Source organism: Moschus berezovskii, chromosome 22, assembly GCF_049115385.1.
Source record: "Moschus berezovskii isolate FMDL1 chromosome 22, NW_MosBer_1.0, whole genome shotgun sequence".
Classification (NCBI taxonomy): domain Eukaryota; kingdom Metazoa; phylum Chordata; class Mammalia; order Artiodactyla; family Moschidae; genus Moschus; species Moschus berezovskii.
Window position 1 is genome coordinate 17,880,461 of NC_142481.1, and position 115,724 is coordinate 17,996,184.

General features: G+C 43.4%; 2 protein-coding genes and 1 pseudogene across 2 annotated transcripts; 2 read left to right on the top strand and 1 right to left on the bottom strand.

Annotated features, from left to right (window-relative positions):
* Nucleotides 1-3,550: 3,550 nt before the first annotated feature.
* Nucleotides 3,551-4,585, bottom strand: LOC129547329 (histo-blood group ABO system transferase-like). Its single transcript, XM_055413214.2, is given in 3 exon segments — nt 3,551-4,188; nt 4,191-4,374; nt 4,376-4,585. Coding segments are annotated over 3 exon segments (1,032 nt in total).
* A 19,068-nt stretch (nt 4,586-23,653) lies between these two features.
* On the top strand, nt 23,654-42,375 carry LOC129547330 (histo-blood group ABO system transferase 2 pseudogene; annotated as a pseudogene).
* Nucleotides 42,376-65,418: 23,043 nt separating this feature from the next.
* Nucleotides 65,419-94,529, top strand: LOC148774368 (zinc finger protein 211-like). Its single transcript, XM_088829906.1, has 6 exons — nt 65,419-65,512; nt 70,659-70,696; nt 73,254-73,380; nt 74,675-74,745; nt 92,083-92,209; nt 94,447-94,529. Exons 1-6 carry the CDS (start codon nt 65,419-65,421, stop codon nt 94,527-94,529), a joined length of 540 nt encoding a protein of 179 aa, XP_088686032.1.
* Nucleotides 94,530-115,724: the final 21,195 nt, after the last annotated feature.

Here is a 115,724-nt window from a genome sequence, read left to right on the forward strand (position 1 = left end):
CTTAACTAACTTTTCTCATCCATGAGAGTATGGTATAACTTTCCCTATACTTCAGTTCAGTTCAGTCACTCAGTCGTGTTCAACACGCCAGGCCTCCCTGTCCATCACCAACTCCCGTTGCTGCACAGGTCTTAGTTGCGGCATGTGGGACCTTAATTCCCCAACCAGGGATCGAAACCAGGCCCCCTGCATTGGGAGCATGGAATCTTAGCCACTGGACCGCCAGGGAAGTCCCTCCCTATATATAGGTCTTTTGAAAAAATTTTCTCTCAGATAATATTTTGTAGCAGGGTTCCATAAATTACAGCTTGTGGGTCAGATTTGATCCACAGCATGTTTTGTTGTCCCCAATGAGCTTAAAATGGTATTAACATTTTAAAATCATTGTGAAAACAAAGTAAAACAGAGGAATATGCAACGGAGACCATACGTAAACCATAAAGCCTACAAGAATTCCTATTTGGTCCTTTAGAGCAAAAGATTGCCAACCCATGTTTTGTATTAATAGTTTTGGGTGCATAGGTCTTGTACAGTGTCTGCTAATTTGTACTTTAGTACTTCATGAGGTCTTAAAAATGCTGTTGTAAATGGTATCTTTAAAAATTTTAGTTTTCAATTGTTTACTGGTAGCATAGAGAATATAGAATTGGTTTATATATTGATTTTTGTATGCTGGAAACTTGTTAAAATCACTCTGTACTTCTGGTAGTATCTTTGTAGATTTCTCATGATTTTCTGCATACACATTCATGACTTCTGTGAATAAAGAGTTTTAAAAAATCTTTTTAATCTGTATTTTATTACCTTTATGTTTTTTTCTGACATCTAGTAAAATATCAAATACTGATGGAGAACAATGGACATGCTTTCCAGGTCCCAAATCTTAAGGGAAAAGTGTTCAATATGCTGTTAGCTGGGTTCTTTGTATATTTGCTTCATCACATAAAGGAAATTCCTTCAATGTCTGTCTGTCTCTCTGAGAGATTTTTTGGATAGGGGTTGGTATTACTCTGCACACATATTTGAAATAATCATATGGCTTTTTCCCCTTTATTCTCCTAATATGGTGAATTACATTGGCTGGTTTTTGAATGTTAAACCAACCTTAATTCCTGAGACAAACCCCATCCAAAGTGCTGGTCATGCTAGATCACCCTCTGTATTTGGTTGGATTTTATTTCCTAAAATTTCATTGAAGATTTTATGCCTGTGTTCCTGAGAAATACTAATTTTTACATTTCTGTATTGTTTTTGTTTTAGGGTAACACTGTCTTCATTGAATAAGTTAGGAAAAATCTCTTCCATTTTCAGAGTTTGTGTAACATTGGGAAAATATCTTAATTTTGTAATAGAACTTATGGGAAAACCCTACAGAAGTGACATTTTCTTCATGGAAAAGTGCTCATAGTCCCTTATTATCCCTACAGTGACTGTCCAATCCATAGTGATGCCTCCACTTATACCTGATAGTGATAATTTCAGTTTTCTCCTTTTATTTCCTGGTCAGTCTTTCTAGAAGTTGGTCAATTTTGTTAATCTTTTAAAAGTCCATTTTTTGGTGTTAATTTTTCCCTACTGTATATTTTCTGTTATCATTTCTTTAGCTCTGTCTACTTCGGATTTATTTTTCTATTGCTATACTCTTAACATGGAAAATTAATTCACTACTTTATAATATTTTAAAAAATTTTGTAGCCCTATTTAGTGTGAAAAAAGCCCAACACTTCCTGACAGACAAAACTGGGCCTATTCTACTTAGCTATTGATGAGGCACATTCTCTGCATCTGTTATTTGAGATTTATAATTGTAAGCAAAGAAACATACTCCTGACAATTTAAGTAGAAAGATAAGTTATTGAAAACCTATCAGAATCCCTGGAAAGCTATAGAACTGAATTCAGCAAATAGGAATGAGGGAGGCCAGGCAGCCAAAGCATGCTAAAAAGCTACTTGTTGTGTCTCTACTGTCCTTGCTTCTCTGGGGCAAGGTCTGTGGCACAGTCTGGGGCAGAGGTATCCGGTCGTCAAATATAGGTCAAGTGCCTACATCCACAACAAAGCAGAGCTTGGACATGATGAATGACTAACACTTTCATGTTTTTAAAGAAAAGGATAGTTCAGTTCAGTTCAGTTCAGTCGCTCAGTCGTGTCCGACTCTCTGCGACCCCATGAATCACAGCACGCCAGGACTCCCTGTCCATCACCAACTCCCGGACTTCACTCAAACTCATGTCCACAGAATTGGTGATGCCATCCAGCCATCTCATTCTCGGTTGTCCCCTTCTCCTCCCACCCCCAACCTTTCCCAGCATCAGAGTCTTTTCCAGTGAGTCAACTCGTCACATGAGGTGGCCAAAGTATTGCAGTCTCAGCTTTAGCATCAGTCCTTCCAATGAACACCCAGGATCGATCTCCCTTAGAATGGACTGGTTGGATCTCCTTGCGGTACAAGGGACTCTCAAGAGTCTTCTCCAACACCACAGTTCAAAAGCATCAATTCTTCGGCGATCAGCTTTCTTTATAGTCCAACTCTCACATCCATACATGACCACGGGAAAAACCATAGCCTTGACTAGACGGACCTTGGTTGGCAAAGTAATGTCTCTGCTTTTTAATATATTATCAAGGTTGGTCATAACTTTCCTTCCAAGGAGTAAGCATCTTTTAATTTCATGGCTGCTGTGATGGTATTTTATTATTTGGACTAAACTGTGAAATCACTGATTGTTGGAATTAAAGTTTTCTGGTGGTAAAATACATAGGTTGCCAAGTGCCAGGAAAGAGGACCTTGATTTTGGCATTGTGTTCTCCTCCTACCTCACACTACAACTTATTTTCAACTTCTGAGACATGTTAGTCGCTCAGTTGTATCCGACTCTGTGACTCCATGGACTGTAGCCTGCCAGGATTCTCTGTCCATGGGATTCTCCAGGCAAAAATACTGGAGTGGGTTGCCATTCCCTTCTCCAGGGGATCTTCCCAACCTAGGGGTCAAACCCAGGTCTCCCGCAATGCAGGTAGATTCTTTACCGTCTGAGCCACAGGGAAGCCCAGAAGAAGAAGGAATTTGGCTTAAAGCTGAAGACTTTGTTGTATGTGCTTGACTGAGCCTGAGGCAAGTCCTGTGAGCCTCTTTGTCACAGCAAACAGGAGACTGTGTGCCTGGGGCCACCTTCCTTGCTCTGGAGAAGATGTCATCTCTGATCCCTTGTTTGGCAGGATAGACTGAGATTGCCTGCCTCCTCCTTCTTGAAGGGTGTTAGGAGTACACTGTGAGAAGCTAAAGGTGGGGGCAGCTCTGGGAACTTACCTTAATCCAGGAACCAGGCCAGCCTAAATGGTTGTTGGTGGTGGGAGGAAAGGGGAGGGGACAGCGCTGGGCCTGAATACACTTAGGGAGGTGGTGCTAGGCTTCAACCAGACAGGAAAAGGAAGCAGAGTTATACCTTTCCTGCTAAAACAGGTTTTAATGAAGGATGGCATGTCAAGAGGAAGACTCAGGCTAGCTGAGCATGGGCCCTCTCTGAGACATTCCTGGAAGCTTTGCTCATCAGTTTTTCTTCTTCATGACCCTAAAGCTATACCGATGTACAGCATGGACCAAATTCCGCACCTGATTTGGCTCCAAATAATTGAGTATTTGACTATCCCACATGTACTCAGGGGAAAGGATCTTGGTAGGTTTGTGGTAAAGCAGGTATTTGTTCAGGTGGCTCTCGTCATTTTGCACGGCCTTGATGTGATTGGCCTGGTCAACCATCATTGCCTCATGGCAGGCCTTGGCAAGTCTGTAAACCTCTGGCATGGACCCCCCAAATAAGGCCCCTATGTAATAAAAGTCCCCCTTATCTTCAGGAATATGGGCCTGTGACTGAGGCCGGTGTTCATATTCAAAGTATTTCTGAGTCAATCCATAGAAGCCAGGATGGAGGGTGCTGAACAAGGAGGAGAGGATCTCCACCCCCACATCATCACTAAACTTCATGTCCACATTTGCACACACAAGGTAATCCACCTCCTGGTGGAAGCGCTGCTCAATAAAATTGCTGATCACCTCCATGAGGTGCATGGAAATCTTCTGCCAGAGGGCATACCTCTGGACCTTGAAGATGACCATCTGCCATCCTTTCTGAAGGGGAATGCGAGGAAAGTAGTCTGGCCAATCAGTGAAGATATAGTAGTTCACCTGTGGCCCACCATAAAGTACATCTCTGCCATCTCCAGGAACAGCTTCAGGTGGAAAATGTATTTTTTTACAGCAAACACAGTTAATCCAATGGTGATGTTCTGAAGCTGGAACTGCTCATTCAGGATGTCAATGTTGAAAGTCCCATTCCAGATGATGGGAGCCAGCCAGGGGGTCACAAGAAGGACCATCTTTCCTTGGTGGTACAAGCACATCTGGTGTGGGATACACCATCCTTGATAATTTTACACTTTGTGGGGTGTGATGCTCTTTAACAGTTATGCTTGCCTCAGTTGGGATGTTTTCCAGTTTCTGGTTTCTGGGGTTCAAGTAACAATAACCAAGAAAGGCTGTGATGAAAACTGTTAGAAGAAGTTCACTTGATGAAGCAAGCAGCATTTTCGTGTCCCAGCCAGTATTTGTAGTGCCTGAGCCATGCCTGCACGACAGAAGAATGTTACCTCTTATCTTCTCCACAATATGGGGGCACTCATCTCTCCTGACCTTCCACCCTCAGTGTTCTCCCCAGGGCAGGGTGAGGCTGAACGGCCCCCACTCCCTCCTCACTACTCCAGCAGCGCAGTCTCCCCTGAGGCCTGACACCAGTGCAAGGGGACACCTTGACCCAAGGGCATTTTTGGGGGTGCCCTGTGGAGAAAGATAGGATCCTGGCAGGACCTCTATAGACTCAGTTTCTGTCTGAGGTGCTGTCAGAGTAACCAGGTGGCAGGGATTAGTCTACAGACTGCTGGAACTCAGACTAACGACCTGTGTGTAGGAAAGAAGTCTGGGCATGTGAAGCAGATTCAGGGCACTGGATCAAGGCAGTTCACTGAGTAGGTCAAGGACAGAGATTGTGATGAAAGCGGGGCAGAACAGTAGCCACCAGAGTGCCTGGCCAGGGGGTCAGAGCTTGTGCACTGGCTTACCATTGACACTTACTGTCAGTGAGCTAAGCACCGGGTTTCCTAAAGTCTGTTAAATCAAGATCAGACTGTCTTCACGATCACATCCACATAGGCTAACATGGGCCAGCCTTCGGGAGGCTTGGCTTGGGACCCATGATTCAGGTGGAGAGGAAAGAAGACCTATAGATCAAGGATTGTTTTCCTTTATCCCCTTTATAATGACTTAAAATCCATTGAGTATTTACTTCTTTTTTGACACCTACTTTCCACTCGTATTAGGATTAGACTACTAAGTTTGATGCACATTATCTTGTTCAATCCTTTCAAGTCTAGGGGATAGATGCTATGTTATCCTCATTGTACCGATGGAGAAATAGGCTCTGGGAGGTGGGTCTTGGTCCATGAATACAAAGCAGCTGTACTCCAAAATATCCTGCATTTTTACTCTCTGACTCATTTGTGCCTTCTCTGAGGTTTCCTTTATTGAGGTGGTTTTTGTTTGTTTTGTTTTGTTTTTGTTGGGTTCTTTTGGTTTTCTTCCTTAGGGTTTACATGCAGCTGTCCCTCAGACTAAGGCCTGAAGACAGTGAAGAGAGGCTGAGACAGTGCTCCATGCTAACTCAGGGCTCTACACATTGCCATTTCACACACTTCCTCCCTCTGATATCCTGCTACTGCTACTGCTAAATCACTTCAGTCGTGTCTGACTCTGTGTGACCCCATAGACAGAAGCCCACCAGGCTCCCTGGTCCCTGGGATTCTCCAGGCAAGAACACTGGAGTGGGTTGCCATTTCCTTCTCCAATGTGTGAAAGTGAAAAGTGAAAGTGAAGTCGCTGTCATGTCTGACCCTTAGCGACCCCATGGACTGCAGCCTACCAGGCTCCTCCATCCATGGGATTTTCCAGGCAAGAGTACTGGAGTGGCTTGCCATTGCCGGCAGCTCCAAATATATACCTCCCAGAAAATGAAGCTTCAGACACAGACCCCTCTTACCGCACTGTGGAACCAACCACAGGTTAAAAAAAAAAAAAAAATGGTCTCATGGCCAATGAGGAGTACCTGCCACCAGATCATAGAATGGGCTGGTGCTCCTGTATTGTTCTGTGATACCTTGCTCCCACCTTCCTTCAGAAGTGGGTGACTTGGACTTCCCTGGTTGTCCGGTGGTTAATAATCCACCTTTCAGTGCAGAGGATATTGGTTTAGTCCCTGGTCCAGGAAGACTCCTCATGCCATGTGGCAACTGAGACCGAGCTCTTCAACAAAGCCCACATGCCTAGGGCCTGTCCTCCACAACAAGAGATGCCACCACAATGAGAAGCCTGTGTGTCCCAACTAAAGAGCAGCCCCTACTCGATGCAACTAGAGAAAGCCCAGACTCAGCAAATGAAGACTCAGTGCAGCCAAAAAAAAATAATTAAATAAAATTTAAAAAGAGAAGTAGCTGGTTAGACAGTTGTCCAGGGGTTATGAAGTCTTCTCAGTAGAGTTCCGAGCATATTGGGAGGAAGAGTGTTCTGATTAGTGTCTTTTAATGGAGTCATCTCCTTATGATATAGATTGTGACTTTTGTTTTGCTGTGTACAAATATGTAGCAGATTTCTGATGATCACTCCTGACTGGAGGGCCCTCCCTAGGAAGTTTCAAAAAGGGTGCAGTGTGGCTTGTTTCTTTTATCCCTTGAGGCTTTGAAAGGTTGTTGTTGAACCACGAAAAGACGCTGGGATTCCTGGCCTCCAGAGGAGAAGAATTCAATCTGGGGCCAGAGACGAGGCTTGATCACTCAGAGCTTTTGTGTAAAAAAGTTTTATTAAAGTACAAACGAGACAGAGAAAGCTTCTGACATAGACATCAGAAGGGGGCAGAAAGAATACCCTCCCTGCTAGTCTGGATGTTATATAGCTACTAGCAGTCTGCTAATTAAAGGAAGGAAATGTCTCAAAACTCAGAGGATGGCACCAGGCCCCTCACCCACAAGATGCATTTTGAGATAATCTTGGCACCAGGTGAGTCATCCAGGGCCATAAAACGATTGACATGTATCTTGACGAAAGGCAGATTCCCATACAAATATATAGCTTCATTAACATAGGTTAAGAGAACAATGTATGAGTATAACATACTGGTTTGTCAAGTCAGTTCTGAGCCTTTAGGCAAATCGACTTGAAGACAGAGTCTGGGGTAAATGCACAGTACATTAACATAGCTTAAGACAAACATTTCCATAAGAAAAATTCATTGCTTAGCTCAAGGTTTGAGAATAGTTAAGTTCAGGTGCAACCAGGTGTCATTATGGCAACACAAAATTTTAACAGAAACCTCTTTTTAAATTTGTATAGAAAAGGGGGGGAAAATATATATATATATATATATCCCACTAGTTTGTTTCCTCCTGCCGCTTAAGAGAGAGATAAAAAATGTCTGACACTTGCAGCCTATTTCCTTTGTTTGGAGACCCCTGGTCTTCCTACCTGTTACCCTCTCAGCTTCACCAGGTTACTAACCTCCTTTCTGAAGAATAAAAGGTACTCAAGTGCTTTTGTGTTAATGGAGCCATCCTTGCAGGCATCCCAAGGAAACCAGTTGACTGAAAAGAAGTAGTCTTGGCCATGTCCACATATCTGACTGGAGGAGTCCAGTAATAAAGACTTGCAGTTCATTAGGAGAGAGTTTATTCCTTGAACTGGAAATCCAGCATTCTGGAGGGGTATGAGGTAGAGTGGGGTACAGTCTCCACCTGTGATTTTTGACAGGGACTGGGTTTGAATGCCCTCAGGATGCTATTTCACCTCTGAACTAGGTGGTGGTCTTATGGCATTGGGCAGAAGACAACACAGCAGCTTGAGTGTCTGCACATTTACAAGTTACAAGTTACACGATCTACAGTTACAAGCATTATCTACTATATTTCAGCCTCCTAGCAACCTTGAGAGATGAGAGTAAACCCTAGCATTATAGATAAGAAAACTGAGGTTCAGTGTGTTAAAGTGTATGCTAAAGTTCCACAGATGCTGGTCAGTGTTAGGAGCCCTAACATCTGAGTAGCTGTGATAGGCCTGAGATCTTGCTTAGGCCTAAGTTTCAATTTCCTGGAGATAGGGTGGAGGCTACGTTCATAGAAACTCCTCCCTAAGAAGATCCCGCCGGCGCCAAGAATTAAGAAACTCCTCCCTAGAAAAATCCCGCCGGTGCCAAAATCGGGCCAATCAGAAGAAAAAGGGAAATCCCCCAGAGAAAACCCCGCACGGGTATAAACTGGCCAATGAGCTTCCGCGTGCGCATGAATTGGCCAATGAGCTTCTGCCAGCTTGATCTTTTGAACAGAAATAGGTGCTTATGTAACCTGAGACTATAAAAACCGCTGTAAGCTGGGCTCCGGGCTCTTGTCCGCATTCCACTGTGCTGGGAGGGGCAGGAGCCCTAGCTCGAGCTAGACATAAACCCCATTCTTGCTTTTGCATTGCTGCGAGTGTCTTATTCTACCAGTTAAGGGGGACCGGACTCAGGGCATAACAGTCAGCAGAATCTGCTCCCACTGCACATTGCTGGGGAGACAGGCTTGGCTAACTCACCGTGTGCCTGTGTACTTGTTACAGTCACTTTCCTCTGAATTCCTCTGAATCCTATCTAAGGAATGGGAACAATGCCCCACCCCTTTACACATTAAATATAAAATATAATTATTTTAAATGAAAATACCAATATCTGAAATATTTAGGGACCTGATTTTTTCCCTTTTCTTCTGCTGATTCTTGTTTGTGGTGCCTTATTTCATTTTGTGTTTTCTGTTTTAAGTTTCCCTGAGCTCCTGTCTTTGGAGAATTTCTTGGTATTTCTTGGAGATTTCTCTTGAGGCTGGATTGAGATAGATTTCTTCCAGATTTTATACATATGCTTCTGTCAGGTGCTTCCAAAACCAGCATCATCTTAAACTGAATTCTTAGCTTGAGGTTTTATTTTGTTTTGTTTTTTGGGGGGGTGTTCCTCTCAGTTAATTTATATTCAAATTCCAAATTCATCTGAAGTCCTACTGATTGAATTTCAAGGGAAATGTTTTCCACTACACTTAATATTACTTATGAAACAGCAAAGATCGGGGAGTTTTTTGTCTCTTATTTTCTTCATTTTATTCTTAGATTAAGGGTATTGCATGCTGGGATTAGAATTTTATTAGATTTTTATGTTGTTGGATTCTCTACCTTGATGAGGCCCTAGGATATCTGGAGCTGCCCATACCCCATTAGTTAATGCAAACTAAAGGTCAGTTAAATAAGCAGGGTGACAATATACAACCTTGACGTACTCCTTTTCCTATTTGGAACCAGTCTGTTGTTCCATGACCAGTTCTTACTGTTGCTTCCTGACCTGCATACAGGTTTCTCGAGAGGCAGGTCAGGTGGTCTGGGATTCCCATCTCTTTCAGAATGTTCCACAGTTTATTGTGATCCATACAGTCAAAGGCTTTGACATAGTCAATGAAGCAGAAATAGATGTTTTTCTGGAACTCTCTTGCTTTCTCCATGATCCAGAGGATGTTGGCTATTTACATCATGAGGAACACTGGGCTGGAAGAAGCACAAGCTGGAATCAAGATTGCTGCGAGAAATATCAATAACCTCAGATATGCAGATGACACCACCCTTATGGCAGAAAGTGAAGAGGAACTAAAAAGCCTCTTGATGAAAGTGAAAGAGGAGAGTGAAAAGTTTGGCTTGAAGCTCAACATTCAGAAAACGAAGATCATGTCATCTGGTCCCATCACTTCATGGGAAATAGATGGGGAAACAGTGGAAACAGTGTCAGACTTTATTTTTTTGGGCTCCAAAATCACTGCAGATGCTGATTGCAGCCAGGAAATTAAAAGACGCTTACTCCTTGGAAGGAAAGTTATGACCAACCTAGATAGCATATTAAAAAGCAGAGACATTACTTTGTCAACAAAGGTCCGTCTAGTCAAGGCTATGGTTTTTCCCGTGGTCATGTATGGATGTGAGAGTTGGACTGTGAAGAAAGCTGATCGCCGAAGAATTGATGCTTTTGAACTGTGGTGCTGGAGAAGGCTCTTGAGAGTCCCTTGGACTGCAAAGAGATCCAACCAGTCCATTCTGGAGGAGCTCAGTCCTGGGTGTTCATTGGAAGGACTGATGCTAAAGCTGAAACTCCAATACTTTGGCCACCTCATGCAAAGAGTTGACTCACTGGAAAAGACTCTGATGCTAGGAGGGATTGGGGGTGGGAGGAGACGGGGACAACAGAGAATGAGATGGCTGGATGGCATCACCGACTCGATGAGTTTGAGTGAACTCCGGGAGTTGGTGATGGACAGGGAGGCCTGGCGTGCTGTGATTCATGGGGTCACAAAGAGTCGGACACGACTGAGCGACTGAACCGACTGACTGAAAGGTCAGTTTCCCTGAAGCTTGACAAATTCCTCCTTGGAAGAAGTCATCCTACCTCTGTGCGTTCCTGCTTTCTTTAGATTTTGGCTTCCTTCCTGTATGTCTTATCTTTATGCAAACTCAGTGATGTACTCAAAACATGGAGAATCTAAATTATTAGCTAAACTAATAGTTAAATTAATAATTTTCAACGGGAATGATATTCAAGGTAACCAGATAATCATAGTGCTGAAATCCAAATTCAGTATTCAATACTCTTATGTTTTCACTGTAGATAAGCATAACTTTGTGACTAACACTAGTTTTCTTCCCAGAGTAATTTTATTTTTTATCTCACTGAGCTATTATAATATTGACTATAAACAGTGATGCCAACAACTTATTTTGTTTCTGATTTCAAAAGGACTGCTAACATTTTACCATCAAGTATGTCTGATATAGCTTTTTAATTAATTTATTTTTTGTGGTAAAAAACATGTAATGTAAAATTTCCCATATTAACTACTTGTAAGTGTACTGTTTGGTAATGCTAAGTCTATTCAAACTATTGTGAAACAGATCTCTATAGCTTTTTCATCATACAAAACCAAAATTCTATCCATTGAACAATTCCTGATTTCTCCCTCCTCTGGTCCCTGGATAGCACTGTTCTATATTCTGTTTCTATTAGTTTGACTATCGGGTTCATAAACACTGGGAGAGATGACTGTTTTTTCATTGCTCAAATTTCAACAGAAGGTCACAAAGCATACAAAGAAAATACAGATCCTTGAATTACCTACAAAGAATTTAAAATAACCACCTTAAAGGTGCTCAATGAATAAAAAGAAAACACAGAAAATTAAATGACATCAGAAAAATCATGCATGAAAAAACAAGAATATCAACAAACTCTAAAAAAGAACTATCAGTAATTTTGGAGCTGAAACCAGAATTGAAAGAGACACTTGTACCCCAGTGTTCATTGCAGCACTGTTTACAATAGCTAGAACATGGAAGCAACCAAGATGTCCATCAGCAGACAAATGGATGAAGAAGTTGTGGTACATATACACAATGGACTATTACTCAGCTATAAAAAAGAACACATTTAAGTCAGTTCTAATGAGGTGAATGAAACTGGAATCTATTATACAGAGTGAAGTAAGTCAGAAAGAGAAACACCAATACAGTATATTAACGCATATACATGGAATTTAGAAAGATGGTAACGATGACCCTATATGCAAGACAGCAATAGAGACACAGATGTAAAGAACAAACTTTTGGACTCTGGGAGAAGGTGAGGGTGGGATGATTTGAGAGAATAGCTTTGAAATATGTGTATTATCATATGTGAAACAGATCGCCAGTGCAGGTTTGATGCATGAAGCAGGGCACTCAAAGCCAGTGCAGTGGGACAACCCAGAGGGATGGAATGGGAAGGGTGGGGGGTAGGAGTTCAGGATGGGGGGACACATGTACACCTGTGGATAATTCATGTTGAAGTAGGGCAAAACCCACAACAATATTTTAAAGAAATTGGCCTCCAATTAAAATAAATCAATTAAAAAAAAGATTATCAGTGAAATTCTCAGCAAAATTCTTTCAGATGAGAAGGAAGTGGGATGATATATTCAAAGTGCTGAATGAGAAAAAAAAACTGCCAAACACAAAAGTTATATCCAGAAAAACTGTCCTTCAAAACTGAAGGAGAAACTTAGGTGTCATTGATAAACAAAAGCTGAGGGAGTTAATCACACTGGACCTGAACTAAAGAAAAGTAAAGGGGATGTCTTTACATTGAAAAGAAAGGTGATGACACAGCAATAGAAAACCATATGAAAACATCAAGCTTTCTGATAAAGAAAAAATCAGACAAATATAGTCTTTTAGTATTATAATGTGTTCAGTTCAGTTCAGTTCAGTCGCTCAGTCGTGTCCGACTCTCCGCGACCCCATGAATCACAGCACGCCAGGCCTCCCTGTCCATCACCAACTCCCGGAGTTCACTCAAACTCATGTCCACAGAGTCGGTGATGCCATCCAGCCATCTCATTCTCTGTCGTCCCCTTCTCCTCCCGCCCCCAACCTTTCCCAGCATCAGTGTCTTTTCCAGTGAGTCAACTCGTCGCATGAGGTGTCCAAAGTATTGCAGTTTCAGCTTCAGCATCAGTCCTTCCAATGAACACCCAGGACTGATCTCCTTTAGAATGGACTGGTTGGATCTCCTTGCAGTCCAAGGGACTCTCAAGAGTCTTCTCCAACACCACAGTTCAAAAGCATCGATTCTTCGGCGATCAGCTTTCTTCACAGTCCAACTCTCACATCCATACATGACCACGGGAAAAACCATTTTCGGTACAGAATTTAAGGGACAAAAGCATAAAAAAACTATAAACTTAATAAATATACACTATAAAAATATATAATTGTGACAGCAATAACATAAAATGGGGGTGGAGAAGCAAAGGAGTGAAGTTTTTGTGTTCAACTGAGATTGTTATCAGTTCAAAATAGATTGTTATAACTTTAAAATGCTTCTTCTTATTATCCCTATGGTAGTGAAAAAGAGAGTATCTACAAAAGATACTTGAAAGGAATCAAGAAAGGAATGAAAGCACGTCGCTACAAAAAAAAATCAATGAAATACAAAAGAAGACAGTAAGAGAAGAACACGGGAAAAATGGATGGAGATGAACAAAATGGTAATATTAAATTCTCTATGATAACTAAGAGTAAATGGACCTAACTCTCCAATCAGAAGACATAGATTGGCTGAATGAGTTTAAAAATAAAACAAACAATCCAACTATATGCTGCCTACAAGACTCTCTTTAGATCTAAGGAAACATATAAACTGAAAGTGAAATAATGGAAAAATATATTCCATGTAACCAATAGAGAGCAGGGTGGCCACACTATACAACACAAAATAGGTTTTAAGTAATAACAACATAGAGGCCAGTGGAGAAATAACTCCAGAAAGAATGAAGAGACAGAGCCAAAGCAAAAATAACACCCAGTTGTGGATGTGATTGGTGATGGAAGTCAAGTCCGAAGCTGTAAAGAACAATATTGCATAGGAACCTGGAATGTTAGGTCCATGAATTAAGGTAAATTGAAAGTGATCAAGCAGGAGATGGCAAGAGTGAACATCAAATCCCTGAAATAAATGGACTGGAATGGATGAATTTAACTCAGATGACCATTCTATCTACTACTGTGAGCCAAATCCCTTAGAAGAAATGGAGTAGCCCTCATAGCCAACAAAAGAGTCCAAAATGCAGTACTTGGGTGCAATCTCAAAAACGACAGAATGATCTCTGTTTGTTTCCAAGGCAAACCATTCAATATCACATTAATCCATGTCTGTGATACTGTGTATCACAGTATACTGTATATTATATCATAGTATATACTGTATATATACTGTGATACTGCCCTGATCAGTAATGCTTTAGAAGCTGAAGTTGAATGGTTCTATGAAGACCTATAAGACCTTCTAGAACTAACAGCCAAAAAGATGTCCTTTTCATTATAGGGGACTGGAATGCAAAGCAGGAAGTCAAGAGATACTTGGAGTAACAGGCAAATTTTGCCTTGGAGTACAGAATGAAGCAGGGCAAAGTCTAATAGAGTTTTGCCAAGAGAACGCTCTGGTCATTGCAAACACCCTTTTCCAACAACACAGGAGAAGACTCTACACATGGATATCACCAGATAGTCAATACTGAAATCAGATTGATTATATTCTTCATAGCCAAAGGTAGAGAAGCTCTATACAGTCAGCAAAAGCAAGACTGGGAGCTGATTGTGGCACAGATCATGAACTCCTTATTGCCAAATTCAGACTTAAATTGAAGAAAGTAGGGAAAACCACTAGACCATTCAGGTATGACCTAAATCAAATCCCTTATGATTATACAGTGGAAGTGACAAATAGATTCAAGGGATTAGATATGATAGACAGAGAGTCTGAAGAACTATGGATGGAGGTTCCTGACATTGTATAGGAGGCAGTGATCAAGACCATTCCGAAGAAAAATGCAAAAAGGTTGTCTGAAGAGGCCTTACAAATAGCTGAGAAAAGAAGAGAAGTTAAAGGCAAAGGAGAAAAGGAAAGATATACCCATTTGAATGCAGAATTCCAAAGAAAAGCAAGGAGAGATAAGAAAGCATTCCTCAGCAATCAATGCAAATAAATAGAGGAAAACAACAGAATGGGAAAGACTGGAGATATCTTCAAGAAAATTAGAGATACCAAGGGAACATTTCATGCAAAGATGGACTCGATAAAGGACAGAAATGGTATGGACCTAACAGAAGCAGAAGATATTAAGAAGAGGTGGCAAGAATACACAGAACTCTACCAAAAAGATCTTCATGACCCAGAAAACCACGATGGTGTGATCACTCACCTAGAGCCAGACATCCTGGAATGTGAAGTCAAGTGGGCTTTAGGAAGCATTCCTATGAACAAAGCTAGTGGAGGTGACGGAATTCCAGCTGAGCTATTTCAAATCCTAAAAGATGATGCTGTGAAAGTGCTTCACTCAATATGCCAGCAAATTTGGAAAACTCGGCAGTGGCCACAGGACTGGAAAAGGTCAGTTTTCATTCCAATCCCAAAGAAAGGCAATGCCAGAGAATGTTGAAACTACACCATTGCGCTCATCTCACATGCTAGCAAATTAATGCTCAAAATTCTCCAAGCCAGGTTTCAACTGTATGAGAACCATGAACTTCCAGATATTCAAGCTGGATTTAGAAAAGGCAGAGGAATCAGAGATCAAATTGCCAACATCCTCTGAATCATAGAAAAAGCAAGAGTTGCAGAAAAACATCTACTTCTGCTTTATTGACTATGCCAAAGCCTTTAACTGTGTGGATCACAACAAACTGGAACATTCTTAAAAAGATGGGAATACCAGACCACTTTACCTGTCTCCTGAGAAATCTGTATGCATGTCAGGAAGCAACAGCTAGAACTGGACGTGGAACAACAGAGTGATTCCAAATTGGGAAAGGAGTACATCAAGGCTGTATATTGTCACCCTGCTTATTTAACTTATATGCAGAGTACATCATGTGAAATGCTGGACTGGATGAAGCTTACCAGGAGAAATATCAATAACCTCAGATATGCAGATGACAGCACCCTTATGGCAGAAAGTGAAGAAGAAACAAAGAGCCTCTTGATGAAGTTGAAAGAGGACAATGAAAAAGTTGGCTTAAAAGAGGACAATGAAAAAGTTGGCTTAAAACTCAACATTCAGAAAACTAAGATCATGGCATCCAATCCCATCGCTTCATGGCAAATAGATGGGGAAACAACTGAAACAGTAACAGACAGTAGAGACAAAAAATAGCATAATGATTAGAAAGTCAACTTACTAGGAAGATATAGCAAATATCAATATGAATGTATCTAATATAAGAGGTCTCCAACATGAGACAACAGACAGAACTGAAGAAATAGATAGTAATGCAGTCATAAGTCATAAGTGAAACTGTAAGTTGCTCAGTTGTGTCCGACTCTTTGCAATCCCAAGGGTTGTAGCCCACCAGGCTCCTCTATCCATGGAATTCTCCAGGCAAGAATACTGGAGTGGGTTGCCATTTCCTCCTCCGGGACATCTTCCTTACCCAGGGATTGAACCTGCATCTCCTGAGTCTCCTGCATTGGCAGGAGGATTCTTTACCACTTAGGTAAACAGGAAGCCCAAATCAACAGCTAGGGATTGGGTAAAATAACTTGCTTGGACCTCTGGATATTAGTCAAAGATCTATAGCAACAAAGTGAATGCCTTATCAAGAAAAAGTCACTCTCTGGGAATTCCCTGGTGGTCCAATGGTTAGAACTCTGTGCTCCCATTGCAGGGGGCACAGAGTTTGATTTCTGGTTGGGGTAGGAAGTTTTGTGCCATCTGCTTCTAAGTCTTACACCATCTCCTCCCCAGCACATCATGATGCACTTTGAAGAAGTGATGGTCAGTTCCCAGTTCCCTTCTGTGATGCACAGAGAGTAGAGTGGATCAAATAAGCAACATTCGAACCTATCTGGGAATCGCCTGACAGACTATTCTCTGGGTCACCTAACTCAGACCTCTTACAGTCAAAAATGGCATAGCTAATACCTAAGGCTAGAAGGCGATGGCACCCCACTCCGGTACTCTTGCCTGGAAAATCCCATGGACGGAGGAGCCTGGTAGGCTGCAGTCCATGGGGTGGCTGAGAGTCGGACACGACTGAACGACTTCACTTTCACTTTTCACTTTCATGCACTGGAGAAGGAAATGGCAACCCACCCCTGTGTTCTTGCCTGGAAAATCCCAGGGACGGGGGAGCCTTTTGGGCTAACATCTATGGGGTTGCACAGAGTCAGAACACGACTGAAGCGACTTAGCAGCAGCAGCAGCAAGGCTAGAAGAAGCATAGGGAATCAGTGGGCATGGCTTGTGAAAACCACAGGAACTACTGCAAACACTTAGGGCAAGAGATTATTAATTGATGGATACAGTAGAATAGATAAGAACCCAAGAAGAAGCAGGAGTGAGAATCTCAGGGAAATTAAGACATTGAGATGCAGCTATGTATATGGAGCAATCAGACAAAAAGCATACAGCCAGGCCCAGAGAGGGTACAGGCTTTGAAAAGGTCTGATAAAACCTTATATTTTTATATCAGGCTGATTGGAGGTCTTACCCAGTGCCTGACAAACTGCCAACACAAAGAGAGGTGACTATTTTTACAAATTAACATTTTTCAACAAAAGATCACAAGGCATATATAAAAAATGAGGAAACACAGGTCATTCAAAGGAACAGTTTAAATCTCCAGAAACAGTCCCTAAAGAAACACAGGCACCAGACTAACTATAAAAAAGACTTTATAATAACCATTTAAAAAAATAATAAAAGAGGTAAAGAAAGACACAAAAAACTAAAGTATATTTTAAAAATGATATATACACACAACTAGAATACCAAGAAAGCATAAAAAAAGACCCAAACAAATTCTTTTTTTTTTTTTCAAACAAATTCTTGAGTTAAAAAATAAAGGCATTGAAAAAACTGACAAATGGTTTAATAGTAGACTCCTTTCTAAGGAAATAAAGAATCAGCAAACTTGAAGGTAGATAATTTGGAATGAATAAATCTGAGTTATAAAAAGTAATTTAAAAAAATTTTTAATAAGAAATTAAAAAAGAAAAATTTAAGTGAACAGAGCCTAAAGGACTTATGGGACTCTGTCAGGTGGAATCATGTACACATTATGGAAGTCCTAGAAGGAAACGAGAAAAGGGCAGAGGACTTGTGTGAAGAAATAATGGCTAAAAACTTACCAAACGTGATGGAAGTCCTAATCTACAAATTCAAAAAGCTCAACATATTTTAAGTAAGATAAATCCAAAGAGAATCACAGTCATTATAATCAATTGTCGCATATTATAATCAATCACACATTATAATTAAGTTAGTAAAAGACAGAATTTTGAAAGCAGCAAGACAAAAGAAATTTTTCTTGTACAAGGGATCATTAATAAAATTATAATTTCTCAGGAGAAACCTATCCAGCAAGACTGTCCTTCGAAAATGAGAAATAAACACATTCCAAAATAAAGAGAAACTGAGAAAGTTTATTACCACTAGATCTCTGTATGAGATCTAATATCTAATGCTAAAGGGGGTCCTTAAAGTTGAAATATAAGAATGTAAGACTACCTAGGAGCCATAAAAAATATAAAGTTCTTCTATAATGATGAATAGACAAATATAAAAGCCAGTATTTTTAAAATATTAGATTATAATGCCAGCTTTATTTATTTATTGAAGTATAATTCATTTACAAAGCTATATTAATTTCGGGGATACAAAAGAGTGATTCAATATTTTTATAGATCACGCTTCATTTAAAGTTATGAAATATTAGTTATATTTCTTGTGCTTAACATAACTTCATTTTATCCTATGTATTTTATACCTAGTAGTGTGTACCTCTTAATTCCCCTTCCCCTATCTTGCCCCTCCCCACTAACCTCTCCAGACCAGTAACCATTATTTTGTTCTTTGTATCTATAAAGTCTCTTCTGTTTTGTTACATTCATTTTATTTTTTACATTCCACATATTAGCAAAACAGTGTTTGGTTTTCTCTAACTTGTGTCACCAAGTACAATACTCTTCAGGTACATCCATGATGTTCCCAAAGACAAAATTTCATTCTTCCTTATAGCTGAGTAATATTCAATCATGTGTGATTGTTATATCTTTCTTATCTATTCCTCTGCTGATGGGCCTGGTTGTCCATATCTTGGCTATTGTAAACAATGTTATGAATGTTGGGGTGCATATATCTTTTTGAATAACTGTTTTTATTTTCTTAGAATGTACTCAGGAGTGGAAGTGCTGTATCATATGATAGTTCTGTTTTTATTTTTTAAGGAACATCCATACTGTTTTCCATAGTGACTGTACCAATTTATGTTCTCACCAATTTTGTTTCCTTTACTGTACAAAAGCTTTTAAGTTTAATTAGGTCCCCTTTGTTTATTTTTGCTTTTGTTTCCCTTGCCTGAGGAAACAGACCTGAAAAAAAAAATGTTTCTAAGACTTATGTCAAAGAGTATACTGCCTATGTTGGCAGGTAAGTATTGGAGTCACATTCATTAAAACAGCTCCAAATAGTAGCAGATGCTTCTTGTATGTACCAGATCATACCTCTTTAGTCTATCAATTCAAGGAAAACATCCCCGTTAACCCTGGGTGATGGGATGGTTGTAGGAAGGTTAGATGCCCAGTATCCCTAAAAGATGATGCTGTTATTGTGCTGCACTCAATATGGCAGCAAATTTGGAAAACCTAGCAGTGGCCACAGGACGGGAATAGGTCAGTTTTCATTCCAATCCCAAGGAAAGGAAATACCAAAGAATGTACGAACTAACAAACAATTGCACTCATTTTACATGCTAGCAATATTATGCTCAAAATCCTTCAGGCTAGGCTTCAGCAGTATGTGAACCAAGAACTTCCAGATGTACAAACTGGGTTTAGAAAAGGCAGAGGAACCAGAGATCAAATTGCTAATGTCTGCTGGATCACAAAAAAAGCAAGAGAGTTCCAGAAAAACATCTACTTCTGTATTACCGAGTAGGCTAAAGGCTTTGTGTGGATCACTACGAACTCTGGAAAGTTTTTAGAGATGGGAATACATACCACCTGACCTGCCTCCTGAGAAACCTGTATGCAGGTTAAGAAGCAAGTTAGAACCAGACCTAAGACAACAGACTGGTTCAAAATTGGGAAAGGACTACGACAAGGCTGTTTATTGTCATCAGACTTAGCAGCTGAACAACAAACAACAAAAGTCTCCCTCATGGCAGACGTTGCAACCAACCGCTAAGTGGTAGTACAGCCACACCTCTTCTCATTTCTCTTGACTAAGACAGAAGCTCAGTAAAGTGTTTCCATCAATGTGTTCACTGCTTGTTTAACACAGTGGTTTGACCAAGCTCTTCCTTTCAAACTCCACCCTTACTGAATGCCCCGGTCACATGAACCAAACTCTCAGTGACAAATTAACATAGCACACATCTCTTTTAATAGATCCCATTCTTGATGTGTCATCCTCTGTGCATTTCTCTTACTTTAGGACCCTTCCTTGGTATACAGAGATAATATAACTCCTGCTCTTTTGCAAGATTCAAGCCCCGACCCATCAACCTACTCCCATGTGCCATTACCAACTAGGCTACCAAGGAAAAAAGCATTATGGTTGACAATGCAGCCACAACACAATTATTGGACTAATAACACATGATAGAACTTTTAATGTATTAATCCTGTAAACCAAAAGTATGAATAAATATTATGGGTTATTTGAACCCGGGAACGTTTTTTAAGCATGGTTATTTTTGACCAAGGACCATTTGGTATACAAGAGAGATGCTCATGGACATTTTCAACAGGCCCCACTCTGGGTATATATCCAAAGGAAATAAAAATAGGATCTCAAAGAGCAACCTTTACTCATGTTGCAGCATTATTCACAGTAGCCACAAATGAAAACAGCCTAAACTGCTCATTACAGTATGAATGGATAAAGAAGGTGTGATACACAGACACACACAAACACACGCATACATAATAGGATGTCATTCAGCTATGAAAAAGGGTAGTAGGGTAAAGAAACAGGTGTTTGAACAATGACAGTGGCCAGTGGTAATGGCTTGAACAAGATCCAGGTACTTATGTTGAACAGGCTGGAGTCAGGGAGGCTAAAGCCCAGGGCCTGACACGTTGGCCGGTGGTGCCATGGAGACAGGAAAACCTGGAGGTTCTCAGGCTAGTGCCCTGGCAGATATGCTAACAGTCAGGACCTACTCAAGTGGTCAAAAGCTACACTGAGTCTCTCTCCCTGGTTCTGTACCATTGGTGACTGCCCCATCCTCTGTACCTCTGTATTCTGTAATGTTCTTTAACTTCCAGGATACCCAGGGAAGTGCTATGATGGACAAACTCATGGATTCCCTCTTCTACTGCCCTGGGATAAGCCTATTTCCCAGACAGTCACCAAAGCCACAGGGCTAGACCCACAAGCACGTGAAGCCCATGCTCCTTATGACTAGAAAGCATCATAACTAGACAGACACAGAGACACTAGAGAGTGTCGTTTCCTCATCAAAGCAGTTGTTCAGTTTTCTGGCATTCACAACATCACAGTGTTGTCTACAGGTCTGCCACTACATCAGCATTATGACTAGGCATGACAGTCAAGATTATGCTAACATTCTGATGCACAGGTGGGTAAATGTCACAATCTGGACCACAAAGGCAACGTGTCAGTCCCTTAAAAGACACTTATTAAAATTCCCTCATCTTCTCCTCCTAAAATGCTAAGAACAACCCTGAGAAGGTTTCAGAAACCATGGCTCCAGCCACCTACTTCTATGGGAAGGCAGAAACAAGGTATCATAGAGCAGCACAAGAGCAGCAGGCAGCTTCAGGGTGCAGACGGCAGATGATCCCTACCCACCATGGGACTTTTATACCCACTGTTAGTCTCATAGCAGGCCGGTAGGAGTGTGTTTTAGAGGAGACATGTGCTTGGAACAGCCTAGGACCTCAGAGCGAAGTACATGTGTTGGCAGCATGATAAGCCTAGAGTCAAAAATGGCACTGGATCAGGTTCCCATGCCCATCTTAAGGACTCTGCCTCAACTGCTATTGGAAGCATATGGGAGAGACCCAAAGGCACTTGACTGAGAAAAGAGCCCAGAAAAAGAAAACTTCAAAGAATACACAAATGAAGCCAAGGATCAGAACACAGAGAAGCCAAAATCCCAATCCTGGAGTCTGGCTACTTAGCTGGCTTCAGCACTTAGCAGCTGGTCATGTGGTCATGGGCTAGTCACGCACCTCTCTGAGCTTGTCTTCCCATTTGGACCACGAGGATAATGTAGCATCCACCTTCCAGGATCACTGTAAGGAGTCAGCAATATAATGTACACAAACTTCAGCAGCATAATCCTAACTGTAACACAAGACCTAGGATCTCCATAGGAAATGTTCAGTGTAATTTTAAATGATTATTAAAGTGATTATTAGAGTAAATCAAGGCTATATATTGTCATCCTGCTTATTTAACTTATATGCAGAGTACATCATGCAAAAGGCAAGCCTGGATGAATCACAATTTGGAATCAAGATTGCTAGGAGAAGTATCAACAACCTCAGATATGTAGATGATACAACTCTAATGGCAGAAAGCGAAGAGGAACTTAAAAAGCCTCTAGATGAGGGTGAAAAGTGCAGAGTTAAAAAGCTAGCTTATGACTCAACATTCAAAAAACTAAGATCACGGCATCTGTTCCCATCATTTCATGGCAAATAGAAGGGGAAAAAAGTGGAAATGGTGACAGATTTTATTTTCGTAGGCTCCAAAATCACTGTGGACAGTGACTATAGCCATTAAATTAAAAGACACTTGCTCCTTGGAAGAAAAGCCATGACAAACCTAGACAGCATATTAAAAAGCAAAGACATCACTTTGCTGACAAAGGTCTATATAGTCAAAGCTCTGGTTTTTCCAGTAGTCATGTATGGATATGAAAATTGGACTATAAAGAAGGCTGAGTGCCAAAGAATTGATGCTTTCTAACTGTGGTGCTGAAGAAGACTCTTGAGAGTCCCTTGAACTGCAAGGAGATTAGATCATTCAAACCTAAAGGAAATCAACTCTGAATATTCATTGGAAGGACTGATGCTGAAGCTGAAGCTCCAATACTTTGGCCACCTGATGCGAAGAACTGACTCATTGGAAAAGACTCTGATGCTGGGAAAGATTGAGGGCAGGAGGAGAAGTGGGTGACAGAGGATGAGATGGTTGGATGGCATCACCACCTCAGTGGACATTAGTTTGGACAAACTCCGAGAGATAGTGAAGGGCAGAGAAGCCTGGTGTGCTGCAGTCCATGGGGTTGCAAAGAGTCAGACACGACTTACCAATGGAACAAAGAGTAATACAGGAAAACAATCCTTGACCTAAAGATCTTTTATCCGTTCCACTACAATTACCAAATGAAGCCTCCTGAATGATCGCCCACAACAGCCTTCATGCACGTGAACTTGAAGACAGTCTGTTCTCAACTTTATTGACTTTTCAGGAAATTAGTGCTTATGTAAATTTCTCACAGTCAGTAAGTATAAAGAGAAGGCCGGAGCACAAGCCCTCTGAGGTCCTGGTCAGGTCCTCTGGTGGCTCCTGCCCTGCCCTGCTTTCATCACAGTCTCTGTCCTTAACCTGCTCAGTGGCTGCCCTTTGGCTAGCCTCCTGAGCCTGTTTCAGGAGCCCTGCCTTCTCTCCTACAAGCTGGTCTGGAAGTTCTAGTAGACAGTCGATCGAATCCTACCACCTGGTTACTTTGACATGATCTTATATCAAACTTGAATTTATCAAGATTCTGCCAGTAGAGAAGTCTCACTCAGCTTGGTGGTCCTAAACACCAGGAGCCCCTGGCAGGTAGAATCTCAAGAGGACCAGGTAACATAAGCACCTTGTTGTCCATGCATTCTGCCTTCCTGTGCCCAGGAGAGACTGCTGTGAGTGGAAGAGTGAGAAAGGGCAGCTTCTTAGCAGCATCTAGGTGATTCTGGCTTTAATAGTCTGAAGTGGAGGCATGGCCCGGATGGTCAAGACATTGTCAAAGAACCCAATATGTTACTTACTTCATCGTGTGAACTTTCTTCTTTTAATAGCTCTTGCCTTGGCCTTCTTTGGCTATCGTTGCCTGAATCTAAGAAGCCAGAAGTTGGAAAGCATCCTAACCTGGGCAAGCAAGGTTCTTAGAAAAACCCATGGTGAACAATGTGTAAGATTATCAAGCATGCTGAATCTCCAGCCGGATGTACTAACACCCCCTAGGAAAGATGTCCTTCCTGTGACCCCCTGGCTGGCTCCCATCATCTGGGACAGGACTTTCGACACTGACATCCTGAATGAACAGTTCCGGCTTCGGAATATCACCATTGGATTAACTGTTTGTTGTAAAAAAAAATACATTTCCCACCTGAAGCTGTTCCTGAAGACAGCAGAGATGTACTTCATGGTGGGACAGAGGGTGAACTACTATATCTTCACTGATTGGCCAGACTACTTTCCTCGCATTCTCCTTCAGAAAGGACTGCAGACTGTCATCCTCAAGGTTCAAAGCTGTGCCAACTGGCAGGAGATCTCCATGCACGCATGGAGGTGATCAGAAATTTTACTGAGCAGCACTTCTACCAGGAGGTGAATTACCTTGTATGTGCAAATGTGGACATGAAATTTAGTGATCACGTGGGTGTGGAGATCCTCTCCTCCTTGTTTGGCACCCTCCATTCTGAATTCCATGAGCTTAGTCGAGAAAACTTCCCCTATGAACGGCAACCTCAGTCACAGGCCCATATTCCTGAAGATGAGGGGGACTTTTATTACACAGGGGCCTTATCTCGGGGGGTCTGTGCCAGAGGTTTACAAACTCACCAAAGCCTGCCACGAGATGATGGTGGTCGACCAGGCCAATCACATCGAGGCCACGCGAAATGATGAGAGCCACCTGAACAAATACTTGCTTTACCACAAACCTACCAAGATCCTCTCCCCTGAGTACACGTGGGCTGAACAGAGATCAAAGGGTGTCTGGTATGAGCAAAAGCCAGGCTTGCCTTACAACACAAAGAGGATTAGATTTAAAACTGTCAACTAATGGCCATGAAATCAGGACTTACTAAAGGAAGCTTCCAGAAAGGACTCAGAAAGAGGTGATGGCCAGGCAGTCGTCTTCCTCTGGACATTAAATTGAAACCAGTTTTATGAGAAAGGGTGTAACTCTACTTCCTTCCTCCCCCCTGCCCCCCACTTTTTGAGAGAAACTGCTAATGCCTCTCACTGTCCCCTGCAAATTCAGACAGGCCTGTCCTCTCTCCCCAACTCTTCATACACCAAAAATACACCTTTAGGTTGGCCTGATTCCAGAACTCAAGCACAGTTCCTGAGTTGGCACCACCTTTAGCTTCTGTGTGCTCCTGGCACCCTTCAGGATGGAGGAGGCTGAGGTCAGAGGCTGGGGCAAGGGGAGCGGGGAGTCTTAGCCTGCCCTAGTGTTTCAGGGATCAGAGATGAGATTTTTTTCCAGGACAAGTAAAAATGCTCCTAGACACAAAGGCTCTTGTTTGTGTCTAGACAGGAGTCTGTTGTGGTGTGTGTGTGAGTTGGAAAAGAATTTCCAGACATGAGGCAGAATGAGAGGAGAATAAAGTTTATTAGAGTGGGCCAGAAGAGTGGGCCAGCTCAAGGGAGAGCCGAACCCTTTTGCAGGCTAGCAGTCAATTTTTATAGCCTCAAGACAGAGAAAATTCCTATTGGAATGGTGGCATTAGGTGATTGATTAGGACGCTATAAGGTGGGTAATATGATAGGCATTTTACCTAGTATGGGGTCAGGGAACTGGCTGGTTTAGATCCAGAGGCTCATGGCAATGGTTGCTATGGGGCTTGGTCAGTTCCAGAGATTTTTATCCTGTGACCTTTGTATAGGGCTCAGACACCCTTCTCTGGCTACTGCTCTGGTCCAGACCTCATGGTTACTTTTGGATACAAGCCAGCAATTTTTTCTCAAGATCTCCCACTTTCACTCTCATTACCACCCCCACGTCCACTCTACCCTAAGCTGCCTTTGGGAACCTTTTATTTTTTTTAATGGGGTTGCCCCCAAATGTTTTAATTTCTTTTATAATGAGAGCTGATTTTTGCTGTATACTTTGTTGCATTTTCTTTTCTTTTTTAAAGAAAAAGAAGAAAGTGAAGTCATTCAATGGTGCTCAACTCTTTGCAACCCCATGGACTGTAGCCTGCCAGGCTCCTCTGTTCGTGGGCTTCTCCAGGAAAGAATACTGGAGAGGGCTGCCATTTCCTTCTCCATGGGATCTTGACCCAGGGATCAAACCAGGCCTCCTGCATTGCAGGCAGACACTTTACCGACTGAGCCACCAGGGAAGCCTTTTTTTTTAAAAAAAATAAAGTGTATAACTGCATTACAATGTTGTGTTAGTTTCTGCTGCACAACGGGATGAATCAGCTGCATGTATACACATATCCCTTTGCTCTTGGACCTCCCTCCCACCTCTGGGAAACTTAAAGCCCTAGCTCTAGGTTCAAAAGCCTCCATGTCTACCATCACATTCAGATAAAGCCCTAACTGCTCAACCAGCCAAGCCACTCCAAATCTGTTTCCTGTAGACAGGAGACTAGATAGGAGGCTGGCCCCAGGTTTCCCAAACACTCCACTCAAAATCCAAGCCTTTGCACACCGTGGTCCCTCTGCCTGTAACATTGCTTCACTTCAATCACATCCAAGTATCTGAAACGGGGGATACCCCCTGCCCCCAGGACCCCGCCACCCCCCACCACCATGTGTCAAGTCTTGCAGAAATGGCCTGACTTGAAATTGAAGGGGCAGGCACCACCCATTTGGGTCTTTAGGATTCAGAGGTGGCAGTTCCCATTGGCAAAGATTTGGAGAATGCAATTTATGCGATTTCCATCAGGGAAAACACCACCAGCCAAGCCCATTGGCAGAGCTGAGTGGGGCGGGGCGGGTCTCCAGGCCTGGATGCTCAGCCAGACTCTCATCCCCCCTGCCTCAGCCAAGCAGCCACCACTAGCAGCAATCTCACCAAGCCTCAGAACTACCTCCGTCAGTGGGGACACATTCACCTTCATGCTTCCAGTTCACTTTATCTTGGGCCTCACAAAGAATGCTCAAACTACTGCACAATTGCACTCATCTCACACTCTAGTGAAGTAATGCTCAAAATTGTCCAAACCAGGCTTCAGCAATACGTGAACTAGGAACTTCCAGATGTTCAAGCAGGTTTTAGAAAAGGCAGAGGCACCAGAGATCAAATTGCCAACATTCGCTGGATCATCAAAAAAGCAAGAGAGTTCCAGAAAAAAAAAAACATTTATTTCTGCTTTACTGACTATGCCAAAGCCTTTGACTGTGTGGATCACGATAAACTGTGGAAAATTTTGAAAGAGATGGGAATACCAGACCACCTGACCAGCCTCTTGAGAAACCTGTATGCAGATCAGGAAGCAACAGTTAGAACTGGACATAGAACAACAGACTGGTTCCAAATAGGAAAAGGAGTCCGTCAAGGCTGTATATTGTCACCCTGCTTATTTAACTTATATGGAGAGTACATCATGAGAAACGCTGGGCTGAAGGAAGCACAAGTTGGAATCAAGATTGCTGGGAGAAATATCAATAACCTCAGATATGCAGAGGACATCACCCTTATGCAGAAACTGAACAACTACTAAAGAGCCTCTTGATGAAAGTGAAAGAGGAGAGGGGAAAAGTGGGCTTAAAGCTCAACATTCAGAAAACTAAGATCATGGCATCCGGTCCCATCACTTCATGGCAATTAGATGGGGAAGCAGTGGAAACAGTGGTTGGACTCTTTGCGACCCCATGAACCACAGCACGCCAGGCCTCCCTGTCCATCACCAACTCCTGGAGTTTACTCAAATTCATGTCCATTGGGTCGGTGATGCCATCCAACCATCTCATCCTCTGTTGTCCCCTTCTTCTCCTGCCCTCAATTTTTCCCAGCATCAGGGTCTTTTCAAATGAGTCAGTTCTTCACATCAGGTGGCCAAAGTATTGGAGTTTCAACGTCAGCATCAGTCCTTCCAGTGAACACCCAGGACTGATCTCCCTTATGATGGGCTGGTTGGATCTCCTTGCAGTCCAAGGGACTCTCAAGAGTCTTCTCCAACACCACAGTTCAAAAGCATCAATTCTTCTGTGCTCAGCTTTCTTTATAGTCCAACTCTCACATCCATACATGACCACGGGAAAAACCATAGCCTTGACTAGACAGACCTTTGTTAACAAAGTAATGTCTCTGCTTTTTAATATACTGTCTAGGTTGGTCATAACTTTCCTTCCAAGGAGTAAGCATCTTTTAATTTCATGGCTGCAATCACCATCTGCAGTGATTTTGGAGCCCCCCAAAAGAAAGTTTGACACTGTTTCCTCATCTATTTGCCATGAAATGGTGGGACTGGATGCCATGATCTTAGTTTTCTGCATGTTGAGCTTTAGTACATCATGAGATCTTAGTTTTCTGAATGTTGAGCTTTAGTACATCATGAGAAATGCTGAACTGGATGAAGCACAAGCTGAAATCAAGATTGCTGGGAAAAATATCAATCACCTCAGATATGCAGATGACACCACCTTTATGCAGGAACTGAAGAAGAACTAAATAGCCTTTTGACAAAGGTGAAAGAGGAAAGTAAAAAAACTGGCTTAAAACTCAACAGTCAAAAAACTAAGATCATGGCATCCAGTCCCATCACTTCATGGCAAGTAGATGGGGAAACAATGGAAGCAGTGACAGACTTCATATTTTGGGACTCCAAAATCACTGGAGATGGTGACTGCAGCCATGAAATTAAAAGATGCTTGCTCCTTGGAAGAAAAGCTATGACCAACCTAGACAGCATATTAAAAAACAGAGACATTACTTGCTGACAAAGGTCCACCTAGTCAAAGTTATGGTTTTTCCAGTAGTCATGTATGGATGTGAGAGTTGGACTATAAAGAAAGTTGAGCACAGAAGAATTGATGCTTTTGAACTGTGGTGTTGGAGAAGACTCTTTAGAGTCTCTTGGACTGAAAGGAGATCCAACCAGTCCATCCTAATGGAAATCAGTCCTGAATGTTCATTGGAAGGACTGATGCTGAAGCTGAAACTCCAATACTTTGCCCACCTTATGCAAAGAACTGACTCATTTGAAAAGACCCTGATGCTGGGAAAGATTGAAGGCAGGAGAGGAAGAGGATGACAGAGGATGAGATGCTTGGATGGTATCACCGACTTGATCGACAAGAGTTTGAGCAAGCTCTGGGAGTTGGTAATGGACAGGGAAGCCTGGTGTGCTGCAGTCCATGGGGTTGCAAAGAATCGGACACGACTGAGCAACTGAACTGAACTGAGACTAAAGCTTAGAGTTCAATTTTGTGAGCCTCAATTTATTTGAACAAGAGAGAAAGAGCTCCAGACAATGTCAGGAAAACATTTTAAATTTAAGCACACCAAATTAAAACTTGTGGGATGCACTCCAAGCAGTACTTAAGGGAATGTTGCTGATTTAACGGCTCATATGAAAAAGGAAGTGAGCTTGAAAAACAAGGATTTAATTTTCAATTCTAAGATTAGAGAAAAGGAGAAAAAATTAAATACAAAGTGGAAATAAATAATAAAGGAGTAGAAATAGAAAGCATACCTTAGAGAAAATTAACAAAGTGGATTTTTTAAATATTAATAAAATTGATAAAACTCCAGCAAGTTGGATCAAGAAATAAAAAGGGAAAAAATCAAATGGCCAGTATGAGGAATAAAGAAGGGAGCTTCACTACAGTTTTGACAGATAATTTAAAGGATAACAAGTGACCTTAACTCCTTTTGTTGATGAAAATTGCAGATCCAGATGAATTTTATCAAACATGTAAGGATGATAACTGTACCAGTGTTATATAAGCTCTTTCAGAGAGTATCTGCTGCTGCTGCTGCTAAGTCACTTCAGTTGTGTCCGACTCTGTGTGACCCCACAGACAGAAGCCCACCAGGCTCCCCCGTCCCTGGGATTCTCTAGGCAAGAACACTGGAGTGGGTTGCCATTTCCTTCTCCAATGCATGAAAATGAAAATTGAAAGTGAAGTCGCTCAGTCGTGTCCGACCCTTAGCGACCCCACGGACTGCAGCCTACCAGGCTCCTCCATCCATGGGATTTTCTAGGCAATAGTACTGGAGTGGCTTGCCATTGCCTTCTCCGTCAGAGAGTATAGGAGTAAACATTTTCTGACTGATTCTACAAGGCAAACATGACACGAATACCAAAGTCCAACAGTAAAGAAATTTGCAGTTTAATATCCCTCATGAACATAGACATTAAAAATCTTTAACAAAATTTTAGGAAATAAAATCCAACCAGAAAGCAAAGGTTGATCTAGGGGTATCAGTGGGATTTGTCCCAGGTGTGCAAGGTTGGTTTAACACTCAAAAGCAATCAAAGCAATTCATCATATTAAGAAAATAAAGAAGGAAAGTCATGAGATTATCTTTAAACTGTGGGCAAGGTAATTGACAAAATGTAAGGGCCTCTTCCATCTAGACAAGGCTATGGTTTTTCCAGTGGTCATGTATGGATGTGAGAGTTGGACTGTGAAGAAAGCCGATCGCTGAAGAATTGATGCTTTTGAACCGTGGTGTTGGAGAAGACTCTTGAGAGTCCCTTGGACTGCAAGGAGATCCAACCAGTCCATTCTAAAGGAGATCAGTCCTGGGTGTTCATTGGAAGGACTGATGCTAAAGCTGAAACTCCAATACTTTGGCCACCTCATGAGAAGAGTTGACGTATTGGAAAAGACTCTGATGCTGGGAGGGATTGGGGGCAGGAGGAGAAGGGGATGACAGAGGATGAGATGGCTGGATGGCATCACCGACTCGATGGACATGAGTTTGAGTGAATTCCGGGAGTTGGTGATAGACAGGGAGGCCTGGCATGCTGTGATTCATGGGGTCACAAAGAGTTGGACACGACAGAGCGACTGAACTGAACTGAAGGGCCTCTTCAGAAAAATCTTTTGACAAAATAGAATTGGAGGAAACTTCAAGTGATAAAATGCCTCTTAATATAAAAAATTTCATTTAATAGCATACTGAACACTTTCTCTAAGACCAAGAAAATGATGTCTCTTTTTAAAATATTTTAGGTTGTAGCAAATAAAGACGGTAAGAAAAAATAAAGGCATACAAAGTAAAGAGGAGGAAATAGAACTATCTTTATTCATTGACAACATGATTGTGTAAATACAAAATCCTAAGGACTCTGCAAAGACTCTACTAGAAGTAAAGAATAAATTTAGTAAGGTTCCCACATACAAGGTAAATACACAAAAGTCAATTGTATTTTCCGCCAATGAATGACTGAAAATTAAAATTTAAAAGATAAAATTTATGATACCTTATAAAATATTTAGGAATAAATTAGCCAATGTTATATAGTACCTATACACTGAAACTGCAAAAGAGTTGTTGGCAAATTTTTCTGTAAAGGACCAGATAGTAAATATTACAGGCTTTACAGGTTACATCTTGTTGTACCTTCTTCTGTTTTTCTTTTTTTTTTAAAAAATTAATAGCTGTTAATACTATTCTCAGCTCACTGGCATTACCCATCCACATCCACATTTTACATCCACAAAAACACGCTGTGGACAGAACATGGCTCATGGGCTATCATTTGTCAATCTCTTCTACAAAACATTCTGAAAGAAAATTTAAAAGTCCTAAATATAAAGAAAATATGTACCAATCTGGTAGAGTGGAAAAATTAATATTGGTAAGTTATCAATTCTGATCATGATCCTTAAAGTGAACCTATAGAATTATTACAAAAGATACTGTGTCCTTGAGTTATAAGACTTTTCACCCAAGGTGAATCCTGCAAGAAATCTGTCCTGCACCCTGGAGAAGACACCTCACAGCTGCTTAGTTTGCTGCATGGCTCACTTAGAGAGATGCCTCAGGGGTAATTCTGACAATTTCTGTGCTCTGTCCTTCTCTCTGGTGTCCCCAGAAGATTCTGATACCAGAGCCCACTGTGGCCTGTGGGTACCTTGAGTTGAACCTATTCGGACCTTCTACTATGCACTGCATGTGCTCATCAGAGGTGTGCCATGGTGCTGAGTCCCCTAAGGACTATAAAAATGGTCACCCACAATGCCTATATGAAGAGGAGGCGCCACAGTCAGGCCAATAACGCATGAGCTCTGGAATCAGACTGAGTTCAAATCCTGGCTTCTCCACTAACATACATGTGAGCTGAGGAAGGTTCTAAGGGTTAAATGCTATTTGCAATTTGTAAAGTATACAAAAAGAATTGAAGAGAATCTGCCTGCCTGGAAAGTTACGTTGCAGGGTGCAGCATGTATCTGGTCAGGTCAGGCCTGGGTGCCCCATCTCAGAAAACTCCCCAGCTCGGGATGCTGGGGCCTTGCTCTTTTCCAAGGTGGCCACAGAGAAGGCATGCCTGCTCCTGGACTTGGAACAGTGATAGAGAGATCCCCCAAGGATGCACGTCTGGTAGCCCTGAGCTACTAGCATGAAAAGTGGAGCGTGTGGAGTAAACTGTGGTGGGTGGTGGCCACGTGAAAGGAAGAGGCTGGGGACAGAAGCTGCTCATCCATTCCTCCGCACCTTAGCACCCATTCTCCTGCAGCTATCCCAGGCCTCCTGGGCAATGACTGGGACAAAGCTGAACCATGGATCTCCAACTCCCATTTCTTTTACCCTGACTCCTTCTGGCAAGCCAGCCCTGACCCTGGCAGTATCCAGGTTGCTCTGGCACTTTGGCCTCTGGCTTTGGCAGGCTCTGCTCAGCAGTGACCGTGGGGAAAGGGCTGGAGGACTCACAGGGACTGGTTGCTGAGCCTCGGTGCGGAAGAACCTGCACACCTGCGGGTGACAGCTGTGCAGGCCCCGAGAGTTCACAGTCCTGAATAGTCCTCCAGTCCACAGGGGACACGTGGTGCCAAACACTTGCAAAGGGCTGCCTTGAAGAGCCAAAACACTCCGCTGGGACTCGGGAAGCTGGGCTTCGCTCTTTGCCCTCTTATCTTTTTCCATCACTCCCCTTTGCTGGAGGGCCCTTTCTCTGTCAATCCTTTCCAGCACTGTGTCATGAGAGTCAGGCTGATCTGTACACACCATACATTGGAGGAGCTGGTAGTGAGGAGAGCTCAAGTTGCGTACTACACTCTCAGGTTCAACTGCCCTCCATGGGCAATTTCCTCAGCAAGTTTCACACTTTCCTGTGCCAGTCCAGCTCGCCTTCCCCGTTCCCCGTTCTGGCAGGGATCTCTCTGGAGCACCTGTGTGCTTCCTCCACCCTGTTCCCAGTAGGTTCTACCCAGATCTAGGGCTGTTACCTCAAGTTTTCTATCACCCTGAAGAGGCCTCATCCAGTACAGCAGGCTAGGGGCTCCTCTCCAAGATCTTTCCCTTGGGATCCTGGTGGCAGTGGTCTGTGGTGGTTTCGTTGCCAAGTCACGTCCAACTCTTGTGACCCCATGGACTGGAGCCTGCCAAACTACTCTGTCCATGGGATTCTCCAGGCAGGACTACAGGAGTGGGTTGCCATTTCCTTCTCCAGGGGATCTTCCTGATCCAGGAATTGAACCTGGGTCTCCTGCTTTTCAGATTCTTTTTTTTTTTAAACTTTTATTTATTGGGCTGCATGGGGAGTCTTCTGTCTTCCCTGTGGCATGCAGGATCTTCAGTTGCAGCATGTGGGATCTAGTGGGATTGAACCCAGTCCCCCTGCATTGGGACTCAGAGTCTTAGCCTCTGGACCACCAGGGAAGTCTCTGCAGACAGATTCTTTACCGACTGAGCTGTGTCCTGGTAAGACTCTCCAAGTGACAGTGCTGTGTGCTTACACCTCAAAGATGTGTGGCCACTCAAGAATAGTAAAAAGCCCTCCTCCAGGGCCGGAGGGACTCCCCTTGCTTTGGTCCCTGAGCAGGCCTGCCTATATGAGGCCTGGGCCATCCAATCCGTCCCTAGATCCTTGCCCAAAGGAGATCAGGTTGATGGCACTAGGAGCTCAGAGAAAAGGGACAGCATAGGAGGATGATCAAACAGTGATAAAAAGGCAGACTGTCTGGGAGGAGCCACCACAACAGGGGGAATATCCTATCAGCATCTAGACCCCTTTGGGTGGTGGCAGCTTTGGGGTCACTGTGCTCATCCCAAATGCCAGTACCATGTCTGGGGCAGGCACCCAGCTTCGGAACTAGGCTTGGGAGAACATCCAGCACTACAGCTCACATTGTATAGGCTTAGACCTGGTACCTGTCAGCTTACAGCACCCGCCACTGCGTTTAGAGTGACCAGGTTGTATGTCCTGGGAGACCTTTCCTTCCTGCCTACAGTCAGAGCACCTGAGTCCCACTCTGCCCAGTGCACCTGTTCCTACTGAAGGAGACAGCAGCCCTGAGAACAAACTCACTCCTGAGGCATGGCTGCTCCTGCTGAAGTCTGGGTCACCTGGGTGCTGGGCTGCTGGAACACATGCAGTAGGAGGGGCCGGCATCGTAACAGTGCTTGGAGATGCCTCTGTTCCCACCCACAGTCAGACCACCTGGGACACACCTGACCAGAGGACATCCATGTGCTGAAAGGTCCAAAACCACACCTGTGTTGGAGGCCCTTTTGTTCCCACCTACAGTCAGAGCACCTGGCCACTACCTGTTCGGAACACATGTGTCCCAACAGGCAGGGACAGCACAATACCCATGATGGAGGATGATCAAATAAATGACCGAAAAGCAGGATTATCAGAGGGTGGGGCACCCCATCAGCATCTAAGCCCCTTTAGGTAGTGGTAGCTTTGGGGTCATTGTACCTGTCCCCAGACCCACTTCCATCTTTGGGGCACCTGGTTCTCTTCCTACAAATGGACAGAGCACTTGGGGCCCATTGAGCCAAAAAACACTTCCAGCCTTCCAGATACTGCTATTCATGAATCCAGTCAGAGCACAAGGGGCTTTCCAGTCGAGTATAGGTGCTGCAGTGGGAGGAGACAGAATCATACCCATGTTTAGAAACACTTCTGGTTCCACCAAAGTTCAGAGCACCTAAGGTACGATGGCCAGAGCATGTCTATCACAGTCAGAAGGGACAATGCCGTACATTTTTAGGAAGATTCTTCTATTCTTGCCTTCAGTCAGAACACCTGGGGCCTAGCCAACCAGGGTACCCACTTTTGACTTTGTAGGAGCTGACACCACTGAGAAAATACCCATAATTCAGGCATGCTTGTTCCTACCTAATGTGTCTCTGAGGTGGGCAGAGTCAACAGCAGCCTGCCTTTGAGGCGTCCTTGTCACCTGCCCAGTCTTCACTGGAGATGCAAAGTGTTGAATCACCAACCGAGTCATTTTCTTCTAGTGAAAGAGCCAGGAACTTAACAACCAAAACTTCCTCTGGAACAGGCAGCAGACGACCACAGTCCACCATGAGCAAACCTCCCTCTGTTGGGAAGAGGCTCAGCACAGACCATGCCAGTGATGATGGCAAACACATGGAACTGGTTCTTTTTCCTCCTACAGAAAGCTGGAGCCTCATTGCCTCCAGGTGCTTTTGTACAAGCCATAAGGTATGGATTCAGATGAGCCAGGTCAGAGGTCAATTCTGGCTTGAGAAGTTCACTGGGGAGAGGAGAGAGAGATTTGTAAGATTCAACTATGCTGCATTCCACTGTTAGCCTGGAAGACCCAAGCTCTGGGCCAGTTTTCCTCCAGTCTTGATACTGGTGAAGACAACCCATCCCCTGCTGCCTACAGCTGTCCCCTTTCCCTCTACCCATTTTGCTTCATGGTTCTTCCACTTTTCTTTCCAGATTAAATATATAAAGCCTTCTTTGAAAACTTATGTTTTTAATAGGAGTATAATTGCTTTACAATGTTGTGTTAGTTTCCGTTGTGCAACTACGTGAATCAATTACAAGTGTATACTTATCCTCTCCCTCTTGTGCCTCCCTCCCACCCACCATCCCATCACAGAGCACCGAGCTGAGTAAAGTCTTCTTCATATTAATTTATCCCATGTCTACGAGTCTTCGTTCTTTGACAAGTCTGTGGAAGAACTGACTTGTATGAGTGGCAACAGGTGGCACCTGACTTAACTTTTTCAAGTTTTCTGGGACTCAGCAAATATAGCTACATTTATGACTTAAAGTGCTGACTTCTGAAGTCCCAAGGGGAAGACAGGGTGACTCACCCTTGCTTCTTTCCTCTGTGCTTTTCCTTAACACCTGGCCCGTTTGCCAGATCATCCCCACTGTGCAAAGCACATTTTACAATTCTAGTCCTTTTAAAATGTTTGAATATCTCTTTTGTATCTTTTTCTTTAAATTAGACTTAGGCCAGGCATTCTACCACATTCACACTTTGATCAGAGAGGATGGGCTTGGCATCTACCTTCTTGGGCCTGGAAGAACAATGGAAGAAGGAATTCATGCCACGCTGTAATTACTGAAAATGTTAAGTCTAGGATAAAATATGTGACTCATCAATGATTTTTGGTCACTGGAACTATGGAAACAAATTAGGGAGGAATTCATAGAAGGGGAAGGTAAGAATGGAGAATATAGAGGGATGATGGAATCCTCAGTGCATATGGTTGAGATCATTGGCTCTGTGGTTGGGAGTAAATGCTGACATCCTCACCTCAGATCATCACAAAAAACAGATTCTAGAAGGATCCAAGATACCACATATTAAAAGTGAAGTTATGAATGTTTTAGGACAAAATGTAAGAGACTCTGATTATAGCCTTGGGATATGAAGGAGTTCCTTTTTAAAATAGTTCTTCAATTTTTAATTGAAGGATAATTGTTTTACAATATTGTGTTGGTTTCTGCCATACAACAGCAAGAATCAGCCACGGGTTATGTGGCTTGAACCTCCCGCCCTCCTCCCACCCAACCCTCTAGTTTGTCACAGAGCACTAACTTGAGATCCCTGTCTTATACACAAATTCCCACCGGTGATCTATTTCACATATGCTAGTGTATATGTTTCCATGTTACTCTGTCCAGGAGTTCTTTTGAAAATTTTTTTAAAATGTATTTACTTTTTTTCTGGCGACATGAGCAGCATATGGGATCTTAGTTCCCTGACCAGGGATCAAACCTGAGCCCTTTGCACTGTAACTGCAGAGCCTTAACCACTGGACCACTTCAGGGAAGTCCTGAAGGAGTTCTTAAGAATAAAAAGATCATAAAATAAATCAAGAAATAAAATTTAACAAAAACAAAAACCTTTTATTTAAAAACCATGTGTTGTTGTTGTTTAGTGGCTAAGTTGTATCTAACTCTTTTATGATCCCCTGGACTATAATCCTCTGTCCATGGGATTTCCCAGGCAAGTATACTGGAGTGGGTTGCTATTTCCTTCTCCAGGGGATCTTCTCAACCCAGGGATCCAACCTGTGTCTCCTGCATTGGCAGGTGGATTCTTTACCACTGAGCCACTGTTGCTGCTGCTGCTGCTGCTAAGTCGCTTCAGTCGTGTCCGACTCTGTGCGACCCCATAGATGGCAGCCCACCAGGTTCCCCCCTCCCTGGGATTCTCCAGGCAAGAACCCTGGAGTGGGTTGCCATTTCCTTCTCCAATGCAGGAAAGTGAAAAGTGAAAGTGAAGTCGCTCAGTCGTGTCCGACTCTTTGCAACCCTATGGACTGCAGCCTACCAGGTTCCTCTGTCCATGGGATTGTCCAGGCAAGAGTACTTGAGTGGGTTGCCATTGCCTTCTCCGACTGAGCCACTAGGGAAGTCCTTTAAAAACCATACGCAAAACTAAAAGACAAAATTTAGACTTAAAACTACTTCTCCAAAAAGATATAATTCAAAAAATGAAAAAGCAGGGCACAGATCAGGGGAAATATTTGTAAAATATATATTTAACAAAGGACTGGTATGAATGGTATGAAAAGATGTTCAGCATCACTTATCATTCAGTTCAGTTCAGTTCAGTCGCTCAGTCGTGTCCGACTCTCCGCGACCCCATGAATCACAGCACGCCAGGCCTCCCTGTCCATCACCAACTCCCGGAGTTCACTCAAACTCATGTCCACAGAGTCAGTGATGCCATCCAGCCATCTCATTCTCTGTCGTCCCCTTCTCCTCCCGCCCCCAACCTTTCCCAGCATCAGTGTCTTTTCCAGTGAGTCAACTCGTCGCATGAGGTGGCCAAAGTATTGCAGTTTCAGCTTCAGCATCAGTTCTTCCAATGAACACCCAGGATTGATCTCCTTTAGAATGGACTGGTTGGATCTCCTTGCAGTACAAGGGACTCTCTAGAGTCTTCTCCAACACCACAGTTATCATTAGGGAAATTCAAACCAAAACCAGAATTAGATATTTCACACCTACTAGGATGGCTATCGGAGAAGGCAATGGCACCCCACTCCAGTACTCTTGCCTGGAAAATCCCATGGATGGAGAAGCCTGGTAGGCTGCAAATCCATGGGGTCACTAAGAGTCAGACATGGCTGAGCGACTTCACTTTCACTTTTCACTTTCCTGCATTGGAGAAGGAAATGGCAACCCACTCCAGTGTTCTTGCTTGGAGAATCCCAGGGAGGGGGGAGCCTGGTGGGCGGCTGTCTACGGGGTCGCACAGAGTTGGACATGACTGAAGCAACTTAGCAGTAGCAGCAGCAGCAGAATGGCTATAACCAATGAAGCAGAAAATAACAAATGGTGGCAAAAATGTGGAGAAATTGGAATGTTGGTACATTGCTTGTGGAAGTGTAAAATGGTGCAGCTGCTAGGAAAACATTATGGAAGTTCCTCAAAAATTTAAACATATAGTTACCTATGATTTGATAGCTCAGTTGGTAAAGAATCTGCCTGCAATGCAGGAGACCTTGGTTCGATTCCTGGGTCGGAAAGATCCCCTGGAGAAGGGAAAGGCTACCCACTCCAGTATTCTGGCCTGGAGAATTCCATGGACTGCATGGGGTCACAAAGAGTTGGACACGACTGAGTGACTTTCACTTTCACTTTCTTTCAGCAGTTTCATTCCTAGATATATACTCAAAACAATTGAAAGCCAGGACTTAAACAGGTATTTGCACACCCATGTTCATGTGGCAGTAGTCACAATAACCAAAAGGTGGAAGGAACCCATGTCCATCAACTGATGAATGAATAAAAAAAATGTGGCATATACATCCAGTGGGATATTATTCAGTCTCAAAAAGAAATTGATACATGCTACAACATAGATAAACCTTGAACACCTCATGCTAAGTGAAATAAGCCAGACAGGACAAATATTGTACAATTCTACTTATATCAGGTAGCGAGAATAGGCAAATTCATTGACAAAATACAAAGTGGTAGCCATGGGTTTGAGGGAGAAATGAGGAACTATTGTTTAGCAGGGACACAGTTTCTGTTTGGGATGATGAAAAAATTCTAAAGATGGATAGTGGTAATGGTTGTACAATAATGGGAATGCACTGTGTTATGATTTGTTAAAATGATAAATTTTGTTATTAACATATATATATGTTAGTACCATTTTTAAAAAGCTTTATGGTAAATGAGGGAATCCAAATACAAAGAACCATATATTCTATGATTTCATTTACATGAAATGTCCAGAATTGGTAAACCCATAGAGGTTTTCATCCAGAAAGTGTGTTAGTGTTTTTTTGGGTCAGGGTCATTGGGAGGTAATAGGGGTACAAGGTTTCTTGGGGTGATGAAAATGTTCTAAAACTGATTCTGTTGATATTTACACACCTGTGGATACCCTTATAGTCCTTGAATGGGTGAATTTTTTGGTACATGAGTTATATCTTTAAAAAGCTATGACAAAAATCAGTGTAATTCATCATGCTCAGAAATTAAAGGAGGAAAGCCAAACAATCATCTCAATAGCTGTGGACAAATTAAGTTTAACATTCCTTTCAAAATATTTTCTAACAAAGTTGGAATTTGGAGTGAATTTCCTTCCTATGGTAATGTGTACATCAAAACAAAACTTAACAACCTCAAGTAACAGCATACTGCTCACATTTTCCAGAGACCAGAACTGGAAAATGGTGTTCATTGTCTACTACATTTTACTGGAAGTTGTGGCAAATGTAGCATGTAAGAAAAGTAAATAAAATCATACAGATTAAAAAATAAGAAGTAAAATTTCCTTAGATTCAGAGAAGTCATGATTGTGTACATAGACAATCTTATGCAATCTAAAAAGAAACCAGAGGAAGAAAGGTTTGAATTTAGCAAAGCTCTGGTATAGAAGATATATACATATATAAAACATTTTTGTCTGCCTATTATCATATGCCAGTACATGTATGTGTTTGTGTTATCTGTGTGTACATGAGTGTTTGTGGGTTAGTGGAGTGGAAAACTAATATTGGTAAACTGTCAATTCTGATCATGACTCTGAAAGCTGGTTTATTATATTATTCAAAGAGATATTGGTACCCTTTGGGCATAAGACTCTGCAGCCAGGGTGAACCTTGCATCCACCTGATATGCATCTCCTGTTCTTGCATCTGGGAGAAAAATCACTCACAGACAGCTGTGTGGTCTGTAGCAAGATGGCAAGACTCAGTCACCTGATGGTGCTATACTGACAATTGGTGCCTGCAAATGTAAAGGTAAGGAAGAGAAATTCAAAGACATGCAGATTAAAACAGAAGAAATTAAAATGACTTTAATTCTATGAATGTAATTCATAGAAAACCTTCTTGTGGGTGGAGAAAATCCTAAAGAATCAAAGAAGAAGCTATCAGAAGTCAAAAGAGAATTTACCAAGGCCTCAGCATGCAAATTAATATATTTTTAAATGTATTTTATATATACCATCAAACAACTACTGAAAGCTAAAATTGAAAATATATAGTATTTGCAAATCTCATAAATTTCTTGAAGATAAATTAACAAAATCTCTGCAAGATCTAGTTACAGAAAACTACAAAACAGCGGTTGCAAATTTTCTCTTCAAGGGCCAGATAGTGAATATTATAGGTTTTGTGGAACTGATGGTCTCTTTCAAATATTCTTTCATTTTTTAAAACGTCTTTTAAAATGTTAGCACTATACTTAGTCATTGGCCTTATTAAAACAAATGGGGGCCTAATTGAGCCTATAGGTCATAGCTTGTGGACACTGCTTCAAAACATTGCTGAGAGAAATACATGTGTATACACACACACACACACACACACACACATATATATATCATGGTGCTATGCTGTGCTTAGTCATTCAGTCATGTCTGACTCTTTGCAGCCCCATGGACTGCAGCATGCCAGGCTCCTCTGTCCATGGGGATTGTCCAGGAGAGAATACTGGAGTGAACTGCCATGCCCTCCTCCAGGGAAGCTGCCTAACCCAGGCCCCCACACTTCAGGTGGGTTCTGCACTGACTGAGTCACCAGGGAAGCCCCCATCTATCATGGTACTCTACTGGAAAAGTTAATATTGCTAAATTATAAATTTTGGCCAGAACCCTGAACAACAAGCGATACTGGTGCCTTTAGGGCACTAGGCTTTTAGGGCAAGACCCACCTCATGTACCATCTCCCGTCCTTGGCCTTAGAAAAAGACAGGTCACAGAGATTTTCACTGTTTGCAAACACTTAGAAATATCCTAAGGAAAGGTGCCAACAACAATGATGCCAACTCTACATCTTCTGGGGAGACCTTATAGCCAATGGTGACATCTAAGTTGAACTAAAAGAAAGACTTCCTAGTAGACTGTGTGTGTGTATTCAGTCATGTCTGACTCCTTGATACCCCATGGACTATTGCCCGCCAGGCTCCTCTGTCCATGGGATTTTCCAGGCAAGAGTACTGGGACAGATTGCCATTTCCTGCTCCAGGGAATCTTTCTGGCCCAGGGATTGAAACCATGTCTCTTGGGTCTCCTGCATTGGCAGGTGGATTATTTACAACTGAAGCACCTGGGAAGTCCAATAGACAGTGTGTATGCTCATTACATTAATAAGTGTGCCATGGGGCTAACATACCTATTGGTTATGAAAAAATGGTTACGCAGGAGGCCTCCATGATGAGAGGGCACCACAGTCTGGCCACTCCACCTGTGTGAGTGAAGAAAGTTATAGAACTAAATGCTGTTTTACTAAATTTGTAAAAGCAAGCAAAGAAACCCTGCTTCCCAGAAAGGAATGATGTGTCATACAGGCAGGTCAGAACTCAGTTCCTCACCTCAGACACCCAGAAAGCCTAGCTGGTGAGGCTCCAGGCTCAAGTCTCTCCAGGGCAGCCTCAGAGAAGTTGCCTGACTCCAGGATTTTGGGAGTCGACTTCAGAGGAGGGAAGAGAACAGGGTGCAGGACAAGGAGAGCCAAATGATGACATCAGTGGCAACTGCCAAAAAGAAAAAGGCTCCAGCTTCTTGTGCCCCATGGCACTCTGGTGTCTCCTTCCTCAGCACCTGTCCTGCAGAAGCCTCCCTGGCCCTCTGGGTGGGTAGTCACCCTAGGGGACAGTCCAGCCCTCCGACCCTCCATCATCGGGCTTCTCATACTCACCTATCCCAGTGAGCTGGGTCACCATCTGGATTTGGGCTGCTCCTCAGACTCGGGGGCAGCTTCTGCTTTCCCCGATGACCCCGGAGAAAGAGCTGCAGGAGGCTCCGCCACTGACTACAGAAGCCACTGTCCCCAGACCAGGAGCTCCGGGCCTGCAGACCTGTGCACTGACGCAGGATGAACGGACGCTGGCCTGAACGGTTCCTACGGTTCCTCCCGGCGCGCGGGCACGTCTGAGTCTGCACACCCACAACACTTCGTACCTGCGCGGAGTTCCAGAGGGGCAGAGGCCCGTTGGGGTTGGGCCGTTGGACCTCGCCCTTTGCCCTTTGTCGCTATTTCACGCCCTTCCTTCGCCACCTTCCTCTGTCACGTGTCCCAGGGGTGTTACCCTCGTTGTCTAGTAATCGGAAGCCAGGAGACCTCTCTGAGCTTCCCAGCCCTCTCGGAGGATCCCTCAGCGCGCAAACTTCTCTTCACCAGCAACTTCCTCAGCTAGCTCCACACCCCGCTCCCCACTCCGACGCCCCGCCCCCGCGTCCCCCTGTCTGGTCTGAATAAATTTCCTCCACCTGGGCTGTTGACTGAGATTACCACCCCAGTTTGACATCACAGCTAAGAGGCTAAGCTAAGACCTGATCTGGCAGGCTTAGTGCTCCTCTCTGTGAATCCGTACCTCGGTGTGGTGTGTGTGTCTGTTCTTCTGGTCTCAGAAGCCATCACTGTCTGCTTGCTCTTCCAAGATGTTCCTCCACTCAGGAACGTTGAAGACTCCTCCTGCAGGGTGCAAAATAGCTCTTGAGAAGGTCTCTGTGAAGCCTGGGGCATCCAGTCAGCCCTAGATCTCTGCCTGAAGGAAACTGAACTGAACGCCCTAGAAAAGGAGGGGCCGAGGAGGGCACAAAATAGCATAGAACAGATGATCAGAGAAGGGCTCCTGCCCTGGCCCAAAGCAGTGGGAGTGTACCAGCACCATGCAGGGCCCTGGAGACCAAGAGGGTCCTCACCCGCTTCTGGTAGAGTCCTGGGCTTCCTAAGGGAAACCTACATTCCCAGAGCCCAGAAGACAAGCTGAGAAAGAAAGTGAAGACAGGGACCTCCCTGCTCATCTAGTGGTTAAGAATCCACCTTGCAATGCAGGGGCTGCGAGTTTGATCCCTGGTCAGAGAACTGAGAGCCAACATGTCATGAGGCAGACTCAGCTGTGTGCTGCAACTGCTGAGCCCAGGCTCCAAAATGAAAGATGCTTCATGGTGCAAGGAGGATCCTGTGTGCCTCAACTAAGACTGGTGCAGCCATATAAATAAAAAGAAAATGAAAACACCTTCTATGAGCCCATCACCAGAGGCCATCAGAGCTCTTACAGCCCTGCTTGAGACTTTCTCTGTCTTTGGAGGACTGATCTGGGTGCAGCAGGGCTGTCTGGCCCACACTCATCCTGCCCCTGCTGCCAAAGAGGTCAGCAAAGAAAGAGCTTGATGAAGGCCGTACGCCCAGATGTCCAGCCTCTCTGAAGTCAGAGAAGACACAGGAAAGGTTCCAGATGCTCCATCCAAAAAAAACCCTCTCTACCCACATCTGTCAGTTTTAGGCTCTGTACACAAAAATTCCCACACCCCTGCTGCTGCCACTGCCACTGTTTTTAGAAGAAGGAGCCCTGCCTCTCCCTCCCAAGTTCCCTGCATACTTATTGGTGAGGCCCTAGGCTTTTAGGAGAAAGCTGAACTCCAATAGAACCACATGGAGATAAATCTGAGGCCACTGCAGATTGCAGTGCCACCCAGGCTGCCTCTTCTCTCTTCCTTTCAGTGGCAACTGCAGACACTCCTGCCACTGGTCACTTTCACCTTGCAGATTCTAGCTACTGCCTTATTGTGAGACACTGACCTACTGTCCCAACTGCCAAGCTCCCACCTGTCTGCCCCTGTACCTGTCCTCACACAAAATACTGATCATGAAATGAGATGCCTAAATCCTAACTCTCATTTTACTTTTCCTGCTGAATCTCTTTTCCCTTTAAGGATAATAATTTAAAATAATAATAATAAGACAAACCACTCAATATAAAATGGACAAAACATTTGAACAATCTCTTTCCAAATGGTGATTCACAAATGTTCAATAAATCCTTTAAAAAATTGCTCAACTCCATTAGTCATCAGGAAAATTAAAATTAAACCACAGAGATACCATTACACAACCATCAGAAAAGATAAAGGTTACAAATTGAACAGCTCCAAACGTGCTCAGGGGTGTGGAGCAGCTAAAACCCTTCTCACTTCTAATAAGAACATAAAATGGTACAACCACTTTGAAAAACAAGTCATGCAGTTTCCCATAAAACTAAACATACACCTTATTCTGACACCACAATTTCACATCTAATAATTTAACCAAAAGAAATGAAAACATGTGTACACAAAAATGCTTGCACTTTTTCAAAGAGCTTTATTTTTAATAAAATCTGGAAATACCTCTGGTGCCAACCCACAAGAGGATAGAAAAGCAAATCACAAAGAATTCATAATGCTCAACTATCAAGGAAAGAACTCCTGATAACAGGCAACAGCAGGGATGAATCAAAATAACAGTTTACTAAATGGAAGAAGCCTTACATAAGAGCCCATACTGCAGTCCCCATTCGTGTGGAAATCCAGGGCAGCTAAAACTAACTTATATTGGAGCAACTTCTGAAGGACTAGTGGGGAGGGGTTGACTGAATCCAGAGACACAGCAGTGAGCAGATCAGGGAACTGCCAGCCATGGGGACCCAGGACAGCCCACATGAGTGATCCTCCCCAAGGTCTGAACTGCTCTTTCTCTGTGCTGACCTGCCTGCTGGTAGGGGAGCGGTGTGTGTGTGTGTGTGTGTGTGTGTGTGTGTGTGTGTATGTGTGTGTCTGACTGACCTGGCTGAGATCAGATTCCCCAAGTCCAGACATGGGTCCTAGGAGTTGCGGGTCTCATGGCCCATGAAGTTTTTATTAGATGATGTTGGTATTGCTCTAAAAAGAGACTGTGGCTCTTGCCTGTCTAGTCATTTACCAAGTCTCATCCACTCAAGATTGCCTGCTGATTTGCTTCTTTCCTGCCTTGTTTTTACCTGCTTTCCATCTTCCTATTCTCTGCTACACCTCTACATTAACATTATTAACTTCATTGTCTCAATAATTTTTTAATGTCTGAAAACTTTTCTAACAGTCATGAAGAAAATTTAGCCTTCTCTGCCACGACAATGGTCAATTTCATCTGTGTATTAAAAATCTACTCATAAAACAATGACTTTAGGATGATACTCCTTAGTCTTGCTCCAATTTTTTCCAGTTAAGTCTTTGAGGTAAAATGTATATAAAATAAAATATAGTTATTTTAAATATAGAGTATGGTAAGTTTTGACAAATATATTCACTGGGGTAAATAACAGAGTATTTAAGATACAGATCTAGTAATGTTTCATCTTCTTAAAAATTCTCTTTTGCTCTTTTGCTGTCAGTCCCTCCACATATCTAGCTCCCCAGATGGATTGATTTGATTTCTGACATTACAGTTTTTCCATTTCCATTTCATACAAATGGAAGCATATGTTAGGTAGCCTCCTGTGTGCCTCTTTTTTGGGTCAGTATGATTTTTAGATCAGTCTAAGTTGTTACCTAAGTCCATCATTCATTCCATTTTATTTTGTACTGGTGACTCATTATATGGATATACCAGAGTTTGTTTATCCATTTTCTTTGGAGGAGGGACCAACTGCCACAGGAGTTTGTGAGGAGTCCAAGACCTGGCATCACAAAGCAGATTATAGAAAGGAAAGTTGGGAGGCCCACAATAATAACTAAATAATTAACATGACAACTTTAGAGGTTTCTTGTAATCTCATTTTTGTAAGGTGTTTTCCTTTGCATTATTTTGTGTTTGGTTTGCACAAAAAATTCAATTTAGGAGTTTCCCCTTTGATCTGGAGGTTGTTCATAAGTGTTTAAAAATTTCCAACTGTGTGGATCACAACAAACTGGAAAATTCTTAAAGTGCTGGGAATACTGGACCACCTTATCTGCCTCCTGAGAAACCTGTATGCAGGTCAAGAAGCAACAGTTAGAACCGGACATGGAACAACAGACTAGCTCAAAATTGGGAAGGGAGTATGTCAAGGCTGTATACTGTCACCCTGCCTATTTAACTTACATACACAGTACATCATGCCAAATACCAGGCTCGATGAATCACAAGTTGGAATCAAAACGGTTGGGAGAACTATCAACAACCTCAGATATTCAGATGACACCACTCTAAAGGCAGAAAGTAAAAAGCTTCTTAATGAAGCATCTGGAAGCTTTACTCCCTGTGTCTTCTTCTGACTTCAGGGAGGTGGGAGAGCTGGATGGCCTTCACTAAAACTTTTTAAAATACCTGTTTAGCAGTATGGGCAGGATGCATGTGTGCTCAGTTGTGTCTGGCTCTTTACGACCCCATGAGCCCACCAGGCTCCTCTTTCCATGGGATTATTCCAGCAAAAATACTGGAGTGGGTTGCCATTCCCTTCTCCAGGGGATCTTCGGGACCCAGGAATTGAAAAAGCATCTCCTGAGCATCCTGGTTTGCAGGCAAATTCTTTACCACTGAGCCACCTGGGAAGCTGAGAGCAGGCCAAACAACTCTGCCACATTCAGATTGTTACTGACTAGGGTTCTTGGCCTTCTTCAACTGATAGAAATTGACTAGAGGCCAGACAAGTAATTGAGGCAAGGCTTTACTGGGGCTACTGCTATAGCAGAGGGGAGTGATAACAAACAGCAGGTCCCCTTGCTTGCTTGCTCCCTGAATTTGTTTCTTATATGGGGTGCAGGGGACCTGGGTTCAATCCTTGGGTGGGGAAGATTCCCTGGAGAAGGGAATGGCTACCCACTCCAGTATTCTTGCCTAGAGAATTCCACAGACAGAGGAGTGTGGCAGGCTGCAGTCCTTGGGTTTGAAAAGGACACGACTGAGCAACTAACACTTTCAGTTTCACTGAAAGTACCCTGCTTTTGCTACTGACTCCTTGTTTTTGTTCCAGGCTCTTCAAAAGTGGCGAATTTTTTTGGCTCTCTTTTTATCTTTTGCCGCGAATTTGTCCCAAAGGTGCATGCATGAAGTTGTTTTTAGTCCCATACCGTTTCTTTGCATTTTGTTGCTTGAAGAGAACTGTGTCTAAGTTCAAGCATTTCAGCAGAGTCCCAGGTCCTAGCCTGTCTCACGATCAGTCCTCTAAAGGAGAGGGGAAGCCTCCAGCAGGGCTATAAGAGCTGGGGATGGCATGACCTTTGGTGATGGGCTCAGAGAAGATATTTTCACTCTCTTAGTGTCTTCTGGGCACTGGGAATGGAGGTTTCTCTTAGGAGGTGCAGGACTCTACCAGAGAGAAGTGGTCTCCAGTCTCCAAGGACTTAGATGCTGATGGTACTCCTCCTGCTTTGGGGAGGGGACGCTTCTCTCACCAAGCTTCTCTGTCATTTTTCATTCTCCTTATCAACCCCTTTCCTCCCCTATCCCAGTGTTCCTGGGTCAGTCTCATTTGGACAAGGTCTGGAAGGGTAACTGGATTGCAAAGACTTCACCTGCTCAGGTGGCAAACAGGAGAGGATTTGCGCCTTTCTGGAAGGATCTTTATCCCTCCCGTGTAACTAAACATGTGAGTGGTGCAAGTAGACAGCGGCTGCTTCTTCTGAGAGTCCGGACCCGGAGGAAAGGGCCCCAGGGAGGAGCACTGAGGCTGTGGAATCGGACACGGCCTCCTAGGGGCGATGAAACACCAAAAGGTGAAGACCTGAAATTGCCATAGAGGAGTCTGCAAGCAGAGCCGAGGTGAGAGACAAGGACGCGGTGGGGGTCGGTGGGTTGATCCAGGCCAGATGCGGAAACACCGGTGAGCAGCGAGGGGAGGCGGGGAGCGAGGCTGGCTGAAGAAGTTGCCCTGAAGAGCACTGTGGCTGCCGGCAAATCCCTGGAGTGGAATAAAGACTTGCGAGAGGTTTCCTCGCTTCAGACTCCTCCGCGGCGAAGCACGCGCCCAAAGCTTATGAGACCCCACTGGAGAGCGTGACAGCGGCGCGCGAGTCGAGCGCACACGAGCCGTGGGCTCGCAGAAAAGATGACAGACGGCAAACGGCGAGGCCCAACGGCCCCAGCGGGACTCTCCGTCGCGTCAGAGTTCCAGTACGTGCTTGCAGGTCTCTGGCACTAGATGTACCCCGGCTCTATATGGGGACTGTTCAGGACTGTGGATGCTCCGACGGCAGCAGAACTGGGGCTGCCCACCTACCGGGGCGCGGAGTTCTCAGCCTCAGAGACTGGCCAGGCGCATCACTGCCTCTGGATCTTCCAGCTCTTTCCCTCCGGGTAGCTGGAGGGCAATGTCAGCTCCGAGAGAGAGTCCTGGAGCCGCCCAGACCCTCCTGGAGTCGGGGACCAGGCTCACGGGGAGGGCTAGGTATGGGAGCCCGGATGGGGAAGGCGAAAGGGCCGCGTGGTCTCCCGGGTAACTGATGAAAGCAGGGGGCAGGGGAGGCTGCCGCAGAGCAAGTGCTGAGGCATTGAGAGACACTGGACAGAGCAGCACTGGGCGAGAGCCCCCCAGCCTCCTCATTGCAGTCAACCGCCACAGAAAACCCCAGTTTATGTCAACATCCCACACACCGCCCCAAAGCTTGCCCCCCACCCACATGAGTAGCTTGGGGCTCAGGACACCAACCTCTAGGAACCTCTGTATGTATATGTACGTTAGTCACTCAGTCATGTCTGACTCTTTGCCACCCTATGGACCAGTAGCCGGCCAGGCTCCTCTCTGTCCATGGAATTCTCCAGGCAAGAATACTGGAGTGGGTAGCCATTTCCTTCTCCAGGGATCTTCCCCATCCAGGAATTGAACCTGAGTCTCCTGCATTGCAGGCAGATTCTCTACAGTCTTTCCCCTCCAGGGAAGCCCTGGGAACCTCTGTAGTGCCCCTCCAAACCCTGAAGGTGAGCGCCTATGTGGCCACCCTGGAAAGGCGCCAGCCTAGAGTAGCAACAACTGGGCTGGGATGGTTTCTGAGGTAGGAACCAGGTACTCTGACTTGCCAGGATGACGCACTCCACATCAGCCCTTCCTGGAGGGCAGAGTCTCTTTATTTTTACAAATTGGATAAAACTATTTAAATCCTAGAACTTTCTTCAGCTCACAAAGATGGCAGTAACCCTGGTAGGACTTCACACAGGCTGACTAATTCTATAGATCATAATATCAACCATCAGACTAGGGTGCCTCCTTGTCATGTACATGTCATGTATTACTTTTCACTTTTAAAAATACTTTTCTGAGACTTATTTATTTTTGGTTGGACTGTGAGGCATGTGGGATCTTAATTCGCTGACCAGGGATTGAACCCGTACACCCTACATTGGAAGGCAGAGTCGTAACCACTGGACTGCTGGGGATATCCCATATATTAAGTGGTCCTTTGGAAACTTAGCACTATGATTCACCTGTAACAAACACATGCAATACCCACTAGGAGGTCAAATTTGGTTCAACTTGTGAGTGAATCATTGGCTACACTGGGCCTCAGTCTCCTCAGATGATGTAGTGAGGGACCACCAATTGTCAGCATGTCTCCATGGCAAATTATTTCTTCTAATTGACTCTTGCAGGAAATCACACAGCTGTCTGGGAGTTATTATTTCTTCTACTTGACTCTTGCAGGAAATCACACAGCTGTCTGGGAGTTATCTTCTTCCAGGAGATGCACATTAGGTAGGTACAGGAACTACTTGTCTTAAAAATCCTTATGTCCCAAGGGTACCAATATTTCTTACAATAATTCCATAGACTAGGTTTCAGAGTCTTTGTCAAAATTGGTAACTTACCAATATTAACTTTTCCAGGGCACAAGGATGGTATATGTCTCCATATATTTAGGTCTTTTTTCTTTCCTCTCAGTAACATTTTGTACTAGGGGCTCACACCAAGGCCATTGGGCCAATTCAACACATAGCCTGTTTTGATAAGACCAGTGAGCTAAGGGTCGTGTCAAAATTTTAAAGAGTTTTAATACACACAGAGGAGATTTTATGACAGAGAACATGTGTCCCATGAAGCCTATAATATTTACTATCTGGCCTTTTAAGAAAAAGTTTGCAACCATTGTTTCATAGTTTTCTGTCTATAGGTCTTCCATTGTTGTTGTTTAGCCATTCAGCCGTATCCAACTCTTTGTGACCCCATGGACTGTAGCCCACCAGGCACCTCTGTCCATGGGGATTCTCCAGGCCAGAATACTAGAGTGGGTTGCCATGCCCTTCTCCAGGGGATCTTCCCAACCCAGGGATGGAACCCCAGTCTCCTGCATTGCAGGTGGATTCTTTATTGTCTGAGCCACACATGTATATGATCTTGTATACTGAGACCTTCCTAAAATCACCTCACTTCTGTAGTTTCCTTGTGGATTTCTTAGGATTTTCTACATATCCAACAATGTTTTCTATGAATGAAGCTAGTTTCACTCTTGCTTTAATCTCCATGCCTTTTATTTCCCTTTCTTACCTTCACATTTGCAGAGGCCAACAGCTGTCAGCATAGTACCATCAGGCATTTCTTTTCTAATTAAGACATGCAGCTGACTCTGTGAGTGATCTTCTCCCAGGTACTTGGACAGGAGACACACATCAGGTAGGTACAGGATCTAGCGCAGAATCATTGCAGGCAGATTCTTTACCATCTGAGCCACCAGGGAAGCCCTGATATATACGAATACATATAACTGATTCACATTGTTGTACAGCAGAAATCAACACAACATTGTAAAGCAATTATACTCCAATTTTTTAAAAAAAGAGCAAAAACACCTGAGCTGGGAACCATTAACAAGAACAATTTACGTATAACATTTTATCTGGGAAGGAAAGATAACAACCATTGAAGCCAACGGGTAAGAGGAAAGGGGACACTTGTAAGTAGCAATGGCTGTCCTGTCAGTTCCAAGACTAGAGGAAAACTGAGCTATAGCTGAAGTCTTCCAGGCTAACAGTTGAAACCAGTGTTGCATAGTTGATACAAACAGGTCTGTCTCTTCTCTCTAGAGTGGAACTTCTCAAGTTGCTGACTTGTAACCAGTACACCTGGATCCACAAACCTTTGATACAGACACAGACATCACCCTGAGATGTCTGGCCTCTAGCTGGTTCTTGGAGAAAACAGAACAGGTTAAGTTTGTTTGATGTAACTAGAAGGACTGAGACTATTCCCGGCAAAGCAAGATCCATTTCTGGGGGACAGAGTTCACCTACCATTCTAGAGGAAACTTTCACTTCCTAGTGGCTGAGATCCTAGTTCTTGCACGAGAAGAAATGACTTTGTCCACCACACTTCTGTTTCCAGAGAACCCCTGGGTAGGTGATTAAGATGCCCCATAGGCAAGGCGACTGCTTGCTGGATCCACCAAAGAGGCACATTTGATCTGGTCAAAGGTAGGTGAAAAAAATGCCTGAAACTGGTATCTTCTCAGTGGTTTCAGCTCCTACAAAGTCAAAGGGGGTACCCTGGCTGGATAGGCCCCTGGTGTTCTGACTGAGGGCAAGACTAGAGGTGTCTTTCTGAAGGTGTATGATGTTGTCCCATCTGATTGCAACAGATACGCTCTAGTCAGGAGTATACCACCCTCTCCCCCCACCCCCCGCCACAGCTCTGAATGATGGTGGAACTAGAAGTGTGTCCAAATGCAGGTATGGTGCCGTCTCCTCCCATTGCACCACCTATACCCTGGACTCATGCACCCCAGATGCTCTGACTGTATTCATGGACAATGGTTTCTTCGCTATAGATGTGGCGCAAGCCCCTCACACTGCAATGGATATTCTGTGGCCACTGGCCCTGAGGTATCTGACAGAAGGCATGAAGAGAAGTACCTCTGGGTATGTGTTTCTTCTCAGTGGTGCAGGCTTCTCCAGGAGTAACAGGTTTGCTCTGGCCCTATGGGTCCCAAGCACTCTGACCAGACACAGCAAGAGAAGGCTGACTGCATCACAATTACTGTCCTGGCCTCTTCCATTGCATCTCTTGTGTTCTGGACAGGTGGAACCCAGGTGTTCTCATTGTAGGGAAATGTAGGGCCTCCAAATACAGGCAAGGTGCTGACCCCACCCACTGCAACTGATGTGCTTTGGCTGCATGGTTTCTGGGTGATGTGAACACAGGAAGGAGGCTGATACATGCTCCTTCTCAGTGATGCTATCTCCTCTAACAAGAACAGGTGTGTTTTGGCTGGGTGAGTCCCAGGTGGTCTGACTTTAGGCAAAAAGAAAAGTGTCTCCCAGGAAAGTTTTGCTTTCAGTAGTGCTGGCCTCTCTAATTGTAACAGAAGCACTATAGACTGGCAGAACCCTGGTGTTCAGGTCGTAAGCCTCCCCCAACAAGAGTGGTGGTGCTCAGCTCTGTCCTAAAGCTGAGTGCTTCAGACATGGAGCTGGGGCCTGGGGCAAACACACTGACCCCTGAGCTGTCATTATCTGAAGGAGTTGTATGTGCCATGAATAGATTTGGGTCTGGAGTGGTGTTAACTAAAGGTGAGCTGTGCCTGGTGCTGGGCATCCTGATGATGGCTTGGGGTGAGAAGTAGCAGGTGGGAAAATGGGGAAAAACACAAGATGTACCAGCAAAGGCTGGCTGGGTGTTGACAGTGATGCCAAAGGTGGAACATAGGGATGTCATATATGCAAAAACTGAGTTAAGTCCCCAGTGGGTACCTCGGCTGCAGTAGAGGTTAAGTTTTGAACTTGTACTGGGATTTCCATGTTTCCTAAAGGAGAAGTGATATCAAAACTGTTCGGGGGAGTCTGTCAGGAGGAGCCTGGGAAGGGGGCATTGTAGCTATACCAATTTCATCAAAGGTGGGCTTGGATGCCCAGTTGGCTGACTCCTTGTCTGCTGGAAGAGCAACTGCAAAAGCAGTGATGGATAGGCTAGTAAAGTCAGAGGCAATGGGGAGAGGGACTCCCTGCTGTAGGCTGTCAGGGACTTCAGATGTGATCGAGGTGACTTCTGAGCTAAAGGAAAGGTTCAAATTTGGGGGCAGGGGTCCTGGCGGAAATGCAGTCCACGTGGACTGGTAGAGGCTAGAACCTGTTCCACACTGGGTTGGGCCTGCTCAAATGGGAGAGAGCTGGCACTGGATCCTGGGGACAACCAGGAGATAAAAGCCTGGAAGAAGAGAGTGGTGCCCTGGTTGGTTACACCCAATCCCAGAGCAGGCTGGGAGGTAGGCCAAGTCTGCAGACTGGCTGACTCCAGCAGAGGAAGTGATGAGGAAGCTGGAGTCTCAATGAGTGGCTGGCCAGTGGAAGTGAGGGAGAAACATGGTTAGCTGGGTTACAGCTAGTCTGGAACAGGAGCTGGCAAGGGGGAGGGCAGAACCATGCTAAGAATGTTACCCTTGGAAAGCACTGTGTCTGCTGTCTGATCCTGGGAGTGCAGGACTCAATTTGGAGCTGCGTGCTAGATACTTGCCCTACCAAAGCAAACCATGCATTGTTTGCCCTGATACTGTGACACAGCATTGGAACAGGTAACTGAGTGGGGTCATGCTAGCAGAGGATGGGGAAAAGGTGCCAGAGGGCGAAGGGCAGGATCCAATGGCCCTTTCCTTGTCCCTTTGAGATTCCCACGCCTGTTTGCAGTTGTTTGGCACCAGATGCCCGCTGTGCTAAGTGGGAACTGCTCAGGACTGCTGATGCTTGATGCCAGTGGAATGGAGACCACCAGGGCATGGGGTTTTCAGCCTCCTCAGCACTTGACCTGGGACAGTAGTAGCTGCACTAGTCACTGCCTCTGGGTCTGCTGGCCTTTTCTCTGTGAGTCACAGGCAGAGCCTGTGTAGAGTGCTGGAGCAACCTGGATCTTGCCAAAGTGGGGCCTGGCTTACTCGAGGTCAGGGTAAGAGATGCAGTGATGGACAAGACCGGAGTGGGCTCTGTTTCCTGTGGATACTGCTATACCCAGGTGGCCCAGGATGGCTGCAGCAGGGCACATGCTGAGATGGGAAGGAGTGACCCAGCAGCATGGGGTGCAATTAGCCCCAGTCTCTTCCTTTCAGGTGGCCACCACTGACCACACAGTTTACCTCCACATCCTCCCATTCTCATGCTAGTAGCTAAGGGCTACCAGATACCACCCCTTCCTGGGACCTCTCTAGGTATGCCACCTCCATGGTCATCCTGGAAAGCCACAAGTCCCTAGCATCCTCAGCTGGGGAGTTTTCTGAGCTGGGGCGTTTTCTGAGCTGGGGCTATTGCGTCCAGACCTGACCTGACCAGATGCTACACCCCACAACATCCTTTCCAGGTACGCAGGTTCTCTTAAATTCTTTTTGTAAAGTTTACAAATTAAAACAGCATTTAACCCTTAGAACCTTCCTCAGGTCACACGCATGGTAGCGAAGAAGCCGGGTTTGAACTCTGTCTGTCTGATTCCAGAGAGATGGTGGTGCCTCATCATCATGTAGGCATCATGGGTGACCATTTTTATATGGGGACTCAGCACCATGGCACACCTCTGATGATCACATGCAATGCACAGTAGGAGGTCTGAATTGGTTCAACTCATAAGACACTCACTGGCCACCTCTTCTCTGCTCTTCTCAGATGTAGGACAGAGATCAATAATTGTCAGCATAACCCCATCAGGCCTTGTCTTCTGTTTGAGTCCTTTGGCCAACCACACAGCTATCTGTGAGTGATCATCTCTCGTGTGCAAGGACAAGATGCACAGCAGTTTAAAAGTTTTATGTTTCAAGGCATAATCTCTTGGAATTTGTGATAACTCCACAGCCCTGCTTTGCTCTGGGACAAAGGAAATCCTTCCAATTGCTACCTTCCTGAGAGATTTTTTTTTTGCAAGGGATGTTAAACTTTGTCAGTCACTTTACACATATTTGAGATATTCGCATGGCTTTTCTCTTTTATTCTCTTAACATGGTAAATTACACTGATTTAAAATATTAAACTAACCTTGCATTCCTGCTACAAATTTCGTTTGGCCATGGTAGATCATCTTTTCATTTTTGGTTACATTTGATTTCCAAAAATGTTAAAAATTTTTTTATATCTATGTTCATAATGTACATTAATCTGTATGTTTTGTTGTTATGTTGTAGTATTAATCTAATGCTAACCTCATAGATTGAGTTAGGAAAAGCTGCCCCTTTACCTATTTTCTGAAAGTGTATGTAACACTGGTAAAATATCTTCCTTATATATTTGATGAAATTCACCAGGAAAATTATTTGGACCTGTAAGTTTCTTCTTGGAAGAGTAATCACTTGTTATCCTTTTAATCCTCTATATCAGTAGCTATGCCGCCCCCCTTTCTTCCTTGATGTTGGTAATTTGAATTTTCTTTTTATTTCTTGATCAATTTTAGTAAATATTTATCAACTTTATTAATCTTCAAAAAATTCAGCTTTTGCTTGTTAATTTTCTCTACTGTAGATTTTCTTCTACTTTTATATTTGTTATTTCTTTATTTCTACTTTGGATTTAACTTGATTTTCTGTTTTTAAAATGGAAAACTAAATAATTGTTTTTAGATCTTATTTTTAATATAAACACTTAAAGCTTCAACATTCCCAGGACTTCCCTGGTGGTCCAATGGTTAAGACTCTGCATTTCCAATGCAGGGGGTGCAGGTTCCCTGTTTTGGGGAACTGAGATCCCACAGGATCTGGCTGTGTGGGTGGCCAAAAAAAAAAGTTGCAACATTCCCTTAAGCACTGCTTTAGCCACACTTCACAAATTTTGATATGCTGTTTTAAATTATCATTCATTTCGAATTTCCTAATTTTTCATGTTATATCTCTGATCCATTGGTTATGTAAAAGCATGTTTTGCTTGATTTATAAAGGGCTTTCTAGATATGTTAGCTTTTGGCTTCTACTTTCATTTCATTGTATGTATTCTGTCTTTTGAAATTTTCTGACTTATTTTTTCACCTCATATGTGCTATCTTTGTGAACATTCTATCTTTACTTGAAAAAGAATGTATGTTCAGGTAATGTTGATGAATTGTTTATATAAGCCATTAAGTCAAGATAAAATATTTGTACTTTTTTTTTGTCCACTTGTCATAACTGTTCATGAGAAAGAAATGTTAGCATCTCCAATTATGGTTGTAATTTGTATATCATCCTTTGGTTTGGTCAGTTTTTGCCTTATTATATTTTGAAGTTCTGCTATTAAGTCCATAAATATTTAAGATATTTATATCTCCCTTATGAAGATATAAACTGCTATAAAAATACATTTTGTAAATTGGAGAGTTTGTAAACTGTTGTAAAAATATGTTTTATATGAATCAGCATTCATGGACAGAAACTTTAGCAGCAGCATCATTATGATTACTGATAACTAAAAGCAATACAAAGGTGCATCAGCAGTAGAATGGATAGATAAATTGCTTGCTCAACAGCAGTGAAAATGGATGGTACACAGATACATGGAATAACATGGACAAAGCTTACAAGCGCTTTTTTTGAAGAAGATAGAGGACCAAACTGAGCACATAATAGGTGATTCCAGTCATACAGTGATCAATAACAGCTGCAACTAAATTCTGTTTTGGGGACTCATAAATCGTAGGAAAAACTATTCAAAAGTCAAATAGTACTGACTTTTAAGATTAGGATATTGGATTTCTCTTGGTGTTGGGGGAGGATCCCATGGTGACTTGGATGGACCACTCAGGGACAATGTGCATGCTCCGTTGCTTCAGTTGTGTCCAACTCTTTGGGACCCTGTGGACTGCAGCCCACCAGGCTCCTTTGTCCATGGGATTCTCCAGGCAAGAATATTGGAGTGGGTTGCCATGCCCTCCTCCAGGGGATCTTCCCGACCTGGGGATCGAACCCACGACTCCTGCTTCTCCTGCATTGTAGGCACATTCTTTACCCACTGAATTACCTGGGAAGCCCACTCAGGACAGTGGGTACTGCTGATATTCTTTTGTATTGCCTTTAATGCTAGTTAGTTACATAGGTATCAACTTCAGAAAGATTCATTAAAATCCAAATATTTTAAAATTTCCTACATGCATGTCACATTTCCCTAGGTTATGGGTGAAACTGTGTTTCCCCAAATTTCATATGTTGAAGCTCTAACCCCTAGTGTCTCAGAATGTGGCTGTGTTTGGAGACAGGGCTTTTAAAGAGATAATTAAGGTAAAATGAGGTCATATCAGTCAGTCAGTCAGTTCAGTCACTCAGTCGTGTCTGACTCTTTGTGACCCCATGAATCACAGCACGCCAGGCCTCCCTGTCCATTACCAACTCCCGGAGTTCACTCAAACTCACGTCCACAGAGTCGGTGATGCCATCCAGCCATCTCATTCTCTGTCGTCCCCTTCTCCTCCCGCCCCCAACCTTTCCCAACATCAGAGTCTTTTCCAGTGAGTCAACTCGTTGCATGAGGTGGCCAAAGTACTGCAGTTTCAGCTTTAGCATGAGTCCTTCCAATGAACACCCAGGATTGATCTCCTTTAGAATGGACTGGTTGGATCTCCTTGCAGTCCAAGGGACTCTCAAGAGTCTTCTCCAGCACTACAGTTCAAAAGCATCAATTCTTCGGCGATCAGCTTTCTTCACAGTCCAACTCTCACATCCATACATGACCACGGGAAAAACCATAGCCTTGACTAGATGGACCTTTGTTGGCAAAGTAATGTCTATGCTTTTTAATATACTATCAAGGTTGGTCATAACTTTCCTTCCAAGGAGTAAGCGTCTTTTAATTTCATGGCTGCAATCACCATCTGCAGTGATTTTGGAGCCCCCAAAAATAAAGTCTGACACTGTTTCCACTGTTTTTCCGTCTATTTCCCATGAAGTGATGGGACCAGATGCCATGATCTTTGTTTTCTGAATGTTGAGCTTCAAGCCAACCTTTTCACTCTCCTCTTTCACTTTCATCGAGAGGCTCCTTAGTTCCTCTTCACTTTCTGCCATAAGGGTAGTGTCATCTGCATATCTAAGGTTATTGATATTTCTCCCAGCAATCTTGATTCCAGCTTGTGCTTCTTCCAGCCCAGCGTTCCTCATGATGTACTCTGTATGTAAGTTAAATAAGCAAGGTGACAATATACAGCCTTGACGTACTCCTTTTCCTATTTGGAACCAGTCTGTTGTTCCATGTACAGGAGGGGGCATCAGAGGGCAGACACACTGAAATCATAATCACAGGAAACTAGTCGATCTGATCACATGGACCACAGCCGAATGTGGTCCACTGGAAAAGGGAATGGCAAACCACTTCAGTATACTTGCCTTGAGAACCCCATGAACAGTATCAAAGGGCAAAATGATAGGATACTGAATGAGGAATTCCCCAGGTCAGTAGGTGCCCAGTATGCTACTGGAGATCAGGGGAGAAATAACTCTAGAAGGAATAAAGGGATGGAGCAAAAGCAAAACCAATACCCAGTTGTGGATGTGACCGGTGATAGAAGCAAGGTCCGGTGCTGTAAAGAGCAATATTGCATAGGAACCTGGAATGTTAGGTCCATGAATCAAGGCAAATTGGAAGCGGTCAAACAGGAGATGGCAAGAGTGAACATAGACATTCTAGGAATCAGTGAACTAAAATGGACTGGAATGGGTGAATTTAACTCAGATGACCATTATATCTACTACTGTGGGCAGGAATCCCTTAGAAGAAATGGAGTAGCCATCATGGTCAACAAAAGAGTCCGAAATGCAGTACTTGGATGCAATCTTAAAAACGACAGATTGATTTCTGTTCGTTTCTAAGGCAAACCATTCAATATTATAGTAATCCAGGCCTATGCCCCAACCAGTAATGCTAAAGAAGCTGAAGTTGAACGGTTCTATGAAGACCTACAAGACCTTTTAGAACTAACACCCATAAAAGATGTCCTTTTCATTATAGGGGACTGGAATGCAAAAGTAGGAAGTCAAGAAACACCTGGAGTAACAGGCAAATTTGGCCGTGGAGCACGGAATGAAGCAGGGCAAAGGCTAATAGAGTTTCTTCAAGAGAACACACTGGTCATAGCAAACACCCTCTTCCAACAACACAAGAGAAGACTCTACACATGGACATCACCAGATGGTCAACACCGAAAATGAGGTCATATGGGTGGGCCCTAATCCAATATGACTGCTGTCCTTATAAGAAGAGGAGATTGGGACACAGACAATGTAGACTGAAGGACAACCATGTGAGGACACAGCAAGCCAAGGAGAGAGGCCAATCTGCCAATAACTTAATATTGGACTTCCCAGGCTCTAGAACTGTGAGAAAATGAATTTGTGTTAGTTAAACCACCCAATCTATGGTACTTTATCATAGCAGCTCTAGCAAACTAATGCACAGACAGTAAGTCCCCTACATATTGAGAGGGTAACAGGCCGGAAGGCCAGGGTCTCCCAATGGAGGAAATAGCCTGTAAGTGTCAGACATTTTTATCTCTCTTAAGCAGCAGGAGGAAACAAACTAGCGATATTTTTTTCTTCTCTATACAAGTTTAAAAGGAGCTTTCTCTTAAAATACTGTGTTGCCATAATGACACCTGGTTTCACCTGAAGTTAAGTATTCTCAAACCTTGAGTTAATCAATGCATTTTTCTTATGGAAATATTTGTCTTAAGCTATGTTAATGTACTATGCATTTACCCCAGACTCTGTCTTCAAGTCAGAACCTACTTGACAAACCAATATGTTATACTCAGACATTGTTCCCCTAGTCTATGTAAAGGAAACTATTTGTATGGTAATCTGCCCTTCTACAAGATTCAAGTTAATCAGTTTATGGCCCGGGATGTCATGATTATCCCAAAATGCATCTTATGGGTGAGGGGCCTGGTGCCATTCTGGGTTTTAAGACATTCTTTTCTTTCATTAACAGACTGCTAGTGACTATATAACATCCAGCTGAAGACTAGAAGTGGGGCACTCTTTCTGCCCCCTTCTGCTGCCTATGTCAGAAGCTTTATCTCCTTTATACTTTAATAAAACTTTATTATACAAAAGCTCTGAGTGATCAAGCCTTGTCTCTGGCCCTGAATTGAATTCTTCTCCTCTGGAGGCCAAGAATCTCAGCGTCTTTTCGTTTAGCAACAACCTTTCAATATTTAAGAAGGAATTCATAGGGCTTGGACTCCATCTTAGGCCTGTTCATGCTCAGCCACATTTCCAATGGACTCTGAACTCTGTGTTTCGTGCCTATGAAAATGACAACAGAAGGGTAAGACCCCCTCCAGACGGGGGAACCTTGAAGACCATATCTAGGTTACTCATTGCCTAAGAGAAAACACACTAATCGCCCCTTCCTCCAGACAGGCTGTAAATTTTTCTGTATCTATCGGAGTGTAACCTCGGGCTTATTGATTATTGGCTAACTTGACTGATTGAGCACATTGAGCACATAGCACGTGAATGATGGGGTTACTGGGGTTGTATCTTCCTTGGTTTATGTAAGTCTCAAGAAATTTGGAGTGGTGGGTTCAGACATGTACACATGGGGTATAAAAGATTTTCACAAATGTTGGTCGGGCTCCTTGGCTAAGAGGAGACTCTGCCTTGGGCCCGCCGGTGTAATAAACTGCACTTCACTATCTGCTTTGTCCTTCTGAGCGAGTTTGTTTCCCGGAACGCATGGCTACAACAATATGAACCTTCAAGTAGCAAACTTTCAAAGATGCGAATGTGCATGCCGGCCCCTTATGCCAACTGTTGTACTGAACCTACTGTACTTCTCAAGGTACTGTAAGATTTAAAATTTTTCCTTTATTTTTTGTGCTTGTTTATTTTTTATGTACATATTTGTGTGAAAAGTATTATAAACCTATTACAGTATAGTACTATCTAGCCGATTGTGTTAGGTACGTAGGCTAACTTTTTGGATTTATGAACAAATTGGAATTATGAATGAGCTCTTGGAACAGAACTCATTCCTATGTAGGAGACTTTCTTTAAGGGAAAAATTGGTATGAATATAAATGTGGTTCTTACCTTAAGTGCAACCACTCTATGAAAACAAAAGATGTAAATTTTAATGCAGCTTAAAAAACACCTGACTTAATGCAATGAAAACAGGAAGAAAAAGAATTGTGTAAATGAAACATTGATTAAAAAACAAAAGTTTGTATAAGGCCTGGTGAGAACAGTTGCTGGTGGATAAGTGTTGAATGGAGGTTGCAGAGGCCTACCGTGTGCAATTCATTTGAATCCTGACCAGCCAGAGGGGAGAGACGTCCTCTCTGAAAACCGTGAGCATTCTGCAGAGACCCCAGAGAGACCACCCCTTAGAAGTAACACTGTGCCTTAACATGCATGCCCTTTCTCCAGAGGGCCAGCAGCTGACAGTTGCTGGTAGAAGGGTTCTGAGTTACTGGCCACAGGGACATCGGACCCACAGAAGACTTTAAGGTTCTTTTCAACTTTCCCTATCAGTTCTTGTGGATAACCTGCTAGTAGGGTACCAACAGGCCCCTGAGAGGGTGTTGCGCCTCAAGCCGCCTCAAGCCCTACCCTCCCTGAATAGGGTGCCATCCTAAGTTTCTGGCTCGTCTCGGCACCGGGCCTAACTCGCCCAGTGCTGGTCTCACCAGCTGAGCTCCCAGCACTCCCTCAGGAGCTGCGTCCTGAGACTAAATCTTGACCTTTGGCTCTAGAGGTTGAGTCTCCACATCTCCCTTCACAGGCCAAATGCTCCAGGCTGGCTCCTAGACAGAATCCCGACCTTGACCAGCGGCCCCCAGGAGGCCACCAAGGAGCGGCCAGCCAGCCGGCGACAGCCATCCCACCTTGTGACTTTTCCAACAGGTTCTAGCAGTGAATTTCGCTCTAAGACTCCAGAGAAAAGCAGAAAAGTATTAGGAAGGGACTTCCGGCACCCAGGCCCCAGCAGGGTCAGGTCAGCACGGCGGCGGAAGGCCTTCCCTGGGGACCCGTGACAGCCTGGCCACTCCCTGCCAGTAGAGGGCGCCCCCGAGCGCATATCGAGCGGCCCCTTAGCCCTCACACCTGACCATACAACCTCGGGAAACCTGGCCAGGACCGCAGGGCGCAGCCGCAGTGAGGTGATCAGACGTCACTGCCAGGCGCCTGGACGTGGAGATGGGGACCACAACGGAACACGAAACCAGTAGGCTAGGCCGGGGTGCATCTGAGCGCTGAGACATGAAAGGCGTCCCAACCGGCCTCTCCCACTCTCTCAAACCGCGTCCTTCACCTCTTGAAGGTTGGAGAGCAGCCGCCATTAACAGGATCTCCTGTTTCATGGCTTTGGCAGAGCGGTCCAGCGGATTTAAGCCACCGTCGCAAAGCCCCAACCGGGGCTGACCCCACCGCTTCTGGGCAGCCATGGTGCATACTGACAGTGACACGAGGCAGTTTTTAAAACGAGGAGGCGGCTTGTGGCGCACAAGGTGTCCGTCCATAAAGGAGATTTTGGGAGTTAAAGAGGTAGCTTTAGGTTGACCAAGATAAATGGAGAAACGCGAACTGCAAATCAGCATTCAAAGTATAACTTTATTTTTACTAAGAAAAACAATGTGTATAGGAATATATCTGAACATAAATACACACGCATAAAGCAAGATTTACATGTGAAGACTCAATTCTAAAAGGATAATAGAAGCTTGTAAACATTGCTCCAGAAGCTAAAATTATCAGACTTTTTACTTTGTATTTTAGAAATGTGTATAGGGTTGACATTTTATATGTTAAAGTATTAGGAAAAATAACCTTCTCAAATGCATTTTGCAACAAGCCACTCCAGTACTATTGCCTAGAGAATCCCATGGATGGAGGAGCCTGGTAGGCTGTAGTCCTTGGGGTCGCTAAGGGTCGGACACGACTGAGCGACTTTCACTTTTTACTTTCACACATTGGAGAAGGAAATGGCAACCCACTCCAGTGTTCTTGCCTGGAGAATCCCAGGGACGGAGGAGCCTGGTGGGCTTCCGTCTGTGGGGTCACACAGAGTCGGACACGACTGAAGTGACTTGGCAGCAGCAGCAGCAACCTCAGTTCAAAACTCCTGTGCCTTTAAAAGTGATTCCTGTTAGTAGCAAAAAACAAACAAAACCAGCGTGATTCCTATTCCTAGGAATCACAGCAGGAGGATACAATGTTCTTAAATTTGCATGAAATCACCTAAAGCCCCTTTAAGGCAGATTTTTGGACTTTAACCCTAGAATGTCTGATTCAGTAGGTCTAGGTTCAAACAACTGAGAGTTTGCACTTCCTAAGTATGCTCATGTGGGACTTGCCTGGTGGCTCAGTGGTAAAGAATCCGTCTGCCAGTGCAGAGGACACAGGTTTGATCCCTGGTCTAGGAAGATCCAACAAGCCTCAGAGCAAGTAAGCTCCTCCATCACAACTATTGAGCTTGTGCTCTAGAGCCCACGGAACCACAACTACTGAAGCCCGAGTGTCGTAGTGCCTGTTTGAAGCAACAAAAGAAGCCACCTCAATGAGAAGCCTGTGCACTCCAATAAGGAGTAGCCCCCGCTCTCCACAACTAGAAGAAAAAACTCTAGAGGCAGTAAAGATCCAGCACAGCCAAAAATTATTAAATAAATAAAATAATAATTTTTTAAAATCCTTAAAAAAAAGTGTTCTCATGTGATGAGAACCATCTCTGCTGGTTCACAGATCAAACTCAGAGAAGTGGTGTTCTAGGAAAGGCAATGCTATCTCATGCCCCAGACAACAGGGCTGGAGGTTTTGCTGACTCCACAGGGCAGATCCCAGAGTTCTCACTGACATCCCTGGAGGACTCGGGAGTGAGCAAAACAGAGAAATGTCCCTCTGGAGGTCCTAGTCCCTCCACTGCTAAGGAATCCAGTGAGGAAGCCCCAGGATGCAGGTGACCACAAACCCCCACCAGGCTCCACCCACTGAAGCCCCCAAATCACTTGTTTCTTTTGCCTTGAACTGCCTGAAACAATAAACCCAACAGACTCATTCCTCATCTCCTTCAAGTGTTTACTCAGTTATCTTCTTACTAAGGAGATCTCCCTTACTGCACAAATCTGCATGAAAACAAAATCCTGAGTTGTTAAAAACCAAATAAAAAAATCCCTGTTGGTGTCAAAAGGTCCTATTCCTAAAAACCAGCAGGTGGAGCAGGTGGGAGAGGGGTGCAGCCAGGCTGGTGGCTTCAGTCCTGCTCCTCCTCGTGGTAATGTTACAAACTACCTCCCTACTTCTCAGCACATAAACACTCCTCTCCATTCTGCCTACTACATTCTACTTATATGATTTAGTATTTCTTCTCTGTCTTTTAAAAAAATTATGTATTTGTTTAGCTGTGTCTGGTCTTAGTTGCAGCAGGTGCAATCTTCTTAGCAGAGCTCAGGTTTCTCTAGTTGTGGCACGTGGGTTGCAGAGTGTGTGGGCCTGAGGCATGTGGGATCTTAGTTCCCCAACCAGGAATCAAACCCATGTCCACCGCATTGAAAAGTGGATTCTTAACCACTGGATCCCCAGGGAAGTCCTCAAGTACTTCTTTCCTGTTGTCTGTCTGTCTTCCTTGAATATAATATAAGCTCCGTTGAATTGTTTCATGATGTCTCCCATGTACCTACAATACATCTTCAGTGAACATTTGTTAGATCAGTGCATAAACATAACACTATAGATCCCTGTTCACTTTCACTATTCTGGTAACTCTACATGTTCTCTTTACAAGATTTTCAAGAATGAAAAAGAATCACTTTTGGAAATACCATCCTCAGTGGGGTTACTTCTTTGAAGAGCCTCCAAACATCCTTCTTGCATCTTACTTGATCTGGCTTTTTTTCTTTTAGTTCCTGACAGAACATACTGAAATGCACAAAACTGATTAACACTTTAGGCTACATGCATTTGAAGAACAATAAGTTATGTTTATTAGCTCCCAGCTACGTATGGAAGCACTCTGAGTCTCAGTGACACCATGGAATTATCATTTGGATTTGCAGTCTTTGGAGCACCGGAAAAACCGTTTAGCCTCTAAGAGCATGCTAACCTTGATGAACTGTGAAATAATCTTTATCAACACTTTGGTGATCGACTGCAGACAACACTGCTCACAAATCCATGTGCCTTTCCTGTCAGAGAAACCAAAGCGCCTTTTCCGCAGCTTGGAATGGATGGCACATAAGCTCGTCGCCGCGTGCGGAGAGGTGACTGTATTACCCAGTGTGCTCTGCGCCGAACAGCGGCAGTGCTGAACCAATGAAGGCGCGGGAGAGGGGCGAGCCATGTTTGGCAACAGATAGGGGCGGGACTTCCGGTCTCCCTTTGTGGCCGTCGTTTTGGCTGGCTTGGGGCAGGTTCACCAGCTCCATAGCTCCTGATCGCTGAGTCGGGTCTGAGGCAACCAGAGACTGAAAGGTCGAGAGAAACTGTTGTCCTCACTGCACAGCGGTGAATCTGAGGCTTGGAGTGGGGGCTCCCTGGCAGGACCTCACGTTAGGGCTGGGCTGGAAGGGGTGATGTTGGAGTTCCCACACTGGTCACCTGTCATTCCCGTCCCTGTTCACCCACAGACTCAGATCACAGAGGCCTCACTGATGGATGGACCTGGCATGAGTTGGTGCTGAGATCTTCAGGCCCTCACTTGAACCACTCCCACTTTTGAATCCTAAAGTCCCACATATGGGGAGTATGGTCGAATTACCACAGCCTAGGTCAGAGGGTCCAGTACCTGCAGGGGTGTGAGAAGGGAGGGCCCATTTCCGAAAGTCAGTGTGATGAGATGTGGGAGTGTTACAAGCAGAGAGATCGCTTGTGCAAACACCTCGAGGAGCTTCTGGTCCAGGACTGTTGGGGAAACCTGGGTTTCATGTCCTGTCTGTACAGAACAGAGTGTGACTGGGGAGTGGAGCTTGGAATGGCAGGTGGAGAAGGTGTACCTAGGTTCTCATGGTGCTTGGAACCATGGAGGGTTGTGAACAGAGAAGGAACACAGTCTGAGTTAGAGTTTTTAAAATTTTCCCCCAACTGGAAAAGGGGTGATGAGGACAGTGAGTCACCTGAAGGTTGAGCCCTTCTCCAAAGTCATGCAGCTGGTAAGAGGTATTACTGAAGACTAGGATACAGAAGTTAACAATAAGGCTTCCCTGGTGGCTCAGTGGTAAAGAATCCACCTGCCAATGCCGGAGACCACAGGTTCAATCCTTGATCCAGGAAGTTACCATGTGCCTCAGAGCAACTAAGCCCATTTGCTGCAACTTAAATAGGAAAAGGAGTACGTCAAGGCTGTATATTGTCACCTTGCTTATTTAACTTTCATTCAATATTACAGTAATCCAAGTCTATGCCCCAACCAGTAATGCTGAAGAAGCCGAAGTTGAACAGTTCTATGAAGACCTACAAGACCTTTTAGAACTAACACCCAAAAAAGATGTCCTTTTCATTATAGGGGACTGGAATGCAAAAGTAGGAAGTCAAGAAACACCTGGAGTAACAGGCAAATTTGGCCTTGGAGCACGAAATGAAGCAGGGCAAAGGCTAATAGAGCTTTGCCAAGAGAACGCACTGGTCATAGCAAACACCCTCTTCCAACAACACAAGAGAAGACTCTACACATGGACATCACCAGATGGTCAATACCGAAATCAGATTGATTATATTCTTTGCAGCCAAAGATGGAGAAGCTCTATACAGTCAGCAAAACCAAGACCAGGGGCTGACTGTGGCTCAGATCATGAACTCCTTATTGCCAAATTCAGACTGAAATTGAAGAAAGTAGGGAAAACCACTAGACCATTCAGATATGACCTAAATCAAATCCCTTATGATTATACAGTGGAAGTGAGAAATAGATTTAAGGGTCTAGATCTGATAGATAGAGTGCCTGATGAACTCTGGACGGAGGTTTGTGACATTGTACAGGAGACAGGGACCAAGACCATCCCCATGGAAAAGAAATGCAAAAAAGCAAAATGGCTGTCTGAGGAGGCCTTACAAATAGCTGTGAAAAGAAGAGAAGCGAAAAGTAAAGGAGGAAAGTAAAGATATAAGCATCTGAATGCAGAGTTCCAAAGAATAGCAAGGAGAGATAAGAAAGCCTTCCTCAGTGATCAATGCAAAGAAATAGAGGAAAACAACAGAATAGGAAAAACAAGAGATCTTTTCAAGAAAATTAGAGATATCAAGGGAACATTTCATGCAAAGATGGGCTTGATAAAGGACAGAAATGGTATGGACCTAACAGAAGCAGAAGATATTAAGAAGAGGTGTCAAGAATACACAGAAGAACTGTACAAAAAAGATCTTCACGATGAAGGTAATCACAATGGCATGATCACTCACCTGGAACAAGACATCTTGGAATGTGAAGTCAAGTGGGCCTTAGAGAGCATCACTACAAACAAAGCTAGTGGAGGTGATGGAATTCCAGTTGAGCTATTTCAAATCCTGAAAGATGATGCTGTGAAAGTGCTGCACTCAGTATGCCAGCAAATTTGGAAAACTCAGCAGTGGCCACAGGACTGGAAAAGGCCAGTCTTCATTCCAATCTCAAAGAAAGGCAATGCCAACGAATGCTCAAACTACCACACAATTGCACTCATCTCACACGCTAGTAAAGTCATGCTCAAAATTCTCCAAGCTAGGCTTCAGCAATATGTGAATCGTGAACTTCCAGATGTTCAAGCAGGTTTTAGAAAAGGCAGAGGCACCAGAGATCAAATTGCCAACATCTGCTGGATTATGGAGAAAGCAAGAGAGTTTCAGAAAAACATCTATTTCTGTTTCATTGACTATGCCAAGGCCTTTGACTGTGTGGATCACAATAAACTGTGGAAAATTCTGAAAGAGATGGGAATCCCAGACCACCTGACCTGCCTCTTGAGAAAGCTGTATGCAGGTCAGGAAGCAACAGTTAGAACTGGCCATGGAACAACAGACTGGTTCCAAATAGGAAAAGGAGTACGTCAAGGTTGTATATTGTCACCCTGCTTATTTAACTTATATGCAGAGTACATCATGAGGAACGCTGGGCTGGAAGAACCACAAGCTGGAATCAAGATTGCTGGGAGAACAGAGGGAGGATAAAGGGAGGAGGGAGGTGGGAGGGGGGTTCAGGAGGGGGAACTTAGGTAAACCCGGGGCGAATTCATGTCAATATATGGCAAAACCAACCAATATAATATTGTAAAATAATTTGCCTCCAATAAAAAATAAATTAATTACAAAAAAAAGATTGTTTGGAGAAATATCAATAATCTCAGATATGCAGATGACACCACCCTTATGGCAGAAAGTGAAGAGGAACTCAAAGGCCTATTGATGAAAGTGAAAGAGGAGAGTGAAAAGGTTGGCTTGAAGCTTAACATTCAGAAAACGAAGATCATGGCATCTGGTCCCATCACTTCTTGGGAAATAGATGGGGAAACAGTCGAAACAGTGTCAGACTTTATTTTTTGGGGCTCCAAAATCACTGCAGATGCTGATTGCAGCCAGGAAATTAAAAGATGCTTACTCCTTGGAAGGAAAGTTATGACCAACCTAGATAGCATATTAAAAAGCAGAGACATTACTTTGCCAACCAAGGTCCGTCTAGTCAAGGCAATGGTTTTTCCCGTGGTCATGTATGGATGTGAGAGTTGGACTGTGAAGAGAGCTGATTGCCGAAGAATTGATGCTTTTGAACTGTGGTGCTGGAGAAGACTCTTGAGAGTCCCTTGCACTGCAAGGAGATCTAACCAGTCCATTCTAGAGGAAATCAATCCTGGGTGTTCATTGGAAGGACTTATGCTAAAGCTGAAACTCCAATACTTTGGCCACCTCATGTGACTAGTTGACTCACTGGAAAAGATTCTGATGCTGGGAGCTATTGAGGGTAGGAGGAGACGGGGACGACAGAGAATGAGGTGGCTGGATGGCATCACCAACTCAATGGACATGAGTTTGAGTGAACTCCGGGAGTTGGTGATGGACAGGGAGGCCTGGCGTGCTGTGGTTCATGGGGTCGCTAAGAGTTGGACTGGAGAAGGCAATGGCAAGCCACTCCAGTACTATTGCCTAGAAAATCCCATGGATGGAGGAGCCTGGTAGGCTGCAGTCCGTGGGGTCGCTAAGGGTCAGACACGACTGAGCGACTTCACTTTCACTTTTCACTTTCCACTTTCACACATTGGAGAAGGAAATGGCAACCCACTCCAGTGTTCTTGCCTGGAGAATCCCAGGGACGGGGGAGCCTGGTGGGCTTCCATCTATGGGGTCACACAGAGTCGGACACGACTGAAGTGACTTAGCAGCAGCAAGAATTGGACAGGACTGAGCGACTGAACTGAATTGAACTGAGAGTACATCATGAGGAACGCTGGGCTGGAAGAAGCACTGGCTGGAATCAAGATTGCTGGGAGAAATATCAATAACCTTAGATATGCAGATGACACTACCCTTATGGCAGAAAGTAAAGAGGAACTAAAAAGCCTCTTGATGAAAGTGAAAGAGGACAGTGAAAAGATTGGCTTGAAGCTCAACATTCAGAAAACAAAGATCACACCATCTGGTCCCATCACTTCATGGGAAATAGATGGAAAAACAGTGGAAACAGTGTCAGACTTTATTTTTTGGGGCTCCAAAATCACTGCAGATGCTGATTGCAGCCATGAAATTAAAAGACTTAGCAAGGAAAGACTTGGAAGGAAAGTTATGACCAACCTTGATAGTATATTAAAACGCAGAGACATTACTTTTCCAACAAAGGTCCGTCTAGTCAAGGCTATGGTTTTTCCCATGGTCATGTATGGATGTGAGAGTTGGACTGTGAAGAAAGTTGAGCGCCGAAGAATTGATGCCTTTGAACTGTGGTGTTGGAGAAGACTCTTGAGAGTCTCTTGGACTGCAAGGAGATCCAACCAGTCCATTCTAAAAGAGATTAATCCTGGGTGTTCATTGGAAGGACTCATGCTAAAGCTGAAACTGCAATACTTTGGCCACCTCATGCGACGAATTGACTCACTGGAAAAGACTCTGATGCTGGGAAAGGTTGGGGGCGGGAGGAGAAGGGGACGACAGAGAATGAGATGGCTGGATGGCATCACCGACTCTGGACATGAGTTTGAGTGAACTCCGGGAGTTGGTGATGGACAGGGAGGCCTGGCGTGCTGTGATTCATGGGGTCATGGAGAGTCGGACATGACTGAGCGACTGAACTGAACTGAACTGAACTGAACTTTGAGCCTGTGCTTTGGAGCCCCTGTTCTGCAACAAGAGAAGCCAACATAATGAGAAGCCCTTGCTCTGCAATGAAGAGTAGCCCCTGCTCTCTGCAACCAGTGGAAAGTCCACACAGCAGGAAGACCCAGCACAGACAAAAATAAATAAAATTTAAAAAAAGAGAAGTTAACAGTAAGCCCAAGGTCACTTGGCCCCAGCACTAGGCAAGGGTACAGTGGAGGTTTGAGCCCATGGAGCCCTTCCATGGTGACTTGTTTCTCACAGCCTCCCTCTTCCCACAGGTTCCATGGCCACAGAAGTGCTTAAGGACCCTAGCGAGGTGAGTGGGATCTCACCAGTCCCAACTTTCACACAGAACACACAGGTTCTCTGAGATTGTGATGCTCTAGGATGCAGACTGTAACTCTCCTAGTCCTTTGGCCTGGGGACTCTTGAGAAACCCCAAGCCCTAGGTCAGTGTTTGTGTGAAATAGTTCTTATGTCTGGCAACCAAGGGAATGAGGTGGGGTAGATTATTCCAGGCACACGTAGCAGTATTCCAAATGCTTGAAGGTAAGGTTGAGCTGGGAGTGTTCAAAGAACCACATTTCTCTTTCCTCTGGTGATCAGGAAAGAAACAGTCAGACCTGAAATGGCAGCCTGAGAAGTTGAATGTTTTCCTGGAGAGGATAGGAGCAATAGTACAGGAACAAGGAGGTTATGTGACTCAGGTCTTAGAAGGCTCTGTCAGACTTCAGAGTGAAGAACAGATTTAGGGGAGTGAGGGATGAGGCAGGAAGACCAGGGATGACGTTACTACAGTAATCCAGATGAGTTTTGGTGGTAACTGGAAGGAGAAGTGGTTGGATTCTGGATCTGTTTTTTCATATATGAGTGAGTGGGTGAGAGGGATGTGTTTATAGTCACTCATTTGTGTTCGACTCTTCGACCCCATGGACCATATCCCCACCCCACCCCACCCCCCAGACTCCTCTGTCCATAGAATTCTTCAGGCAAGAATACTTAAGTGAGTAGCCATTCCCTTCTCCAGGGCATCTTCCTGACCCAGAGATTGAAGCCAGGTCTTCTGCATTGCAGGCAGATTCTTTACTCTCTGAGCCACCACAGAAGCCCCTTTAATGTATGACTGACTGGATGTTCTAATGTTGAGGATGAGCGAGAAAATGGTAGGAGTTGGGGATTACTCTGAGGTTTTGGAGGGAAGAAAAGAAAGCTGGCAGTAATTTTTAATAGGAATATCAGGAGTTTTTTGTTTTATTTTTTGGGGGGAGGCAAGCCATGTTAAGAATCTGAGATGTTTCAGAAAATACTGCTTGAAGGCATTAAATTGGCTGCTGCTGCTGCTAAGTCACTTCAGTCATGTCCGACTCTGTGTGACCCCATAGACGGAAGCCCACCAGGCTCCCCCGTCCCTGGGATTCTCCAGGCAAGAACACTGGAGTGGGTTGCCATTTCCTTCTCCAATGTGTGAAAGTGAAATGTGGAAGTGAACTTGCTCAGTCGTGTCTGATCCTTAGCGACCCCACGGACTGCAGCCTACCAGGCTCCTCCATCCATGGGATTTTCTAGGCAAGAGTACTGGAGTGGCTTGCCAGTGCCTTCTCTGATTAAATTGGCAGTTAGACATAAATATCTGCAACTCTGTGGAATGATTCAAGGTGGAGACATCAAAATGGTGGTGGTTACTCTGTGTATCCAAGATGAGGTGGAGTTGTGGGTCACATTTGGGAGGAGGTTATGGTGGTAATGCTATTAGCAGGCCAGGATAGGGAAGATGGTGCCCCAGAACAGGGTCTCTTGTTTGAGTACCTGGTTAGGGGTAATGTGCAATCACAAGCACTGTTGAGGGAGACAACTGGCCATGAAAGAGGGCTTGGGAAGAGGATGGTCTGGCAGGTGGTCAAGGCTTCCAAGGGAAGAGTAGACATTGAAACAATGCAGAAGCCTAGATATAACTGAGGAAACACGACGCTAAGGCTGAGGCTGATTCCTATGCTCAGGTCTATGGACTTACTAGGATTCTGGGTGACCCTGGAGTGTTTCAGTCAGGCTGGTGGATTCAGTCTGGGAAAAATGTGGTTGTTTCATCGAGTCACTAAGCTGTAGGAGGAGAGCCATGAGGTTGGCCTTTGAATGAGTGCTAGGTTGAAAGAGGAGTGTTGTGACTAACAAGGGGACAGTAAGTGCCACACGGAAGTGGAAGAGGACCAGTGGGATCTGAATGCATGTGGTTCTGAATGACTGAGGGTGACACAAGCAATAAGCCAGGAAGTGAGGATGGGATAGCAGGATTCAAGGCTGCCCCTGGCAGTGGGAGCCAATGAGTGTCTGGAGTAGTGCTGAATCCTGTTTGCATTTGCATAATCTTGACACCATGAGGTAAGTAGCACATGGGGAAGCCAGGGAGAGGCTTACAGCATGGGACAGGGAGGTGGTGGTGGTGGCAGGAGGGACTGGAGATAGAAGAGAGGTACAGTCTAAAGTATGATATGCACATGAAGAAGAAGTATGAAGTGATGTCACCAGTGTCCTGGTATTAGGGACTGAAGGATGAAGGGCAGGCCCAAATTTGGTTGTGCTTGGGAGGCACCATCTGGGGGACTTCCCGGGAATTGCCTGGCAGGACAGGTAGAGCCTTGCATGGCAGGCCTGGATCTTAATGGCATCCTTGTGCCCACCTGCCTAATGTTGCTGAGAGCTAGACACAGTAACTAATGGGACCACTAGGAGGGAACAGACACAAACAGCACCAGGGTCCGATGCCTCATCTGAGTTGTGGAGCTGGGGAGAAGTACGAGTGTGGAATACATATGTGGGGATATGGATTGGGGATCCTTGACCCCTGTTCATGATTTCCTCTCTCCTCATCATGGCAGGGCAGCATAACCTTTGAGGATGTGGCAGTGTACTTTTCCCGGGAGGAATGGGCTCTCCTTGATGAGGCCCAGAAAGTCCTATACTGCAATGTGATGCTGGAAAACTTTGCACTTATGACCTCTCTAGGTAAGACCCTCATACCTGCCCCAGTATATTTTCCTTTTCCCCATGGACAGATCAAATCTTTCTCACATCAGGGCCACAGGCACTGCTTCCTTCCCCAGTACCCTGAGTAGGTGCTCTGGTTGCTAGGACTGAGCTGTCTGCAGTGTCCTGTCTTTCTCACTCAATCCCAGTACCTGCTTCCCCAAAGCCTTTCAGGGAAGGAGTCAGAAGTCTTGCAGTTAGCCTTTAGATCCCACCTTGGTTTCCCTTTCTTTGGCCAGGTGTCACCTCTGCCCTAGGTTCTACTCCCTTCCTCTAGCTTCTGTATCCTCGTTTCTGCCTATGCTAGTAATTGTAGTCACTGATATGGTCACTACTTGCGTGGCCTATAGGCTATTCTTGCAAGATCCTCTGCCGAGGTTAATTTTGGTAATATTGAATTTTCTTTCCTATGTCTGTTGCTCTGAGTTGCTCTAGGCCAGTGCTGGCCACTCACCTGTCCAGTCTTTTCCTTAGAGCTTGTATCATCCAGGCACTATCTTTACATGGGGGGTCAGGGGAGACCTATGGATGCTTCTCAGGGTGGACATGACTCCAGCTCCACAAAATCGGCTCAGAGGGTCCCTGGCACTATTGAGTGGCAAGTGAGGGGGAGTGATCTCAGGACTGTGTGTTCAGTTCATACCATGATTCTGTTCTGTTTCCTCTACATTTTGGTGCCAGTACCAGCGGCCACACTTTATTTCTACCTTTCCTCCTCCATTCTTGACACGTTACTAACTTGTCATTTCTACACTGACTCTCTGTCACGGTGAATCCTAACTCTCACAATGGATTCCCCCCATTCTTCTCCACTGCTTTTTCTCACAGTGTTCTCCATCACTGCCCCCCGCATATTGTGTTGTGAGATGTGCACATATCTCTAAGTAGTGTTTGAACAAGAGCTACTCTGATGCTGTTGGATTTTCTTGGGCCCAGACACACCCCTCTGCATAGCTCTCTGTGTCATCAGCAGAGATGTGCTAGAAACCATTCAGAGTAAGTTGTAGACCTGCATCTCTTTGTGCTGTACCCCACCCTTTCTCCTGAACTTGGTTCTTCACTGTGTCCTTTATGTCCCCCATGCTGTGACCTTTAGAGGACCATTGCTGCACAGCAGCTGCTTCCTCAACCTGACTCCAACTCCCTCCTCCTGACAACAATCCTGTGGACTCACATGCACTCATTCATTAGTGTATCAGATGCACTTTTGTGATGGAGGTTGCTCCTTCCCACCAGAGTCAGCTGTCCTTCAGCTGTGTTTCTTTGTTTCCAGGTTATTGGCATGGAGGGGAAGACAAGGAGGAACCTTCTGGGCAGAGTGTTTCTGTAGAAGGAATGTCACAGGTCAGGACTCCCAAAGCAGGTCCCTTTCCCTACAAAGCCCACTCCTGTGAGATATGTGTCTCTGTCTTAAAAGACATTTTGCACTTGGCTGAGGAAAGGGGCACACATCCCAAGTCAAAACCGTTTACTTATGGGGCATGTGGGAAACCATTCTTTTAGTATAAACCTTCACCAGAAGCAGCACAGTAGAGAAAATTTTTCAGAAGGGATGTGGCAGGGCCTTGTTTGTGAAGAGCTACAAACTCCATATACCAAAGAATTCCTTTACCTGAAACAAAGTTGGGAAGTGCTTCCTGGTCAGTTCAAGCTTCCTGTAGCACCAGTCCACTTACAACAGAAGAAGCCATGCAGCAGCACTGAGTGTGGGTGACCATTCATAGTAGAAAAATTCATTAGAAGTGTGATGGATGCAGGAAAGCCTTCAACCACAAATACCAGAGACTCCACAAAAAGGAAAAAGTACTTAAACTTTCCACAAATGTGGTAAAATCTTCATCTGCAAATACAGACCTGTTCTCTCCCATGAATTTACACTGAAGAAAGACCTTATTAATGCAGTGAATATGGGAAATTCTTTATCTAGCTTTCTTGAACACCAGAGATTTCATCTTGGAGAAAGACTTTCTGAATGCAGTGGGTATGGGAGAGCCTCTAGGAAAGCTTCAACCTCATTAAATATTGGATAGTTCACATTAGAGGAAGGTTTTATGAGTGTAAAGAATGTGGGGAATTCTTTAGCTGAAGCACTCACCTTATTTAGCACTGGAGACTGCACACTAGAAAAAAGCCTCATGAAGTAGAGAAGCTTTCAGTTCAAAGTCTGCTCTGATTTATCACTGAAAGCTTGTCTGAAGAGAAAACTTTAGGCCAAAGGCCTATCCTTATTTAGCAAGAGAAAAATCCACAGTGGAGAAAGGTGTCACAAGTGCCATGAATGTGGGAAAGTCTTCAGTCAAAGGTCTTCTCTGATTCAGCACCAAATATTCAATCTTATAGGTCTTATGAGTACAGTGAATTAAGAAAGTCTTCATCCAAAGATCTAACCTCATTTAACACCAGGGAAGTCCACACTACAGAGAGACCTTACGAGTGTAGTGAACATAGGAAAGCCTTCAGGTGATAGTTTAACCTCATTGAACAGCAGGAATTTCACACAGTCACCATAGACATACAGGGACGGTGCAGTCTACTTGCTCAACATAACAACACTAGAGGAGAGCCTTTGTGATGAAGACATCTGCCTAATGTTGAATCTTTTATATATGAACGTCCACAGTGAGATTCTCCATAAGTTACAAATTTGTGGCAAGCTTTCTTGTACTGTCTCGCCTATCCAAGGCTCTTGCCCGATATGTCACTACATGTTTCTGTTGTAGAAGCCGTCTTACCTTTACACCGGGCAGGTCCCCACAGTGGCCAATTTCAAGACGCCAAAATGATGCCACTGAATATGGAATAAGAAGAGATGCACAGTAGCTCATCATTTTATTTTTTTTCCACCATACTGATAGAGTTTTCGTAAGTAAACCCAAGAACATACATAGTAGTAACATGACTAGGAAAGACAAGTTTTGAGTATTTAGTACCTTTGGTTTTTTAACAGCTTTATTGAGGTATGATTCACTTAAACTGCACAAAGAGTGTGCAATTTGATGTTTTTGATATATGCTTATACTCCTGAAACCAAAATATTTCCTCCTACTCTTTTTAATCCATCTTATTAACATAAAATTATTATTGCAAGGACATAATCTTCTTTTTGTAATAGATATTTTTCATATATATATATACCCACACATACAGACATGTACATATAACTGGAGGGAACTGTTATAAAGCTCCATGAACTATTCCTCAATCTTCCATTATTTATCATTTCATGGCCATCCTTTTTTTAAAATTAATTTAATTGGAAGCTAATTACTTTACAATGTTGTGGTGGTTTTTGCCATATCTTGACATGAACCAGCCACAGGTGTACCTGTGTCCCCCTCCCCATCCCAAACCCCCTTCCCACCTCCCTCCCCATCCCATCCCTCTGGGTTGTCCCCTGTTTCATGCATCAAACTTGGACTGGTTATCTATTTTGCATGTGGTAATATACATGTTTCAATGCTGTTCTCCCAAATCATCCCACCCTCACCATCTCCCGCAGTGTCCAAAAGTCTGTTCTTGACATCTGTGTCTCTTTTGCTGTCTTGCATATAGGGTTGTTGTTACCATCTTTCTAAATTACATATATATGCATTAATATACTGTATTGGAGTTTCTCTTTCTGGCTTACTTCACTCTGTATAATAGGCTCTAGTTTAATCCACCTCATTAGAACTGACTCAAATGTGTTCTTTTTTATAGCTGAGTAATATTCCATTGTATATTTGTACCACAACTTTATTTTCCATTCATCTGCCAATGGATATCTAGGCTGCTTCCATGTCCTAGCTATTGTAAACAGTGCTGCAACGAACATTGGGGTACATGGGTCTCTTTCAATTCTAGTTTCCTTAGTGTGTATGCCCAGCAGTGGGATTGCTGGGTCATATGGCAATTCTATTTTCAGTTTTTAAAGGAATCTCCACACTGTTCTCCATAGTGGCTGTACTAGTTTGCATTCCTACCAACAGAGTAAGAGGGTTCCCTTTTCTCCACACCCTCTCCAGCATTTATTGTTTGTAGACATTTTGATGGCAGTCATTCTGACCAGCGTGAGATGGTACCTCACAGTGGTTTTGAATTGCATTTCTCTGATAATGAGTGATGTTGAGCATCTTTTCATGTATTTGCTGCTGCTGCTGCTGCTGCTCAGTCACTTCAGTCATGTCTGACTCTGTGTGACCCTATAGACGGCAGCTCACCAGGCTTCCCCGTCCCTGGGATTCTCCAGGCAAGAACACTGGAGTGGGTTGCCATTTCCTTCTCCAATTTGCTAGTTCATGGCCATTCTTGATTCATCTATACCCATGCTTATTACTGAGTTATTTATAAGCATACACATCGTGTCATTTAATTGTAATCTCTTCAAGATGCATTTCTAGGGACTTCTCTGGTGGTCCAGTGGTTAAGAATCCACATTCCAGTACAGGGGATGCAGGTTTGATCCCTGGCTGGGGAGCTAATATTCCACGTGCTGCAGGGAAACTAAGCCAGCACACCACAACTAGAGAGTTCGTGTACCACAGCTAGAGAAGCTAGCGTGCTGCAACTACTGAGCCCTTGCACTCTAGACCTGTGCTCCACAATAAAAGAAGCCATGTACCACAACAGGAGAAAGCCCATGCACCACAACAAAGCCTATGCGCCACAACAAAAACCTAACATAGCCAAAAACAAAGATGCATTTCTAAAATGTAAGGGCTATATCACCCAAAATTAAAATACTTTAAAATCTTATATGTTATCAGTACTCAGTTTTCTCAGTTGTTTCCAAAATATGTTTGTTTTTAAGTTGATGAAGTGTAATCAATATCTAACACATACCCATATTACTTTTAATAGGTATGTTTCATAAGTCTCTTAACAAATAGGTGCCACTTACTTCCTTTTATTCTGATTTATTTGTTGAATTTGCTGGGTCACTAGTCTATTAGAATTGATCTCATTCTAGATTTGGTTTTTTGCACCTTTTTGATTTAACATACTTAACCTTCTCCCATCTTTCCTATAAACTAAATATTGAAGAGATGGATAATTGGGCTCTACTCCTGGCTGACAGATGTGTAATGGTAACAGTTGGAGATACAACCTAGATAGCATATTAAAAAGTAGAGACATTACTTTGCCAACAAAGGTCCATCTAGTCAAGGCTATATCCAGTAGTCATGTATGGATGTGAATGTTGGACTATAAAGAAAGCTGAGTGCCGAAGAATTGATGCTTTTGAACTGTGCTGTTGGAGAAGACTCTTGAGAGACCCTTGGACTGCAAAGAGAGCCAACCAGTCCATCCTAAAAGAAATCAGTCCTGAATATTCATTGAAAGGATTGATGTTGAAGCTGAAACTCCAGTCAACTTTGGCTACCTGATGTGAAGAGCTGACTCATTTGAAAAGACCCTGATGCTGGGAAATATTGAAGGCAGGAGGAGAAAGGGACGACAGAATATGAGATGGTTGGGTGGCATCACCGACACGATAGACATGAGTTTGTGTAAACTCTGGGAGTTGGTGATGGACAGGGAAGGCTGGCATGCTGCAGTCCATGGGGTCTCAAAGAGTCAGACATGACTGAGCAACTGAACTGACCTGGAGATAAAAAGAATAGGACAGGTGTGATGGTCACACACCTGGAAATGTGGTATGACACTGTGTTTTGCTAGCACACTGAAGCACAGTCTAGAAACACAAATATTTCAGGTACTAAATGTGCCAGATGCGTGGTGAGACTGCAGCAGAGCCAAGAGTCATACACATATATTTGGGGGTCATGCGTGATGGGTTTGTGATATACCTGAGTACAACCTTGGAATCCTTGGGACACTGTATGACAGGTGTTGGATGTTTACACTCTTCAAAACAGACAGGACCCAGACACAATTACCATACTGGTGGAGGAAAGATGTGTGACAGACATCAGACACATTCAACTGACATATAAAATGTACCAGTGATCTATGAGACAGGATGGAAGTACTGACTCATGACAGCAAGTATGATGACACAGATACTCTATGGAGACTCTAGAGACAGGCATATGATAGGAATGCCACATGCTGTGATCACACAGTTCCCATAGATTGATGAGACAGGAACCCTCTAGCTTGGAGAGGACAAAACTTCCTCCATCCCTGAAGATTTGATGATGCACTGATGGGGGTTATAATAGGGAACCAGGGCTTCCCTGGTGGTACAGTGGATAAGAATCCAGCTGCCAATGCAGGGACATGGGTTTGATCCCTGGTCCAGGAAAATTCCACATGCTTTGGGGAAACTAAGCCCATGCACCACAACTATTGAGCTCAGGTGCTGCAACTACTGAAGCCCTTACACCTAGAGGCTGTGCTCCACAACAAGAGAAGTCACTGCAATGAGGAGCCTGTGCACCAAAGAGTAGCCCCTACGCACTGCAACTCGAGAAAGCTTGCAAGCAGCAACAAAGACCCAGTCCAGCAAAACATTTTTAAAAAGAAAGAAGGAACCACGATATACATCATGGCACAACCCAGAGACTCACCCATAGTTGTTGACTGAATGTGAGCACAGTAGGACACATGGTGGGAAGAGAATAGCTTGAACCAGTCAGCAGAAGCCTTTACTTTGAAATGCCAGCTGAGAAGGCCTGGAAGTAGCAATCTGATCAGGACAATAGTGCAGGGACGTCATGGCTTTCCTGGAGAGGTCAGTCTACATTCAGCCAGTTTGGGAATCATTGGTCAAAGGTGGTTCTAGGATAGAGGCAAGGAATGTTTTTACAGATTAAAAGTCATTTTTGGCCTTTTTGCATCCTACCCAGAAGGATAGGTATGAGCACGAAGGGGTAAAGTCACATATAATGGGTACATGAAGGAACCAACACATGTCAGGGCCACATCAAAAATTCTTGGTCCTTCAGACTCTCTCCCAACATCCACAGTGTTAACAGTGATAATGAGTGACTGCTGGGTATTGACACCTGTAGGGTAAGGTTCCCTGAACTAGCATTTGGGGGATGACCAATAGGACTTTAGAAATGAATCATTACATGTGACAGTGAGAGCAAAGGATGCACTTGGGTGACATCAGTGGCCCTGTTAGGAATGTCCTGGAGGTGGTGACACCATTCATGGAAATAGTTTTCAAGTGAGGGTAGAAAGTTTTCAGAAAGACTCATAGAAGAGGGGCTAGAGAGCCCAAGCTGGAGATGTTGCAGTATGACTAGTTAGTGGTCTGAGACTCAGCAGATAATCTGAATAGGAGAGGAATCTGGGAGTCCCAGGAAGCAAACAGGTCCTGGGGAAGAGAAGGAAATGTGTTTATAGCTCAAGGGCCCTCCTGGGGCTGTGGGTTTCCCACTGCCTCTCCATGCTCTTCCCTCCATTCTAACCCAGTTGGACCCAAGCCTGGTGGACAGTGGACATGCAATTGGCTTCATGGCCAGCTGACACCTGAGTAAGGGGCAGCCTCATCTAATCCCTGAGATTAGGTCCATTTCTGCACCATAGCTGCAACCACATTCTCTGTCCTCCATGCCCCTGGCCCCTTGTGTTCCCCATATTTCTCCCAGTCCCCTGTTCTCTGTGCTGCCTCAGCCCCCTCACTTTGCTGGACCCCTCATCCCCAGGATACCAGAGAGAGAGATGGGCATCCTCAGAATCCTCTGACTACACAGTCTGCTGGGGATGAGCTGCAGAGAAGAGCACAAGCAGTAGTCTGGAAAATGCAGGGTAGATTTTGGCTATGCACCTTTCCTGGCCTGTGATCTTGAAAAGTTCCCCTCTTTGTATTTGGCCTCCATTTCCTCAGGTCTAAATGGGGATATTAACTCTTCCTCTGGGGTGAGGAGACCAGAGAGGTCATGAGTGTGATGTGTGTTGTGTTGTGCTCCCCCATGGCAGGTGTCAGCCCACCTCAGGTGCCTTTTCTGTGAGGGGTGTGAAGACAGATCTACTCCTTTGCTCATGTCCATAGAAATATGCTTAAGGGTGGCTGAAATAAATATGAGAACAACAGATAATTGAAATGCTTCACATGCTTATTCTGAGGAGTCATGGAATTTACACACACAGACTATGGACCAGAGAGACCTGGCTTCAAGTATTCCCTCTGCTAATCAGACTAAGGACACGGACAACTTACTAAGGTCATTGGTTGTGATGTGGAAAAGATGCTGGGTGTTTATCCCAGAACTGTGGAGGATTGATAAAAGTAGCACAGACAACATATAAAAACAGATGGGTAATATAATCAGAGAGATGGAAATGCTGAAAACCAAAAGGAAATGCCCCAAATAAAAAACATTGTGACAGTTGAAGAATGCCTTTGATGGGCTCATCAGTAGGCTGGGCATGGCTGAAGAAAGAATCGATGGGCTTGAAGATATGTCAATAGAAATTTCCCAAATGGAACTGCTAAAAGAGTAAAGAATGAAAATGCAGAATGAAACATCCAAGAGCTATGAAACAATTATCAAAGATATAAATGACACATAGTGGAAATACCAAGAGGAGAAGAGAGAGGAGCAGAAGAAATACTTTAAGTAAAGGGCTGAGAATTTTCCAAAATTAATGATGTACACTAAACCACAGATCCAGGAAGCTCAGAAAACCTGTAGCAAGATAAATACTAAACAGTTTACACTTAGGCATGTCACATTCAAACTGTAGAAAATCCATTTTAAAAAGAATAGGATAAGAATTACACTGGAAATTGTGCGTATAAGAAAAGACTTGAGTGAAATGTCTAAGAGAGAAAAAACACATTAAAACTGTTCCCAATAATTTTTTAAATGTATTGGGTATTTATAACACATGGGTAAGTGGGAAAATGTTAGCAGTGTCATAAGGGATTAGATAGAGGATTTGAGAATACTCTGTTACAAGGTACCTGCACTACCCATGAACTAATATAGTGTAATTTAAGAATGGATTTAGATTAGAAGGAAATATATATTGTAAACTCTGAGGTAATCACTAAAAATTTTTTAAAGAAGTATCATCAACATGTTAAGAGAGGAGAGAAAATAGAATGATATAAAATGCTCAGTTAAAATCAGAGAAGAAAGAGGAAATAAAAAAGAAAGTACAACAAACAAAACAGTTATAAACATGTTTTTAATCCAACTATATCAATAATTAATTTAAATGTGAATGTCCTAAATACACCAAATATAGACTCAGAAACTGAAGAATGGATAAAAAAACAAGATCCAGTTAAAACACACTTTAAATATAAAGACCCTGATAGATAAAAAGTTAAGGGATAAAGATATACCATGCTATCACTAATCAAAAGAAAGCAGGAATTGCTATATTAAATCAGACTTCAGAGCAAGGGAATTTTCTTTAGAGGGGTATTACATAATGACAATTGAGTCAAATCCCTAAGAAGATATAAATAATCCTTATTCTGGATTTTGCTAGCAATGGAGGTTCAAACTATGTGAGGTAAGGAACATTTAAACTCAACTATAAGAAAACAACACAGCTGAAAAATGGGTCAAAGATCTGAACAAAGAAGGTATAGATAGAGCAAACAAGCATATAAAAAGATGCATATCATACGCCATTAGGGAATTGCAAACTAAAATATTAATAAGGTACCCACACACATCTTTTAGACCGAATACATGGTTTAAACCTGATAATACCAAAGTTTGGCAAGTACATAGAGCAACAGGGACACTCATTCATTGCTACTAGGAATGCAAAATGGTATAGCCAATTTTATGGGTTCCCCAACTCATATGTTGAAGCCCCAACTCACAATGTGACTGTATTTGGAGATAGGGCCTTTAAGGAGCTAAATAATTAGAGTTAAGTGAGGACAGAAGAGTAGAGTACTATTCCCATAGGACTGGTGTCTACATTAGAAGAGGAAGAGACAGCACATGTATCTCTCTCTCCCTCCTTCTGCGCTCACACAGAGGAAGGCCATGGGAGCACAGAGTAAGAAGGTGGCCATCTGAAGCCGGAAGAGAGTGCTTACAGAAACTGAATTTTCTGACATCTTGATCTTGAATTTCTAGCCCCCAGGGCTGTGAGAAAATAAAGTTTTGTTCTTTAAGCCACTCAGTCTGTGGTATTTTGATATGGTAGCCCAAGCAGACTAATGCAGCCACTTTGCAAGACAGTTTGGCAATTTCTTAAAAAGTTGAAATAGTCTTACCATACAATCCAGCAGTCATGCTGCTATGTATTTACTGTATCGAGTTGAAAACTTATGTCCACACAAAAACTTGCACATGAATGTTTATTGTAGCTTTAGTCATAATTTCCCCAAGCCAAAAGCAAATAAGATGTCATTCTGTATGTGACTGAACTAAAATAACAACAATAATGCTTTTGAACTGTGGTGTTGGAGAAGACTCTTGAGAGTCCCTTATACTGCAAGGAGATCCAACCAGTCCATTCTAAAGGAGATCAATCCTGGATGTTCATTGGAGGGACTGATGCTAAAGCTGAAACTGCAATACTTTGGCCACCTCATGTGACGAGTTGACTCACTGGAAAAGACTCTGATGCTGGGAAAGGTTGGGGGTGGGAGGAGAAGGGGACGATGGAGAACGAGATGGCTGGATGGCATCACCGACTCTGTGGACATGAGTTTGAGTGAACTCCGGGAGTTGGTGATGGACAGGGAGGCCTGGTGTGCTGTGATTCATGGGGTCGCGGAGAGTCGGACACGACTGAGCGACTGAACTGAACTGAACTGAATGCACACATGCAAAATGAACAAACAAAACTGTGGTACATACATACAATGGAATTTGGTGTTCTTTTTTATTAAATGAGTTATCAAGGCACAGCAGACATGGAGGCATTTGTCTGGTTTTTTCACTTAGCATAATAATACCATTCATGTTGCAAATGACAGAATTAGATTCTTTTTATGGCTAAGTGGTATTCCATTATATTCTTTATCCATTCATCCATTGATGAATATTTAGGTTGTTTTCATGTCTTGGCTATTGTCCATAATGTTTCCATGAACATATAGGTGCATTTATCTTTTCAAATTAGTATTTTTGTTTTTTTCAGATAAATACCCAAAAGTGGAACAGCTGGGTTATATGGTACCTTTGTTTTTAAGGGGAGAGGATTAACAGTCAGGTAGGAAGGCCAGAGGTCCCTAAGTGGCATGAGGAAATAAACTGCAAATGGCTGATTTTTTTTCTTCCCTCTACAAAATTAAAGGAGGCTTCCTTTAATTCTGTGTTGTCATGATGACACATGGTTCTGCCTGAACTTAACCTTGAGGGGCTACTAGCTCAACAAGCCAATGCGTTTTTCTTACGGAAATTTTTTCTTAAGCTATGTTAATGGAATTATGTATTTGCTTTGGAATCTGCCTTTCTTGAGATCAGTTCTGCCTAAGACTAACCTTTTTTGCAAACCTTGAACTGATAATGGCTCAGCAAACCAGTACGTCTTACTCATGGAAATGTTTTCTTAAGTTATGTTAATGAAACTATGTATTTGCTTGGAAATCTGTCTTTCTTCAAGATTCACATCAGTTGTTTTATGGCAGGAGATGACTCCGCTTGTGCCATTCTATCTCAAAATGCATGTTGTGGGAGAGGGGCCTGGTGCAACTCTCTCAGTCTTGAGGCATCTCTTTTATCTGATTGCTACTGCTACTGCTAAGTCACTTCAGTCGTGTCCGACTCTGTGTAACCCCATAGATGGAAGCCCACCAGGCTCCCCTGTCCCTGGGATTCTCCAGGCAAGAACACCGGAGCGGGCTGCCATTTCCTTCTCCAATGTGTGAAAGTGAAAAGTGAAAGTGAAGTCGCTCAGTCGTGTCCGACCCTTAGCGACCCCACGGACTGCAGCCTACCAGGCTTCTCCATCCATGGGATTTTCTAGGCAAGAGTACTGATTATCTGATTTATCTGATTAGCAACTTGCTAAATCCCATGGACAGAGGAGCCTGGTAGGCTGCAGTCCATGGGGTCTCAAAGAGTCGGACACGACTGAGCGACTTCACTTTCACTTTTCTCTTTCATGCTTTGGCAAAGGAAATGGCAACCTACTCCAATGTTCTTGCCTGGAGAATCCCAGGGACAGTGGAACCTGGTGGTCTGCTGTCTCTGGGGTTGCACAGAGTCAGACACGACTGAAGTGATTTAGCTGCAGCAGCAACAGGTATATAATGTCTTGGTGAAAGCTAGCAAAGGGGTATCTTTTCTCCCCCCTTCTGATGTCTGTGTCAGAAGCTTTCTCTATCTCTTTTATACTTTAATAAAACTTTGCTACACAAAAGCTCCAAGTGATCAAGCCTTGTCTCTGGCCTGAGGTCAAAACTCCTCTCCTCTGGAGGTCACGAATGCCAGCATAGCTCACAGCTCACTGCCATAACCTTTTGCTGTTTTCCATAGTGGCTACATAGTGGCCCACTAACAGTGCACAAGGGTTTCCCTTTCTCTGCATGCTCTTTAACATTTGTTATTTCTTGTCTTTTCAATAATAGCCATTCTAACAGTGTAAGATGATGTCTCATGCTTTTGATTTACATTTTCCTTATAATTAGTGATGCTGTACATCTTTTCATGTGCCTGTTAGCCATATGTTTGTTCTTTTAGGAAGAATATTCAGATCCTCTGCCCGTGTTTTAATTGGGTTGTTTTTTTTCCTGTTGTTGATGTGTGCGAATTCTTTACATATTTTGGATGTTAACCCCTTATCAGATCACTGTATGATTTCACTTGTATATGGACTCTAGAAACAAACAAGTGAACAAAATAAAAGTCAAATGCAGAAATAAGATTAGTGGTTAGCAGAGGGGAATGGGGATGTAGAATGGGCAAAATGGATGAAGAGAGTCAGCTGTATGGTCATGGACGGCAACTGGACTTGTGGTGGTGATCACTTTACAGTTTGTACAGATATTGAATTATAATGCTGTATACCTGAAGCTTTTTTTTTTTTTAAAGAACCACCTGGAGGGCTTGTTAATACAGAGATTGCTGAGCTCCATCACCAGAGTCTCTGCTTCAGTAGGCCTGGGGTGGAACCCAAGATATTACATTTCAAACAAGTTCCTATGTTATGCTGATGCTTTTGGCTCAGGACCACACTTTGAGCATGGCTTCTGTAGGCTAAGCCATTTGCACATTTTCTGCACAGATTGTAGTGTTGAGTGAATATGATGCACTAATAATGCAACACCAGGACAAAACAAAATTCAGCTTATTTTGCTGCACTTTTATTCTAAATAACATCTACTCTCTCTTATGATGACAAGATTTGTCTTCTTTACTTGAGAGAGATTTAAGAGGCATAACAATTAAATGTAATTTTTGGACTTGTTTGGATGATGAACTGAACAAATTGACAATATATTCCCATCCTTGATATAATCAGGAAATTTTAAGTATGGACTGAGTATTTATTAGGAATCTTTTTTATTTTTTAGGTATAATAATGGTATTGTGGTCGTATTTTTAAAATGTTCTTACTTACAGAGATGCATACGATTTTCCTTAAACTGCTCCAACCAGGGAAAAAAATGGAAGTGACAGATGAAACAAAGGTAGCAAAAATTAGGATAAATGTTGAAACTGAGTGATGTGTACATGGGGACTCATTAAATTCTGTTCTTTTTGTAAAATTGCGACCCCATGGACTGCAGCCCACCAGGTTCTCCCATCCGTGGGATTTTCCAGGAAGGAATACTGGAGTGGGTTGCCATTTCCTTCTCCAGAAAATCTTCTGGACCCAGAGATTGAACCTGGGTCTCCTGCACTGCAGGCAGATTCTTTACCCACTGAGCTACCAGGGAAGCCCATGTAATGTATTCCTATATGCAGAAAAGACAGTTAGTCCTTGGAAGGAAAGTTATGACCAACCTAGATAACATATTAAAAAGCAGAGACATTACTTTGCCAACCAAGGTCCGTCTAGTCAAGGCTATGGTTTTTCCAGTGGTCATGTATGGATGTGAGAGTTGGACTGTGAAGAAAGCTGATTGCCAAAGAATTGATGCTTTTGAACTGTGGTGTTGGAGAAGACTCTTGAGAGTCCCTTGGATTTCAAGGAGATCCAACCAGTCCATTCTAAAGGAGATCAGTCCTGGGTATTCACTGGGAGGACTGATGCTAACACTGAAACTCCAATACTTTGGCCACCTCACGTGAAGAGTTGACTCACTGGAAAAGACTCTGATGCTGGGAGGGATTGGGGGCAGGAGGAGAAGGGGACGACAGAGAATGAGATGGCTGGATGGCATCACCGACTCGATGGACATGAGTTTGAGTGAACTCCGGAAGTTGGTGATGGACAGGGAGACCTGGCATGCTGTGATTCATGGGGTTACAAAGAGTCGGACACGACTGAGTGACTGAACTGAACTGAACTGAAGTGGAAAAAGCTGTTCTGAAAAGACAACTTTATGATTCTAATTCTGTGACGTTTGGTAAAAGACAGTAAGATCAGTGATTGCTGGGAGTTGAGGGGAAGGTGGGAGGGATGAATATATAAAGCACAGGGGATTTTTATAGCTATGAATCTATTCTCTGTGATACTGTCATATATTTGTCAAAACCCGTAGAACTGTACAGCACAAAGAGTGAACCTTAATGTGTGCAAACTAAAATAACAATTTAGCAGACTGAGGGATCTCAGAAAATAATACAGAGTGCAACTGGAGAATCTAACTGTGTTATGAATTATGACACAACCTCATGGGAGGAAATGGGGGAAAGCTGCTGACCTAAGGAACTGTGGAAATGAGTGAGATTATAAGAATAAAGACAAAATGAACTGCAAATATGCACTTTAGATGATTAAGTTGTTCCCACAGGAGTACAGGTTAACATTTTCACTACTGCTATATATATATATACTGGAATTGAGCTATTAAGTAAATGGGTGCTGAATGGTAGGAGCCAGGAGTGTCACTGTTTAAGCAGGAATTTACAGATGAACAAAGGAAGGAGATTAGAATGATCCATGATCCGTGTGGTAGTGGATTACAGTGGAGATGTCAGTAAGAACTCATGTTTAATTTAATATAGATACAGGTGGTGTATAAAGATACAGATTAGTATATATACATATTTCTTTGTTTTGTTAGCTGAGAGCGCCTAAGCAATGACATGCCAGTAACAGTTAGAACACCTAGTAGCCAGATCTTGATTCTAATACAATTCTCTAATAAAATGAATCAAGACTCCTTGGAGAAATGGCTGAATCTAGGACTGGGGCAAAATGCATGGAGCTCCTAGTAATGCCAGAAGGTAAGGAAGTACTCCAAAAGCCTCCACAATTATGGGAACATGTCAAAGAGACACAGGAAACCAACTGAAAGAGCTCCCATTAGCCAGAGAGGGAACAATCTGAGCAATTATATATACACATATAATTGTATCCAATTTTCTTCTATTTCTTTGCATTGTTCACTTAAGAAGGCTTTCTTATCTCTCCTTGCTGTTCTCAGGACCTCTGCATTCAGTTGGGTATATCTTTCCCTTTCTCCTTTGCTTTTCTTAATGACCTGGATAACCACAATGGTGTGGTCACTCACCTAGAACCAGACATCCTGGAGTGTGAAGTCAAGTGGGCCTTAGGAAGCATCACTAATAACAAAGCTAGTGGAGGTGATGGAATTCCAGCTGAGCTATTTCAAATCCTAAAAGATAATGCTGTTAAAGTGTTGCACTCAATATGTCAACAAATTTGGAAAACTCAGCCGTGGCCCCAGGACTGGAAGAGGTCAGTTCTCATTCCAATCCCAAAGAAGGGAAATACCAAAGAATGTTCAGACAACTGTACACTTGTGCTTGTCTCACATGCTGGCAAGATAATGCTCAAAATCCTTCAAGCTAGGCTTCAGAAGTACATGAACCAAGAACTTCCAGATGTACATTCTGGATTTAGAAAAGGCAGAGGAACCAGAGATCGAGTTGCCAACATCTGTTGGATGTTAGAAAAAGTAAGAGAATTCCAGAAAAACATCTAATTCTGCTTTATTCAGTTTGTCATGACTGTGTAGATCACAATAAACTATGGAAAATTCTTAAAAAGATGGGAATACCAGACCACCTTACCTGCCTCCTGAGAGACCTGTATGCAAGTCAAGAAGCAAAAGTTAGAACTGGACATGGAACAATGGGCTGGTTCAAAATTGGGAAGGGAGTATGTCAAGGCTGCATATTGTCACTGTGCTTATTAACTTATATGCAGAATACATCATGTGGAATGCTGGGCTGGATGAATCACAAGCTAGAATCAAGATTGTCAGGAGAAATATCAACAACCTCAGATATGTAGATGATACCACTGTAATGGCAGAAAGCAAAGAGGAACTAAAGAGCCTCTTGATGAGGGTATAAGAGGAGAGTGAAAAATCTGGCTTAAAACTCAACATACAAAAACCTAAAATTATGGCATCTGGTCCCACCACTTCATGGCAGATAGATGGGGGAAAAGTGGACACAGCGACAGACTTTATTTTCTTGGGCTTCAAAATCACTGTGGACAGTGACTGCAGCCGTTAAATTAAAAGACACTTACTCCTTGGAAGAAAAGCTATAACAAACCTAGACAGTGTATATAAAAAGCAGAGGCATCACCTTGCTGACAAAGGCCCATATAGTCAAAGCTATGGTTTTTCCAGTAGTCATGTATGGATTTGAGAATTGGACTGTAAAGAAGGCTGAGTGCCAAAGAATTGATGCTTTCTTTTTTTTTTTATTGGAGGCAAATTACTTTACATTAATATATTGGTTGGTTTTGCCATACATTGACACGAATCTGCCCTGGGTGTACATGTGTTTCCCCTCTTGAACCCCCCTCCCACCTCCCTCCCCCCCATATCTTCCCTCCAGGTCATCCCCGTGCACCAGCCCCAAGCATCCTGTATCATGCGTCGAACCTGGACTGGTGATTCATTTCACATATGATAATATTGTTGTGTTGGAGAAGACTGTTAAGAGTCCCGTGGACTGCAAGGAGATCAAACCAGTCAATTCTAAAGGAAATAAACCCTGAATATTCATTGGAAGGACCGATGCTGAAGCTCCAGTACTTTGGCCACCTGATCTGAAGAGCCCATTCATTGGAAAAGACCCTAATGCTGGGAAAGATTGAGAGCAGGAGGAGCAGGGGGTGACAGAGTATGAGATGGTTGGATGGCATCACTGCCTTAATGGACACAAGTTTGAGCAAACTCCAAGAGATAGTGAAGGACAGAGAAGCCTGGCATGCTGCAATCCATGGGGTTCCTAAGAGTTGGATGTGACTTAGCGACTAAACAACAATGAACAACAATATATATACAATTATACCTCAAAGTACAAAGGTATATGAACACATATTTGTATAGATAGATTATTGAATAAGTTAATAAATGGGGAATAAAAGACAAATCTTCAGTACTGAAGAATCCCAAAAATCTTAGTAGACATTCCACACTAAAGAAGAGGGAATATAACTTCCCACTTTCTAAGAGTATAGTAGGGACAGTAGGGAAAACAGTGACTACAGTGGAGAACCTTGAGAAACACTACTTCAGCCAAGTAATCAGTGAAGTTCAACAGGCAGTCATAAATCATGTGGATCGTTTGCATCCTTCTGTGATCTTTGCCCTCCACCCATAAGTCCATGAGAATAATCCCATAATCATGAGAAAAACAATTAAGTTCCAGTAGAGAGGCGTTGTACAACATACCTGACCAATACTCCTCAAAACTCTCAAGATCATCTAAAACAAGCGTAGTTTCTGAGAAATTGTCACAACCAAGAGAAGCCTGAGATACTAATGCAGTGTGGTATCTTGGATGGGGTTCTAGAACAGAAAAATGACATTAGATAAATACTAAGATAGAATGAACTATGGACTTCAGTTAATAATAATATATCAATATTGGTTCATTAATTGTAACAAATGTTCCAACTAATGTAAGATGTTAATAATAGGGGAAACTGGGGAGGGAGGTGGTAAATATGGAATTTTCGATTATCTGCTGACTTTTTCTGTAAGTCTGACATGGTTCTAAGAAATATAATTATTACTAATTACAAAAAAAAGAAGAAAGAAACTTCCATACTCTTCAACTCACACAGACACACATATTGAGTCCTTATATAAGCCATTCGCTCCAGTGTTTACATTTGCAATATTTTTTCTTTAATTCTCACAATAGCCGTGGGAAGTGGGAACTGTTAATATATTTATGGGTAAGTTGAGGCTCAAAGAAATGAAGTGCTTCCCCCAAGATCATGTACTTGGCAAACTTTTATTTCTAGAGGCTGGACTGAAAACCTAGGAATCTGGGTCCAGACCTGGGACTTTAGACACTTTAACACAGCACATGAAGCCGTCAGCATGGTGCTGACACACAGTGAGGACCAGTGAGGCTCAGCTGCTGCTACCGTTATTGCTGGAATTTTTATCTAATTTTCCCATGCTCTGACATGCCAGAGCACTTGCTGTCTGCCCCTTATAGTCCTTATGGACTTGCCTGAAACTTGTGTCGTTCTCCAACATCTTCCCCCCATGGACGGCTTTTCTTTCTGACACATCCGCATTATGTCCAAAGGCAACTTCTGCCTCCACGTTGAACACAGTGCAGAGCTTGGCTCACTAGTGTGCTTGGTGTTTAAGGCCTTGAGTCTCTCTGCAACTTTAGTGGTGACCAAGAAATAGGTTCTAATCTCATCCCAAAGTTTCAAAGTCAATGTGGCTCTCTGTGTTTGACTTTCCAGATATTGATGATCTTCAAGTATTTGGCCATGACCTTCACTTGGGAGGAGTGGGGGCAATTGGATCTGGCACAGAGGACCCTGTATTGGGAGGTAATGCTGGAGACCTGCGGACTCCTAGTCTCACTGGGTAAGGCCCACCTCCCTCCTGTGTTTGGAACCCACAGCCTCTTTCCTCATTTTACCCTCTCACTTCAGTCCTGACTGGTAGACAAGGCCTCTGAAATCCACCCTCCCTCCCTCCCACCCATAACTCCTGCTGCATTCCTGTTCCACCTCCTCTTTCCTGGTCTCCCTGTGTCTAGCCAGGCACCACAAGGGCCCAAAAATCAGGAAGCAAAATCAAGAACTAAACCAAGCCCATCCTCACTCCAATACCTAGCCCAGGCTGGCCTCACTCTGAGGCCCTTATTCCAGATTCTCACTCGAACAAAACTGAATGGTCAAGCTTTGTTGGGTTAGGTGTCCCCATAACCCAGTAAGCAGGGGCTGGAGATGAGGGGCTGTTCTCAAAGAGTCCACAAGTCAGGCAAGCCACGCCTGCACATAACATTGAGTAGAGTTCCATGTGCTATACAATAGGTCCTTGTTGGTAATCCATTTTGAATATAGCAGTAGGTACATGACTTTCCCAAACTCCCTAACTATCCCTTCCCCATGGAAACCATAAGTTCATTTTCTAAGACTGTGAGTCTCTTTCTGTTTTGTAAGTAAGTTCATTTGTATCATTTCTTTTTAGATTCCACATATAAGAAATGTTATACAATATCTCTGAGTGAGAAGTCTTTGATGTCTCTTCTAACTTTGGCTAATTTTCCTTTCAACACAAGGAGCAACCCCTGACTCAAAATGCCTGGCAGGACACATAAGTTATGGAACTCATAACATTATTCTGTTTTCACTGTTATATTCTGATTCTACCTATTCATGAAAAGTGAAACTAGTTTTGCCATTTACACAAGATTCCCCTTCTGATATAAGATTCCCCTTCTGAAGAAGTCAATTGAAGTAAACAAAATATGGGTCAACTTTTTAACAAAAGCAGTTGTTAATAGTGGACACAACTAATGCTCCCTGAGCACCCACAACCCTTGTCAGGCCCTGTTCCTGATAAGACGCTCTGTACCCCACTAACTTAATTCTCACAGCACCTTTTGCTCACTTTGAACCTAATTCCCTCCCCTCCAGGAAGCTGCTGCCCAAAGACAACTGTAACAGTTTTTAGCATGAATTATTACTTGCATATGTTTATATATTTGAGTTATAATTATATTCAAGAAAATGTACCATCTCCAGTGTCTAACTCAATTGTATTATATTTTTCTGTGTACCCATTCATATGACTTCTGCCTAGATCAAGTTGTGGAGTATTTTTCACCCCAAAGCAAGTTTTCCCCACTGTCTCTCAGTTGGTTCCCCACCAAAGATACTACTCTTTAGGGTCAGACTTGGCATTGCTGACCTCCACACCAAGATGTTGGATTGACCTGTTCTGGATAATTACATAAATGGAATCACACAGTGTGCACTGCTTTGTGTCCAGGGTCTTTTACTCAATATGCTTTTTGTGAGATTCATAGTATAAGGATTAATTTATGCCCTGAGACTGTTGATGCAAATGTCTTCTGGTTTACATGGAATCCCTTTGCCTCACTTTGCACCATCACAAATCATAACTTCCGAATAGCAAAACTTTCAACATTTTCCAAATAAAACTGAAAGTGGTCAGACATCAGGCATCAGTTGACTTATACAGTGCTTTACAGTTCTCCCTGGGTACCTGAATCACTTGGAAAGCTTTTAAAGCATTCACATCCAGGCTTTTTCCCCAGAGATTTGGTTCCATTTGGATAATGATCAAAGCCAGGCATCCCCAACTGGTTCTGATACCCAGGGATGTTGGAACATTGACTTAGGTTAATGAGAAAATAACTCCCAAGAAAAAGGTGTCACCTTCCTGGGGTCCCATGGCTGTGTGTAAAGGGAAGGGGCCCCTTGAATTGGTTCCTGTGGGATGGAGATCAAGGGGAATGGGTGTTAGGTAGATAGCTATCATTACCTTCTAGAGCATTTTGGTCCAAGGATGGTGTTTGTACTCTTAGTTTCCAGCAGTTTCTTTACATGTGTGGGAGCAAGCTCATTCCAAGCTCTCATCCTTGAATATCATACTGAATAGAGAGGATCATTTGTACCTTTCCCCTGGAGAAGGGAATGGCAACCCATTCCAGTATTCTGGTCTGGAGAATTTCATGGACAGAGGAACTTGACAGGCTACAGTCCATGGGCTCACAAAGAGTTGGACACAACTGAGTGACTAACACTTTGTACCTTTACTTGAGCACTGCTGTCCTCTTTTTCCATGATCAGGGTATCGTGTTCCCAAACCAGAACTGACCCACCTGCTGGAGAATGAGCAAAATCTATGCATGGTGAAGAGAGGCTTCTCCTAAAGTTCCTGTCCAGGTGAGTGACCAGTGGTCAGCAGGTGAGGGGGTCAATAGAGGGTCACTGGGAAGCCTCTTATTGTGACCTGCCTGGGGGCCTGGCGGCCATGGAGCCCTTTGACCTGTCCTCATCCAGTTACACTATTCCTTATTACTTGAGGAGGACTAGGTTGTATTTTCATTCCAATCCCAAAAAAAGGCAATGCCAAAGAATGCTCAAACTACCACACAATTGTACTCATCTCACACGCTAGTGAAGTAATGCTCAAAATTCTCCAAGCCAGGCTTCAACAGTGCATGAACCATGAAATTCGAGATGTTCAAGCTGAATTTAGAAAAGACAGAGGAACCACAGATCAAATTGCCAACATCCATTGGATTATCGAAAAAGCAAGCGAGTTCCAGAAAAACATCTATTTCTGCTTTATTGACTATGCCAAAGCCTTTGACTGTGTGGATCACCACAAACTGTGAAAAATTCTTCAAGAGATGGAAATACCAGACAACCAGACCTGCCTCTTGAGAAATCTGTATGCAGATCAGGAAGCAACAGTAGAACTGGACATGGAACAACAGACTGTTCCAAATCGGTAAAGGAGTATGTCAAGGCTGTATATTGTCACCCTGCTTATTTAACTTATATGCAGAGTACATCATGAGAAATGCTGGGCTGGATGAAGCACAAGCTGGAATTAAGATTGCCAGGAAAAATATCAGTAACCTTAGATATGCAGATGACACCACCCTTATGGCAGGAAGCGAAGAAGAGCTAAAGAGCCTCTTGATGAGAGTGAAAAAGTTGACTTAAAGCTCAACATTCAGAAAACGAAGATCATGGCATCTGGTCCCATCACTTCATGGCAAATAGATGGGGAAACAGTGGAAACAGTGATAGACTTTATTTTTTTGGGCTCCAAAATCACTGCAGATGGTGACTGCAGCCATGAAATTAAAAGACACTTGCCCCTTGGAAGAAAAGTTATGACCAATCTAGACAACTTATTAAAAAACAGAGACATTACTTTGCCAACAAAAGTACATCTAGTCAAGGCTATGGTTTTTCCAGTAGTCATGTATGGATGTGAGAGTTGGACTATAAAGAAAGCTGAGTGACAAAGAATTGATGCTTTTGAACTGTGGTGTTAGAGAAGACTCTTGAGAGTCCCTTGGATTGCAAGGAGATCCAACCAGTCCATCCTAAAGGAGATCAGTCCTGAATATTCATTGGAAGGACTGATGTTGAAGCTGAAACTCCAATACTTTGGCCACCTGACGCAAAGAACTGACTCATTGGAAAAGACCCTGATGCTGGGAAAGATTGAAGGCAGGAGGAGAAAGGAATGACAGAGAATGAGATGGTTGGATGGCATTACCGACTCAATGGACACGAGTTATGAGTAAACTCCGGGAGTTGGTGATGGACAGGGAGGCCTGGCATGCTTCAGTCCATGTGGTTGCAAAGAGTTGGACATGACTGAGCAACTGAACTGAACTGAACTGAGTTTGTATTAGGTAAATGTCAGGCTATCGGTGCCATACATTTGAGATTAACACCTGGCTTTGTCTCTCTTCAGGTTTGTGACCATGGGGATGTTGAATGATCTCATGGGTATTGGAAATAAGCTAATACTAGCTACTATAACAGAAAGTATAATCTCAGCAGATCAGCACAGGGAGACTTGTTTTTTTTTCTTTTCCTCATTCATGTCAGGATCTGCACAAGTCAGTGAGAAGCTCTGTACCACACAGTTATTCAGAGAATAAGATACCTTTTATTGTCAGCATAAGGTTTAACTTGGGCTTTCTTGGCATTCTTTGTCCAGCAGAGGGGAAAAGAGAGAGGAATTAAAGAAGTCACACCCACTTACACACATAACATTGCCATTGCCACTGCACTGACATCTCACTGACAAAACCTGGGCATTTAGCCACACCTGGATTCTCAGAGGTATGAAATGGCTTAGCTGTGTGCCCAAGGAGAAAAGAACATGGGTTTGGCGAACATCTACTTGGTCTGCTAAACTCAATCTACATTTAGAAAATGATAGCAATTATATTATTTCATTTTATCTCATTGGATTGTTTGAGGATCTAACTAGAAAATATGTAAACTGCATAGTATGGGACCTGACACATAGTGGCTCAAAAAATGTTAGCTATTTGTATTGATATCATGGATATAATAACATTAATCATAATGACTAAGAGTAATATCACACATTTCCTTCAGGGATCAGATGAAAAGAGCCTTTCTCTACCATTAACACCTCCATTTATGCTTGGTAACCACCATTACCCACATTCTTTATCCATTTATCTGTCCATATATACAGTCATTTTTCTGTTTGTCAATCAGACATTCAGAAGCAATCCTTTCCCTCTGTCATTGCTCCTGTTCTGTACAACCTTCTGGTGTCTCTGGCCTTCCCCACATCTGGGCTGCTGAGGCACCTAACGCCATCACTCTGTTGACTGGCATCACCTGATAGTGATGGTCTCTGTTTCTCTGCTCATCCCTCAGGCTGCATAGCTAGCTACATGTCTCTCGCTAACCCCTCCTCAGCTCCTTGGAGTTTGTTCTGAAATTTCACCCCTCTCCCCAATTCCACATTTCCACATGAACACCTCAGGGACACTTCATATTCATCATGGCTGGGAGGGAACTCACAGTCTTCCCAGTCCTTCTACCTTCCCAGTTGTAGTGAATGACCCTGCCGTCTGGAAAGCTGAGAAGGCAGAAAACACAGACAACAGCTCAAATCTCTGTCACCATCAAGCCCAACATCTAGCCAAACTGAGGCCTGTCCATTGTACATCATACACATTTCCTGAATCCCTCGTTCAGTCAGCTCCACCACTAATGCCCTGCCCATGCTGTCATCATCTCTCACCTGCATGATGCTAACAGAGTCCCGCTTGATCTCTGTACATCTGCTCTGTACCTCTGATTGGCTCTCTCTCCTGCATAGGCTTCCACAGCCACTCAGACTTTATTCCAAATCTTCACCACATTAACAGTTGCTGATGTCTGTCAATAACCAAATTCATGTTAAAAATATAATTGCTTCCTTCTTCAATATCAGTGATCTCACCTAGTAGAGAAATCCTGTTAATTCAATTAATATGGGAAAATCTTTCTCAAGAGGGCAGGCCCCACTCAACACTACAGCATCCATGTTGGGGAGAAGCCAAATGGGTGTGCTGAGTGTGAGGAGGCCTCAAACCACAGGTCACATCTTATGGAGAACCGACATATTCACACTAGACAGAAAGTCTCTGAGGGCAGTGAATGTGGAAATACCCTCACAGACCACTCTAATTTTATTCGGAGGGGGAAAAAAACTCTTGGAGGGCAAAGAATCCATAAAAATGACTTTTGTGGCAGCTCTTCCTTGACACATGAATTCATGCTGGAAAGAAATCTTACAAATGAAGTGAATATGCAAAGATTATGACCACTCCAATTCTGCCTGCATCATAGGACCCACACTGGAGGAAAGCCCTTTGGATTAAAAGAATGTAGGAAAGCCTTTGGAGACAAACTGTCCTCAATCAGACATGTGTGGGTGAATGTGGAAACCTTGTAAGCCTTAGCTCATCCCTCATGAGTCACTGAGGGAGTCATAATGGAGAGAAACCCTATGAGTGTGAGAAATGTGGGTAGATCGTTCACACGTGGGCAAACCTCAGTCTACTTCAGAGAATTCATAGTGTATTCAAAAGGAAAAGGCCCTTTGAATACAACTACTGTGGCAAATTGCTTGGTCAGTGGAGTAATCTTATTCAACATTTGAGAATTCATATTCAAGAGAAACCCTATCCTCCCTCAGGTACATAGTCTCTGCGGCAGCTGTGCCTTCACCTGTAGCTGAACCCTTGCATCACAGAGGTTGGAGGACTTCTCTTACCCAGATCACACCTTGGTTCTCAACAAGGGTCCTTCAGTACACAGCAGGAAGATCTATGCTGTAACAGTTCAGTTCAGTTGCTCAGTCACGTCCAGCTCTTTGCAATCACATGGACTGCAGCACGCCAGGCCTCCCTGTCCATTACAAACTCCCAGAGTTTACTCAAACTCATGTCTATTGAGTCCTTGATGCTATCCAACCATCTTATCCTCTGTTGTCCCTTTTCCTCCTGCCTTCAATCTTTCCCAGCATCAGGGTCTTTTCCAATGAGTCAGTTCTTCACATCAGGTGGCCAAAGTATTGGAGTTTCAACTTCAACATCAGTCCTTCCAATGAATATTCAGAACTGATTTCCTTTAGGATGGACTGGCTGGATCTCCTTGCAGACCAAGGGACTCTCAAGAATCTTCTTTAATACCACAGTTCAAAAGCATCAATTCTTTGTCACTCAGCTTTCTTTATAGTCCAACTCTCACATCCATACATGACTACTGGAAAAAGCATAGCCTTGACTAGATGGAACTTTGTTGGCAAAGTAATGTCTCTGCTTTTTAATAAGCTATCTAGTTTGGTCATAACTTTTCTTCCAAGAAGCAAGCATCTTTTACTTTCATGGCTGCAGTCACCATCTGCAGTGATTTTGGAGCCCAAAAAAATAAAGTCTGTCACTGTTTCCACTGTTTCCCCATCTATTTGTCATGAAGTGATGGGACCAGATACCATGATCTTCGTTTCCTGAATGTTGAGCTTTAAGCCAACTTTTTCACTCTCCTCTTTCACTTTCATCAAGAGGTTCTTTAGTTCTTCTTCACTTTCTGCCATAAGGGTGATGTCATCTGCATATCTGAGGTTATTGATATTTCTCCCAGCAATGTTGATTCCAGCTTGTGCTTCATCCAGCCCAGCATTTCTCATGATGTATTCTGCATATAAGTTAAATAAGCAGGGTGACAATATACAGCCTTGACATACTCCTTTCCTGATTTGGAACATTCCAGTTCTACCTGTTGCTTCTTGACCTGCATACAGATTTCTCAAGAGGCAGGTCAGGTGGTCTGGTGTTCCCATCTTTTTCAGAATTTTCCACAGTTTGTGATGATCCACACAGTCAAAGTCTTTGGCATAGTCAATATATCAGAAATACATGTTTTTCTGAAACTCTCTTGCTTTTTCTATGATCCAACAGATGTTGGCAATTTGATCTGTGGTTCCTCTGACTTTTCTAAATCCAGCTTGAACATCTGGAATTTCATGGTTCACTTACTGTTGAAGCCTGGCTTAGAGAATTTTGAGCATTACTTTACTAGCAGGTGAGATGAGTGCAGTTGTGCAGAGTTTGAGCATTCTTTGGCATTGCCTTTCTTTGGGATTGGAATGAAAACTGACCTTTTCCAGTCCTGTGGCCACTGCTGAGTTTTCCAAATTTGCTGGCATATTGAGTGCAGCACTTTCACAGCATCATCTTTTAGGATTTGAAATAGCTCAACTGGAATTCTATCACCTCCACTAGCTTTGTTATTAGTGATGCTTTCTAAGGCCCACTTGACTTCGCATACCAGAATGTCTGGCTCTAGGTGTGTGATCACACCATCTGAGTCATGAAGATCTTTTTTGTATAGTTCTTCTGTGTATTCTTGCCACCTCTTATGTCTTCTGCTTCTGTTATGTCCATACCATTTCTATCCTTTATTTTGCCCATCTTTGCATGAAAATTTTCCTTGGTATCTCTAATTTTCTTGAAGAGATCTCTAGTCTTTCCCATTCTATTGTTTTCCTCTGTTTCTGTGCACTGATCACTGAGGAAAGCTTTCTTATCTCTCCTTGCTATTCTTTAGAACTCTGCATTCATTTCTCCTTTGCCTTTAACTTCTCTTCTTTTCATAGCTATTTGTAAGGCCTCCTCAGACAACCATTTTGCCTTTTTCATTTCTTTTTCTTGGGGATGGTCTTTTCCCTGCCTCCTGTACAATATCATGAACCTCTGTCCATAGTTCTTCAGGCACTCTGTCTATCAGATCTTGAATCTATTTGTCACTTCCACTGTATAATCATAAGGGATTTGATTTAGGTCATACCTGAATGATCTAGTGGTTTTCCCTACTTTCTTCAATTTAAGTCTGAATTTGGCAATAAAGAGTTCATCATCTGAGCCACGGTCAGCTCCCAGTCTTGTTTTTGCTGACTGTATATAGCTTCTCCATCTCTGGCTGCAAAGAATATGATCAATCTGATTTCAGTGTTGACCATCTGGTGATGTCCATGTGTAGAGTCTTCTCTTCTGTTGTTTGGAGAGGGTGTTTGCTATGACCAGTGCATTCTTTTGTCAAAACTCTGTTAGCCTCTGCGCTGCTTCATTCTGTACTCCAAGGCCAAATTTGCCTGTTACTCCAAGTGTTTCTTGACTTCCTACTTTTGCATTCCAGTCCCCTATAATGAAAAGGACATCTCTTTTGGGTGTTAGTTCTAGAATGTCTTTTAGGTCTTCATAGAACGTTCAACTTCAGCTTCTTCAGCATTACTGGTCGGGGCATAGACTTGGATTACTGTGATATTGAATGGTTTGCCTTGGAAATGAACAAAGATCATTCTGTCGTTTTTGAGATTGCATTCAAGTACTACATTTCAGACTCTTTCATTGACTGTGATGGCTACTCCATTTCTTCTAAGGGATTCCTGCCCACAGTAGTAGATATAATGGTCATCTGAGTTAAATTCACCCATTCCAGTCCATCTTAGTTCGCTGATTCCTAAAATGCCAATGTTCACTTTTGCCATCTCCTATTTGACCACTTCCAGTTTGCCTTGATTCATGAACCTGACATTCCAGGTTCCTATGCAATATTGTTCTTTACAGCATTGGACTTTACTTCTATCACCAGTCACATCCACACTGGGTGTGTGTTGTTTTTGCTTTGGCTCCATCTCTTCATTCTTTCTGGAGTTATTTCTCCACTGATCTCCTGTAGCATATTGGGCATCTACCAACCTGGGGAAATCATCTTTCATTGTCCTATCTTTTGGCCTTTTCATATTGTTCATGGGGTTTGCAAGGCAAGAATGCTGTAACAGGGCCCCCACAAAAGCACAAGACTCCATTTTCCTCAGCAGGAGTGATGTACAGCCCAGCAGAGGAAGGATATCCTGGAGTTGGTTCCTCCATTATTCTGTTCTCTCATTCATTCACATCTGTTTTCAAAGGAGTCTGGTGTGTTCTTGCTGATATGATGAGCAAGAGTCATGAGTCATCATTCATCACATTACCACACAGTGTGTCCTTGACACATCACGAGTAAATACACATGGGTGACCAAGACTTGGCTCTTGAGCAAGAGGAGAACTCACCGTATAGCATTGGAAACACGCATGAAAACAGGTACTGCAAAACCACTCTGCTGCTGCAGTAGAAACCTGTCCAGGGCCTCCAAGGGCATAAAGAAGAGTAGGTTCAAAACTAGGGTCTTGGAGGAAAGCTGTACAGAGGAAAGAGCAGTCTAGTTGCTGGTGGCTAAGAGCCTTGATACTGTGTATAGATTGCTCTGATAGCACTTCCAAGTTATTCTAATCACCAGACTTGGACAAGACTTTTCTCCCCAGGCTTTAGCATCCTTGTCTGTAAACATGGGTCAATAAATTGTAAAGCACAATAAGGAGAGCAAACACTAAAGAACGGGTTTCATGCAGACTTCTTTGTAGGCACTGAAGCCAGATCCAAAAGATAGGGAATAGTATTCCTGCGAAAGAAAATAGCATGGGCCGAGATCTTGAGGCCGTAAGGGCTGGACTAGTGAGGCTAGAGTAGGAGGTAGAGATTGATGGACAGAGTTTTGGAGGCAAAGTGAAAAATGTAGATTTTATCCTAATTGCTCACGGAGGCTGTGGGAGGGTTTCACTAGGACAAAGACACAATCTGATTTGTCTTTAAATCCCCCTCTAACTAGTGTGAGGGGCTTCTCTGGTGGCTCAGCAGTAAAGAATCTGCTGCCAATGCAGGAGACACAGGGTCTATCCCTTGGTTGGAAAGATCCCCTGGAGAAGGAAATGGCAACCGACTCAAGTATTCTTGATGTGGAAGTCCCATGGATAGAAGAGCCTGGCAGGCTACAGTCCACGGGTTCATGAAAGAGTCGGACATGACTAAGTGACTAAACAACAACAACTACTAATGTGTGAGGAATGTACTCGGTTGAGTCAAGAACTGAGACAGGGGATGTGTCGAAGCTACCATATAATCCAGGAGTGTGACAGTGTACTGACCCAGGACTCTAGTGTTAAGCTGGAGGGTAGAGTATGACCGGGGTCATGTTAGGAAGCAGAGCTAACAGGATGTATGGATGGTTGGGATAAGGGGGTGAGCCCCAGGGGATGACTTTTCTCATCTCTGAAAAACCCACTGCATACATGGGATTGCAGGGCGTGTCCTATTCTTGTGTTTATATTTCTTGGTCAGTACACAGTAACCTGCTGGAGCCAGAGGCTGCCATTTCTGGGGCTTGGAAAAGGCAAGATTCTTCCCTGTCCCCATGAGGGTTACTCAGGCAATTAATTTTTCTATGGCCTCATTTCTCTGACACAGAGGGTCCCTGGCTTAGCCCAGATTAGATGATACTGGGAAGGAGATCGTGTGGGTGTTGGGCAGAATTGCAGCTCTATGGGGCATATTCCCAGCCACTTACCAAATATTACCAAAGGTAACACAGGGATCTCTGGGCCTTGATCTCCTTCTCTGTAAACTGGGCAGATTCACCTCTCCAGACTGCTTTGTAGGTTAAAGGACACAGCATCTGTATATGTATGCTTGATATATGAACATGTTTTTAAAAAGGCAGATATTTTTGTAATTATGATCATACACCTTTCCCAAAACCCATCTCCCCCACCAAAGAATGCTGCTGACCTAGTGATTTTCTGAATAAAAGCATATGTACTACAGTTTCCCATGGACATCTCCGCTGGCTTTAGGCCTTGGTTGTGACCCTCACGACCTTCAGTATACGATCTTGGCACCCCACCAGCCAAACATAGGACATCCCTGCTCAACTTCTGGCTCCTTTCCACTGGTGGTGACTGAGGATGCCATGGAATTAGTTGTGCTTTGAATAAAAGTTTAAATTCACTAGTGAAAATTAAATTCCTCATAAAAAATATTTTGGTCTCAATAAAGATCACTGACTGCTAATTTGTAAAGCCCAGATGAGTGAGTGAGAGTCGCTCAGTTGTGTCTGACTCTTTGCAATTCCATGGACTATAGTCCAACAGGCTCCTTCGTCCATGGAATTTTCCAGGCAAGATTACTGGAGTGGATAGCCATTCCCTTCTCCAAGGGGACTTCCCAACCCAGGGATCGAACCTAGGTCTCCTGTATTGCAGGCAGATTCTTTACCATCCAAGTCACCCGGGATGCCCGGTGAATTTGAACATCTCTCATATATTCACTTAATGTAATAGTTATTGTATTTTATTTTAACTGTATTCTTTGTAAATTTCTTTGCCTCACTGTCCTTTCGGTGGTCATTTTTTAAAATTTCGACTGATTATTTATTTACAGTACAAATTTTCTTTCTTCCAGTTTGGAATTGTATATTCTGATTCCTAGTATTAAGCTAACAATTACAAACACTTATTTAACAAAACAGAACAAAGACTTGCAAATCCCTTACCTCCCTCCTCCACAATATTGAGAGACTTAGAACATTAACCAGTTTGTCCCATCTCAATATGTACATGTTATTAAAAATAAAATGTTAATATTAGTTTTCAGTTGAGTATATATTTATGTTATTGAGGCTGCACATGGTAATGCTGTCATTCTGACTTCATAATGGAATATTATTCATGTTTTACACAGATAATGAGCATTTTTTTTAAATCCACAGATGCATCTGTCTCTTGAAGTCTCATTTCTTCTATCATCACAGATCTTTCACCTGGGATCACTTTTTATCATCATTAAATAGAAGATCCTTAAAAAAGAATTTTGTTTTATGCAGGTTAATTCTACATTAAATTTCTCATTTGTGATGTGAAATGTATTTATTCCATACTCTTACTCCAAAGACACTATCAATGTATTTAGAAAGTTAGATGAGCAGTTATTTCTTCAGCAATTTGAATAGGTCCCTTTCACTGTGTCCCTGAACCTGGAGGAAAGCCTCCAGGTCTGAGGTTAGGTTGGGAACAAATTCTGTCATTGATGGAGGCAGTGATTGAATGAGCTTTGGGATTGTCACATAAAAAGTTTGAGAGTGTTGAGCATGTGGGAGAAATAATATAACAGATAATCTGGTGGTCAAATTGATTGATTGTCCTAGAAACTGACTAGGTGCTCAGCAGTCCCTTTTTCTCTCCCTGGACATACACTTAGTTGGGGCTCACCTGTGGATGGCAGGTTCAGGTGATGAAGTGATTAAGTCTTGATGAGGGCAGTCCCTGGTTGAGTCACCAGTCTGTGCCATCTCAATTTGGACCTGGGTATGGCTGCTCTGAGATCCAGAGGGGAGGCAGGAGCAGGGTGAAATTCCTGAGAATTAGAGGTGAACACGGAGAAGGCAATGGCAAGCCACTCCAGTACTATTGCCTAGAAAATCCCATGGATGGAGGAGCCTGGTAGGCTGCAGTCCATGGGGTTGCTAAGGGCCGGACACGACTGAGGGACTTCACTTTCACTTTTCACTTGCACACATTGGAGAAGGAAATGGCAACCCACTCCAGTGTTCTTGCCTGGAGAATCCCAGGGATAGGGGAGCCTGGTGGGCTTCCGTCTATGGGGTCACAGAGAGTCGGACATGACTGAAGTGACTTAGCAGCAGCAGCAGCAGCAGCAGAGGTGAACAATGTCTTGTCAACTGCCATCACATTCTTGAAATCGTGTCAGTTCCACTTCAGCTTTGGCCTAAGGGCAGTTCAACGTGATGTTCTCAAGTGTTAAATCATTTGGCTTGTCAGAATCGTCTGTTAGGCAGTAGGCCTGCCTGCAGTTATGAAACCCTTCTTCGAGATCTATTTTCAAGAATAAAAAGGGGTTGAAAGGGGTTGAGGGGTTGAAAGGAAGACTCAAGAGAGAGGGAGTATATGTAAGCATATAACTGATTCACGTTGTTGTACAGCAGAAACTAACATAACATTGTAAAGTAATTATACTCCCAATTAAAAAAAAATAACATTTTAAAGGAGCCAAATGGTGCAATGTTGAGTCTGATGTTTCAGAGACCCCTTGAGTGGAGGTTATGAATAGGCAGAACTAGACACACAGTTAGGGTGCGCAGGGGAGACTTGCAGGTTATAAGCATCCAAAATGTAGTCTCTGGTGTATGGATGAGTGTAGAACTGTGGGTTAGATTTAGGAGGGGAAATCTTCTGGTCATGGTGGCAACAAAATGGCAAGGAGAGAGAGGGTGGGACCCGAGGTCTGTTTTATCTTGCCTGGGCCAATGAGTGAGGATGGTGGGCATCACAGGACAGTAGAGGAAATATAGTGGCCTTGAGGGGTGTTTGTAGGAAGATCAGGGTCTGGCAGGTGGTCAAATATTCCAGGGGGATGTAGATTTTATTTCATTTTTTTAACTTTTTATTTTATATTGGAGTATAGCCCATTAACAATGTTGTGTTAGTTTTAGGCGGAAAATAAAGGGACTCAGCCATATATATAAATGTATCCATTCTCCCCCAAACTCCCCTCCCATCCATGCTGCCACATAACATAAAGCAGAGTTCCCTGTGCTGTTATACAGTCAATCCCTGCTGATTATCCATTTTAAATATAGCAGTGTGTACATGTCCATCCCAAACTCCCTAACTATCCCTTCCCACCATCCTTCCCCCAAGGGAGAGTGGAGCTTTGGATGCTGGGGTTTAGCAGGAATGGAAATAAGACTTCAGTAAGGCCTGGCCTGATGCTTATTCACCCCTCTGTGGACATACTGGGCTTTCAACCTGGGACCATCAGTGATGAAGGGACAGATTGTGAAACTCAGATGAGAAAAGTATCGAGGACATCAGAAATCTGTGTGTAGTTATGACTGAGGTTGCAGTTATGAAATCAGGAACAGAACCTGGAGGGAAGCCAACAGAGCAGGATTGAATGCTGCCCTTGCCAGTAGGTTTAATCATGTCTCCTCTAAAAGATATGCTGAAGTGCTAACATGCAGCACCTCAGGATGTGATCTTACTTGTTTTTGTAGAGGTAGTTAAGCTAAAATGAGGTCATCAGAATGGATCTTAATCCAATATGACTGGTGTCCTCAGAAAAGGGGGAAAATGGACACAAAGACATATACTCACAAAGAGAAAATGATGTGAAGACACAGAGAAGATGGCCAGGTGACTGGAGCAATAAATATATCTACAAGCCAAGGAATACCAGGGACAGCCAGAAGCTAGACAAGTAAGGAAGTATTCTCCCCTAGAGCCATCAGAAAGCATGGTCCTGCCAACACTGCGATTTCAGATTTCTCACCTCCAGACCTGGGAGATAATAAATTTCTACTGTTCAGTATGTGGTACTCTGTTACAGCAGCACTAGGAAACTAATACAGAAGGTCTGGGCCAGATGAGATCCTGGTTACATTTGCCAAATGCTCTCTGAATGCTATGTGCAGAGTGACTTGTGGGGAGTCTATGGAGAAGGCTAGGGTGTGGGCCAGGAGTTGGGTAGCATTGGTGTTGGGGGTTCCTGGGGAGTCTAGAGTTGTGAGAGAAGTGTAGTCTTAAGAGTGATATCCATGTGGAGAGGAAGTGTTAACTGGTGACTCCAGGGTCCTGATGTTGGGGATCAAGGAAGAAGACTGAGTTATGTTCTCAGTGACACCAGGAGATGGGGTTGTACTCATCATGTTTTGTTTTTTTTTTTTCTGTATTCATGAGGCTTTGATGTCTTGGAAGCCTTGCTGATTCTGGAGAGACTACCCCTCCTAGAGCTAGCTAGTTCCTAGAGGCAGTAAACAAGTTACCTGTGAGCAACTGTTTGATATGCAAAGCAACAATCTAAGTCTATACCCCCAATTCCTTTTATTAGGCTCCTGCAGCCTGAGACACTATCCCCCTGTCCTCAATTGCCCCAGGGCCAAGTACTGGACAACTAGATGCCACTTAGCCCACTCCCTCTTGCAAAAGCCACAGTGGTTTCTGGTCTGTTTTCTCCTCACTCTTTCTGCCTCCTGGCCAACCCTGGTGCCTCCCCATGTGGCCCTGCATGGTTTGCCATGCTCCTTCCTCCTAGGAACTGTAAGTAATAAACTCCTCTTTCAAAGACAGTTTTCTCCATGTCTGTCATTTTACCACCCCTGATTAAAACAAACCCCAGGTAACATCTTAAAATACCCTGCCTATCAGGCCCAGAGCTTTGTTGCTGTCTGTCTGCCAGCATGTCTGTCTCTGCTGTCGGTTAACAGTGGTCACTGGAATATGAGTTGAGAGTGAGCATGAGTGTCTGGTAGCTCCTCTGAATTGGGAAGTTGGGAAAGAGGTTGAGCATGGGATGGATGTGTGTGAGGATGGACTGTGACCCTGCTGCTCGTGGAATCAGTTGCCCCCACACAAAGGGATGTGTGACCTTCAAGAATAGTGCCATTTCATTTTCCCTGGGGGCAATGGGGATAGCTTGATAAGGCTGAGAATCCTGTACTGTGAAGTGGTGCTGGACAACTCTGCACTTAACAGCTTCACTGTGTGAAACCTTCACATCTACCCTGGTGACCTGAGTTGGTTTCTGCCTGTCCCCTTCTCCCACAGCTGGAGCATGGGCACTTCCTCCTTCCCCACTTTTCTGGCATATGTGCCAGTATTCCAGGGGCAAGCATATGTACTACTTTAAGCAGTCCAGTTCTCTCTCAGTCCCAAAACTGCCGTCCTGAAGTCATGCAGATAAGGGGCCGAGAGTCATTAGTTTTGAGATCAACCCAGTGGATCCCATTCCCTCCTCAGATGGTTGTCCAGTTCTGGAACAGTTATGTAATTTGGGTTCTGCACCCCTTTTCAGTGGATATTTCCTGGGTTCTGACTGTGCCAGTCATTATAGGCATTGACATAGATACTACTTGGCTGGGACCACTAGATTGTTCCCACAAGACATTCCTCATAGGGATTTGTTTGTTTTGTTTTGTTTCGTTTAGATTTTCTTTCCTGTAGTCTGTGGTAGAGTAGTTCACAGGGGCAACTTCACCTGCCATGTCTTTCCCTTAGAATTCGCCACATCTTCTAGGTCCCCAACTGCAGTCGAGGGAAGAGCTCTGTGTGCCTGAGCAGAGCAGACATTATTCCTACAACTGTGAGAAGAGGTGCTCAGAGGGGTTTCAGCCTTGCTAAGTGGGACCTGGAGGACAGCATAACATCAGGACTAGGTTCAAATCACACCGGCACTCGGTCCTCCGCTCACCATTGTTTGTGCTCCAGTGCTGATGGCCATACCTCTTCTTTATCATTCCTTCCCCATTCTTGAAACTTGGCCACTTGATACTTCTATGCTGGGCTGTGGATCCTTGGTTGCAGTCTCCATTCTCACTCTCTCCACTACTTACTCCTCAGGGCTCTCCAACATCAGCCTACAATTAATGTGTTGTATGTATGACAAACCTCGACAGCTTATTAAAAAGCAGAGGTATCACATCACTTCTCCAACAAAGTTCTGTATAGTCAAGGCTATAGTTTTTCCAATAGTCACGTATGGAGGTGAGAGCTGGAGCATAAAGAAGGCTGAGAGTACAAAAATTGATGCTTTCGAACTGTGGTGTTGGAGAAGACTCTTGAGAGTCCCTTGCACTGGAAGGCGATCAAACTAGTAAAGGAAATCAATTCTAAATATTCATTAGAAGGACTGATGCTAAAGCAGAAGCTCCAATACTTCAGCCACCTGATGGGAAGAGGTGAAAAAGACCTCTTTTGCTGGGAAACATTGAAGACAAAAGGAGAAGAGGGCAGCAGAGGATGAGATGGTTAGATCGCATCACTGACTCAGTGGACATGAATTTGAGCAAACTCCAGGAGATAGTGGAGGACAGAGGAGCCTGGCATGCTGCAGTCCATGGGGGTGCAAAGAGTAGGACATGATTTACCAACTGAACAACGATGCACATTTCTATGAATAGTCCTTGAATACCAGCAACTCAGCTCTAATCAGATTATCCTAGGCTTGGACACATTGTTCTGCACAGGGTTTGTGTGTTACCAGCTGCCAAGATCCTGCTAAAAAAGCATTTACAGAGAAGTAAGTGAAGACCTTGCCTTTCCATCCACTTCCATTCTCCATCCTCATATCCTTTACTTCGGTGAGGATGTGGCACTGTTAAAACTGACTCTAGATTCTATGACCTCCCTTCCTCACCCTGACCTCAATGCCTTCATCTTCCCAACAACCCCATGCAGTCATTCCTGGGTCAGGCATCCATTTGTGATGGGCTGTTCCCCCCCGCCCCATCAAAGTTAACAGGAATTTCTCTAGCCTTTTCTCGGCTTTTAGTGTTTTGGCATGGAGTGGAGAGTGAGGAGTCCCCTTCTGAGCACAGAAGGAGGGTTGCATGTTAGGAATCCCACTCAGCAGACCTACCCCTGTATTGAAAAACATTTTGCACCTGGCTGGATACAAAGGCAAACACCCAGGGCAGAGACCACACACTGGTCTGATAAGTGGAGAGTGTTCTGATTTACTGCAAACCTTCACCAGCAACAGATGCAGCAGAATGTCAAGAAGTCCATCGGAGGACTTCCCTGGTGGCACACTGGATAAGAATCTGCCTGCCAATGCAGGGAACATGGGTTTGATCCCTGATCCGGGAAGATTCCACATGCTGCTGAGCAACTAAACCCATGCACTGCAACTACTGAGCATGTGCTCTAGAGTCTGCATGCTGCAATTACTGAAGCCCATGTGCCTAGAGCCTGTGCTCTGCAATAAAAGAAGCCACCACAATGAGAAGCCTGGGCATCACAACTAGAGAGTAGCCCCACTCACTGCAACTAGAGAAAGTCCACGCTCAGCAACAAAGACCCAGTACAGCCAAAAATAAGTAAGTAAATGAAAAAAGAAGTCCATTAGAAGGGAGAGGGCAGAGCCTCCCTTGTAAAGAACTACAGAGACAACACATCAGGGAAGTTGTTCAGATGCAGGGAGGTTGGGAAGGACTGCTTGGTCATGTCAGACTTTCTCCAGCATCAGGTCACTCACAGGGGAATGACCTGCTGGAGGGGAGGAAAGCAGATTTACAGCAGCACCAGATGTGCAGTGGCTTTTCCTGCTGTGCAAAGACATTACAAATGAAGTGAATCTGGAAAAGCCTTCAGCTACAATTTTACACTTGGTCAGTACTAGAGAATCTGTATTGGATAAAGGACTTATGAGGAGGGTAGTGTGGAAATTCTTTATACAGACCTCCACTCTTACTGTGCATCAAAAAGTTGACACTGAAGAGTTGAGAAATGAGTGCCGTGAAAGTGGAGAAGCAAACCTTACATTTTGGAAGTAAACTCTTCTTTGTCTTGATGCATAATCCTTTTCATAAATAGCTGGATTCGATTTGCTGAAATCTTACTGGGATTTCTGCATGTATGTTCATAAGGGATCTTGATATTCATTTTTCTTGTAATGCCTCAGTCTGGCTATGGTATCAAATAATGCTAAGTTCACATAATATATTGAGTAAACATTCCCTACTCTTCCACTTTTTGGAAAAGTTTGTGTAGTATTGGTATTACTTCTTCCTTAAGTGTTTGGTAAAATTCACAGTGAAGCCATTTAAGCCTACAATTTGCTTTGTAGGAATGTTTCTAAATAGAAACTTAATTTCTATAATAGAAATGGGGCTAAATAGGTTAAATATATATTTTTTTCATTAACTGAGCTTTCATGGTTTGTGTTTTTTTAATTGTCCATTTCACTAAAGTTTTTTCAATTAATGCCATAAAAGAAAGTTCACTATATTCCCACATTAACATTTAATATACATACAATCTGTAGTGCTATCTACTGTATCATTCTTGACTTCATAATTTGTGTATTCTCTATTTCTTGATAAAGTTTGGCTAGAGTTTAATAAATTTTATTTATCTTAAGGATTTTGGGTTCAGTAATTTTCTGTACTTTTTTGATTTGCTTCATTGGTTTCCATTTTCATGTATTTTATAACATTTTCCTGGTTTCTCTGTGTTTCTTTTCTTTTTCTGATTTTGTAATATGAAGACCAAGATCCATGATTTAAGACCTTTCTTTTTTTTTAATGTGTAAATATTATACATTTCCCTTTAAATACTGTTTTATATGCCTCTGAAAAATTTTGATATGTTGTGTCTTAATTTCCACTCCGTTCAAAATACTTTCACCAAACAAATGTCTTTAAAATGGATGAAGTCTCAATTTTCAGCCTTTTCCCTTTTGTGCTGTGTGATTATATCTAAGGATGCTTCATCTAGGCTTCACTATTTTCTCTGTTTCTTTATAAACCTTTCATAGTTTTCCAGGTTGATCCACATTGTAGAATTCTTTGTATTATTCCTTTTTATAGCTTAATAATATTCCATTGTGTGTTTATAGCACAATTTGTTTATCCATCCACTGATAAAAATTTTAATTGTTTCCACCTTTTGTTTATCAAGAATAGTGTTGCTGTTAACATTATGTGCAAGTATTTGTTGAAATACTTGTTTTCAATTCTCTAAAGTATCTACACAGCTGTGGAATCATATGCCATGTGATAGTTCTACACTTAACTTTTTGAGGAACCACCAAACTTTTTTCACAGAAGCAGATCCATTTTACATTCCCACCATCAATGTACCGAATTTTGCATGTTGTTATTGTTCCCTGAAACTTTTCTGAATACGTGTAGTTTTCCTGGTAGATTCTATGATACTTTCTATATTTAGAATTGAAAGGCTGTTGCTGAACCATGAAAGATGCCAGGATTCATGGCCTCCAGAGAAGAATTCAATCTGGGGCCAGAGAAGAGGCTTGATCTCTCAGAGCTTTTGTGTAATAAAGTTTTATTAAAGTATAAAGGAGATAGAGAAAGCTTCTGACATAGACATCAGAAGGGGGCAGAAAGAATATCCGCCTGCTAGTCTTTAGCTGGATGTTATATAGTTACTAGCCGTCTGTTAATGAAAGAAAGGAATGTTTTAAAACTCAGAGAATGGCATCAGGCCCCTCACCCACAAGATGTTTTTTGAGATAATCTTGGCACCAGGCAAGTCATCCCAGGCCATAAAATGATTGACTTGAATCTTGTAGAAAGGCAGATTACCATACAAATAATTTCGGTTACATAGAGTAGGAGAACAATATCTGAGTATAACATACTGGTTTGCCAAGTCGGTTCTGAGCCTAAATCTGAGTTTTAGGCTGAACGGACTTGAAGACAGAGTCTGGGGTAAATGCATAGTACATTAACATAGCTTAAGACAAACATTTCTGTAAGAAAAATATATTATTAGTTCACTCAAAATTTGAGAAAAGTTAAGTTCAGGTGGAACCAGGTGTCATTATGACAACACAGTATTTTAAGGGAAACCTCTTTTTAAATTTGTATGCTGTTGCTGTTAAGTCGCTTCAGTCGTGTCCAACTCTGTGCGACCCCATAGACGGCAGCCCACCAGGCTCCACCATCCCTGGGGTTCTCCAGGCAAAAATACTGGAATGGGTTGCCATTTCCTTCTCCAATGTATGAAAGTGAAATGTGAAAGTGAAGTCATTCAGTCCGCTCTGACCCTTACCGACCCCATGGACTGCAGCCTACCAGGCTCCTCCATCCATGGGATTTTCCAGGCAAGAGTACTGGAGTGGGGTGCCATTGCCTTCTCCGTTAAATTTGTATAGATAAGGGAAAAAATATATCACTAGTTTGTTTCCTCCTGTCGCTTAAGAGATTTTAAAAAAGTGTCTCCGTTTGGGAGACCCCAGCCTTCCTACCTGTTGCCCTCTCAGAATCATGTCATCTGTGAATAGAGGCAGTTTTACTTTTTCCTTTCCAAATGTAATGCTTTTTCATTCTTCTTCTTTTTGCCTCTGGCTGAAACTTCTAGTACAGTGTTGAATGGTAGTGGTTGGAGCAGGTATTCTTGTTTTGTTCCTGATATTGCAGGGAAAGCTTTCAGTCTTTCATTATCAAGTATAATTTTCAGTTCAGTTCAGTCCAGTCACTCAGTCGTGTCTGACTCTTTGCGACCCCATGAATCACAGCACGCCAGGCCTCTCTGTCCATCACCAACTCCCAGAGTTCACTCAAACTCATGTCCATCGAGTCAGTGATGCCATCCAGCCACCTCATTCTCTGTCGTCCCCTTCTCCTCCTGCCCCCAATCCCTCCCAGCATCAGAGTCTTTTCCAGTGAGTCAACTCATCGCAGTGGCTTTTTCAAGAATACTGTTTATCACACTGAGAAAAATATTCTCTATTTCTAGTTTTCTGAATGTTTTATTACTATTATTGATATTATACAAGTGTGTTGGACTTTATCAAATGTATTTTCTTTGTCAATTAAGATTATCATGTTGTTTTTCTCTTTATTTTATTAATGTTTTCTATTACTTGATTTTGCATTCCAGTCCAAATGGCCACCTCATGCGACGAGTTGACTCACTGGAAAAGACTCTGATGCTGGGAAAGGTTGGGGGCGGGAGGAGAAGGGGACGACGGAGAATGAGATGGCTGGATGGCATCACTGACTCTGTGGACATGAGTTTGAGTGTACTCCGGGAGTTGGTGATGGACAGGGAGGCCTGGCGTGCTGTGATTCATGGGGTCGCGGAGAGGCGGACACGACTGAGCGACTGAACTGAACTGAACTGATTACTTGATTTTCTTATATTGAACCACTCTTGCATTCCTGGGCTAAATCCACGATTATATATAATCCTTTAAAAAATTGAAATGATGTTGGAATGGTTTTCTAATATTTTGTTGAAGATTTTTCTATCTGTAAATGTAAGGGATATTGATCTGTTCCTCATAATATCACTTCTCAGTGTCCTTTTTGGTAAAAGTGGGACAATGAGCATTAAGGTATAAGGCCAGGAAGGAGAGCAGAGTAAACAGAAGCTGGTATCATGCAGACCCCAGCTGGATGGAATATTTCCACCAGGATCAAGGTGGGAAAGCAGCATTTCTGATGAAGGAACTAGATGTGCCAAAAATCCGAGTTGAAAAGAGCTTGATCTACTGAAGAAATCAAGTGAAGTCAATGTGACTGAAAATGACAACAAAAGCTCTCAAGTACTTATCATTTTGGGCTTCCCAGGTGGCACTAACGATAAAGAACCCTCCTGCCAATGAAGGTAGATGTAAGAGACACAGGTTCAATCCCTGGGTGGGGAAGATTCCCTGGAGGAGAGCATGGCAACCCACACCAGTATGAACAGAGGAGTCTGGCAAGCTATGGGCCCATAGGATCTCAAAGAGTCAGACATGACTGAAGTGATTTAGCACGCATTTATTATTATGTCCCAGGTCTAGTGCTAAGCACTTTTTAGCTATCTCTTCTGACGTAGGTAATTTTGTCTCATTCACTGGAGAGTCTGGTTCTCAACTGTGTTGGAGCATTAAAACCTCTTGCAGGGCTTAGGCACAGGTACGTGGGCCTCACTCAAGAGTATGTGATTCAGTAGCTCTGAAGTGGGGCCTGATGAGGTGTAACAAATTCCAGGTAATGCTGATGTGGTTTGTGAATTGGAAACCACGGATTAGGGGAATCTTCACTTTTCATCCTAAATCCTGGCTCAGAGAGGTGAAATGCTGGGCAGGAGTACATTGCATAAGGTCAAGGAATAGGGCATGTGTTAGAGACCTTTAAGGGTGGGGCACTGCTTGAAGGGCCAAGGAAATCAGCATGCCTTGCCTTCAAGAGGAAGTGAGGCTGTGCCCTTCTTCCGAACCTTGTTCAGTGGCTCAGTCATGTCTGACTCTTTGTGACCCCATGGATTGCAGCATGCCACGCTTCCCTGTCTTTCACCATCTCCCAGAGTTTGTCCAAACTCATGTCCATTGAGTTGGTGATGCCACCCCACCATTTTGTCCTCTGTCATCCCCTTCTCCTCCTGCCTTCAATCTTTCCTAGCATCAGGGTCTTTTCCAGTGTGTTGACTCTTCCCATCAGTGGCCAAAGTACTGAAGCTTCAGCTTCAGAATCTGTCCTTCCAATGAATATTCAGGGTTGATTTGATCTCCTTGCAGTCCAAAGGACTCTCAAGAGTCTTCGCCAACATCACAGTTCGAAAGCATCAATTCTTTGGTGCTTGGCCTTCTTTATGGTCCAACTCTCACATCCCATACATGATTACTGGAAAAACCATAGCTTTGACTATAGGGACTTTTGTT

Excerpts from the sequence above, each read along its gene's own strand:
- LOC148774368 (XM_088829906.1), top strand. The coding sequence starts at position 65,419 with ATGAAGGCGCGGGAGAGGGGCGAGCCATGTTTGGCAACAGATAGGGGC. Across the intron at positions 74,746-92,082 it reads CTGTAGAAGGAATGTCACAG|ATATTGATGATCTTCAAGTA; the intron begins GTCAGGACTCCC and ends TTGACTTTCCAG. Across the intron at positions 92,210-94,446 it reads CGGACTCCTAGTCTCACTGG|GGTATCGTGTTCCCAAACCA; the intron begins GTAAGGCCCACC and ends TTCCATGATCAG.